At 42.1% G+C, this 139728-nt stretch overlaps 14 protein-coding genes across 26 annotated transcripts; 8 read left to right on the top strand and 6 right to left on the bottom strand.

Moving 5' to 3' along the window:
- Window positions 1-833: 833 nt before the first annotated feature.
- Window positions 834-7561, bottom strand: metrnla (meteorin like, glial cell differentiation regulator a). Its single transcript, XM_071473098.1, has 4 exons — window positions 7187-7561; window positions 5083-5471; window positions 1860-1919; window positions 834-1735 (listed from the first exon to the last, which is right to left on the bottom strand). The coding sequence occupies exons 1-4, from the start codon at window positions 7288-7290 to the stop codon at window positions 1422-1424; spliced, it is 867 nt and encodes a 288-aa protein (XP_071329199.1). The 5' UTR covers window positions 7291-7561; the 3' UTR covers window positions 834-1421.
- Window positions 7562-36920: 29359 nt separating this feature from the next.
- tbcd (tubulin folding cofactor D) lies at window positions 36921-62340 on the bottom strand. 2 transcript variants are annotated; one of them, XM_071473016.1, is made up of 39 exons: window positions 61832-62340; window positions 61663-61713; window positions 61458-61555; window positions 61202-61303; window positions 60910-61056; window positions 60622-60677; window positions 59324-59456; window positions 58515-58560; window positions 57778-57910; window positions 57387-57523; window positions 57241-57301; window positions 57037-57111; window positions 56752-56846; window positions 51721-51877; window positions 47940-47997; window positions 47819-47848; window positions 47404-47489; window positions 46411-46491; window positions 46223-46296; window positions 45956-46073; window positions 45289-45349; window positions 45163-45185; window positions 45056-45087; window positions 44878-44940; window positions 44711-44787; window positions 44477-44558; window positions 44249-44367; window positions 44055-44146; window positions 43158-43298; window positions 42277-42360; window positions 41535-41693; window positions 40759-40897; window positions 38484-38605; window positions 38196-38273; window positions 38020-38106; window positions 37835-37922; window positions 37449-37558; window positions 37259-37343; window positions 36921-37142 (listed from the first exon to the last, which is right to left on the bottom strand). In XM_071473016.1, the coding sequence occupies exons 1-39, from the start codon at window positions 62013-62015 to the stop codon at window positions 37116-37118; spliced, it is 3591 nt and encodes a 1196-aa protein (XP_071329117.1). In that variant the 5' UTR covers window positions 62016-62340; the 3' UTR covers window positions 36921-37115. The 2 variants fall into 2 exon arrangements, with proteins under 2 accessions (XP_071329117.1, XP_071329122.1); XM_071473021.1 differs by having other exon boundaries at window positions 36921-37139; window positions 61832-62161.
- Window positions 52721-56686, top strand: znf750 (zinc finger protein 750). Its single transcript, XM_071473067.1, has 3 exons — window positions 52721-52900; window positions 54334-55625; window positions 55762-56686. Exons 2-3 carry the CDS (start codon window positions 54355-54357, stop codon window positions 56315-56317), a joined length of 1827 nt encoding a protein of 608 aa, XP_071329168.1. The 5' UTR covers window positions 52721-52900; window positions 54334-54354; the 3' UTR covers window positions 56318-56686.
- Window positions 62341-62727: 387 nt separating the features above from the next.
- fn3krp (fructosamine 3 kinase related protein) lies at window positions 62728-65228 on the bottom strand. Its single transcript, XM_071473075.1, has 6 exons — window positions 64915-65228; window positions 64571-64722; window positions 64334-64425; window positions 64062-64144; window positions 63808-63930; window positions 62728-63702 (listed from the first exon to the last, which is right to left on the bottom strand). The coding sequence occupies exons 1-6, from the start codon at window positions 65053-65055 to the stop codon at window positions 63364-63366; spliced, it is 930 nt and encodes a 309-aa protein (XP_071329176.1). The 5' UTR covers window positions 65056-65228; the 3' UTR covers window positions 62728-63363.
- A 92-nt stretch (window positions 65229-65320) lies between these two features.
- arl16 (ADP-ribosylation factor-like 16) lies at window positions 65321-67683 on the top strand. Its single transcript, XM_071473087.1, has 5 exons — window positions 65321-65478; window positions 66235-66289; window positions 66394-66510; window positions 66609-66724; window positions 66871-67683. Exons 1-5 carry the CDS (start codon window positions 65402-65404, stop codon window positions 67034-67036), a joined length of 531 nt encoding a protein of 176 aa, XP_071329188.1. The 5' UTR covers window positions 65321-65401; the 3' UTR covers window positions 67037-67683.
- On the bottom strand, window positions 67624-78765 carry epn3a (epsin 3a). Of its 4 annotated transcripts, XM_071473034.1 has the most exons (11): window positions 78427-78765; window positions 75446-76202; window positions 73266-73384; window positions 72543-72620; window positions 71983-72072; window positions 71408-71491; window positions 70993-71119; window positions 70630-70791; window positions 70438-70536; window positions 70069-70305; window positions 67624-68726 (listed from the first exon to the last, which is right to left on the bottom strand). In XM_071473034.1, exons 2-11 carry the CDS (start codon window positions 76029-76031, stop codon window positions 68431-68433), a joined length of 1878 nt encoding a protein of 625 aa, XP_071329135.1. In that variant the 5' UTR covers window positions 76032-76202; window positions 78427-78765; the 3' UTR covers window positions 67624-68430. The 4 variants fall into 4 exon arrangements, with proteins under 4 accessions (XP_071329135.1, XP_071329150.1, XP_071329141.1 ...); XM_071473049.1 differs by lacking the exon at window positions 72543-72620 and having other exon boundaries at window positions 78427-78642; XM_071473040.1 differs by lacking the exon at window positions 78427-78765 and having other exon boundaries at window positions 70630-70788; window positions 75446-76178.
- Window positions 78766-82831: 4066 nt separating this feature from the next.
- rasd2a (RASD family member 2a) lies at window positions 82832-84308 on the top strand. The gene is made up of 2 exons (XM_071473004.1): window positions 82832-83507; window positions 83619-84308. The coding sequence occupies exons 1-2, from the start codon at window positions 82967-82969 to the stop codon at window positions 84137-84139; spliced, it is 1062 nt and encodes a 353-aa protein (XP_071329105.1). The 5' UTR covers window positions 82832-82966; the 3' UTR covers window positions 84140-84308.
- On the bottom strand, window positions 83951-90406 carry rsad1 (radical S-adenosyl methionine domain containing 1). Of its 2 annotated transcripts, XR_011687244.1 has the most exons (10): window positions 90050-90330; window positions 89712-89845; window positions 89395-89599; window positions 88945-89310; window positions 87470-87533; window positions 87231-87378; window positions 86864-86918; window positions 86581-86684; window positions 86102-86296; window positions 83951-84088 (listed from the first exon to the last, which is right to left on the bottom strand). XR_011687244.1 is itself a non-coding variant. In XM_071472999.1 (9 exons), exons 1-9 carry the CDS (start codon window positions 90188-90190, stop codon window positions 86152-86154), a joined length of 1362 nt encoding a protein of 453 aa, XP_071329100.1. In that variant the 5' UTR covers window positions 90191-90406; the 3' UTR covers window positions 85715-86151. The 2 variants fall into 2 exon arrangements, 1 of the variants encoding a protein (XP_071329100.1); XM_071472999.1 differs by lacking the exon at window positions 83951-84088 and having other exon boundaries at window positions 85715-86296; window positions 90050-90406.
- Window positions 90407-90540: 134 nt separating this feature from the next.
- Window positions 90541-93953, top strand: LOC139615186 (GTPase IMAP family member 7). 2 transcript variants are annotated; one of them, XM_071473006.1, is made up of 2 exons: window positions 90541-90679; window positions 92784-93953. In XM_071473006.1, exon 2 carries the CDS (start codon window positions 92807-92809, stop codon window positions 93806-93808), a length of 1002 nt encoding a protein of 333 aa, XP_071329107.1. In that variant the 5' UTR covers window positions 90541-90679; window positions 92784-92806; the 3' UTR covers window positions 93809-93953. The 2 variants fall into 2 exon arrangements, with proteins under 2 accessions (XP_071329107.1, XP_071329106.1); XM_071473005.1 differs by lacking the exon at window positions 90541-90679 and having other exon boundaries at window positions 92673-93953.
- A 291-nt stretch (window positions 93954-94244) lies between these two features.
- btr02 (bloodthirsty-related gene family, member 2) lies at window positions 94245-100648 on the top strand. Its single transcript, XM_071473002.1, has 8 exons — window positions 94245-94381; window positions 95673-95945; window positions 96045-96122; window positions 96268-96516; window positions 96614-96761; window positions 96862-96888; window positions 97305-98616; window positions 99532-100648. Exons 2-7 carry the CDS (start codon window positions 95676-95678, stop codon window positions 97847-97849), a joined length of 1317 nt encoding a protein of 438 aa, XP_071329103.1. The 5' UTR covers window positions 94245-94381; window positions 95673-95675; the 3' UTR covers window positions 97850-98616; window positions 99532-100648.
- cldnk (claudin k) lies at window positions 99731-100648 on the top strand. The gene has a single exon (XM_071473010.1). The coding sequence runs from the start codon at window positions 99731-99733 to the stop codon at window positions 100376-100378; it is 648 nt and encodes a 215-aa protein (XP_071329111.1). The 3' UTR covers window positions 100379-100648.
- Window positions 100649-102957: 2309 nt separating this feature from the next.
- On the top strand, window positions 102958-113266 carry hgs (hepatocyte growth factor-regulated tyrosine kinase substrate). Of its 6 annotated transcripts, none has more exons than XM_071472967.1 (20): window positions 102958-103117; window positions 104871-104955; window positions 105121-105196; window positions 105361-105453; window positions 106327-106444; window positions 107207-107259; window positions 107469-107537; window positions 107683-107807; window positions 108674-108758; window positions 108987-109085; window positions 109176-109271; window positions 109414-109452; window positions 109547-109711; window positions 109816-110029; window positions 110128-110300; window positions 110391-110531; window positions 110947-111130; window positions 111275-111411; window positions 111505-111687; window positions 111871-113266. In XM_071472967.1, the coding sequence occupies exons 1-20, from the start codon at window positions 103081-103083 to the stop codon at window positions 111973-111975; spliced, it is 2277 nt and encodes a 758-aa protein (XP_071329068.1). In that variant the 5' UTR covers window positions 102958-103080; the 3' UTR covers window positions 111976-113266. The 6 variants fall into 6 exon arrangements, with proteins under 6 accessions (XP_071329068.1, XP_071329049.1, XP_071329062.1 ...); XM_071472948.1 differs by having other exon boundaries at window positions 108647-108758; XM_071472961.1 differs by having other exon boundaries at window positions 106321-106444; window positions 109819-110029.
- On the bottom strand, window positions 112722-114964 carry LOC139615134 (methyltransferase-like 26 B). 2 transcript variants are annotated; one of them, XM_071472989.1, is made up of 7 exons: window positions 114836-114964; window positions 114546-114748; window positions 114162-114324; window positions 113942-114001; window positions 113759-113826; window positions 113567-113645; window positions 112722-113484 (listed from the first exon to the last, which is right to left on the bottom strand). In XM_071472989.1, the coding sequence occupies exons 2-7, from the start codon at window positions 114743-114745 to the stop codon at window positions 113437-113439; spliced, it is 618 nt and encodes a 205-aa protein (XP_071329090.1). In that variant the 5' UTR covers window positions 114746-114748; window positions 114836-114964; the 3' UTR covers window positions 112722-113436. The 2 variants fall into 2 exon arrangements, with proteins under 2 accessions (XP_071329090.1, XP_071329080.1); XM_071472979.1 differs by lacking the exon at window positions 114836-114964 and having other exon boundaries at window positions 114546-114813.
- A 1108-nt stretch (window positions 114965-116072) lies between these two features.
- mrpl12 (mitochondrial ribosomal protein L12) lies at window positions 116073-119078 on the top strand. Its single transcript, XM_071472921.1, has 5 exons — window positions 116073-116262; window positions 117187-117385; window positions 117502-117576; window positions 117815-117952; window positions 118466-119078. Exons 1-5 carry the CDS (start codon window positions 116204-116206, stop codon window positions 118580-118582), a joined length of 588 nt encoding a protein of 195 aa, XP_071329022.1. The 5' UTR covers window positions 116073-116203; the 3' UTR covers window positions 118583-119078.
- The last annotated feature ends 20650 nt before the right edge of the window (window positions 119079-139728 follow it).

Here is a 139728-nt window from a genome sequence, read left to right as displayed (position 1 = left end):
ACTACATCCATAGCCATCTACACCAAAATGTAAAATATGAGTATTTTTGCCAGATATTGTGACAGCGATATGAGTCACAATTTCAGTTGGAACAGTCATTTGCATTTCATTTTCACTGATGAATATAACTGATTTTTTTTTTGTCAGGGCATGTACAAAGAAGCCTGTTCCTTTATGTCTGCAGAATCTGATTTATAGCCCGGGGCATCTCCAACACCACCTCAAAGAAATTGCAGCTCTTGCAATTTGGATAATGCACTTGGCCATAATGCAATTTCGATAATATTTCAGTTCATGGTTCATAGTTTTAATGAGTCCAAATTATTATTTCTTTTAAATATATTTATATAATTAGCTGTGAAATTAACAATTATTTTCATTGTCAGTTATTAGTTATTATTAGGCAATTATTTTCCAAATTAACAGATTAATCTTTTGGTTACTAAATTGTCAACAAATAGTAAAAGAAGTGCCCATCACAGGTCCCCAGGGCCAAAGGTGACATCCTCACACATCTCATCCAACATTTCCAAAGCCCAGAATAATCAGTTTACAGTAATATAAAAATATAGCGAAGCAGCAAATCCTCACATTAGAAAATCTGCAAATATCTGCTCAAAAACAGGTGTAATGGATTTGCATTTTTATTTTCTGTTCTGTTTGTTTTCTGGTTTGTTCTGATGTATTGATTCAGCTCTAAATAAAATCCCACGTTAAAAAAAAAAAATAAATAAATCTACTATGCTCACTGAATAGTCAAAACCCAAAACAATGGTCTGACATTTGCTGACTGAAGATTTAGTCACATGTAAGCACCACAAACGTGAACACTGTTCCATGGAATAAAAGCTTTTATTCTCAAGAACAAAAGAGATTTATCTTATTTTTGGTTTGTTTTTGTGTGTTTTTTTTTTTTAACAATTGTACAGCCTGAAAAGCTCATGAACTCAGGCATTAAATTGCAAATCATTTTTTAAACAAAATAAAAATAAGAGGCTTTCACTTTATACATTTCTTTCATAAGAAATAACTTCAGAACTGTACATCAAGCTTTTTACAAAGCACGCAGAGCTTCAAAATATACAATGTTCATTCACATTTTATACACATAAAAACCAAACGGCGTCTGCTACATTTAAAACCTGGGGAGTTCCACGTCTGCGAGAAAAGGCAGTCCCAACACATTCCACTTCGCATCATGTCCACCTTTGAGAACAGAGTCCGGCTAACGTGCTGCTTGGCAACATCCAGGAGCTCCATTCATTGTCTCCAAAGAGTCATGAGACAGCAGAGGAGAGAGACGCTGCCGCTGCGCCAGTCTGTCAGTCTTTTCTCTCCTCAGCATGAACACGTGGTTCAGCTCTCGTCCCCACCCGCCAAGGACTTGTCCTTACATCCAAGCATGGGCTCAGGTAACCCAGTCAATCAGAGTCCACGTGACAGGGGTTGGTCCCCTGCTGCTGTGCCTCTTGATACGACCGCAGGAAGTCTTTGTAGCGTGGGGCGCAGCCCATCCAGGCCTCCCCAAACCTCACTGTCCCAGTGAAGAGGAACTCGCCCTCGCCAGACCTCACCCCACACTGCAGGGGCATCTTGATGTGACCAGTCCAGGTCCGTACCCTCACACCACCAGATGCAAAGACCTGGGTCTTCTGTCTGTAGAGGTGACTGATCTGCACAGTGACAGACGACTGCTCCTCCTCCTGCTCCACCTTCTTAATGCTGCCCCGTGCCACTGGAAACACCAAACAGGAAGACCACATTTAGATCCTGGCAATAGCTACATTTCATTGGACACTTCCGCCCACTGTACACCAGCAGGTAATTCTGTAATTCTTCAAAACAGCACTGTTACTTACCAAAGTCACTGGTGCAGACGGCTAGAAGCATCTCAGCATCGCTGCAGGGCTGACAAGGTGCTGAGTGGAAATAAAGGAAGAGGGTGGATGAGTTTGTAGCCAAAATTTAACTCAGCACTACAAACAGACACAGGAAAAGTCCATGATTTCTTTAGCACTCCGGGTCTTTCAGCGTGATAAAAATCTTGCTGACAGGTCCACAAGTTTACAATTAAGTATCACTTACAAAAACACACAACTGTGGCTGGTCCAGGCATGTAGGAATACGTGTTCCTCACACACACACAGCTCGAGTCACAGTAATTTCCATCCCCACAAATGATCATTTATTTACAAAAGACGACGGAGCAGGATTCAGCTCTGGGTTTTGCACCAAACAGAGCTAATCATTGTTTATTAAAGAAAATGCTGACGTGTGTGTGTGTGTGTGTGTGTGTGTGTGTGTGTGTGTGTGTGTGTGTGGGTGTGCGTGCGTGTGTGTATGTTTAATGCTCAAAGCGGCTGTTCCATAAGCTTCCCCCACCACAACAGGAACCCCTTGACACTCCATGACAAACAAGGACCAGATGAGAAGGATGAGGAGAGCAGAAAGACAAGCAGAGGCTACATCTCTGACCTGAGCTCTGTTAGTGTTTGAGCAGACCTGCTGGGACTGAAACTGCACAACCACAACTCGAACATCAAGTAGAGTTTTTAACAGCCTTAAAAAGAGGCTAAATTATGAGAGGCCATTGTGTTGTAACTAGAGGGCAAATAATTGGATGTAAAGAAAAAGTGAACAGCCTCCACTCAGTACTTTAAAAACCTGCCCCAGGCTAGATTTCACCTTTGATTGGAGGCTGCAGAGCAGCAAACCTGCCGGCCCTCCACCAGTGTTTTATGGCAGGAGAAAGGGCTTTAAATGAGAGCAGTCAAGTCAATGATTAGTTGACTCAGGTGGTCCTGTGGCTAGCCTCACCAGAACGCCTTTATTGGCCCTAAACCTGTTGTGGTTTTTCCTCAGCAGCAGAGGGGCACACAGGGGCAGGTTTGGAGAGCAGCGGGGGCAGAGGGAGGGGTGTCAAGTCAGCAGTGGGCTGAGGGTGGGGCAGCAAGAGGGTGTCTATCCACTAAATTAGAGGAGAAATGACCGAAACTGTTAACTCAGGTGGAACACACCAGAAATCCCCCTAATCTACACATCTGGCCATGAAGCAGAGCAGAAGAAAGATTCATTGAGTTTACAGAAAAATGTGTTGACCATTATTAAATGAAAAACGCTTCTTGCTAAAGAAGAAATTTGTGCCCTCTGTCATCTGTAGGAGCTGAGCTGGGGCTTATTTTTAGCTGGCTTGCCTGAAGTTGAGCGTATAGGGGTGAGGGGTGAGCATGTCTTAGGTCAGCCTGTGTAGCAACATGAGGCACTGCTGCACCACTACAGAGATCAGAGATCAATCAGCCACAAGCTCGGGCGGCTTTAGAACAGCTGGAGAGCCGGGAGACTTCAGAGAGGCCGACCTCGCCCAGAGGCCGTAGCGGAGCGCAAAAGGCACTTTGAAGTGAGCCTGCGTGCTGCCGTAGCATCAGACAGAGCAGCGGGCCGAGGCCCTAAACCCAGGGGTGTTTTTTCTTTCCTCCAAAGCCGAGCAGCCCGGGGCTCACATGTCAGACATGAAACAGAACCACAGGAATGGGCCGAGAGCGGAGTCAGCATCTCTCTCTGGCCCGTGCACATGCAGCGCCACTCTGATCAGAACCACTTCACAAAAGGCAGAGAGGGATGAGGGATGGGAGGAGTGGTAGCGGAGGAGTGGAGGAGGCACACACAGTGTCCCTGTAACATCTGGGCCCTGATGCATTCCACTGTAATGGAGCACAACTTGCTAATACCACTCAGCACAGACAGAAACCACATAAAACAGACAGGAAGCGAGAGGGAAGATGTATGGAGAGGAATGAAAAGAAAAATACCGGAATGATAAATGGACAAGAAAGAAATTAAGAGGTAGGAAATACTGAGAGAGGGGAATAATTTAAGTGAGCTGAAAGGGAGGCCGAGGGAGTGACAGCAAGAAAAGAAGGAGTGGGGGGGGGGGGGGGGGGGGGGGGGGGGGACAAGCCTATATGCTCCTAGAAGTTCCTCCCAACATCTGGTTGAAGATACATTCCAGCTTGATGGTGAGCAACGCAATCCCAGCACAGCGGGTCAGAGAGAAGAGGAAGGGAGAGGAAAGATTGAAGAAAGAGGGAAGAAAAAAAAAAAAAAGAGAAGATGAGAAGAAGCGAAGAGGCGAAGAGGCAATCAATCCACCAGCTCAGGCCTCAGATGACACGAGACCACTGTCTTTGTGAATCATCCTGGTGCTATCTCAGGCCACATCAGAGCACCACATTATAGCTGCAGAGCTGAGCGGAGTACACTAATGTGGTTGAAACAGCTCCACACACACACACACACACACACACACACACACACACACACACACACTTAACCCTCTCTCTCCTTCTCTCTCTCTCTCTCTCCCTCTCTCTGCTGTGCCAGATAAATGACGCAGGGTGTGGATATGTGAAGCCAGAGAGCCGTAAAAACAGATGTGGGCCTGATACTGCTCATATTTTTGCTTTAGGTGGAAAAAAAAACACGGTTGCTCGCACAGTTGCGCAGCTTGAACCTTCGCAGGTTTGGCAGGTACGCAGCGTGAAAATAGTTGGCTGTTTTTCCAGTGGAGGCCTTCTGTTTGGCTGTGCCCCTCCACAAACAAGCCATCAAAAAATAACTACTACAGTTTCGAGCCATGCAGCATTTTTTGAGTCATGTTGTGAAATGGGTTGAAATATTCAACATTTTATACTAAAAAAAAAAACAAAAAGTTCCATAAAACCTTACAGGCTGCAGATTGTGATGCGTTGATGCTCAGTGAGTTTGACTGATACCCCCCCCCAAAACCAAAATGTACAGAAAACTCTTCCAGAGAAATGGACTTTGGCTTCAGTGTTAGCTGTGTGCTGGAGCAAATGTTGAGTTTCCTACTAATAAAGTCCAACTTAATAAAAGTTTCCACCAGTAGATGGCTGCATTTAGTCCACGGCACACACCACAGGGGACAAAGCACAAAGGAACCCATTTCTAGAGGGAATCAATCACAAGTCTACAGACTTTTATAATGGCCACCCAGATAAAGTAAAAGACATTTATCTGCTCGCCTTCCACTGATACCGTTTTATAGAAGGAGACAAGTCTTACCACCCAGTGTGTGCGCTTCTGCTCCCAGCCTGTCGCTGACCAGCTCGTACTGGAACGCCGTGATCCGCCGGCTGATGTCCGTGCGTGGGACGGCCTCGATGAAGAGCGCGCCCTCCTGGATGCTGAAGCAGTGCACCTTGCCCCGGGCCTGGTCCTGCTCGGGCAGCAGTAACCGAAGCTTGCCATTGCGGTCCAGGTAGATGTTGGTGCCACTGGAGTCTGTGGAGGGTTTAATGCACACAGAGAGGCGAGCGGCAGCAGGGGAGACCGTGTTGGGTCTGAGGTTCACGATGATGGCCCCTGTGGGATATAGCCATTCCAAAGAGCCTTGGGAGCAGCGTAGGTACACCTGCTCCACGTCCCTGGCGTGGCCTTCGTGAGTCAGACCGCTAGAAGAAAAAGACAGGAGAACATGTCAGCCATGCAACACTAAAGGCAGCAGGAATTGAACCTTATAATGTGAAAGCGTTATTTCTGCCGATGTGTTCTAAAACTCACCCTGATTTTTTTTTTTATTCTTTAATACAACATAAAGGGATCATTCAGTCGCCTAAAAATGATTTTCTGGTCATTTAAAGACTGCATTAACTGACCAAGGTGAAGACCTCGGGCAGACTCTGAGGACATTAAACCACATTCCTCCGAAAGCATTAAGGGCCGTCTGTGCACAAGACTGGCTGCATGACCAGTCACGAGCCTGAGCAGCCAAACTGACCTCAGCGCCAACACACACTCCCCATACCACATTGTTCCTCCCAGAGCTTTGGCAAAATGCACCACTGGCAGGCTGCCTTTGGGAAGAGTTTGGAAGCAGAAATGGATGAATGGAGGGACACAGGGGCTTCTGGGCAGACAACAGCAGCAACAGTAGCTGGGCCTGCTGCATGCAAGTGCAAATGCAGGTCACGCACCGAACCTCCCCTTGCTTTCAAGCCACCAAAGAGACTGGAAGAGACTTGTCCGGGCAGCACTTCGGACTCTGGCGCCAGCATGACCAAATGACTCCCTCCAGAACTTAATGCCTGGTCAGGGTTTGAAAACTCCGGTCTGTCAGTCATTCTGTGGCAAAGCCAGAGGCAGGAAGCCATCAGCAGTCTACCAGCGCGTGCATGCCAAGCTAGCGGTTTGACTCTGAGGGAGAAACGCCCAGTTTCTTGAAAATGAGATGCTGAAATTCAAATTTGCCATGGATCTAAAGGAACTCATGGCACATGCTAAGCATATGCAGCTGAAGCCCCATAACCAGGCTCTCCTCAGCACGCCTCTAATTAAGTCCTTTCTAACTTCATCACTTCTGCATGCAATTAAAGCAGATTAGTCAAGTCTCCCTAATGAACAACAGATTATTGGTTAAGAGCTCAAAGTACTGAATATGGCCTACCCCTCCTGACTGGAGGATGAAAAACAAAACCACACAGCCTCTCAAGTGCAAAACAGATTTCAGCAGATGTTTGATGGGAGGTGAAACTTTCCAGTATATGCTGCCTGAGGTTTAAGAATCTATTTGGAATATTTTTTAAAAACTTTAACCATAATACTTAAAAGCTCTTGACACATCTGTAAATGTGATTCTGTGAATATTTCAGCACTTTTGTGGGCTTCATTAAGCCTAGACGAAAGTATCAACTGTCCAACAGCAGAATAATGACGCTGCCTGAGATTTTTCATGCTACATTTGATCACTGGAATAAATAATGATTCAATGTATTATTCTGTACTATTTCCATACTCGTCAAAAGTTAACATTATTCTAAATAACAGAGAGAACAAATGGATTGAAAAGCTTTTTCTGAGTCACATCTTGATTATCATTCATATTATCTTTCACATATCCAGAGCAACCCAGACCAAACACCACTGCACTTCTCACAAAATGAATGTAGTCAGTAAACCACACTTTGAACTTTGTTTCTATATTTGTATTTTGTTATCTTTTCTGTGTCCTCTTCGTTAAAGCGTCGGTTTCGGGTCACAGTCATCTCAGGTCGCAGCAGCTCGCAGACTTTCAGACTTTTTTTTATTATTATTATTATTATTATTACAATCGCTTCACTTCGCTTTTTTTTTTTTTTTTTTCCAATAAACAGCTCAGAGAGAACCTCACCTGCCCTTCCAGCTGCACTGGTCGCTTGAGTACTGGCAGAAAGAAATCCGACAGAGCAGGAGAAGAGGCAGCAGGGAGGCCAGCATCTGGGTGAGCACGTTCATCTCGCCGCTCACTTCGCCTCCTCTCTAGAGAAACTGTGATAAAGTCCGCCGCCGTGTTTCCAGCTACATGGCGTTTCCATGTGCCCCCGGATCGCTCCGTGCTGTTTCCCCGGGGGGGGGGGGGGGGGGGTTTCTCCTGTTATTCTCGGGAGGTTCAGATGACTTGAGGCGCTTAATCACTCTCGCTTCGTGGCGCCCAGTGCTGACAGCCCTCCGTAAAATGTGAAGTGAGCTGAGCCGCGACTTCGCTCTTGCGGCGCTGACTGCCCCTCCACGTCACACCCCATCCGCAGCAGTTTGTCATGTATGCTGCATTCAAGTGCTCAGCCCGTGTCCGATTTCGCAGCGTCGCTAAAAAAGAAAACTTACCGTAGTACTGCGGTAGTTTGGAGTATATAAAGTTGGCAGAAGTGCTTTTTAACAACCGGAACTGAGCGACTCTATTATGCAGTGGTAGAATAAAGGGGTAGGCTAAATTTTAATTAGTTAATTTGCCAATTGTGCCAATTTTACAGTACCGGTAATTGATTGAATTACATTTAAAAATGTATTCTTTTTTCGTTTTATTAGTTACAATACATAAGGTACATCTGAGTAAATAACTATCACATAAAAATGTCACTTTCCCCATTATTTTCTATTTTTTCTATTATTTTTTATTTATTTATTTATTTATTTTGAGACGCGTTGACTATTCCTTTTCTGACAAGAAGTAGACAAGTTTGTGACAGCACTTGAAGGCAGCTTCAAAGTTCAGAATTTGTTTGCAAAGGCCAACAGCAGCCCTGCATGCTCATGTTTTGAGATTTGAGGACTGAAAAGTGGTTATTATTTGTATTATATTGTGTATTATAAACAGTACATTAGCAATTACCCCAATAACCACCATCCATTTGTATAGCCTTTGATTCAATTATTTCCAAAATTGTACATGGATCAACATTTACTGTATGGAGGGCACTACTTTACTTGGAGCATATTAACTGTTATTTATGTTCAGATGATTTCTTGGCCAGAGAGAAGAAGCAACTGAAATTGAAAATTGTGGCTTGGTCATCTGGTCATAGCCCCACAATTATCTGAACATATTGGGAGAGTAAATGAATGAAATGAAAAGCATAAGTATTGGTTAAGTAAACACAACTTCATATGTTGTTTTTTTCTCAAATAATGATGGTTCTGTGCCTAAAATTTAAAAATTATTGTCACAGTGGCTCCATGTTTTAGATTTATTCTGCAACAGTTCATTTTGAAGATGAGTGGGAAATTGGAAAACCACATGTCACAAAACCAAAGCATGGATTCCAGACAGCTCTCAGGTCAGGGAGCCATTTCAGAGGATCCAAGAAAAACAGTTAAATCATTATTAACTTGTATCATTAGGTAACATTGACAGGTGGTCTATAACTTTATGACACATACAAGTTCAAACCAAAGTTTGAAGATACTCCTGAGTCTCAGACATGTTTACATGTGGCGCTGTTTCTGAGTGCAACGAGAGCTGCAGGGACTTGTAGAGCGGTGGGGTCCGTTGCTGCTGGGTGCATCTGTAAACATGAACTACTCATCACTCAAGTAATGGATCCTGAGCAACGTTTTCTTATGAAACAAGATGTTTTGCGTGTTGGTGTATGGCATGGGAAGGAAACCCGTCTGACGAGGAAAACCAGCAGTTTGTAACCGCTACTTTTCCTCTCTGGTTTCTTAGGACTTGGAGTTGGTTGTGGCTGGTTGGTGATCGACATGTCTGGATCACTGACCTCACATGCAAGGTACATGTCCTGTCTTGGGCTGCATGCCACCAAACCTCAAACGCATGTGCAGCTCAGTTTTCAGTTTGACTATAAATGTTCCGTCTCTAATAAAATTGCACAAACTCTCTGCCATCTTCCCGACTGTAACATTGAGAAATTTCCCAGTATTGTTTGTGCAATCTGGATTAGAAGCCTGGCTGGTGAGTGTGTGCTCTGGTTTCTGTTCAGTCCTTGCTGTATTGCAGGCAGTCTGGGAGTTGTACTTTTTTATGAGGTAACAGAACCACATGTTTGGACACGATGCCTGAGGATCCATCACAGTGACACCTGCCCTACTGCACCAAAGCTACACCTGTAAGAGTTTCCTAATGATGTCTGTGAATTACTCCTTGTTACATTTTGAGATAGAAGGGGAACTCCACAAATTCTACACATCACAGTCTGTTTACAGTTCATAAGAAGTGCTATTGTTTATGTGAAAATATGTATAAAGTCCTTTGTGGCTCCAGAGGGACCTGGGCAAAATCTGAGAAACTGCCTCAAGCGATGTCACGTAAGTCAGCATTGGTTGAGGCTGAAGACGACAGGCTTGAAAAAAATATGGCGGTGTGGAGTTAGGAAGAAGTGAGCCTGCCAGACGTGTGCAGCCCGCTCCTTGTCTCTGCTTGAGGCTAGGCTACATTAGCCGCTATAGGGACTGGGAATGTGACATCAGCCAAGGTGAGCAACGCTGACCAAATAGTCATACTGTATGTCTGGTTGCATTATGGGTAATGTAGGCTCCAGTATCTGACTAAGAACAAATATGTGTTTGTGCTGCATCAAAATTGGAAATAAATAAATAAATAAATCCACTGTGAGTCTGACAATGTCATAGAAGTGCAGTACTAAATCTGTAGAATTACATTATAGGCTATATGAATACTGACAATCCACTATTTTAACAAGAAATTACTAAACTTTCCCGTTTTGTATTACAAAACAATTACAAGTGCAGATCTGATGGACTCCACTCAAACTGTGAGTTTGAGAAATTTCACAGGTAATGATAAAGTAATGGCAACAGTTATTAAACTTTTTCCAATTAATAGTATTTAGAACAGTACTTTCTATGCGTGAATAAGTAATGGGACAATAGGTGTATTTTATTTTTTAGTATGCATACAGGCTTTTTGATGTACTTCATTTGAGTGAGCTTACAGCACATTCAAAACTAGAGCGAAAACAATTACATTTACATTATATTCACTCATTTGGCAGATGCTTTTATCCAACACTACTTACAAGTGAGGGACATCACTAAAACGTCAGTGCTGGGGGAAAGCTTGGCATAAGCACTGCTTCTATTTAGTAAGTTCTGGTAGAGTAGTGCACAGTAAGTGCACATTTACAGGTTCCATTTGTTGCTTCTCTCTGTTTTGAAACACTGCAAAAGGAATAATTTTTGGTTTTGGACTCTTGGCCAGACAAACCAAAATATTTAAAACCATTACCTTTGGCCATGGGCATTTTAACTATAATATAGCCTACTATACTAAAACTACACTCAGCAGATTAACTGCCATGAAAATAAAATGTAGTTGCAGCCCGACTCAAAACCTGGTTAAAATGAATATATATAGTTGGATATCTCCTCTGTTTTCCAAGAAGCGTGCATTTGCCCTCATCTTGTTATTCCAGTTGCTTGATCACTTGCTCGCCAGCAGCTTCACAGCTTAAAGAGAGCAGGTTTAGCTCTCACCCTCCACCTGTCAGTAGTTTCACTGGTGGTGGGAGCGGAACACGGAGCACAAGGAGGGGGAGAAAACAAATCGATGACAGATAGCGGGAGACTGAAAAACAGACAGTTAATCAGACGGTGCGCTCCTGTTGTTGGTTTTGGATTGAAACTTGGCAGAGGGGCCCTGACATTCATCAGTGAAGCAGTGAGATGCAGGTTAAAATTAGAGGATTAGGTGCATTTGGTAAATACATGTTATGTAGCCTGGGACAGTGAGGTAGAATACAATTGGTGTTTAGGGAAGGGGGTTGGGAGAGCTGCTGAAGTTTGGGGGGAGGGGTAGGATTGGTGTTTTTTGTTTTTGAAGGGCCTGTTGTCCCAAACTCTTGCTGAGTGTGACTCACTTTTATGCCTGGAACTGGCCTCCAGGTGAAAAAGCAGTCATAAAGTAGATTAGGCTGCAGACAGGATGTGATTTTTACTGTTGCTTGTCCTCACCGTCCCTTCTCTCTTTAACTCTTGTTTTGTCCTTGTTTGCGTCGCTGTGCTAAACCAAGAAACCAGGCTCATCTACAATTAAACAAACCCTTTGGTAAGAGAACTGTTTTTTGTCCAGTGCCGCAAACTGTGAACAAATCTATTGTTCTCCTCTGTCTTTATTGATCTGTTTGCCTGAGAACTTCAGTGGTGGTGAACGAAAAACTTGTCTGGAGTTAATTTTCGACAACCTTCCCCTCAATGTTAAACCTCCTGCACTGAGAACCAGTTTGATGAATACCTGAAATGCTGCTCCTTTTCAGAGCTAGTCTCAACCTGTTTCATTAAGTCTACTATCTTGGGTAGATAAACTGTAAACTGCAGTCACGCAAGCATGTCCGATATCTTGTGGTATGCGTAAGCAGATTGCAAGGTGCTGATACCATCGAGAGGCCGTCTGCCTGTCATCGTCCCTTTCTGGCTCCTCTCCAGACTGTCAGAAATGCAGCTGAGCTCAAACCTGCGTCCACATTCCTCTCAGTAAACAGGAACCCTGTCATTTTCAAGTGCCAGCCATATCAGAAGACAGACATGGTGTTTGTATCTCTTCTAACACCTCACATGGCTTTGACAGTCTTTTACTCTTGCTTAAACAACATGGTAACGAACATAGTGTACATTCCAACTCTGTAGCCCCCGTATCTCGATCGCCAGGCCTGGTCAGCGGTTGTGTTGCCGGTAGTGAAGTCCACATACATCCAGTCAGTGTGGAAATATGTGGGAGGAAAGTGACATATTTGAAGTATGCAGCAACTGGCGCATCTCACTCAAAATTCCCTGAAGTTTTTGCAAGCCATGAAGACAAAGCCTGTCTTTTGTTTCAGCGCAGATGGTGATGTAAAGCCTATGCGTATGTGATTGTGGGAGAGAGAGGAAAAACATACTGAAAAAGTGCAGAGAAAACCAGAAAATGTCATGGTTGTGCTCCCTGTGCTGCATCTATGGTGGTAGCTATGCGAGGGCTGGCAGAGGAGATTAGATGCTGCCAAGGCCTGGACCAAGCGACATGCTCAAGTCCACACTGAATTAGCCCCTGATGCCTTCAAGCTGTTCTCAACACCACACTATCCGCTCCTCCACATCGCTCTCTCAGCAGCTCGCAGAAACCCGAGGAACTACAGCACTCAGGGCTCACAAGAAGAATTTGGGTCACTCTGACAGGGCACCCGCTCTGGCAGGCGGGCGACTCTTATGAAAGCAACACAGTAAAAGTGAACTCCACTCTGCTCTGCCTCCGAATTTCACAGAGATCAGATATGGATTAGGGCTGCAGATCCAGGTGGTTCTGAAGGTGGAGGATTAGCCAATCAGTGACCAAACTTGAAGACCATAACTGAGCAAGGACAGAGGAAAGCAGGAGAAAAATCTGAGCTCTCTGAGGAAAGTAGTTCTGTATGTTTAAAGCACCCTTTCTCCAGGGACGACTTCCGCTCTCCAGATTAGCTTCAGTGAATCTGATTCTCATGGCTTCCTCTGGCCCAACGTCTCTTCTTCTTCTTCATGGCCCTGTGACATGAGAGTTTCCTCGATGGGTACACTCATTCTTGGATTCGCTAGATCAGCCCGGGATGCCATACACAAAAAGCCTCAGCCATTAGGCCCGCTGATACTGGGTGACAGCCATGATAGACTCAGAGACTGTGGGGGCGGGAGGGAAGGAGCAGGAGCGCCTTCCTTTGTTAATTCCCAAGTTCTCCGATTCACATGGGGAGATCAGCTCCTTCTATCTACCCACAAACTCTGGCATCGTTCCTGTGCAATACTTTGGCTCTAACTATGCTGAACACTGCAGGAGAACATTTAAACATTTGACTATCCAAATGATATTGATTTCATATAGGCCGTGCCGGTCTCTGTGTTGCTCTTTCAAAAGCTGAGTTTGGAATTCCCAGAAGAAAAAGCAAAACAGATTTTTATGGAGTTTTCACATTGCGGGGGATGTCGTCTGTGTTCAATCAGAGATGCAGTGATGTGCCAGTGCAGAGGAGGCTTAAACTGTTTCCCTGGGCATTTTCAATTGATGAAAATGATTGTTTTTTTCGCTTTTGGCTTCTTTATATTTTGAGGAGGAGATCTTTGAGGAAATACCTCTTAGTTTTCCCAGTGTGGTTTTGAGCACTGAAAAGTGAAAAAGAGCACTTACCTATACACACATTTGCTTTGGCTTTTTTTTTTCAGGCACTAAAGGACAGATACTTTCGCACTGCACACACAGTGGTGGAATGTAACTAAGTACATTTACTTAAGCACAGCTTTGATGTACTTGTACTTTACTTGAGTATTATCTCCTATATACTTCTACTTTTCTAAATTTCAGAGAGAACTTTTCCTCTCTATTTACATCCACCAAGGGGGTTAAGTTTTCACCCGTGTCTGTGCAGCAGGATTACTGAACCGATTTGTACTGAACTTGGTGAAGGGATATCACACGGATCAAATTTCTGAAGTTAAATTTTGGGGCAGATCTTTTCCTATGAATTTGAATATTTTTTCTCTGAAGTCTGTTGTGTGTTGTTTGACGTTGGCCTTGGTGGAGTTCTGCACTCCTCTGGTTATCTGATATCTTTAGTTACATTGTAGATTAGCATTTTACATGCAACCACTGCAAAAATCTTTATCTTAAAGTTACACTCACAGTGTTTTAAGATAAAGGTTATGAGGTTTCAAGAATTTTCAAGAATATGGTGGCATTTTCCTTGATTCTAGAGTAGTGATCCCTTAGTTTGGATTCTTAAATATATTTCTAAAAGGTTGAAACTAGTCGAAATATATATATTAAAAATAGGTTGAAATAATCTACTAATCCCATACTTTAAGAAAAAAAGACCATTGGGACATTACTTAGTAAGATAGAGATTTTTTGCAGTGTTAAACAAAACATGATCATTATACTGAGTAGTTAAACTCAGCTCCACCTTTACTGTTAATGCATGGCCAAGAATAACCCAATAATATGTCATATATTAACACACACTGAAAGGGGCTGTTCTGTAATTAAGATGATGATACTTCTGTACTTATAATGGAGTATTTTCACATATTGATACTTTTCCTGTTGTAAGGGATCTGAATATTTCTTCCAGCTACTGCATAGCAGATACAGTTTGCCAACAGGCAAAAGCTCTTTCAGAACAATTCACATTAACAAGCTCATGTGTTTACACACAGAGAGAGAATGAGAAAAGGAAATGCAGGAGAGGAGAACAGTCGGCCTATTGTGTGCATCCACATGCAATGTTTTATATCAGCACATGGTTTGCCTGAAGAAACAAGCAGCAAACTATTTAGGACAAAACAATCAGTCAAATATAACCAAGCACGATGGCTCTTTATAGAAATTCTGACCCAGTGGTCTGGTTCTTGGAGCACTGACACAGAGGGGTCTTTAAGATCCTCTGGCACCCCTCTGAATGGGTCTCATTCTGCCAGTAACGAGAGCTGGATTTCGGAAACCCACAGTTCCGACACTGGTGCGGTCTGATGTGAAGGTGACACTCCCCTCATCTGCTGATTCACAAGCTGGTGACAGCTGTAGCCACAGGTGACAGGAGGTGACAGGTTCATGGGAAAAGGGGGAGTCAGGAATAACCATATAAGGTCAGTTAGAAAGACAAAAGAGTTCATGTCACAAACATTCACTCCTGAGGTTTTGAGACTTTATACATGTGAACAGCGATTGTAGCATCCAACCAGCTATGTTTTTGTTTTGTTTTGTTTTTCATGAGGAATTAAAATGATTTATTGAGCTTGAGCTTGAACAAAATCTGGAACCTTTCATCTTCTTTTTTGAACATTCTGTGCTCCACTGCATTTGTCAAGTCATTATGGGTCTTATAAGACTCTAGAAGTGGCGATCCAACTGTTTGATACATGATAGCTTATTTTTCTGTTTGTGTTGCAATGTCATCTCCTTGATAACACTTCTAATTCTTCATCTACTTTATCTGAAGAGTACATCATGACCTTGTACTAAGAAAAACACCTTGAACATGCTGTGATGTCAGAACTCTTCCTCTTCCCATGGGGTCATATAAAGTCAGTCTCAGCTTTGAGCTTGCCTTGACGTGCAGAAATATTAAACTGGGGTTTGGTGCCTTGATTAATCTGTTTTTTGGTAGAGGTTTCATTAATACCTCACCACTTACGCAAAACCGAAACCTACGGGTATATTTTTTTTCATATTAAAATAAACAGCGTAAAAAAGATAACACACACTCTGAGGAACATTTGTTCAAGTTTTTTTTTTTCAGTGAGCCTGCTGGTTGTCCCAGGGTATAAAATGACTGCATTTCATCATCATGTTTTTCATTGGCGCACTTTCCGATGAGGAACAGAAAAAACAAAAGACTTCAGAGTTGTTTAGCAATCCTCAGCAGCGAGAGATTGCTAAATACCCGAATCTTTCTTTTGTTTTGTGGTCTCATATGAAAAAAAACAATGCAGGCATGCCAAGGCATGACACATAGCATTAATAAAGGGCAGACACAAATAACCTGTTAGGTCTGCCTCTGCCTCTTTCAGCCTGAGGTCATGTCAGTCAGTGCATGGTGAAATGAAGAGCCATTTGGAGTCGAGCAGGTATCCAGAGAGCTCTGATGGAAACAGCCTCCTGGTAGCTTCTGATATGTCACTTGTCAGTTTGATACTCATGTCATGCATAAATGCTAGTGAGCAAATGCTATAAAAGAGCCTCTGGAGGAATGAGGCTTGATAGATACATCTTCACCTGCTTGGGCAGCAGCATTAATACACTCACCCTGAATTAGTTTCAGACTATGTTGAAAGGCCACGTCCACATTTAGAGATTATTTCAGGGTTTAAGCAGGTGGCGCTGAATACGGAGAAAAAGTCTTAATATTTAGTAACCTGGACAGAGTTGAAAGTGGCCAACATGCTGACTGAGTGGAACCTGGAGGCCGTCGATGCCAGATCAGCTGCGGGATCAGCTGAGGGATCATGGGAGCTGAGCATAGAGGCTGTGCTCTGTGATCTTATTATTGTGCTTTGTGTGAGTCGGCACTCTGCTCCAGTCCTCGCCCGCCTGGCTCAGCCCAGCTAAGTAGCTCAGTGTCTGACAACACAGTCACACACACAAACACAAACACACACCTTTAGCCCTGCAGGGTTGAATCAGCAAGCCGTCTGGCCGGTTTGTGTATCTGACACACACACACACACACACGCTTGCACGTCTAGAGCACCGATCCTCGTTTTCCCCACCCTCCCTTATACTCAAGGCTGGCACACTTCACACACACTCCCAGGGTCATATGCCCCAGCAGTGTGCAGACATGCTTTCAGCAGGTTAAAAGTCATGTAGGGTCACATGTGAAATCGTATCAGATATGCTCACAACAGAAGACAGAAAATTCACAATGTGAGAAAACACAAGGAGGATCACAAGTTTAAACTAATGTCTAAAACATCCACTGCCATTATTTTGATTCAATAACCTATATTCAAGTCAACAGCTACCATATAGGGAACAGCCAAGCAATAGGAGGAGTTGATCTTTTAAAGACACACACTGCTGTTCTGTTTGTGTATCCCTTCGCTGAATATACCCTCATGTGAAGGAGTTCATGTTATTGTGCCCAGCAGACACCTGTTGAAACTCAGGAGACTCTGTCATGATGAGACATGCATCATCGCAGGTGAATCACAGCCAGGTGAAAGAGTTGCAGCAGGTGACACAGCCACAAGCCCAAACACACACTCGCGCACGCACTCCCTCACAAAGGAGGCACGAGCAGAGCGTTGACTGCACAGTGCGGTGCTGATCATCTGGTTGTCTAATACAGAGCTACAAAACACAACCTTCTATGATACAATATATTACAAATTACACTTTTGTAGAAACATTTAATATTTTTAACTGCATTTTGTGTGACTTGCACTAAATCCAGTTGGTTGTCTAAGGTGAGGCGAACCAAGATATCCACAGTAAGATTAAACATGCTCTCACATGTGTCTGACACTGTGTGCAGCCCCGACTACAAGCACAGCCATAAGCAGCTTTGAGCCCCAGCCATTTCAAATGAATGATCAAAATCCAGGGACATGTCTGCAAACAAAGCCAGCGATTCAGAGCGGTGGGTCTCGCTCTGCACCTCAGCCCCGTCCCGCTCTCTTCTCGCCAAGCCTCAGATCCACCAGCAGCCTGGGGAATTGTATATCGCACAATGGACCCCATTGTATATGCTGAGGTAACACCATAATTGTTACAATCTTCCCCATTCAGGTGAGAAGCACGCCCACTCTTGACTCCCAGTGGCATTCTGAGAGGTTTTGTGGCTTCAAGTGATGTTGCATTAATCAGATATTAAAGGAGGAAAAACGTGGGTGGCTCACACACCTGAGGCTGCAGCCGGAGCCTGAATCAGCTCCTGTTTGTATTTTCATGTGTGTCAATACTGTACAAGCCAAGGTCCAGACCACAAGCTCTGGAGAGCTGGAGTGACAGATTTAATAACATCCTGATATTTTCACGAGGTAGATCTGTGACAAAGGAACAGCCTGTTGGAAAAGTTGAATAATTCCTTGCTGCTAATGAGAAATCATTTTTCCTCTTGGATCAAATTGCCAAAAAAGGAGGCCAGTCTAACCATACATAAATAAATGTGCTGAAAAGAGCACATCTATATTCTCGAAGATTTAGGGTTTTATTTATTTATTTAATTCTTCCCCTTGACTGTCTGACTGTATCAGTGGGCTTTGGATTTAATAATAGGGATGTCAGCCCCCTCGTTTTCCCCACGCGCCCGACACATCCCGGGGAGATAAATCACTGCTATAGGCCTGCGGCAGCGAGGGCCCACTGAGGAGGAAACAGTATAGAGGCCTGGGTGGTTCCAGCTGGTCGGCTTCCAACTCTCAGTTGAGTCTGATGAAGGCCCTGCGAGGAGCTTCCCTGCCTTTCATCCGTTTAGGAAACATCTGGAATCATCTGCCGGTTGAATGAAAAGTGTGCAAGCGTGTGTCTCTGTGTCTGTGTCTGTGTCTGTGTGTGTGTGTGTGTGTGTGTGTGTGTGTGTGTGTGTGTGTCCTCCAGGAGGTTTGCCAGGAATGTTATCATTGTATAAAGATTAACCTTGTCATCCAGAAAATAAATTAAGGAAACTCACTAGTGAATTGCCAATAGATGTTTGGGCTTTGACATCATCTCCAGTGAGCAAATTCCTGATGAACATCAACAAGTAGTTTACGGTCAGCCTCCTCCTCGTCATTCACGGAAGGGCAGGCCACTACACAACAGTGTCAGCGTGAAGAAAACAGACCACGCACACGTTCATCATCCCATTTTCTATAGCTTTTGACTTGTCAAAGAAAAGACTGGAAGAGCAGCGAAGAGCAGTGACAAGTGAGTACTGTTCCTGTTGAACAGAGTGGATATTGTATCCATGTGAGCAGGTGAGCAGACAAAGCCTGTGGCGGCGCGGCATGTTCCTCCATGCCCGAGCCAAGACATCAGGCCAGGATTGTGTTGACAGAAGACAGACGGAGGCAGGGTCAAGGGTCACACCTGTCGATAAAACACCTCTTTCTCTGCGCACGCGGCGTCCTCACCTCAAACACTCAACACAGACGCAGAGCAGGCACCCGCCTCAATGACAGTACCTGCAGTCTGCACACAAAAATGTCAGATCCTTCTCTTCAAGACTGTAGCAAAAAAAAAAAAATGTGTTACAGTGTTACATACTTACAAAATGGCACCTTTCAAAAAAAAAAAAAAAAAAAACAGCAAAGAAAAGAAAAATTATCTCAATTTGTTTTTAAAGCAACAAATTAATAGTATTCACTTCAAATAACACAGGAACATGTCATGAAAATCAACGAGTGGTTTTCACACCACAACAGCAACATATAAAAATATCATATAAACATCTCCTCCTCCTTTCCCGTGTGTTTTCCATGTATACAGTGTGTGAATGCCCTAAAAGATAACAGACACTGCTTTCAGACATTATAATCTAAATGTTTTCACTGCTGAATTTTCCTGTGCCATGTTTTTGGTTGCAGACTAGGTGTGTAGGGAAGAGAGTTGCTGTGTTTGGACCGGGGAGAGGATGTTCAGGTCTGGCTGCAATGACACCAGGGGATGTGATTTTTGGGAGTATTGGGGAGGATGTTTTGCCTCCTGTGTGGTGACTCCTGACCCCCACCATCCTCTCCCAACCTGCCTGACCTCTGTCCTATTGTAGCTCTTATCAAATAGCTGAATGTTGAACATACATTCAGTCCACTGGCCTGAACAGGAGATAACACCGGCTACGCCTCACATCAGAGCAGCCTGCCTCTGTTTTCGTTATTGTTTTGTGTGTCACTGTACAGTATCTGTTCCATCAGTCTATATGTCCCACTGCCTCCCATCTGTCTCGTTCTCCCTCCAAATCATCACCTGCACGTCTTACAGCTCTCCTCTTCTGTATACTAATGTATCTCAGCTCCCGTGAATGAGTGTTTTGTCAGAGCTGTGCGACTCCCTCGCCTGCTAAGACAACATGGTGTTGTCCTGAGGGTGCATCGTGGCCCCTGCTGATCACACTCTGCTGAGTTGTGCTCGTACCGCTTCTCATCTTCACTAACACACACTGACATGGCCCTTTGAAGTCATGAGGAGCAGCGTGGACCTGGGACCGGCCCAACAAAAGCAATCTGATCCTCGGCTGATGTGTCCAAGCACGCCTGCGGGCCCCCGACAATGGACTAGGACAGCAGGGGCCCCCCTTTGCAACTTCTGTGTGTGTAGAATGGACCTGCACGTTGTTCATGGGGAACTGGACATGTGAAAGATCTGACGAGGGAAGATGTTGTTTTGTGGAAAGAGAATGACAGAGACACAATGCAACTTCTTTTTGTAACACTGGTGGTGATAGTAGCCGTTCAAGCTGGCAGCCAAGTTTTATTTTAAGGTAAAACTTTGGAAAGCAAAATGCTACTATACACAAATTATTAGTCATAAAGGGGAGATCAGAAAAGGGTTATATAGCTTTACATTTCAAAAAAATAATCAAATAGTCACAAATGATGGCCTTAGTGTGGACCACAGGGTTTATTTTTCCCCCCATCACAGTTAGCTATCAAGATCAATATGGTCTATTTGAGACACAGAATACATGTGGATCTTTGCAAATATTAGTGATTAATTGTATCTACACCATCAGGCAACTTATCTCTAACTTCAGTTTGTATCATAACAGTGTAAAAGTAAAAAAGCACAAACGTTTCTGTCATATATCATCATCCAAGTTTAAGGGAGCTACTTGTAAGTTTCGCTATTGCTAAATAGCCAACATTAGCATTAGCAGCTGTTTATTTACCTGTTTGGAGGAAACATGAGTTCAGCATCAAACTTCATTCCTTTACTCGCCACCAGCTGTCTCCAGCAGTGGAAAGCAACACAAATGTGACCTCTTGTCTCTACCACATCTTCTCTACTCCCTAAGTTAGCACGCTAACCAGCTAGCCCTGGCCTGTCTCATTACTTTCCAACAGCGACTCACTTTGGCCTCCAATCTGCCTTGAAGCCGCAGCAGCTAAAAGGGTATAACATCTTGTAAACGCAACGATGGCCGAGCCACTGGCTCCCAGCAAGAAACCATGTTCAGCGGCAGAGAAAACTTACTAATGACCTCTACAAGCATTGATTTAATATGTCTTCATTCAAAAATAGTGAGGGGCTGGAATATTCATTACTTTGGTATTATATAGTGGAGGCCATTGTGAAAATTGTCCAAAAGTCATCAAGGTTTAAATTATAGACAGTGGTAAACTCTTGCCTTGTGTCTTCTAGTTATTATTTGTAAAATGAGTTTTTCCAACACGGCACAACATTTTGAGACATTAGCATTGGGTTGATGTTGTTTTTCAGTCAGGCAGCGGATCCAAAAAAAACATTAATAACTCTGGGGAGGGTTTTGCTGTTTCAAAACATGAAATATAAAGATTCAAAACCCTCTCCACTCCAAAAAATTTCACTGTCCTACACAGTCCAAAACAAACCCAAACAGTTTACTCTTTTAAGTCCATTGCATTCACAAGCCAGAAATCATTTTGATGCAAATTTGCATCCTTGAGCAAGGACTGCATGACTTACCAACTGTTTACCTAGTAATGACTCGTATTTCACAGATAAGTGCTTATTTTTGGCTGTGATCAAAAGCTTTTTTTCTTTTGAGAACAAAGTGTTTTTGGTTAAGATACTCAAGATAACAACCACAGTGCCCCACATCTGATCTGTAACCCAAAATCTCTGCACACACATTTGGAAACGTTAAATATGCAAAACTCACCCAAAACAGTATTTGCATAGAGAAGGAGGGATCTTGAATCGCAAGCCAAACATCATGTTTGTTATCATGGCATTCCAGTCTTTGTTGTGTGTGTGTGTGTGTATGTTTACATACACTGACATGTATTAGGCAAGTTAGAACGGCTGTGTCTGAGACTATTTGGGCACACAAAAGCTTGCCTGTTCAACAAGTGGAGAGACACGGATTAGCTGCTCATCTGACCTTGAAAGCCTCTAGTACATATTAAAAGTCTGATATTAATCCATGATGATTAAAGACCAGTGGATAGGCGAAGGGGAGGGGAAATTGTATTGTGCAGAGGAAAGAAAGATAGAAAGAAAGAAAGAAAGAAAGAAAGAAAGAAAGAAAGAAAGAATTTCACAACTATAATGAACTTATGTCAGAGGATATCACAGTCTCACTCTGCAATCTATCATCATTTCGCAATTAACATCCTTTTGCGCATGAGTGATGTTGCATTCTTCGACATCTCAAACCTGTAATTTATAAATAAGCAATTTATATTCTATTCACATTTAGTAAAACCAGCGATACTGTGTGGTGTCTGTGATTGGCAGGTTTAAAACATGAGGCTCCAGTGAAGGCTCTGGCCCGGCGGACTGTATTCACTCTGCCCATGAATTATTCCTCAGGATATGGAGCCCAAACCTGCTTTTTATATCTCCACCTCAAATGTGCCAGTGACTCTGGCCAAAAAGACTGTATAGAGGATGCACGGCTTCCAGTGCAAAATCTTAACAGTAAAACCTCACTGTGCTCAGTTTCATGTCAGCTTCTCTCGCTGTGTTGAGTCATCCCATGCTTTCAGATCACTCAACACGCTGACAGGAAGGGCAATTTTCTTTCACACCTGCGTGAAAACACTTCCTTGTTTGTCTTCAAGGTTTATACCAATAGGACTGTGCAAATTATGCACACCATCTCTAAAACAGAGCCCAACAATTACCTCAGCTCAGAGCAACGCAGCATGTCCCATCCACAACATCTGGTTCACTTTAGCTTCAGCATCAACAAGTGCTTCCACTTGCACAGTGCTGCTGCAGGCTTTTTCTTTCTCTCTCTCTCTCTCTCTCTCTCTCTGTCACATACACAGAGGACATATGAATCATGGAGGATGATGTGCTACAAAGCTTTGCAGATCACTCAGCACAGCACAGCACCCATATAAATATATGTATATTTCATGAAGCATTAGACGCCGTACTATTCATGCTGGTCTCCTCTGCTGTTTTGTTTGGGAGACAGAGAGCTGAACAATAGATTCATGGCATAGTGATGGAGGATTAGAATACCTAGAGTCCACAAAAAGCCCACAAGCGCTCATTATTCTCTGGAGGAGTCCATTCACAAATGTATTAAGTGATTTTCTCTGGAAGAATTCATGTTAATCATTCTCAAGAATTTCTTTACATAGAAAAATGACTCATGTTTTGGATGCAGGCAGAGCGGAGGTGCAGTGAGAGAGGGGTTGGAAACAGTGGGTGTAGTTGTGGATTCTGGAAGATGCCGTAGCATGATAAAAACTTTTTTTTTTTTTTTTTTTATGGTGGGGTTCAATGAGATGGAAAAAAAAAAAAAAAATCCTCCAGAGGCCATGATGTGTTGAATAATCAACATCTTTCAACATCAAAAGACGGGTCTGGAACTCACTACTGACTAACCTTACCCAGGCGCTGTGTATGTTCAGAAGAAAATAACACATTGACTGAACCACCTTAACACTGACCTAACCCCATCTATAAACCGGCTTCTACTACGGTCTCCGTGTCCGGAACAACGCTGCCTTTGTTCCCCCCCGTGTGAGGAGTGGAAAACGGAGGAGACCGTGGTCCAATGCTGTAAATCATTTGAAACAGACGGGGTCACAGGTTTTGGTTGTAGTTTATTACAGCTAAGCTTACTGAGTATCAGCCCCACGAGCAATCTCTTCCAGAGCAGCTGCTGCTTTCTGCAGAGCTGAATGCAGGTAGCTTGGCAGGGAGCAGGCGCTCGCTCCTGTGACATGTCAAAGGTATTTATTTGGACACACAAAATAGTTCCCTGTGGAGGATTTACAGCAAACCCTGCTGCCACACATCTCCTGATACATTCCAGTGGATGAGTCGCTGATGACAAATTGTGCTTGGGGCACTTTTTTGGGGGGGAATATTTACACTTTCAAAAATGAAGCTTTTTCCATTGCCTTCAGATGCAGATTTACACAATCTTTTTTTAATACTTAGTTGTCCTTAGAGCAGCTTTAATTAATATTTGTATATCAGAAATGGATCTCTTTTAAGTGAAAGTGTTTGCTCGTAGTGGTGAATTCAAAGAGAATTATGACCTGACAGAGCTCGACAGCTGAACGTTTTCCCTTTTCTGGCTTACACTTACTGTTTTTATTCAGTCTCACCACTCTGATTGTGTTGTTTTCAGCTGTTCCAGTGGAAAAAAAAAAAAAAAAAGCTCTAGAAACCAGCTGTACCAACCCAGCACCAAAGGGTAAACAAGTTACTGGTGAGCATTTCACAGCTAAAAAGCCAGATATTTACTTTCACACGTAAATTTCATCCATTCCTTCATCTTCTTTCAAAGCGGCCAATATTTTCTCAGTGGTTTTAAGTTCTCTCCATATGTCGATAACTTTTGGTTTTGTTTTGGTTTTTTTTCAGCCAGGCGTTTCACCTATAAATTATGGGGGAGTCACAGGAAACGGTGTTGCGATACATCTTGATGCATTGCGGCGAATGAGTGGTGGATGTCAAATTTTTTCCACCGTCACACACAAATACTTTCTTTGTTGCCTTCAAATCCGCATTTAAGTATCACATTTGTTTCTGCTAAACACTTTATCACTACATATGTGTTACACTTTTTGCGACACACGGTAGGTGTTTGTAACTCACCTTAATCTTAATGGTAGACACCTGAGAGGTTAATATGCAGAATAAAGGGGAAACATGAGATTCACAGAGGAAAAAAAAGCAGCATTAAGAAGCACAAGAGGCAGGGACATAGAGAGAAATAATAAAAGCGAGCAGGGGAGACAAAGTGAGCAAATCCAATTTAGCCATATGTGATCCTATCTCCACAGCAACTCTTTGTGTTTGCAGCGAGCAGTTTGTGAGCTTTGGCACCCACCGACTCCTCTCCCCCTGCTGCAGCCCCTTCCTAACTGCCATCCACTGAAAAGACGAGCAGACAGACAGAAAGGGACGCGATAAGGGGAAGAGATAAAAATGCGAAGCGATGTGGGGAGAGGAGGAGAACGGACAGAGAAGTGAATGGCGAGGAGGAAAAATAAAGAGTGAGTGGAGGGTAGGGAGGTGATGAAGTGAGTGGAGACTTGAGAGGGGAGTCGCAGGACATTCCTGAGCCAGCTGTGGGTTGGAGGGGGAATTCTCACTGAATGTCTGACAAATAAAACAAGACACAGGCTATTTCAGTATTCCAGGCAAAAACCCCACTGGCACGTCGCAGCGGAATGAAGGGGAAAGAGAGATCTTGGAAGGAAAAAGAGGCAGGCTAATGAGAGAACCAGCAGGCTGCACGGCCCGGTAAGGCAGGCCTATAACCGCAGCAGTCCAGCGGTTAACCTTTCGCTGCCTCTCCCTCTCCTGTCTCCTGAATCCAAAATGGAGGCAGAAACCTGCGGCGGCGGCAGCAGCAGCAGTGGTGGTTCTTGGGCCCTCAGAGCACACACATTCCTCTTGCACAGACAGGTGGTGGGGCTGGTTTAATAAATACGGGATTTGATGGAGGGAGTCAGCAAAGGAGGAGGGGGGAGGGGGGGGTCAAAGGCCATCGCAGACTGTAAACAGCAGACTTGAGCAGCCATAATATGACTACTGCTCTTCAGGGGGATACAAAACCTGGACCCTACTCATAACTCCTTGTTAATGACTCACCCATTCAACTGCAGTGCTGCTGACTATCTAAACACTATTGTTCCTGTGGAATGACTGACTGCAGATGGCTCACTATATTAAGTGGTGCTCAAGTATTACAGTCATAAGGTTCAAGAGTAAGCAGTTCAAATAGTGAAGTGGCTCAAAAGCTAGAAATTTGCTTTAGATTTTCTCTAAACTCAGACCCCACAATCTGGACCAGGCCTATCAGATGAGCTCTACACATCATACATCATCACACTCCAAATTGTGTTCATTTCTGTTTCTTTATTCAACACTATTACTTATATAAAAGTGGATGTTGTTCTTAAACGTTTCCACACAACTGATTATGTTGGTTTGGTCAAGTTTGCAATCATACTTCTAGCAGGCAGTGGCATAAGGAGGACATCTCAACCATTATCTATTATTCACATTTAACTGCATCAACTGCACTTTTTATCCAGAATCTTTCGATTTTAACTGTTTATAAATTATCTTTAGTTAATACTGACTACTTGAACTACTTATCCACTACCTACTAAGGGTTTCAGTCAGAATCGATGGCAACCCAGTATTTTACTCTATAGTTTTTCCACATGGCCCCTGGCATTCTACTTCCCCAGGAATCACTGGGCCAGACCATATCTACGACACTCCAAACAATATAATATAAAAATGTGTTTCCCAATGCCATTAATTATTTTTATGTGGCTTTTTAACACTTACTTTGTTTTCTTAAAAACTCATGAAACTCATTTGCGCTCTTACAAACTATAACTAACTTTGTACCAGGAAAAGCTTTTGTAGAAGAGGTCAGAGCTAAATCAAACTACAAGGTGGAAGTTCAGTGGTGGTGACGTTGAAGCCACGCGACTGTGGTGGAGTTTGTTTGGAGTCTAACTTTAGCTTTTTACTTCTGGTGATACAAAGTAATCCAAAAGCCCAGGAGCTTTTTGTTAAGGAAACCAGGGTGATGCTAACATCTTTGTGAGCCTATAGAAATACATCATCCCTGCGGCACTCTATAAGTAAATCCTGCCTGACTAGAAGAGTCGTTGTTGACACTAGTTGATTTCAATCTGTGGTTACTGGACTGCATTATTAAGGTGTTTATAACACAAATGTTGGTGGAGTGAGCTTCAACAGACACGGTGTTTAAAACTACATATTACATACTACATATGACCAAAAAGACAAAAAGTATTCCTTCATGAAGAGAAGCCTCGTCGTGACTGGCATCACTTCTGATTCAGACACAAATTCTCACCTTCCTTTCTTCTAACAGTTAATGTCACCAACACCTTGTGGAAGTCACACTTAATCACTTTCAGAATCAGTTGGTGTTGTTTTCCAGTCTGCTGACGCAACAGTAGCATTTAATAATGGCCTAAATGCCATTTGGTGCACCCACATTCATGAGCGCAGTCAACCCATGGTGAACTCAAACTGCTGCCAGGATGTCAGTTGGCGTACCTGGACAGTTTCTGAGAGACTGTAGGTGATAAATAACAGAAAGAGAGCATAAAAAATAAAGAAAAGAAGAAAAGGACCACTCGGAAGAAGAAAAGACTCTTAGCAAGCCATAAACAAACCAAAGTGTTTATAGAGCTGTTGGGCTGCTGCATTACGTTTATCTTCATGGATTTCTTGCCATCATGACAAACACTTGTTATTGTTCCGTGCACATGCAGAAACTTGCCTTTTCACCACAACTAACACAGAGTGTGTCACTGTGAGCGTTGGTAGGAGGGGTTGAGCTGACAGCCAGTAATAAGACATGAAAGGCTGATTCACTTGGATGAATGCCACGACATTTGACTGCACCTGTATGACAATGTCAACTTCATTGACTACTGAATAATGGAGTTTAATTTGTGGTAATACAACCTGTTATATTATGACATAAACCTGTGATTGATGTCACACTTTTCATGATTTTTGCCAAGACCAGAATTAATTAGATGGAAGGATCAGTGTAATCTGTACTGTATCCTCTGAAGTAAGCACCCCAAGTGGCTGAGGCTGTGTTGCGTCCCAGTTGTTTGTCGTCTCATACCACACTCCCGTCAGGGCCCCGTAGGGCGGGGGCAGCTCTGAGGTGGAGAGGAGACACTTCCGCCGCAGTCTTTTAAGTGCTTTTAGTGTCATGCAGCAGAAGGCCGGGGCTTTCCGCTGAGCAGCACTGCTCCACTGGTGCCACCCAGGGACAGAGGATGGTGACCATGTGTGTCAGCAGGCCGCCACATCACTGCCAACCTCCCGCCAAAGTCTTTCTGATCTTCCCAACAGCGTGCAAGCTCAACTTTTCCTTCCTCTGCCCCCCTCCCCCCTCCTCTTAACCACACAGATGAGAGGGCAAGAGGGAAGAAGGATGATCATTTCATGGGGGGGGATCCCACATCCTGTAATTTTATCTTTTTGTCTGTCTGCCTCAGAAAAATGAGATAACATTACTAATGGAGTCAAAAAAAACAAAACAAGACAAAAACACCGGGGTAAAGAAGACATCAGTAACAATACGGCTACTTTGACAGCAGGCCCATGCAGTTCAATGTGAAGAATAAAAGGAACAAGTTGATAAACAGTTAATCAGTCCAGTGCAGTGTGCACACTTCCTTTACTCCAGACTGTGTGTCAAAAGCCACTTCCTAGAGTTGAGTCACTCATTTCGGATGACAGTTGCTGGTAGACCACTGCAACCGCATCCACTGTCCTTTCTTCCTCTGTCTACTCATCCCAAAGCTCCTCTCTCTCTCTCTCTTTCTCGCTCTCTTCCTGTCTTCCCTCAGCTCTCGAATTAGTCAGCACACGCCGCACCACTCTCGCTGGGTCAAAGCATGAGTGACGCAAATCACTGACAATTTCAAAGGCTTTTTCTACAAAACGCCAGTTGTGTGGTGATCTCCGCTAAACCGTTTAAAGAACATTAATGTGGATGGTGAACTTGCCTCATGGAAAACAGCCCCAGAGCGTTCAGAGGAGTTCAGTCCCTGCTCCGTATCCCACATCACTGATGGAAATGATTAAGTATATTGGAGTGTAATTCCACCCCCCTCGGTCTGGCTCTTAAAATAGAGAAATAGAGAGGAGGGCGGCTGGCCCGGGCGGATGTCTGAATTCCTCTGATTGGAGCAGAGCAGCAACTTGTTATTAGGCTGATGCCGACCCGTGACCACAGCAGCAGGCCTGCCTTGTGGGGGGAGAGGGGCATGGCATCACTCACTCAGAGGGCCCTCTCCTGTGCAGAAAGTCTTGTTTTTTTTTTTTTTTGTCCGTGTTATTGATTTCAAAGACATTCCTTACATGCAGATGTAAACACACGCACATACAGTGTGTATGCTTCTACATTTAGTCCGTTTACAACAATCATGAGCAGACTCCAACAACAGAAGACGCGCTGGCTTTGAGAGTCAGGTTTTGGTTGGTTCAGCATTCAGTATTTCTAAACATCTATTTCACAGCACTGATTTATATGAACCATGTGTATGAGTGCTCTGTTCACAACTGTGAGTGACTGGCAGCTCTTTAACTATAGCGATATTTATCATGTTAATAACCCACACACGTCTGGCAAAGTGTAACTGCTGTGGTCTTTGTGTTCACTGGAGGCTGGTAGGAAATGAGGCATGAAAAACTGAAAGATTTCAGAGGAAGCAGAGGTCACGCTGTGTATGTGCACACCAACCACCTGAAAGTCACAGCTTTCAGCTCTGTAATTTGGGCAGCTGCTAAAAGACAAGGCGATTGCTACAATAACAGCAGAAATGGTTGTAAAAAAATAAATAAATAAATAAAACGGCAAAGAACTGACGCTCGGGCGTTTTTGAAAGCTGAGGCTGTGAGAGACAGGCAGCTTTTGAACTCGAGACCTTGATCTGTCTCTGTGAGGTAAACCGCGCAAGACTAAACAGTGACCACAACCACATTTCGGATGTTAAAACTCTTGTTACGCAGACAAACAAACAGCATTATTGAACTGAAAGAAAGTGCTGAAAATAAAAATCTCCTCATGACCAACAGATGCAGACTCTGGGTCAGCTGTTGAGTCAAATAGAAGTTTTGATGCTACCTCTCATACTGTAGTGCAACAGATGCAACCCAACCATGAAAAGCAATTTTGTTTTTGAAGTGGCTTGGCTCTGTTCTTGAGGTCCATAAAGCTCAGTTATATCAATCCTTGTAATCGTGTCCTTGCCAAAAATATTGCACTGATTTTGAAAGATGGCTCCAAAGCCCCAAAACAAATGCAGCGCCACATAACATCTCACTTATACAAAAGGATCACAGGACACAGCGGTGAACTACATAAAGCACTTATTGAAAAATTACAGCCCCGCAGAAATATGGTGGCAGCGTCTTGAATCGCAGAAGAAGCTGTCAACACAAGACAAAAAGACTTAAACAGCCACCGTATCATCTGATTTACGAGTCCTGTGATGATCTTCGAGGCCTGCAGTCGTGAAGTGTCAGTCTGTTCGCGCGTCACAAGCTCACGACTACAGCCATGGTTATCGCAGTGCTCTGCCCTGAAGAGACCAACTTTGGCTGCACTGTCATCAGCGCTGCAGCCCTCACATCACATGCTCCCACCACGAACTAGTGGCTGCCTTTGACCCAGTTCACACTGCTAATTGGCAACATTAAAATTTACCAGGGAAGAAATCCGTGCAGACTCCTAATTGCTCCACTGCACTGAAAATAGTCACCTTCAGCAGATGTGCACGCAGATGTAGAAGATGTATGAGCGGAAAATGACTCATATCACCTGAAACTGGAAAGTGATGCAGTTCCTGTGAATTGCTGCTATCTGATATGACTCAACTGTTTTTCTATTTAAAAAAAAAAAAAATCATCACCACTACTTTACCACTGCATGGATTTACATCTCTTTTCAGAGAAAATCCTCCCTCGCACAACTTTTCCACTTCATTTGAGATTATTTTGGAATTCATTGAACTGAATAAATGCATTTGGACAGAGGCATCATGTTAATTCTGGCTCCCATCAGAGCTGTTGGTTTTTACTCTAATACACTGTAACATGGACATTGGAATAACAGGTAACATTTCATCAACTGGGAATAGAGAGGTGGAATGCAAATGCCTGTTGAAGCCAAGACCTAATAATATAAAAGTCAACACTGTCAAACACAATTTCAGAGATGTGGGATGAACTCAGTTTGACCAAGTGCACATCTAGTGGGATGGTTTGATGATATTGTAGCAATAAACTGCAATCACAGAGTGTTTCTGACCTCTGTGTTAAGCAGCCAAGTCCCCCCCCCCCCGCCAAGCAGTGCAAGCAGATCCAACTGGGTCCAGAGCTGACCCACAGGCCCAGAATAGGGCCTTCATTATGTGACAGATGTTTTTGATAGCTCTTTTTTTTTTTTTTTTTTTTTTGCCAACCACAGCCACAGCCTACTCCAAGTTATACCCCAGAGGAACACCTCTCCTCCAGCCTCTCCTTACACAAAATCCCCCTAAAGACCCTCCCTGAATCCCCAATTCCAGCTCCAAACATCCAACTTAAGACAACTTCTCAAACTCATGGACTTGGCTCACCTCTATAAGCAGTACCTATCTCCACGCCCTGGCCCTTTTCTCCCAGCCTCAGAGTTTCCAGAGCACCCACCTCCCTGCTGTGTTTGCCCTCCCGCTGACTGATTCAGAGGAGTAACCGTTAATCTGAGAGGGAACGTTGGAGAACGTCTCCTTTTAATTATCAGAAAAACTCCGACTGGCTTGGATAATGGATTCCAAATGGTTAGTTTGGGTAGGAGAGGGTGCAGGGTTGAAGGAGGTGGCCATCCATGGAGTGGAGCACAAGATCAGCAGGAGGAGGAGGAGCAAAGAGATATGACTCTGTCTCAGGTTCTGACCTTTGGCTGCCCCCGCGATCGTGTGCTTTGCCACAGATTAAAACCAGATTGACTGTGTTAGCCCAGGAGATGACTGAGTGACAGAATAACCTCACTAACAGAATCGCACACAGCTCAGAGGAGCTATCTCACCCACAGGGGCTATCTGTCTGAGCTGTTGATACCTTATGTGCTGCAGAGATACTACTGATAGTGTGGCACCTCTTCACTCAGAATGGTAATGTAGCATGGGTTGCTGTGCAAAGGAGCTAGTCACTTTTTCTGTCCTCTAACTAACACAGCCTCCCCTCAGCACCAGAAGCCCATCAGCATTTATCATCATAGAAATAGTTGAACCAGATAGAACCATAATCTTTTATGTGCTGTCCTCCTCTCTATTCCCAGGATGCACTGGGAGCTCGACAAAGACAGAGAGTTCTTACAGCCCGAAAGGCTTAACACTAAAGCAAAAATAATAGAATCACACAAAAACAAAACACAACCTAATTATTCTGGCTCCAAACACATCACAAGTACACATACATTCACACACACGGACTGCAGGACCACCCCGGAGAGCTGACCTGGCCATGCCCCCTACTGCTCAGCGCTGGCGTGTGTCCAGAACAAACTGGGCCTCTCCGTAGGGAACGGCGGAGGCCTGAGGCCGCGCTGCTTAGCAGGCGCCGAGGGGGCGGCAGGCTGCCAGTGGTCAGTCCCTGCCGGAGCTTCTGGGAATGGTGTCACACTCACACAAACCCCCCGTCCTCACACCAGCCAGCTCCTGGGTTCAGGGCCGGGTGCAGAGGTCGAGAAAGAACAGCAGTTCTACAACTGAGCAGCTGGACTCGCTGTCATGGATGAGCTCATTCTGGCCAACATCCAAACAAGAGGCGAGCCAGACCCCTGACGTCTGAGCTGCCTCCATGAAGTCACTCTCTGCACCAACAGCAACAGCAACAGCAACACAGTCTCTGTGCACAAACATAAGTCTGGAGACTTGCAGAAGTTCAACCAAGGCCAGAGTGATGACAGGAAGAGGAGGGACATCTTAACTGGTCGTGACTGAAACTATAAAGGAAACTACAGAAACAACATCTGATTAAAAGAAACTGCAAAGAGGCATGAAAAAAGCAGCAAGTCTTCAAGGCTAAATTTAGTCTTATCATACCTATAACCAGGTTACTGTGAAAAAATAACAAATCTTATCTGACAAGAAAGACCTTGACAGCAAGAAAGCAGCAGCCCTCTGCTTCTTTCATCAGACACAGCAAAGATGAAGACATTTCCCAGAAGACCATGAGGAGCTCTCAGCAGGCCTCTTGATATCAGTGTAACCCAAACAGACCAGCTGGCCGACAACCTCTTCACCTGCTGCCTTATGCAACGCTAATGCAAATGCATCCACTCCTCACTGTTCACAGGTCAGCTCAATATTGTGCACATGCCCCCATAGTACACACTGGTGCGTTGTGTATATATGAACATAAAAAAACAAAAAACTGAACAAGGAATCTGGGAGGTGCCGGAGCTGATAACAGCTGTCAGACTCCGTCAGGACAGCAGTGATAAGGAGGCTAATTGGAGGCTGCCTGCTCTCTGACAGGGCCGGTCAGTCCTCCGAGGAAACTGTTTAATAGGTTTAAATCACATTTTCTCTTGCAGAGCTGACTGCTGCGATAAGGTGGAGAGAGCACACACCAAGTGCCCATTGTAAAACGAAAAAAGAAATAAATAAATGGAAGCAAACAGCAAGGCCTTGAGACGTCGTCAGGGTTACCTAAGCTTTTCTGACACAGATAAGCGACCTTCTGTCTCACAGGGAGTGAAAACGAATAACAAAATAACAGAGGCCAGCACAAGAATATGACCTTTCCATTCAATTAGCCAAATTATCTCGAAGCATTTGTGTGTGCTGTTGATATAAAAACACACTGCCCATTAACCTGTGGTCTATAAAAAGGACACAGGCTGAGCAATTAACCCACATTCCCAAACTTATCCAGCTGCCTCCATTTCCAAATGACTATAATTCCAAACAACGTGGTAATTTCCTCGGCAGAGAGCGCATGCCTGGTGTGCTGCTGATTATGGCTTTTGGAAACTTATAAAGACTGTGGTTTCCTGGAGGGAGACCGCATCAGCTGTCATATTCATAATTATAGCATTTCTGCTATTTCTATCAATCATGTAATTATCGTATCTCTGCTATTTCTATCAGTCATATAATTATCATATTCAGTCATTTCTACCTCAACTTTGTTTCTGCAATTTCTTTATGGTTCTCTCTATAGTTGAAGATCCACGAGGTACTTCACTTTTGGTACAGTGCGTGCTGCTTTTCTTTTCCACCTCGTTTTCAGCACATAGCCCCTGTCTCGATATTTACACGGCTAATTTGCCACACACTTCTGAACCTGTGACTGTGGAGAAAGACACGTCTGTTGCCGTCTTCAAATAAACACAACAGGCAGCTTCCACTGAACACACACTCAGGAAAATGAATGGTGGTGATTTCCTGTCTGTAGCGTGCCTTTTTTCACATCGCATGCTTGATACGAGAACATAAAAAGATAATGAGACTCGAAACGATGACAAATCAACCATTTACAATTATATATTTAACACAAATTTGAAAAGGCTGCAAGGAGTCTTGAACCCAGAGCCTATTTGGTTGTAACAGCTGCTCCACAGGACCACCACTCCATAAATTTAGGGCAATTAAGCCCTGAGCTCCACTAATGAACCTGGCAAACAAGCTGCAGGAGGGTTTTTACTCCTGTACCAGGTGTTGAGGCCATACACAGGAAGTCCCAGCAGGAGTAACACCTGGGAATAATAAACTCTAACAGCAGACAATAGCTCCATCTCTGGGGCCGTGCCACAAAAGCTTCAGTACACGAAGAAGTTTGACACCACGATGAGTTCAGTTTAACCATAATCGGGCGTAATTCAGGAGTGCATAGGCTACAACAGGCCTGCATTCAGCATCTCTTCAAGATGATTGTTCAAGAAATTTCCAGCTGAATAAATCCCAAAACTATTACAGAGGATTCCCAGATTATTCAGCTGCAACACCAGCCTTTGCGCAAGGAAGTGCAACATTTTTGTTCTCTCATCTGTGGTTATCAGGCTAATGCAAGAAATGTTATGGTGTGTGTGTTGACTTGGATGGACCCTAGCTTCCTTTACACTAGGAAAGTATAGAGCAGATAGAGAAAATGAATGAATTAAAAGAGGTCATCCTCAGGGCATTTAGTGCAACATTTGCCTGCGTCCACAGTTGAGTCATTGACTTTGAAAGGGAAAGTGATTTTGATTATACAGTATATGCTTCTGTGATGTCGATACCAATCAGTGGATCATGAGGAAAATTAGAAACACGCCGTTTTCTCTAAGCAGAAACAGCAACAAGCGTTCAAACAGAGCCTGACTTCATTCATGGTGGAACTGCACAAGTGCTCACATTGTCCTCCTGCAGGCCCAGGGACATGATGCACAAAACAAGGATGAACCCTGAACAAAATCATGAGCTCTGAACGTTCATATGTTACAGAAATGCTGTAACGATGCCAGTTTGAACCAGTTTGCAATAACAACTCCGCCAATGCATCTATTATTTATGTCTTTAATATCAAAAGGACGGCGGGATGTGGTCATAAAACAATATCAAGTCAGTCCACGTGTTACTACTGCTGTAGAAAACCTTACCATGTTCTACATGGACAGATCTGACCGTCTCAAAACATTATTACCCTCTCCACTCCATAATGGTTAGCTCAGGCACACTGCTATGGGCACCACTTAATCTTATAATAACCAGAACAGTGGAGGGTGCAAGAAGGTCTTTCCTAATATCACACCAAACTGAGTCAATGAGGGAGAAGCCCCCTCCCCTCTCCACTCCTCTAAAAGGACACCATTGTATGTGAAGAATTGCCATGGCTACTGCCGGCGAACTGTAAGCCTTTTAGAATTATTAGCATTCCTCTCTACCCTGAGCACTGTAGCAAAGCTGCTCGCTTTACCATCAATCCGCCTTGAGAGAAACACACCATTTCTTTCATTAGCAGCTACAGGAATTTCCATCTGGCTGGGAATTAATTAAAGTCGAATTATGGGCTGCGGCAATATTGGGATACCCAGACAAATTCAACAACACCCATGGAGGGTAAGAGTGAATGTGGCCTTGTTTATGAGAATTGTAAGAGGCCTGTGAAGCCACTTGTAAGAGATACCAACTCAGCAGTTATTAGGAAAGGCAGGGATGAGACAATTAACAATATGATCCGTTGACATATCCATTTTCTTGGCCACCATTAATCCATTATTCAGTAACCTCTGCAAGCAATCTTCTTTATATGTTTCCCTGAACAAGGCAAGTAAGAACGACAGAACATGGCGAAGTCTGGATTTCATATTGAATGACCTCACAGTTGGCGTCACACTTCTTATTCTATTCTCTATGTTGAGATTCAGTTTTATTGATCACATGAAAAAAAAAATCAGCAGATTCTAATCAAAGTTATCAATTTCAAATCAGAGATTAGAAATTATATCTTAAAACGACAGATCCACTTTAACGCTTTTGGAGTGAAAGTTAATGGATTGATGATTATCAGCTGTTAAAGACAAAAACAGCCTGGCAGTGATGGCCAGATGTTACAAATGATGAGGCAGCACGCACACACTTGGAGGAGCTGCTGAAATACAAAAAGCTTAACACATGAGAGAAAAATGACAGCCATTTTTTCTAACCAGTTTCATGAGAGTCTTAATACACTTCAGTTTCCAGGATAAACCCAGTTAAATTAATAAGATTACAGAAAAAAATGTAATGCAATATACTGATTACCAGGCTAGGGGGTTTCTGCAGTGTATGATAAACAATCTGAAACTATTCATTTTCTAAAAAAAAAAGTGCAACAGTTGTATCTTTGTCAGTGTGAGACAGGGAAGCTGGCTGAAACAATGTGGTCACTGTCAGATTCTAATGAGAAAGCCTGGACCAGTGAGGCTCTGCTATCAGTCCAGGGTCTCCTCTGGTCCCCAGCACCTCCACTGATGCAGAAAAACTAGGTCTGCATGGGAGCCAAGGGAAAGCAGGGCCCCAGTTACATTCCATGGTTTGTGCCAAACACGGATACATGCAGCCATTTCCTTAGAGTGTACGTACAGTACAGTTTCAGTTTCACCTGTCTGTGTTGTTCCTGTGGTACAGGTTGTAGGTAAACAGCTCTAGTAAAACCATCTCCTAGGTGTCACGGGACTGTGACCTGAATGGGACCAGTAAGAAAGTGTTATACTCAGGACACTACAATAAACCTTTATTCAGATGTGTTTACGGTTGCTTAGAAATTGCACAACCAGAAAAAAGCAACAAGCTTTCATTTTATCTTCACAACGCTAAGTTCCTCATACCTTCATCAGGCTGGAACCAAAACACTGTTCACAAAGTGAGTACAAGTGATATTTTCAGTTCATCACAGTCAGTGCCTGTAAACTTGTGTACCTGTTGAAAAACTTTCTGGTGTGCAAGAACTCTGGTGTAACAACAACAAAACAGGGGGAAACAACTGATGTTTTCGTCCATTTATTGTCACGTAAAACTTGACTGTGATTCATTCCATGTGTTGCTTTTCAGCAGATGGACAGACTTAATGATACAGGACAGCTTCTTCATGAGCACAGCATTCACAGTCCATTCCTAACTTCTTACATGATTTTTGTCCACCTACATGATTTCCCGCTGGTTCTCACAGCCGCAGGTAATCAGGAAACCTGGACAGGGCTCTGCTGCTGAAAGAGAACAGTTGAGGTTAGCAGGGTGGCGACACAAAGATTTGCTGGTTTGCTTCTGCCTACAGGAATCCCATCAAGCACTCGGCTCTAACTAATGTCAGTTAAATGGTTACCTTGGCAACCACCTGTGGCCTGGGGACTCCCAACCAGTCACAAAGCTGATTCCTGTGAGGCCGTACTGTAGCAAGGTCGCTCTCCCTGGAATGGACATCCACCACGATAACATGTCACATACTGTGCGCACTGAGTAAATTTAACTATTAAAGAATATTTAATAACATAACATTCAACGTGACCACTAACCAGTTAGTATCACTTAGCAGGGTTATTACATCATCCAACACCTCTGGATCGATGACATCATCGTAGGTCAGCAGCATCTCATACATGTGGCTCGCTGTTGTTTTTCTTATCTACAGTTGTAAGAAAGAACCAGTTAATTTTGTCGTTGTTACACAATGTAAAAACAGCAATGAGACTCAGTCTGCAGCCGGCATCTCTGTCAGGCTGTACACTGGCACAGAGGTGATTTGAGCAAAAGGTTAATGACAGCTTAACATGCTCACAATGACAACGCTAACATACTGATGTTAAGCAGATATGTTGTTGGAATCTGTTAGCTTGCTAAAATTTGCTAACTAGCGCTAAACAAAGTACAGCTGAGCCTTGATTTTGTCTTGTGAACTCACCACAGGGAAGGAATGACAGAGCAACATCAGCAGCTGGGACAAAACTTTCTTCCTCACCTCACCCTGGAACTGGATCAGCCCACAGAAGCTGGGAAACACCGGACAGCACAGTCATCATGAATGCTTCATTTTGCCTCAGTCATGTACACAATGTTTACATTCTAGTCACTGAGATGGAGACTTACACAGCTATACAGGCACGCAGCTTGGAAATATCTTTGGACTTCTTGAACTCTTTGCAAAGAGCCAAAAGATCCACACAGAACTGATGACTTAGAAAACAAAAACAGATAAAACTTAAGTTGTCACAGATGTCATCCATATTTTTTTAGATGGGAAACAAAGCTGTCACAGCACTCACTTCTCCAGTGTGGTGAAGATTTCAAAGCAACTGTTAGCGAGCATCTGATTGAGCATCTTAAGAAAGGGAATAGTCACTCTAAAAAAAAAAGAAAAGAAAACAGAGAGGATATATTGAAGTGAAATGTAAGAACATTTTGCATATATACTTTACAGAAAAGTAAATAAAATAATAATGTTAATATTGCATATATCTATAAAACAGAAGTTAAATAACAGACAATGGTTAAAGGTGAATTTTAAAAAGAAAATTTTTAATTGATTTCAAAAAGAAGAAGAGTGTGTGTACCTATCATTACGGAGATTGTCTCTAAAGATGCTTAACAAAGTATCTCCGAACCGTGTCAGTGTGACATCATTGTCCTGGATCGTTCTCAGATAGTCAAACAATGACTGGGAAGAAAAGTGCACCTGAACAGAGGCGGTGGAGAGCAGCAGTTAACGTGGAGCAGCAGGCTGACATTCAGATTAAAATACACAGACTTCACTCATGGATGGTGAGGGTGTTAACCTGACATTATCACCGACTGTAATAAATGAAAGAGATTTGCTTTCCATTTTATGATTTCCTGTATAATATCACTGTTGTGCTGTAAAATCCTGTACTCTCAAAATCAATGGAGTGAGTGAATGAATATTAGCCCGTGGGGCCTTGGAAAAAGATAGACATGTAAAACAGATGATATCATCAGACTGCTGGAAAGACAGTGTCAAACCTTGACATAGCAACATAGCAACACAATGTGCTACAGATAAACAACAAGTTACATGGACACATTGTGTCAGATTTCCTTGTCTACAGTCAAGTACAAAATAATCTGTTTTCTTTTTGTGTGTTTCAGTGATTAAAGGTTATTTCAACCAAAATGTATACCCATGAATACTGGGAAACACCTGTGTACTGTGTACTATACTTGCGGGTGCAGATTATTTTTCTCATTCTTGGGACTTGGGACAGTTTCTGCTCTTTGGCTTTCACAGTGCTGTACTGAATGCTCTCTCTACATTTAGGCTGCCCTTCAAGGCAATTCCTGGAAAGTTGGTGGATGCTCCATCTCTCTCTGGCCTGTGTGAGTATGTGCCTGTGGTGTGAGAATGGTAATCTTGGCTCATGTATCGATGCAGTCTTGGCTCAGTTTCCTGCATGCAACCCTGTACAAACATATCAGTCCTTCCCGTCTCTGAGGATGTATCTGTGGCAAAGAAAGGCTGGGAGAGCAGGAGGTAAAAGCGAGACGAGAGCCAGATCGTCTCCAAGGGAATATGTTTACAGCCTTCATTGGCAGATGAGTTCAACTTTACTGACCCCGCTGCTGCTATTACAGGCTTTCAACTTATTTTTCTTTATTATATCCACAAACAGTAAAAGTTAAAAATAACCCAACCATCACAAATCTTCACAGGCAGGACCTTTTCGAATGATTAGCTTTAACAGGTTAGGTCATAGTGGAGGACGAGGAGGAGGTAGAACTTGATCAACCCCACTTTGGGGCCCTAGCTGAGCCTCCCAAGTGATGGTGAGCAAAAGGTCAGGAGTGGAAAGTATAGACACGCTTTAAAGTTGTTATTTAGCACTGCGATGCAAAGATTCAACTGATGGGAAAATCTTGCTGGCCAGTACCACGAGGGGACCCGTCAGATCAATTTGTTCCGGATAAGTCTGCATCAATGCTTGAAGCCCAGGTGGCTGCCACAGAGTTGCAAGTTGGGACAGGGTGGAGATAAGTCAAAGCACACAGCCTGATCTGTGATTTTAAGAATTCAGTGACAGTCAGGCCCTGTAGAGAAAGGAAGATTGTTTTGATGTAGGACTGCAGAGGACTGAGTAGACTAGATTACACACATGGCTCCCCCTGCTGGTCTAATATCCTCCTCAATAATAACAACTAAGAGCTGATTTTGCCAGTTTTTTACTGGCAGCAGGATTGACATACAAACAGTCAGGCCTTCTTATGTGATGAAAATTAAATTTCTATGGAGCAGCGCTGCATGTACAGACATCCCAGATTACTAATGAGCAAAGTACAATCATGCATCATTAAATGTCTCTATTATATGTAATATTTTCTGTATTTCATAACAGCAGTAAAAAGTTGAAATGTGGATACGATTAGACACTTTGACAAAATACAGCTGAGTGTGGAATTAAAGGAAAAACAAGATTAAGCATCCTAATAAGATGTGGCGCCACCATGAGGTGCCAGGAGCGCTTTAGTGCTACATATCATAGATAGTACAAGTGTGTTTGGAACGCTACGGGGGTTGGGGTGGGGGGTGGAAAACAATTCTTTCATAACATAATTCCTCATTTGGTGATTTGATGATGATGGTAGAGAGCTGTCTAACAAGCAGGACCCAAATTTCCCATTGGTGTTAGGTTGGGTTGAGATCTAGAGACTGAGATGGTCCAGAGTTTCTGATTTATCCTATGGAATGGTACAAATACATAAGCATGGGCGTGTTGCTTTTATTTTTAAGTTTTTTCCTTCAATTTAATCACTTATCTGAACATCATATTGCTCTGTTTTGACAATGTTCTACTCCTCCCATCACAGCTGACTTACTGTGGATTCTGTGATCCCTCCCACAGACACAGTGAGCCCCAGCAGGGTGTGGTACTGATACTGAGGCAGTCCAAGCAGCTGGGTGATATACTGGAAAGCTTGGGAGGGAGCATTCCAGTTCAGACTGGTCGTGGTCTCACTGAAAGACATATCAAGTCAAGTCAAAGATTAAAGTGATAGTACATAAAATTGCTCCCCATCAAGTTTACATTTTTTATATACAGTGCTGTGCAAACGTTTTAGGCACTAAAAAGATTCTTATCCATCACATAATACCAGCAGGAAAGCATCTGATCAGTCTCAAATTCATTCTGCAGCATGAGAACAACCACAAACATACAACCAGAGTCATAAAGAACTATCTTCAGCAACAGAAAGTACAAGTCCTGCAACAGATGGTCTAGCCACCACAGAGCCCTGATCTAAATATCATGAAGACAGTCTGGGATCACATAAAGAGACAGAAGACACTGAGAGAGACTAAATCCATAGAAGAGCTGTGGCAAGTTCAGCAAGATGCTTGAAACAACTCGCTTGTAACTTGAAAGAGTGTGCAGTGGAAAGAGTACTTTGGTGCACTGCTGCTGTTTTAAAGGCAAAGGGTAGCCATACCAGATATTGTTTTAAAGGTTATGTCAAGAATCAGTCAACCAAAATGTATTTTGGTTTTTCTGTTAAATGCACCTTGTATGAAGCTAAGTGATAAATAAAAACTACTGCACAATACTGTGTAATTACCAGTAAGTTACAGTAAGTTAAGGACAGGACTAACTCACACAGGAAAAATGTTTAGCAGCTCCTCTCGGTGGGGGATGTGAGGTACTGCAGGCTCTGTGCTGTGGAGGAGGCGCAGGAAGACGTTGCCAGCGTGGGCTCTGTATCGGTCAATCTTCTCTGCTGCCTGCTGCGCCAGGTAGCACATCATACGATTCACCCTGCACACAGAAGAGTAGAAAATAGATAAGTGTCAGTAATTTTATCAGAAATCCATGCAGGTTGTCACTAAAGTAAACTTCAGTGAGGTATGACTAATGACACCACATTAGCTATACCAGGTTCTATGCCTTTATGAGCTACAATTCTGGTGACAGATGAAAGACAACTTAAAATAAATATGTATCAATCAATCTTATACAGTGAATTAGCCCAAAGGCAACACTGGGCGTGATTACTACCATGACTCTTTTTTAAAATATCAACTAGTTTTCAATCAACAATAAAAGTAAATGTTACGCAAGTTTGGATTCTGTTCCTCTATTATAATTAAAAACCTACACGATCCAAGTTGGACTGACTGAGTGCTAAAGTATTGTGGCCACACCTTGAGAAATCGAGGCAACACCAAAGATTACTCAAGCCATGAACAAACAAAACATTTGAGACTGGGTGATATTACAACTTTTATGGCCAGCTGCTGGACAAGTGATACAGTGTGGAGAGTTTCTGTAGCTGTATAGCAAGGTTAATAAAAGGAAGCCAAGATTTGGTGGTAATCAGAGTTTCCAGACTTTAACTCACAGGTCTGGTGAAAGGATCTCTGGAGCACTGCCGGCCACCAGCGTGGTCACATCCATCAGACTAGTCATCGCTGCCTCTCTCACCCTGGGCACAGTGACAGACAAAGAGGAGACTTAAGGGACCTAAGTTTAAATCTACTTTACACTCACTGACCACTCATCATGCTCTCAACACACCATTAAAGCAGAAAGTCTTTAAAAACATTAAAACATAAAAACACATGACAAATAATGCACACTTAAGAACACAAACATAAGCTGGCACAAATTTAAAGTTTGTATTTCAGAATCACTGGATTTGACAACTTTATAGTTAAATTAGCTTCATGGCTGCAGGGCCCAATTCATTTGTGTGAAATATTAATCAGGGCATTTATTCAAAAGTCACACCCTGTTTCAGGGTGTAACCGCTGGAACCCCTGATTTATGGCCATTTTGTCAAACATGTGAGGCAAAGAGAAATTAAAAAACAATTATATTACAATCATAAAAATGAGAAAGAAAGGTGTGTGAGTGTGAGCTCGAAATACACAAGGAAAGTGTGGTGCAAGGAAGAGACAACATTTAACAGGAGAGATAAGGGCATGTAAATGAGCCTAGACAGCCTGAAAGAAGCAGCCCATCCCATGTTGTGAGGACAAGTGACAAGCCTGGTGGCATTCCTGGCGAGTCGGTAAGCATGGCCTGGGGCTACTAGTGAGACAGGCATGCATGTCATGTCTACATGTCCCGAGGTGGAGGGACAGAAAAACACCAGAGGCCTCAGGCAGAGAAACATTCCTAATCCCTCAGGCAAATTAAAAGGGCATGTATGCATTTGTGGGCCACGTGTGAGTGTTTGCGTGTATATTAACACGTGTGCCAATGTGGAAGTTCACTCACCAGGCCCCTACATCCCCTCTGCTGTCTGTTGTGTAGTCGTTCATGCTTTCGAGCAGTGTGCCATACACCTCGGCTATATTCTCATAGCATAGAGTGGAGTCTGGGGAACCGTGGGCACAAACACCGGCCGTCACACAAACTCTGGTGGAGGGTGAAAAAAACAGAGAGTTCACATAGTCAAAAAATACTCAAAGAGCCAACAAGGAAGTGACTGTTCATTTAATGTATAGGGGTAATGAGATAAAATTTGAAGTTTGAGGAAAGAAGTTCAAAAAAGTATTTGAGAAACACATGGATGGACATGTCATTCAGGTCCTGCAGGTATAGCCAGTCAACTGTTTATTTTAGCGTTACAGCCTACACAGCTACGCAGTTAAGCTAGCAGACAGGCAAGACAAAGAACAGCAGAGAGACAGAGGGGCCTTCGTGACATAAGCCCGAACCTTTAACAAATAACTACTAGAATTACTGGCTCATGGTTGTATGCCTCTGCTAACCAGACAATATGCAGGAAATATGGTCACAATCTTCCCTTCCTGAGTTACTGCAATGAAAAATGGCCAGAAGTGTTTTTGCAGAACATTATGATGTCACAATGAAGTGGCCCTTTGAGCCTTTGGATATAAAATGTCATCACTTCATCATTTTATTCTATTGGACATTTGTGTTGAATTGTGTCATAAGTAGCATATGAATTCATGAGTTATGGTCTTGAGATATCATATTAAAGAGGCCAAAAATGTGTTATGTGAGGTCACAGTGAACTTGACCTTGGTGGTCAATGGTTTATACCTCTGTGCCAGAGGTATAAAAATACAAATATCGAGAAGAAAAAAAAAAAATGGAGTAAGAAGGTGCAAAGATGAGAAGTCAATAAAAATGCACAGGAATACTCACTGAGCAATTGCACGGACAGCATCTCTCCTCGCCTCTATAAAACTCCCTTCTTTCTGGCTGACGGAGCACATCTGCTGGAGGCCTTCAAATATCTATCACACACACACACACATATACACATATGCTTTATGCTTAAATACTGAGGCAGTGAGATGTCAAATGGCTTGAAAGTGTGCACATAACTTCAAACCCACCTGCTTCAGTTTGCCATGGATCATAAATCTTGGCAGACAGCCGAGGGCAAGGGCAGATCCACAACGTGTGAGCGTCTGAGGACTCTTCAGCCCCTCAATGTACTGAGATACAAGGACATCTACACATGTACATGTAGACACACAAACACACGCAGAACATGCAGAGATTATTTTCAAACTAAGACAAAGAGAATTACTAGTGGAATTAGGAAAATATATTCAACCTACCTTGCATATGTGAGTCAGCCTGGCCTGCCTGGACCTGGTAGTGTTCCTCGCACAAGGCAGACAAGGCTGATATTGCTGCAACCTGCAGACACAGGAGGAAGATCGGTGAGGAGTGAACAACAATAGTCAACAATAGTCTTTCTGAATGACGTGATTTGAATTTCTTAGGAGGTAAGTAAAAAGGAAAATTTGCATTCTCATTGCCTCAGTTTTATTAAGAAATATTACACTTACCATGATGCCATCCTTCGCTCCACTGGAATGGAGATGAAGAGATTTTATGGTGTCATCAATAAGCCACTGCCAGTCAGCTGAAACACAGTGACACAACATTAGACACTTTTAGATGTGATAAATGAAATGAAAAGCATGATAGCAATTGTTTAACATAATTCACTTACTGATTACAGGGTCATTCTTAAAAGGCATTTTGGACAGGGACAGCTTTTCTATGAGGCCGCACACTGGAGAAAAGATCAAATCAGTCACATCAGCTGTATTATGCATAACAGCACTGCCTTATGTGTTTCAACTGATAAAAAACCATAAATCCATTTTGGTGTTTGCTTTTAGACCTACTTGCTGGCCTCATGAGTTCTCCACCAAAACCCCTACATAAAGGAGCACAACTTTAATATAAGGCCAAAAAGATATTAATAGAAAGGATAGAAATTCAGTCTGCCTACCTGTACTGTTTTCTGCCATGGAGCTGAAAGTGTGTACACAAATGAAAATCAGCAACGGAGGACATTTTGACACAGTTTATTCAATTTGAAGCTACATTTTATGTTAGCTGCTTGAGGTACCCTTACCATTTGGTGAATATTTTTTAATGCATCAACACATTCTGAGGAAATCATGTCCTCCACAGTCCTAAAGGACAAATACAGGGAGAAGCAACAATTCATGGAACAGATTAGAAGGTGCAATTGTATTCGTTATAAATATTTATTTTTTCTATAGAAGCTGGATCATCAACAGATCTTGAGTACAGCTCCCAAGGCTTCAGTTCCTAGCTAACATAAAATTACACATTTCACATTCACATTTCACAATACTACCACTATTCAGATAAAAGTTTTAAAAAAATGTCATGAATATGGACTAGGATACCCCCAGGTTATACATGTCATGTATTAGCTTTATCCTCAAAGTCACACCCATGAGGATCCATTTCTCTACAAGCCAAATACCAAGTGATGTTTGAAAAACCTTGAATGAAGGTATTTAAAGATAGTTCAGACTCTTCTGACCGCCTAAATGAAATCTGGTTTCCTCCCCCTAATCCAAGCAAAAATGGTAGACAGGATTCTGTGTTTCAAACATTGCTGGGTATTTATCTTTCACAGATACAGATGCTTATCATTGTGTCAAATGTCAAATGTAAAGCTAAAGCTAATATATGAGGAGCACAAACTGAGGCTTACACTGGGACACACTTAGCTGAATGTTCCTTTGAGAGTTTACTTAAGAGTTTACCTGTTGGTCTGAAGGCCCAGTTTGTACAGAGCATGTGTGATCTCTGCACATGCCATGATAGCTCCATGTCGACTGTGGAGGTCAAGACCCACTGCCATGGGCAACAGCTGTGGCATAACTGAAACCAACAAGGAAGGAAGCACATGGTATATCTGTGACCAATAATTACAGGTTGCAGTCAATTTCCAAAAGGCATTTCTCATGCGCAAATTTCTTTGATTGAAAGCTCTATATTGCTGGGTGAACAGGTAAGGTGACATTGTTTACCTGTTGTTGCCATATAATCAGGTGCTTGAGGCGTCAGGTTGTGGAGCGCTTTCGTGGCAAGCTCCCGGATCATGCTGTAAAACACATGTAGAATGTGGTGTTTTGTTTAAGAGATAAAAACACAACTATAATATCTCTTTCTGCATATTTGCTGACATTATGAGGGCAGGACAACATAACTAACTTACCCATCCCAGTGATTGATCTTCATGGCTATCAAATGATCTATCATAGCACTGGTGTACTCTGGGAAACTAGCTATGTAAACACTGTGAGAACAAAAGGAAAAACTGAGAATGAATACCAGCATTTGATATGTCTCTGGAACCATTCAAAAGTGTGTGGGGAAAAAAATCAATTTCAGCCAGCTCTCCTCATTTTCTACATCTTTATTTAATTTTCCTTATTATGTGCAGTTCCGCAGCCATACCCTGAGGCTAACATCTTTATCCCTTTTCACTGCTTCAGTGTTTGCTCTGCTGCATTACTGCCAAAGGTGAAAATTCTTGAACGGGTTGGAGCTTTTCTGTGTTGGTTTTAATGGACACAGTTCACTCCATTCATGTCAGATGCCCAGTGAAAGGTGCTGCTGTTCATAAACAATGATTCTCTGGAAACTAACCAACTAAACTGCAAATATATAGTAACTTGAGCAATGTCTGTGTTTTGTGAGGTATTTACGAGCTTTAAGCTGCAAGTTCTGCAGTAATAATGCAGTAATGCAATAATGTCAACACTAATTTTTATGGCTTTGCCTTAGTGCCGCATTAGCTTAGTCAGCTGCACATTTATAGGCACCTCAGTATCCTCAAATCATGTAATGGTGTACATTCCTTTGACCTGAATATATTTTTCTCATTGGCTGGTGGGACAGGAGCAGACGAAGAAAATCTAAGTTCAGCTATGAAGTTGGACTCATTTCTGTTTGGTACTTCCTGTGCACAGAGACGGTTTCCTTCCAGATGACTACACTTGACACTACAACTAAACTAAAATCTGTGCTATGTAAATGAGGGAGGATGAGGCAGTACCTGTTGCCAACCCACTTAAATATTTAGTCTGCTAGAACAAGTGTACTGTCCTAAGCAAGTGCAGCCTCACATAAGTATTTTATGACAAAGAAAATGTGACGTTAAGGACAAGCACTGAAGAGCTGCTGATGTGAATAGATTTTTTTTTACCTGATGTTCAGATAGCAGTTGTTGAGATTCCCAACAGCATAGTAGTCTGCTGCAGTTAAAATGTCAATACCATGAGGAAAAGTTCCCTATTGAGACACAAACAAACAGTTGATACATTTTAGGAGCATTGTGTGGGACTGGTCTTTATTGTTCAGCACTGAGTAAATGACTCTGAGATAGGAAATAAGTGATTTGGCTCCAAATTCAAGTAATGACCTCAAATTTTAACATAGTTTTGTTGGAAAACCAATAGTTTGCTGACACACCAGCCCTAATGGGAGGCCATTTCTCTGCTTCAAAAGCATGCGCTAACAAGGCAAGTTTGAGCAAGACCTGGATGTTTGGCAGCAAATAAACTTCAAATCACAGTAATAGTCATAATGCACAAGTAGTCAATAATACTGTGGTCACAAACCTGTCTGCCGACATTCTCCTGGAAGGCAGCCTGGGACAAAATGAGACGTAAAAATGAACATGTGTCATGTAGCTCTAAATCTTTAGTCAAGAGACTGTAGGATGTTGGCCAGAGAACTTACTGAGGCGGCTCTGCGGCAGTTGACATTTCGATCAAACACAGCTGTGATCAGCAAAGCACTGCAGAGAGAAACACAAAGCAGTGGTTGGAGAAAATAAATGCTCTGAGGCAAGACTCGTACCGAACATTGCCCACTTCTGCAATGCAGAAGGTACTGTGTTAACAGTAAAATGTTTTCACTGTCACAGAATGCTTAAAAATTCAAGTTTAATGGGTACACAACTTCAAAAAACAGTAGATATCAGTCCTTCCCTCTCTAGCTTTGTTACTTTAAGTGTAAAATGTGCTTCTCTTCTCTTGCGCTTTGTTGGTTTGTTTTCTGACACTTAACTGCTGTAGTATTTATTTGCTAGACATAATTCTGTAATTAACACTTTAGTCCATTGAGTATCATCCCTTTTTACACATAATTTTGCAACTTGGAAAAATTGGGACCTATTTACACACATATTTGCAAAATATCAGTAAGTCCTGTCACAATGCACCAACGACGTATCAACATCTTAATAATTTGTAAAGAATCTCTGACTCAGATTTTAAAATGATGTCAAAGTCTGGATTACACCATCCCTATGAAACAGATTTTTTGTTGTGATGCATTGGTTCCCGGCACGGCAGGTAGACACAATATGATTAACCATGACTCCCCTGCAATACGGGAAGTTGTGTGTTGTTACATTTTGACCTAAGCATCCCTCCACTCTACACTGCCTCTGCGAGTTTCAAGAGGGGTGGATGTGTGAATGTCAGTTGTTGAAGAGGGGCCAACATGCTAATACATTACATTGACAGTCTGACATTAACTGCAGTTGGCTTTGTTTGCTCTCCTCCCATGTTCCCTGCCTCCCAACAGCAAGATTCAGGCCTGGAGCCTAACTAACTGCCCCGGTTTGGTTTTAGTAACTGCCCTTACCCTGAAGGCTTAGAAACAAAAAAACGTCCTGGTCGCACCCTCGATAATGCCCTACAGGATATTCTGAATTATGTTTGTGGCTTCTACAATTAATAAGTAAACAGTGTATCTGAGTAACTGATGCCGTGTAAGTAGAGATACAACTGTATATATGCATGTGCCCTGAAGTCACTTAGTCCCACACTCTGAAAAGTGAATTTTCTGTAAATGTCATCAAGCTGTGATGAACAGAGCAGGAATCAGCTTGTCTGAGGGTTACTGCCAAACGGCGACCGAAACCTACAGCAACAGGCGAAACCTGGCAATCCTGTAGTCTTGGGAGAGGGAGGGTGTTGTCGCGACTGCTGATGATAATGGTAGTCGCAGGGGTTTAAACTGACTCTGCAGAGCTGGTCTGCACAGTCAGAGGCCACAGGTCCATACACGCTCACTGAGAGAAACAACATCAAGGAGGAGGCAAACCGTTACCAGTGACAAAGCCTGAATGTACGTCACTGGATGATGTTGCTTTTTTCTGCACTGGTTGATGATTTGATGTGCAAGTATCAAGATGTGTGTCTGCTTCTGATCCTTGAGAGACCCTCTACTCAATCTAGCATTTAGATCAAAAGAAACAACTGTCATCCAATCTCTTCAGTTTCAGTAAAACTGTGCATCGATCTACCAAAACAAAGTCATACTCTTGAGATTTGAATTAGATACTTCATAAACCCCTTTCAAACATGCACTCCTTGTCATTGTTGTCCTTCTGGAAGATTCTCCCATCTCTACACAGGATCTCTGGAGTTCAGTCAGATAGACCATCAGGCTCTTGGTCACCTCTCTTTCCCAGGCCCTTCTTCCATTATTGTTCAGTTTGGCTGGGTGGCCAGCTCTAGGAAGAGTCCTGGCTGTTCCAAACATATTCCATTTAAAAATGATGGAGGCCACCGTGCTCTTGGGAGCCTTCTGTGCAGCAGAAATATTTTTGTATCCTTCCCCAGATCTGATGCAATCCTGTCTCTGAGCTCTGCAGGCAGTTCATTCCACCTCAGACCTGGTTTTTGCTCTGATATGCATTGTCAGCTATTGAGACGTTATATAGACAGGTATGTGCCTTCAGAAATCATGTGCAATCAATTTGATTTAGTGTGGACGCCAGTCAAAGTGTAGAAACATTAGCTATGAGCACAAATTTCAAGTGTCATAGCAAAGAGTAAATACTTATTTGATGTTTCAGTTTTTTCAGTGTTGTTGTTATTCCCTTGTCTGTAAGGCATCTTTTCATGGTTGTTTTATACTATGTGGCTACATCTGCAACTTCTGCTACAGTTATAAAAATAGGAAGTTTTCAGGTGCAACAGTATATAAAGAACAATTTAATTCCATTGCTATTAACCTTAGAAATACACTGGTGAAATACACTGGTGGTTATAATACTATAATGATCTCAAAATGTCCTTCAAGCTCACTACTGATGTTTTGAAACTCAGCTGAATTCATAACGGATTTTCCCACTAGCAGTGAATGGAAGATTTTTGGGATATGAGGCTCTGTGAAATCCTGGAGTGTATGATTACAGTGCCAGACAGGGCACAGAGGAACGAGTATTTCTTTATATGAAAGAACCACTGGAACTGGCTCAAAACAGCATGTACTGCTTGGCAGCAGTGAAAGTTTAACATGATAGTGAAAAGCATGTACCAAGTGGCTGAAATGAGTCAGTTATAGATGCCATTACTGTGAAGTGGCCAGGTGGTTTTGAGTCACACAGCATGTGATGACCACCTATGGATACTTAAGTCTTAGAATGATATCAGTCATAATTAAGGTAGGTATACTGAGGTGAGTACACCCTTCTTTAATACAGAGGCACAAAAGCAACACACAAGTATGTGTTCCAGTTATGTGGGGACATGCAAGATTGCTGTGGCACAGAAAAACTGGTTTGAGGCAGTAAATAACTGCTTAGAGGCAAATCCTGCTGTTGCTATGCAAATGACAGTGATAATGAAATTCACAATAAGCTGCCTCTTAAAAATCTTATTGACTACTTAAATTGGGTCTCATGCTTCCATCACTGGATTGTAGCTGATCCATTTCTTATACAGCTAAGGAATATACACCCAGTTGCCAGTTTATTAGGTATGCCTACAGCCTCCATTTTTGTCAGCAAAAAATGTTTGTGGGCTGCAGCTCTATTCACATTGACCTGTACTTTCCCTCTACATCAGAAGAGAGAAGGGATTATGTTGTTGAGGGTGGCAATTATGGCATACCGGTGATGTTATTCTGATGTAAATAACTCTGTAAAAATGTATATTACAGTACATATACAAGGAGGACAAACAGCAGCAAGAGCTATTTAATATGGTGCAGTGGAAAACAGGTATTATTACAAGCGTATTACTAGTGAAATGAATCATCTGGGGCCCAGACAAGATTCACTCTTACATCACTGAAACAGTCTACTTGACAGATATAAAAGTGTTTTTACTGTGGTTATGTGGCTTTGCAGCAACCTACGCCTGTGCAATTCATCTACTCACTTTGGCCTTCTACCTCATTCAGACAGACCAGAGTACTTAACCATGGTTAACCGGTTTATATTCTGTTTTAATGTGCATATGGGTGTACATGTATATGTGCTATATGTTACACTTTTTTTTGTGTGTGTTTCGCAGGTATCAATGTACAGGAGATTCATGTGCATATTTTCTACTGTTTTATGTTGATGGATTTTTTAATATTCTAAATATTTTTGTTATATATGATGTTTTACATGTAATTTATCTCACCTTGTACATTTTTATTGCTTATGTTTTATTTAATGTAAAGCCGTTTGAGATATACTTTGACTTAATGGGAAAGGGAAGAAGAAAAGGGTTACCTTGCAATCTGAGTGACGTAAGGCTCGAGTTCTTTGGGTTCATAAGCCCTGGCGAAAGACCAGCACACATAGCAGGCAGCGTCACGCACATTGGAACCAACACTGCATGCTCCCCTCTTTTCCTCATAGGTCAGGGACTTGATGATGAGAGGCACAACTGTAAGCAGACAACAGAACAGGATGAGTGGTTTTATCTCAAAAACAAAAAGCTAAGATCAGGGAAAGAAAACTATGTCCAAAACACCTTACATACAACCTTGGTGGTAGGGAGAGTTCAAATATCACAATTTTAGATTCACCTGACAGCCAAAATCCTTGGACTAAAACCAGTAAGAACTAACTGAATTATTACATGATTATGTGTTCTGAATTCACTGTTTTTATTTTTACAATAATGAAGAATGTATAGCTTATTTTTAAATTAACATTTCTATTTCCATATATTGAGCCTCCAAACTGTGGTAAGATTTTCAGGTTTTATTCATTTAATGTTGACATGCATTTAAAGCAACCCCTTTGCAGCACATTAAGAAATAAACCAAGAACTGTTTTGTGGTGGTCTCCTGAAACTGATAAGGTTGTGCACAAGGCCTAAGGAGAAAGACAGCACAGCATGATTAGCATAGCAAGTCAGTATGATATTCTTTCAGGTGAGGTATAACTAAATAAAAGCCACGTCAATTTTACCTGCAAGTATGCAAATGTCATGCTGATCTTGCCAGCTTGCTCATGAACTTGACTTGAAACTTGATGCGTTTATGCAAATGAGCACGTTATTTTGAGTCACAGCAGAATGAGGCCTGTGTGGTCGTTTCCACAAAAGAGAGAGATGGCAAGGAAAGAGGAAGGTGTGGGAGCCCCCCCACTCAACCCCATCATGTAAATCATTGCTTGAGGCTTGACTAATATCAGGTGCATCGATGTTGCCTGAGGGCCCTGCTGTTTGGGCTGAGGCCACACCCACTGGAGAGACAACACCTCAGAGAGAGGAACTCACCACACAACTAACATCACCAAATACAGCACACACATGCACCATCACACACAGTGACACATTCACTCTGAACTCTTAGCACCTATTGGAGCAGGCGTCCTGATACTAACGCTGGCTGCGGACTGTGGAGCGGCTCTCTGCAGGCCAAATACTCAGCAGAGGACACAGTTGCTACAACCAGAGCAGGTATTTTTTTTTTTTTTTTTTTTTTTTTTTTTTAAATCCTTAACAAGATTAAAAAAATGGTTACATTTACTTTATTTATTTATTTACAGCACTCTGTTAAAGCCCTTCTGTGTTTTGGGGAAAGACTATCAATGTTTTGTAAAGGTACTGCTCTCTAGTTTGTAGGGTGTATTTCAGGTAGGTAGAAGCTTTGCATGCACCTGTTACCTATGCATTTTAATTGGCCTGTGCTTGCTCTGCCAAGACTGATGCACTCAGCGATGCATGTATTGCTTAAAGTAGCTGGCCTCTGCAAGGCACCTTCTGAAAAAAGTTAAAGATAACACAGCCCTTTTCTTTGTAACATACAGACTAGTAGGTTAAAAAAAAAAAAAACAAAGAAACACACACACACCTGAGACCATAGGATCCAAAACAGCAAACAGCAAAACAGAAAGGTTTTATTGGGTTATATTCAAAGGGAAGAATAAGATAGGGAGGAATTTTCTAATGAATTTGACTTCTTAAGAAGGGAGTGGCTTTGCGTGCTACAACAGTTGGACAGAAACTTGAGTGACAACTTCTTGCGACAGTGCATGACAAGCAGGTTCCTCGACACCCAGCAACACTTAACTCACAGCTTTAGGTGATGTTTCATTTCAAAGGTGAACCAGAAGTGTTTCAGATGCCACCTACTACGCCTACTTTTGTTGGAACATTACATGAAAAATTATTAAAAGAATTACCCCTCATGCTCTTGTATTTGAGAGCTGGTGAGCTCATCAAATGATAAATGGGAAACGGAGTGCATCCCGCAGGTGTTGTCATGGGAAGCAGGTGGCTGGTGGTTCCCACGCCGACAGCACAAGAGTTTAGTAAGGTTGAGGGAGAAAGCAAGTCTCTGCATGCCCTCCAGGTCTGTGTTAGTAAGTGCCTAGTCTGCCCAGCACCTGCCTACCCAGTGTCTTAGCAGTTCTCAGACCAAGTTGAGGCCTTTGTAGGGTGCTGCCAATCAACTACTCAGGCACTAGAACACCTATGCAAACATGCAGGTACATTTTTGCATACAGGTGAAAAAAAGGTACAGGTTTTCATATTTACCCATTTCTCTATTTGGTGTCCAACCCAGCGTGAAGTAACAGTTGCAAAAATACATTAGCCCCAGGGTGCGGTGTTTTGTGCAGCTAGAGATTTTTCTGGCTGGGCAGCTAAAGAAACACTGAGAAACCTTCCAATGAGAACTGCTCTCCACCTGAACCAGTCAAACAACTTCATCAGCCTCATTATGCAGTAAGAATCTGGCACAAAAGCTGCAATGATTCACAAGTTGCTCTTACATCCTGTAGTGTCACTTCCCGCCAACAGGTTAAGTATATACAGGAACAGAGCAATTTTAAAAATCTAAATCTAAACCACCAATTCTGCAACTGCAATGTGCTGTATTTTTCTTTCAGAAAACGTGTGTCAGAATCAAGATGCAGACTGCTCAGGAACGCAAGCCAAAACGACCCCACTACATTCCCCGTCCGCCCGGCAAGCCCTTCAAGTACCAGTGTTTCCAGTGTCCTTTCACCTGCAATGAGAAGTCCCATCTCTTCAACCACATGAAATACAACTTGTGTAAAAACTCAATCTCCCTAATGTCACAGAAAACCGGGCAAACAGCTCGACAGGTCAAGGCTGTAGCAAAGGGAGGCCCTGTTACATCTAAGGATTGTCCAAGCCCCCTGCATGCAGCTCAGAACAGCGGTCCTGACATACATAAGGCTGAGGAGAACAAAGCTGAGAGCAGAGAAGACACGGAACAAGTAGACGTCGGGTGTGAAAGTCCAGTCATTAAGGACAGCCAGAACCTGACAGAACCAAATCCAGCTACAGAGAGAGAGAATGGGAAGAGCAATGAGGCCAAGTCTCTGCCACGCCCATCTGCTTTCTCCCCTGTCACACCCAACCGTGACGGAGCAGATGCCTTCAACTCGTCTGTGCAGCAGTCAGAGGATTCACAAACTCCAGCTCCGACTTTCAACCACCCAGGCTTCCCATGGGGCACAATTTCATCTTCCATTTCCCTAAAACCATTACCCCCTCCCATGGTTCCTGAATACTCCACTTATCTCCTGCCTGACCGGCCCCTCTATCCATCTTACTACCTCCCAGGAAATCCCCATGTGAATGAGTCAAACTCTCCTCCTTTCCAGCCAGAGTTTCTGGATCCTCAGAGGCCTGTGGTGCCACAACCCATTGCCCCACCTCACACTTCCCTCTTTCCTCCATACGCATACAGATACTGCCACCCTCTTCACCCGCCCCATCCTTTGCATTATACCCTGTACAGACCACATGAGCTCTCCATGCCAATTACAGGACCCAGATATATTCCTTTGGATTTGTATGGCCAGACCCTTGGGCCAAAGGATTACGACTTATACATGTATTCACGTCCCAGACCCAATAGCCTCAACACATCTACACAAGAGCAGAGCAACCATGGGCAGAGTGGAGATAAAGCAACCAGCCTAAGCCCTAAAGCGGGTTGTTCAGCCTTGGGGTCCCCTGACAGACCCAGCCATGCAAACACCATACAGAGAGACACAGAGGTCCTGCACTACACCGGCACGAGTGAGTCACAGAATGCCACCCAAGAAGAACACACAGCTACAGATGCGCAACTTGTAAAAATTGACTCAAGACAAGAAAAGTGTGCTGAAAGCTTGCTGCAGTTAAGAACTCTGCACGTGGATGGAGGGTAAGCAAAAAGCAAAAAGTTTTTCATTCATCAAGAAAAACATCTTTCTTTCTTGGCTTCACTGAGCTGCAGTATACTGCATTTGCAATAATGGTAATCAGGCCTTTAAATTTTAGTTTTTGTCTGTCCCTTTCAGGTCAGCTGGGAGCAGCAGATATTCCTCCATGTCTGTCTCCGAGCCATGTCCTGAAACTTTGTCAGAACAAGACGACGAAGACGTCAGAGAAGATCTGGCGCCCCTAAACCTCTCAACAAGGAAGCAGGATAACGAAAAAAGTCCATCTGACCACAGACTGAGGTGCTTAGACACGGAGAAAATAAATCGGGATGAGTTGCCTCTGAACCTCAGCCTTCGAGCTTCTCACAGCAGCCCTGAAGCTCTCCAGCAGAGGCCAGATGCTGAGCTAGATGATGAACCCTGTGACCAGAGGCAGACTGCAGCACTGGCACTCTGTCAGCTAGCCACCGCAAGCTCTGCTGCCTCCTCATGTGACCTCAGCACTGCAGACGGGCCCTCGCAGGATTCCACAGACGTGAGAAGTCCTGGTTCTCCAGAGAAGACCGAGCACACAACCAAAGCTAAGGCAACTAGCATGAAAAGAGCAAACAGTGGCCAGACAGAAAACAACTGCCATAAACCAAACAAGAGAGCAAAAGCACCAGGACGGGTTCTGAGGAGGAGGCCTCGTTGATGCTAACAACTAAACACTGACTGTTATAATATTTGGTAATAAGGACAGAACTACCACCTTTAACACTGCAAGCCTCAACATGAAAAGATCAACTTATTGAACATTAATGTAAAAATGTTAATTAAGCACTGAAAGATTTTATTATTCTTGCAGCAGATGTGACATGTGTACAGGACTGTCAATTGTATAAAAAAAAAAAAAACAACTTGTTAAATGCAAAGACTTGTTGTCTCAAGTATGTGAATATTATGTCTTGTTCTCACACTTTATTAGAAAAAGGAAAAAGGAATTTTTATTCTTAATATTTAAATCTGTGGTAATGCACTGTAAATGTAGACATTTTGAATAAAGAGGAAACAAACAAAAACAGACTTGCTTACAATAGTCCATGTGTCTTATAATAAATATTTCAATATAAATTTGTGGAGACATACCATCTGTCAATCTGGAAGGCAGGAGCAGGCCTCTCCTGCCAAGTTCTGCCAATGCCAAGCAGCCTCCATGCCAAGCATTGTCTGTTTCCTGGAAGCTTGAAATGCAACACACAAAACACAGATCAAAACATAGAACAGGTTTCTGAAATATGGGGCTGCTTGAAAAATTGTCCCTGTGTGACAGGAATTTTGAAAAAATTGAAAAAAAAACACACAGTGTAAGAAATAACATAAAGCAGAGCCTGCCTGATGGCGAGAGCCAATATGCACCCAGCATGAACCTACCTGAAGCAGTCCAACAATGATCCGACCACCTCATCTGCCAGCTCCTTGGGAAGCCTCCCAGTCACCCTCCCAATGCTGAAGGGTTGAATAAAACAACATTAACTCCTTTGGAGATGCTGCTTTTGGCACAAAGAATACCAAAGACAAGTAGCAACAAGGACTTATCAACTGTTAGAAATGTGCTAGGTGAGGACAGATTGTTACCCCTTTGCTGCAGACCAGCGCACAATTGTTTCCTTATCTTTCAGTCCCACCAGCAGATGCTCTGTAAAATACCGAGTTAGCATATTTGATTTCCTGAGCAGACATAGTGCACTAACTGTTTAAACTGAGCAGAGGCTAAAACTCGCCTATAACTGTCTCTACTTCTTCAGGTATGTCATAGTCCTCTTCCTGTGTGTCCATATCAGGAGTCACAGCATCTGTAGCTGTAGCAGACTGGGACATAGAGAGGTTTGCAGCAAGGGAGCGGCTGCCTCTCTGGTACCTGAAAAACAAGCACATAAACCTTTTAGAACAGTCAACTCATTGCTCCTGACTGATCCAAAGGCATCTCAATAATGACAATAAAATGTGTTGTGACACATTTGACATTACTCCCAAATGAATGGGGAGCCAACACTGGTTAGGTAATAGTAAATTACAAGATTCTTTACATGGAAGATACCAATGGTTTTAGATGCAAAGTCAAGTTTCATGCAAACACACAATGAATTTATTTATTATTTGATTATGTCTGACCGCCAAGCAGCCAAACGAGGCTTCAGAAAGGTGAGGCCAAGCCTCTGGATAAGTTTGACACCAAGCTTCCGCAGCATGGCCTGGCTGCTCTCTGACAGATGTTTCTGCTCCAGACACTGCAGGATTGTAGGAGCTGGGAAAAACAAAGACACAATGATTACGATAGATCATGATAGATTAAGACTATAATTTCATTACACAAATAAATAAACGAATGAATACATACATGAACAAACATACTATACAGGTATACAAGTGTTTTTTTTAGAGATCTGGTTAGAGGCTACGAAAGCCTAATGCCTTTTGATTAGAGATTTGAATATTTATGTTCACGACATTTACAGATTACATGTACACAAAAAAAACTAAGAATCCTAACTGCCATGGATGAGGTTCACATGCCAGCTACAACTACATTGTCGCTACAGAAACTGCTACATGTAGCCAGAAATGAGCACTGTATAACATTTTCATTCACAGCAAGTCTATGTTAATATACATGGGAAATATCACCTGATCCATTCAAATATCTCCCCCTGGCATAGGGCATTTGGATAAAAGATTTGAGAATACAAATCATTCTGTTACCACAGGTAAGAGCAACTGAACTGAAGGCTATGAATGTAACAATAACATGCTCCAGTCATGGCTGTAATACAATCTGATTGGGAATCATGGCAAATAAATTTGATCTTCATTAGTTTTCTGCGGAAGTAACAGAGAAAAATGGAACCCACCATACTGTAGTAGGTCATCTCGTTTTCCGTGTTTGAAAAGCTTTGCCTAGGGGACACAAATCAGATGACCAAATCAATCAAACATACTTCAGAGGACACATGATAGCAGTCACATTTTGGAATAGTAAGTATTTGACCCACAAACTAAAAATTATACATTACTCTTAGAAACCAGTTCATTTCTAGTTATGTTTTTGTCCTCGAATCTTAATTTTTTTTGCATCACTTTAGCCTCAATCTACACACAAGAAACATGCAAGTATGGGTCCTGTAGGTTTGTTGACTTGAACACCCTGGAACCACAAAGGACTGACTTCATAGACATTAAGTACAAAGGGGTGCTTTCTAAACATGTTATTTAAGGTTATGTACCAATGACATCAATGTAATGTGCTTGTTTGAAGGCTGCAACACATTACCTTACCTGGCAGTAAATGATTTGAAAATACCTTCAATCACTGATTAAGATTAGCACTGAGAACAGGTGTAATGTGAGAGGCTGGAACAGTAACTTTCATCGGAACAAAGATCCCCTCAACCCTGTTCTCATTTGCCAAAGAACTATTTATCTTAAAGCTGTGGATCAAAGACTTGGTGCAGTAGCTGCCACACACGTAGCAGGTGTATTAAACACCTGCCAAAACCGCATTAGTTACTGGTGAAACATACAAGTCATGTCAGCTCTTGTAAACTACCCTCTGCAGGTTTTAATACAACTGCACACACAAATTACACTGGCTTCAAACACACACGCAAAGAGGTGTGCACGCAAAACCAACACAGTATGATCAGTGAGTACGTGTGTTTACCAGAGACTGCAGAGCACCATCCAGCACCATAATGTCTCTCATTGATTGGTCATTGGTCTGGGATATAGTGGTGAGGCTCCAGTCCAAAAAGTCTCCGAGGCGCTTCCGTTTCACATCAGGGCGTGTCATGAACCTGTAGAGTCAAGTACAATAAGACAAGAATGAAATAAAAGGTTTAATCTGGGTAAACAAATGCGGACACCAGTCGAGACATTCCAAGGGCAACCTTGCCCTCTATAGGTTGGAAAACTAATTACAGTTAATAAATTCACATGGTTTGCATTTTGTGTTTGCATTAAGTTGCTGTGTTTTTATTACCTCCACCAAGAAAGTTATGTTTTCACTCATGTTTATTGGTTTGTTTGTTTGTTTTCAGCAGGATTATGCAAAAAGTACTGAACCAAAAGGCCAATTAAATTTTGGTGCAGATCCGGTTAAAGGGGCAGATACAGGAAATTCTTTTATCACTCTCCTAAACATTTTGTGCACTTTCATCAGTTTCCCAGGAAACAATGTATGAATCATGATGTAAAAAAATCAGACATATCGATGGTGTTGACATCTAAGATTTTTCTACAACCAGATAATAATCTGGATATAGCGGAAGACAATGTTGGCCTTGGAATAGGTACGCACTCTACTGAGTGTCATTCTAGTAGATTACATTTTCTCGAGTCCATGACTGACACCAGCTTTACATAAAATATATACAGTAAACATTTAGCCTTGATGTGTGCAGGAAGTTTAATGGCCGACATACACAGATAATAATGATGGCTTGTTTGGTTATTCCTTTAAAGGCAACAGTTTATGCACTTCGTGACCATTCCATAAACATAAACATGAAGGTGGATTATTAATATCATTCTTTCTCTGTGACTTAATAATGTAATAAAGCTTAATAATTCAATGGTTCAAACTACAGATATTTAACATCTAACAATATACTAGTTTGTACCAGTTAATGCAATGACAATTGTTTTCTACATGGAACAGGAAGTGGTGACACACACACTGGGTTCATGACAGCAGCTTTACTTGATGCTCTCCACTCTAGTAATACAACAAAGTATGTGGTTGTAAGCAAACATTAATTTCTTTCATTATTTCCTTCATTTCCAGCTGTAAGGCACATCCTGTGTCCATTGTCACACTGTATGTACCTGTTTATACCTGTCTATCAACATCCTGCAGGTGGATTTTGTGGCTACTCATGTTTTATGCATATTTTAATTGAAGGGTCTTATTCCTCCACTGTTTCGAACTGTGAAACTTACATTTTTTGTTTGTGCACTTACTTTGATACCAGTACAGATGCAGCATCCCTGGGACTATCACTGACAAGTAGATAAGACTGCAAACAAGCAAAAACACTGTTATTGTAGCTGTGTGATACCATGACTGCTGTGTATCATCACATACTTAAAGGTTGGAGTCATTTTACATATAAACAAACATTACCAGGGCTAAATAAAATTAAATAAAAAGACAGGCCGTTATGGGGAGCAAGACCTAGACATACAGACCAATTTGGCCAACACAAAACACCATAACAAAATCAAGTTGTTTTATATAACTTAACTTGCCTTTGCAATAGCTAGAATGCGGTCCATAATGGGTTCTCTGGCTTTGCCACCATCTGACTCCAGATTCCCATCCAGACGAGAGAGGTCAAAGGGTATGAGGCAGGTCATGGACAGCCACAACAACAGCATGTAGCGAGTCTCCCAAGTCTTGAATGAGTAAATGGTAAAACATGCTACTAGTAAAACAAAGATAATACACTCAAAATTGTTAATAGGAAAATGCACAGAGGTGTGTCCACCATGAAGGACAGGATTATTGTGTTTAACCCATAAAAAGCAATGCCAGTCTCACCTCAGAGTCTTTTGGATCCTGTCTGGACAGCAGGTCCAGAACTGGCTGGACATCCGCTACCTCATGAGGGAAAAGCTGCATGAAGATTTTATAGCCTCTTACCTAGCCAGAAAAATATAAATAAATACAAATACAAATACAAATACACTGAAATGGCTGGGCAGCTTTGCTGTGAAAGTAAAATGAGTGTTCCAGCGCAGTGCAGTGTTCAGTGACTTGGCAAACTACTGTCAGCATGAGTATTGTTTTTACTGACCTTACAGATGATGTAGAGAAACTTAAAGCCCAAATGAACCAGTGAAGGGGGAGACTTTTCACTCCTTACAAAATCCAGTATCATGTTCAACATCCATTCTAATACAGAATTGAAAAATTGAAGTGTGAGGGCGTTTTCATTACATGCACATTCTCCAATTGAATCGACAGCATTAATACAAATTGATTTCAGAGTCATAATGTACCTAGATGTGGATCCAGCAGGTGAGGCTGCTCTTGGTATCTGTTCATTATCACTGTGGGATAAAATGGGCAAATTATGATGAATTGCAAACAAGCTAAACCACCCACGCTAAGCACTGATTGAAATTTGTTTATTTAAAGAATCGTGAACTCTGCGGAGGGATGTCTCACCCAGGAACTTCTGTGTGGCGGTCTCGCTTGCCACCGTGTCTCCGTGGACCTCCGGCAGGCTGGAGATGAGAGCTCTGGTCTCGCTGCTTTCACTAAAGCCGCCCAGTACACAGGCTGTGACAATAACATCGGACTCTCCCCCTTTACCACCGGAGCACCCATTCTCCGTGTCAGATAAGGCCATTTCGAAAGACGTTTACACGCAAAGAGTCTCTTTGTAGGGGCTAACGCTGGCGTTTGTTGTTGTAAGTTATGGACCAGTTAGCTAGCTAGTATTAGCTAAAGGAACGGGTGTGGATGAAAATTAGCCTGGGAGGCGAGACATTTATTACACATAAATCTACGACACGTAATAAGTCCAGAGAGTATTAACGTAAAAAAAAAAAAAGACTGTACTCAAAGTGAGAATAATTTAATAGAACAAAACCGTGACATTTTCCCTGCTCCGTTGTGATGCTCCTGTGAAGCTCCCGCAAAAGTGTGTAGCTGTTGCCTTGGCGCCCCGCCCCGGTACGGTAAGCGATGAGTGCCAGTGGTGGTTCTGTTGCCGTGAATAAGCAAAATTCATAGCTAGTTAATGTCGTAAACACCGTCATAACGCATTTAATTAAAACTGTCAAAATTTCAGTCAAGCATCAAAACAAAAACAAGAGATGTCTATGGGTGCATGAAAACCTGACAGCAACAGAGTATGTTTTAATAAATTGCAAGTATACGCACCACAGTAGCAATTAAAAAGTGGGAGAAGAAGCTATTACTCATCCAAGTGGCAGGGGTTAAACACTTCAGCAATAATGTGGGTGTTGAGTTATTTATGAAGATGGAGGTCTTACTGTTTGATTCACTACAGTTTTCAAAATAGATAGATACCAAATACAGCAGGTAAGGACAAACACTTTGGATCATCCCAGGGTTTATTGTCAAACACGGGTTATGCACAAGAATCAAAGAACAAGAAAGGTTTCGCAGCATAACAAAAACACAGTTTTAGACCAACTTAAAACTTCTTGGTATTTGTTCTTCCAACTGAGAAGCATGAATGATAAAGAATACAATATTGCTCTCACACTTGCAGCAAATGATTAGCTAAAAGCCAAGGAATTTTAAGTTGGTCCAGAGCTAAGCTTTTCAATCTGTGGTAATTCCTCTTTTCTTGTATATAGTATTGCATGTTGTGGTTTATGTTAGATTGTAAGTAACCTACAAACAGGTCAGTGCAGAAAATACAGAATTCTAAGTTTATATCCTTGTTAAATCATACAATTAAAGACATTAACTGAATAGTATAGATTTTGCTTTTTTTATTTTGAAAGAAAATTGGTTTTGGTGTAGCAGTGCAAAATCTATTTTGTTATGTTGATTCTGCATTTTCTACACAGTATAACAGACATTGTAACGTTAAAGTGTTATGTTTAGTCTCTTCAACAATTAGTCATACTAGTTTTGGTCAAATTAGCATTTGTCAATATATGCATTATACTTGACTTGCGTTTAAGACTTGTGAAGCTTTCTGCAAATGACTGTGAGTGAAGTTATTTCAGTAGCTTCTTCATTATGCTTATTGAGGAGCCTCTATAGCCACCACCAAAGTGGTTCCAGTGATTCAGATAGTGGAAGAGTTGGTAAAGCTGGTTTCTGTTTTCAAAGCCCGGTGCTTTAGGAATCTTTTCATGGTAAGCAGAATAAAAAGAGCTGTTGAAGCCACCAAACATCCCCGCAATACCCAACTCAAATTCTGAATGGCCGTAGAAGGAAGCAGGGTCAAAGATGACAGGTCCTTCTGCACACTGTGCCACATTGCCTCCCCATAAATCTCCATGCAGGAGAGCAGGGACAATCTCCACATCCGTGAAAAACTGTGGGATCTTCAGCTGTAAAAGAGACACAACATGTAAACAGTACTGCCAAATTTTTTATACAATCATAAAGACATGTGTATTGTTTTGTTTTTGACAGGGGTCAAAGGAAGGGTGCACCTGTAGCTTGGCCCATAGTTCTCTGGCCTCCCTGTCTCCATAAGATTTCTCCACCATATTAAGCTGATGCTGCAGCCTCTGCTGGGAGTAAAATGTCACCCAGTCATCCTGCCACTCATTGTTCTGGAGAGGAAAAAAGAAAGGCTGCAGTGATACTGCCAAGGATGACCACATCTTAGACACTCCAATACAGTCAACTCGCACCTAGCACACAGATATATGATATACAGATATTTTAAAATACATATTTTTACCTGCGGTAAATATCCACAGCATGTTGTTACACTAAAGCCAAATTTTTCAACAACAGCCACCTCCGACTGCCCAGCTCCTTTTCCTGTGTGCCATAAAAGAAGTTATATAGGACTAAATCTGAATGAATCAGCAATTTACACTCCAACTTAAAATGTGAGAGTTTATTGCAATTCAATCATGTCAATAATGGTCAGTAGTAGCAAGGGGATAGAAGTTTTTTGCGCATTTGTATACATTTTGTATGTACTGAAGTGTAATTAAGGTGAATTACCCACTGTCTGCTGCTCTTTACTTAGTTTTTCCAACTGTCTCTTGTTGTGAAGATGCAGATCTGCCAGCTGCTCTCCCAGGCGCTTTGAGTACCTACACAAAAAAGTATTTTATTAAATAAAGAACAAATAGACCTATACTACAGTCTGCTATATTTTCACATTGCTCTACAGTCTAACCTGTGTACAATGGTAACAATTCTGAAACGGCACTAAACAAATTGTATGACAGCTCTTACTTGCTAAGACCACTCATGTCCAGATGCTCCATCACAAATACACATCCCCCTGTGTCAAGCTCAATCACCTTCACAGGCTTGGGGACTTTAACAGTTTCTGTCTTTAAAATGGCTTCCAAACTGGCCATCTCCCCATCAAACATCAATTTGGCCTGAATAAAACAAAAACAGAATCTGAGCTGATGAGCATATAGTTTGCGTGTTAACTAAATAAACAAAAATTAGACAGTTCTTCATTTCACAATGTGTGCACAAAGTTCACTGGCTTTCAGAGGGTGTAGTATATAAATATGTCACTGTAATAAATCAAAAGATTAAAACAAATAACAATAATTATAAAATACCTCGCTCTTGTGGTTTATCTTCACAAACACTCTCCCAGTATCAGTATCATAACTTTGGCCCTCGCTGATACATCCACCTCCTGAATGACCAGTTGGCTTCAGCATGGTGGTCCCCAACTCTTTCTTTAACTTTGCCTCCATATTTATTTCCCCAAATCAATTCTTGCAGAAAAACAGCGGTGCCAGCTAATTTCCAACAACGCAGTGCAACTGCGGCATCAGAGGTTCTGGGGGGGCGTTTTCGATGTTTTCTGTCGACTCGTGTGGCGTGAACCAGCGATTGCCCTGATTATGGCCGTGATCTTGTTTTTCTTCCGCTTTGTTTACGCGGGTGTGACGATAACCAATCAGAAACAAGAGTGGAATGATTGATGTCTATTTCGTCCAATCACTGCGACGTACCACGGTCGTTTGAGCGTCGCCATGGTGCCAAGTCCGGCGGCTATGTTGGCTACATGCTATCACTGGCTGCTACTGGAAAATCGAAATGACCAGAAATGAAACGTGTTTGCTTCTTGGAGCTACTGGCGTCGGAAAAACGTTGTTGCTGAAACGTCTACAAAATATCCTTGGTGCCCAGCTGAATGTTTTGAACTAGAGCTAGAAAGAAGTATCAAAGCACTGTGAACTGAAAGTATCGCGTATCTTAAATGTAGCTATATTAGCATGATGAGCTGCTGTTGTAGGCGTAAAGTAAATAACGCTAATACCTATATGAGCAATAAATACCAGCTAATTGTACTATATATTTTCAGTTTAGGAACAACGGTCTCTTCATGAAGGTTATTATTTTCAGCTTGTATTGAAACTGAGTCAAAGAGGTGTTCATTCAACTTTATGATCATTTAGAAGGCTGCAGTTTGTGGTGCTGTTGAACTGAATTGGATTATACAGAGAGGTGTGTCTGTTAAAACAGTAGGAACCACTTGTCAACATAAGGCAGTGCATCCTTACGTAATAACCTGACAACTGAGTGTACATTCTCCACCAATATCGGCCGACATCCTCATGTAATTTTGCACCAGATTGAGTACAAATGCATTTGCAAAAGAACCTTTGTGGACATGCATATTACGTTTAAAAGTGATATGGTACTAAAGTGAAATAGAGGAGATTAAAAAAAATATTGTTTCGCAGTGTTCTAAATTACACAACCTTAAAAAAAACAATTACAAGAAAATTCCACTTTCTTAATTGATCACATACCATATAAACAGTTCAAATAATGTATTGAGCTCGTTTTTGCCTTTGACGCCAATTTCAGGTTTAACTTACAACACTGGTTCCCATGTATTTTTTTCCTAACCGATTTTGTTCACAGATCAGTTTGCATGGATTAGGTGAACTGGGGTCACCTCCTTCTACTCTGCCCACAGTAAGTAATAATGAAAGATAGTTTTAATTAACAGAGTTTGTAGGCTCCATTCTCATGTGACAGCCCATCCACATAATGGCTCTAATCTCTTAAAACTTGCACAGGTAGGAACCAACCTGACAGACCTGACACTGAAGAAGAAGAAGGTGACAGTAAGAGAGCTGGGAGGCTGCATGGGCCCTATATGGCCCAGTTACTTCAAAGACTGCTCCTCTATCATTGTATGTTTTTGTATACATGTCACATTTGTTTGTAACATTAGATAGATTAACTGTTGGAATTATATGACTGAATGTTTCTGTCTTTGTGGTTTTCGTAGTTTATGGTGGACTCAGCCAACATCGCTCAGGTATCCTCCTCATGTATCCAGCTGTTGTCAGTACTCTCTGCTGAGCCTCTGCGCAGTGCCTCTGTTCTTATTCTCTTCAACAAGAGGTAACACTCACCAATCCCTTCATTCATTAACCATACATTCAAGATGTGAGAGTCAGAAGGTTCAACACAACATGTATTCAATCTCACAATATTGTCTTACCATTGTGTATTTTCTCATTTTTGTTTTTTATTCCAATCTTTTCCAGGGACATGCCCTGCATTATGAGTCTCATAGAGATAAAGTCACTGTTCAGAATAGATGACATCATTGCATCTGCTACTCAGCCAATCACAACACTGGAACTCAGTGCCCGCTCTGGACAGGGACTTCAGGAGGTGCTCAGCTGGCTGGAGTCCATCACAGTCAAATGATCATTTTCATGTTTGGTCCTCAAAAAGTGACGCTGTTCTCTTTGAGTAATGGTTTCAAGCCTTTTTGGCAAGAGATGTCAGTATCCTCAGTGTGCAAAGACTGTTTACACACTATTTGTAAGAGGATGTAATTATGTGCTTAGTGTTGGACTCACTGAAAAAATCGCAAGACATATGACAAGAGAAACTGTCACATATTAGTGATATCATGGCAGGATGGGATGATTGTGAGGTTTCACCATTTTAACATTTATTATGTTAGCACTACTGTAGGTCTTATCTCCAGTTATTTCTACTGGTCACTTTTACTAGTTAAATTCTAAATAGACACAGTGAATTGCAGGGATTCATTACTAGTTTTAACAACTGGTAAAGTGTGAGGAACAAGTGTTACAGCACTGATTACTGTGATGGGATGCAGCATAGTAGTAATGAGTTACTACCAGCAGGGGGCATAAGGTGCACAACAAAATTTGAAACTGCTACTGGGTGTGTGCCTGCTGTGATGACTTCATATCAAATATATTGATATCAGGGGGAAATGAGAAAACGCAAAGCAATACAATCAAGTGAAGAATGAAGCAGTGTTATAATAATACCCTTGTATTTGATGAGAGTCAAGCAATGAATAAAACTCATGATTCATACGTTTTCTAATGTTGCTTTGCTTATTGTGAATTTTGAAGCAAGCACAGTCCTCCCAAACTATAATTTCATTCATTTAACCCCAGTAATTCATTGCACCATAGTACAATTGTTTATACACTGATGTTTCTCATCAATTCTGGTCCAACAGAAGCGCCACAAAGTTAATGATATTGTTTGATGCAGTAACATTTCAAGAGCTAGACATGTCTTTTAGAGACTGTTTCCAGTTATTTGAAATCTCTTTTTTTCAGGAGGCAGAGTATATGACAGAAGCAGCAGCCGGCGAAGCCAATCACACAAAGAGTTCAGTGAGCAGACTTGCTGACCAACTGAAAAGCTGTAACAAATTTTCCTGGTAATTGTGGCTGTGTAGAGACAACAAAACAATATCAAACTGTGCTTTTGTGTAGGTTTGTATCTGAATTACATTAGCAATAGGTTATGGCCTTAAGGAAGTTTAACATGACACTAACATTTGATGATACAAAGGTGTTATCTCTTTTATACCCTGTTACAGAATTTGTGACCAAAGGAGCAGGACAGGCTGTTATAGCGAAGAACAGAACCAGCTTGCATCAATCTAAGGGTTACTGTATTATACCACAATATAAAAACAACTAAGAATAGAGTTTTCATACAAGTCCTTGGGGCTACAGTTTGGTCTGCGGTTAGAGAGATATTTCAAGAGCATAACCTAATGGCATTCCCCATTTACTTCAGATATTTCTCTCCAGTTTAGTTGGTCCTCATAAGAAAGGGTTCTGGCTGCTCTGTGCTGCCTGTGATCCCTGAGTACTGGCTGAAGAGAAGGGCAACAAGGGCTCAGGGAGGTTTCCTGGCAGGTCCAGACCAGGCTGGGTAGGGTGAGTTAGTGACGAAGGGAGGCTGGCAGGCTGGTGGCTCATGGGTAGAGGCAAGGAGGCACTGTATGGAAGAGTAGTGGTCTGAGGAGCCAAAGAGGTGGAGCAGGGGCCCATTTGATTCAGAGTTAGTTTGGGCTGTTCAGTTTGGAATGGATTGTTGGGTGACGGAGCACTCAAGCCTGGAGAGAAAGAAACATAAAGTCTATTAGGTTATTCAAATTAGATCATCATTTCTGAGACTAGGTCTAGAACCTGACAAATAAAACACTGTTAACATTCAGCTGGGTTGATGTTTTTATAAGTCTGTAACATGACACTACAGTTGCAAGGAGAGAGGATCATGTGAATTTGGTCAGTGGAATTTGGTCTCCATTCAAAGGTCCTTTTCAGCCACACACTCCTAAGGTCTGGATACCAACAAGGAGACTTTTTAAAAAGTCCATCTACCAAGGAGGTTGTGTTTTCACCTGTGTGTGTTTGTTTGTATGTCAGTACTGAACTGATTTGCACCAAACTTTATGAAGGGATGGTGCAAGGACCAGAGAAGAACCCATTCTGTCAAAGTGTCCTTAGGCAAGGCACTGAACCCCAAATTGCCTCCGATGGCTGTTCCATCAGTGTATGAGTGTGTGTGAATGGTAGAAGCGCTCCATGTGTAGATGTAAGCGCTGTATGACTGTGTGTGTGAATGGTTGAATGTGGCTCACATTGTAAAGCGCTTTGAGTGGTCAATAAGACTAGAAAAGCGCTATATAAGCAGTCCATTTACCATTCATCATATTCCTTAACATTGTGAGGAAGGCACTTTTCGATTTCTCAGGAAATTATGGATTTTGATGTAAAAAAAAATCTGACATATTTATGGTGTTGAAATCTACAAATTTTTACAGTTTGGTGCAGATCCAGACAGTAATCCAGAACTAGTGGACGAAAATGCTGAATCTACAGAGAGTTGTACTTATTATTAATAGTAAGCAACAGCGCATATGGCACCAGCCGCGTTTAGGAATGCTTACATCAGTATTTCATACAACACGCAGCTAATAAAATGACACAATAATGGTTGCAGTCGCAACATAGCAATGAGACAATTCATACAGCTGTAGAGCAGTGTGAATTGTATAATGTTAATGTCTCAGACTACTTCCTTTTTCCTTTTATTCTTCTAAGAGCTAGACAGACGTGTAAGATTGTTTGAGCTTAGCAGAGGTATGCACTCTACTGTGTGACTGTGTGCCATTCTAGGTGCAACTGTATTACCATTCATTTCTCTGCAAGTAGATTTCTATTCCATAAAGAAATAGAGTGGCTTCAGCTCAGAACCAATCTACAGAGTACAAGTATGACATGCTCCAGTACATGGTTGACAGTCCTGTACACATAATTTACATTTAACTGCCTGAATTGTGCAAAACACCGGGGTGATTTAAATCTAGGGTTGCAGCTATCACCCACTTCCCCAGTCTTTCCATGGGAGAACAAAATGAGTTTTGCATCTCTGGTCAATAATGCAATTAATACCTGATAAGAAGGGGTTCTTGGTCTTGGCTGAGGGATTTGCTGGGATCAAACTGTCCAGGTTTACCAAGGACGCCCCTGTGGGGCCCAGGAAGGACTCGGGTGTTCGGCATGTACGAGGGCTGGGGGCAGCCAGGCTTTCCCCAAGACGTGACAGGTCAAAGAGCTCTGGACTGCCCTCCCCTCGGCCATTGACGTTCAGCTGACCTCCATCCATGGCCTCGTCAAACAGATCCCCATCTGACAGCAGAACGTGAGATGATAACATTCATGAAGATCTCTGAGATGATATGTGCATGGGATACAGAGAACCACCATAAGGGAATGAGAAGAGAGCGAGAGAGAGAAAAAGTAAGAGGATGTTCTATTTACCTGATGGACTTCCAGCTCGGGGAAAAGGTTCCCTGACAGCCCCCTCTATTGCTGTTCTTTCTGATGGGGGGGCTGAGAATGGATCCACTCTTGAGGAGGCTACAAACAACAAAATTCATGTGAGATATTTAATTTCAAATATCTGTTTGTCTTTGGCTGAGCTGTATGAGTGCATGCACATTTCAGACTCACCTGTGTTTGCAGGGAAAGCCCACACACGGCCGGTGGCAGCGAGGTTGGAGACATTGTTCGGCTGACCATCCCAGGGGTCAGCAGGGGGCTCCCATGGTGGGGGAGGACTGTTGGAGGTTGGTGGGACCATCCACGAAGAATCTCCTCTTGAGGTGCTGCCTTCTTTAATTACGTAGAGGAGCGGTAAAGTAAGTTTATCATAGCATGTGAGCAGAACAAACTGTATTATTGATCTGTCTACAGATGCTTCTGTCTTTAAAGAATAAACAACAACAACAACAAGACAATGATTGACTACATATTATTCACACATGGTGCTTCAACACTTCTGCTTTGGTCGTAGTAAAATAACTCGAGGCTCACCCAGGGAGTCCCAGGGGTCTGTGCCAACTGGTTGAGCTGCTGCCTGATGTGCAACATTATTCCAGCGGTCACCCGAAGGCAGATCTGAGGGCACTGCAAAAACATCTACCAGGTCCATGAAGGCGGTCTGTTCCACATCAACAAGAAAAAACAAAATCAATGCATTGCCTCAGCACTCACTGATAGTTCTCTTAACCTTGATGACAACTCAAAAGCTAACTCGACTTGTATAAACAAACACGTTTTGAGGTTTGAGCTATGGAACCTGATCAGACCCAATAACTCTGCCCATCATTGTCGTAAAGCGTTATAGCCGATTTGGTTGTGATCCTTGGGCAATAAATGCATGTTCTCAAATGTATGGTTACACTTCATCACCCCCCATTGAGATATTCCATACCCCAATATTTCATACCCCGCCTTTAGACTCCAGCTGACGTTTGCTCTCCTCCAAAGCTTTCTGGAGCATCGACTCATCTCCTTGGCGACTGAGCTGTTCCTGTCGACAGATACAGTCACATGGATGCCTTTGGGTGTGACAGCTTCCGGCAAAATTCACATACTGTCACATCATAATATATTTATGACTCAATAGCAGAACACAGGCAACATATGACCCACAGATAGATGTGTGCAATATGCTCAGACCAGAATATTCTCCAGTCAAAGAGAGGAGAGCATCACTGTGCTCTCTCACAGAGCAGTTCTATTGTGCTACCGTTCACTGACACATTGAGAGAGAAAAAAGGAAGGGAAAAGACAAAGAGACAGAGTTAAACAGAAGAGAGAGAGAGAGAGGTGGGGCACAATGGTGATCTGATGTAATACAACAGAGTGATAGATATACAACTTTAAAAAAAAAAAAGAAGCAGGTGTGGAAATTAAAGTTTAATTTTCATGTGGAAAGTCATCATCAAGAAAATGTAAATACAAGAAAACATAAGAGATGAAAGACCAATAAGGGTAAGATGGGACCCCGAGCAATCCTACCTGCTGGTGCTCCTCCTTGCTCAGGCTCAGAGCTAACTGGAGCTGAGTGTCCTCATCCATATCCAGTGTGGCAGGTGCACGTTCGACTGGCTGCACGGGTGTGAAGAGAATTGAAGAATCAGCATTTGGTCAATAAAAGTACAAATAATTCTCGGACATCCTCGCAGCGCATTGCATGCAGTTCTACAGGTGTCCCAAGTAGAGTAAAGGAGTCAGTCAAACCCTTTGCCCCTCAATGACACCACACCAGAAGAGGTCAGAGTGGCTGAGAGGGGCGTCTCCTACTGGACTGAGAGGAGAGATTTAGTGGTTAGTGGAACAGAAGGATGAAGTGATTAGTCTCTAGAGGAAGTTGCATGTGCTTTTGCTGTTTAAAAGCGAGTGAGTGGGGGCCATGGTTCAAATCTAAGGAGGAGAGAAAGTGAGTGGTACATGCAGCTGTTTGTGAGAAGGACAAAACTGGGCCGTGACATTGGTTTTAGTGCACAGAGCAACAGGAGATGTGCTATAGGGCAAAGGATGCAGAGGAGGGATCATCCCTTGTCCCAGTGTACTTATACCTTCTGTGCCTCCTCCTTGCTGAGGCTCATAGCGATCTGGAGCTGGGTCTGTTCATCAATGTCCACAGAGGGAGGTGGCTAGAGTTAAGCAGGAAGGATTAGCGGAAAGACTAATCAAAGGAAAGGAAAAATCACGCTTCAATTTGTTGAAGTGATTCATCAAGAAATTATTGAGAGAATACAATGATTTTGCAGTGATTCAAAGGAGTGAGAGTAACACACAGATCTAATGTACAGATCTAAATTCGATCATCAAAATCACAGCTGATTTCTTTGATTACAGAAGTGGAAACTGTTACGCACTATCATGTATTTCCGTAATAGCCAAGCAGAAGTCACAGAGGGCAACAGCCGCCCTTGCCATGGAGACTAGGGCGGGCTGTGGGTGCTCAGGAGTGGATCAATGCACACATCCTGTCTGGCTTCTCACTATTTCACTCGCAGTGTCCTCACTCTTCTGCACCGCTCGCGCTGATTGGTCAAAGTGCCATTATTGACCACATCAGGGAGAGGGTTGATGGTATCACTGTCTGTGAAAGGTTCTGGGAAATTGTTGCTGTGGTGGAGGCAGTAGGAGCGCTTCGCCGCCATGACTGACAGTGTCCAAGCACGTGTGTGAGAGGCCTTTCATGACTTCAGAGTTACAACATAACATGTCAGCAGCAGGGCGGCTAAGAAGCCTCTTTCTGTCAGGCGCATGTGCTGTAAGAACAAGAGAGGTACCTTTTCACTTTCTTCTCGGCTCATAGCCAGGGCCAGCTGCAGCTGCAGCTCCTCTTCTCCACTGGTCGCGGGCCGAGCTTGCTCCAGGTCAGGAGCAAGGCGAGGAGAGGAAGAGGAGGCTACAGAGAGAGAGAGGGAGAGCAGAGGGAATTGGATGTTTACCGAGAAAGGGGGAGCAGTAGGATGTAGACAGAAACATTAACAGATGGAAATAGAGGGCGAAAGAGATGGAAAGCAAAGAGAGGCAGACTTTCGGCTGATTTTTAATGTTGAAAAAGCGCTGGCGCTGTTCTTGCATGTTAATTTTCTTTCCATTGCCTGTTGTTTAGAGCCTTTGCTGGCATCGCTTGCCACGGTCTGCGTAACTCTGCCTGCACTGAGAACAATGGTGCGCCTGTGTGGAGAGATGGGGTGGTGGAGGGGGAGAGGAATGGATGGGTTGGAGTGGGGCCCACCTTCCACCTTACCCCAAATCCTATGGGTAGAATTCAGGTCCAGGTTTTTTTTTTTTTTTGGGGGGGGGGGGGGGGGGGGGGGCTTGGCAGTATACCAGTCTGGGTGCCAGGTTGTAGGTCATGGTGCTAAAGCAGTGCAGTAGGCCACATGAAACCAATCATTTCCACTATGCTGCCCTTCAATACCCCTCCCCGTCTCAGCTGGAATGCTTGCTGGCAATTAGCTGCTGCCAACCATCCTGACCCACATCCATGGTTCCACCCGTCAGCACCATGCTCTGATGTCCAGGAATCTCAAAGAGACCACCGCTATCCTCCTGTGCTGTTGTGCCGTGTTTGCAAAAACTGGAATTACTACATTTATACGGGGCAATGCACAGGTACATGCACAAAACACACACCAACACACACGTTTGCACACCAACTCGCCTTTCAAGTATTTGAACACCTGCAGCACACCTGTCAAGTCATCATTCTTTGTCACACAGTAGGCCTTTCTGAAACCGTTCCTATTTAGATAAAGATCAAGTGATTTTAATTATCTGCTTTGATCACTAGAATGTGGAACTATTGTGGTTATCCAGCATGAAATCCAGCTATCAGCTATATTTGTGGCATCACTGAACCCCAGATCAAGAGCTTGGAGGTCGTAAATGGCCACATGTTTCCACTGGCACAGCCCAGGAAAGTATGCAAGAAACATCTATCAAGAGGAAAATGCATTGGTGAAAAACAACTTTTGTGGGCTTCGTGGTAATAAGTCAGACACGACCTGCGGGCGTAACTCTGTTTACACTGTCAAACGGCCCACTGACATCAAAGTATAGCAGAAGAGCTGATGCCTTCACGAAGCCACAGCTCTGCTGCTGACTAACACCTTTTAACAAACACCACACAGACCACACAAATGCCAAAGTGTACGCTACACACCGCTCACACCACATTTACAAACGCTCCACGTACACAGCTGCTTCACGCTTTTCCACAACGGGTTTTCAGATGTGCTAACCACCTACACATTCAAACAGGGATCACTTAGCTTCTTATCTTATCTCACCACATAACCATGATGATTGGAGTAGTAGAACAGATAGTAACACCATGATTAAACACGGTATCCGGTTGTGCTTTCACATTAGACCGAAACAAGCCCAAACGGGGGGCCTCGTCTCTTTTGTAAATCCAGTTTAGCTGACGTGACTGTAAACAGGGGAATGAGAGGAATGCAGATATTCAACTGACAGTAGACAGTGACACTTTCTGTAAAACACAAAGAGCAAGCAAATAACACTCATCAAGGCTTGAATGTCGGTGTTAAAACAGCATCCGCGTCAATGAGACATCACAGATTGATGTTCATATCTCAAAAGGTGAACAGAGAGTAGAAATATATAACCAGTGTCTCCATTAATTCTTCCCTTTTCTGTCACCAAATGGACTATCACGAGGGGACTGACATCTGTTATTCTGTTGCTTTCGTCATGTTTAAGAGCTCATTTGAACGTATCTGATAAACATGTGACCTAAACTCATGACCTGTCATGTGTGCACTCCTGACAAACGACAGGTCACATGCCACAGGAAACATTCAGGTATCTTTCAGATCGCGTTGTACTCTGAGGAACTAAAGTGACGTTCGATTCGGAGATGGGCGTGCTTGTGTTTCATGAAGCGCGTGTCAAGTTGCGTCACGGTGCACATCAGTGAGATGTAACTGCTACTCACAGTGGGAGGATGGTGAGCCTCTGCACATCCTGATATCCTCCCCGTAGACCCCGGCCGAACTGGTGCGGTGTCCCGGGTAGGGAGGAGGCAGGGATCCAGAGCTTAAGCTGCTGGTGACCCCTGCCATGCGCGTCTTGGTCTTCAGCGCCTGGCTCCTTTCCCTCTTCAGCTTTTCCTCATCCCTCAACAGAGCCACCAGCTGCTTGGCCTTCTCTCGGACATTGATGCCCTGGTCGCGTCCATCCCGATCTATGTACTGGAAGTCTCTCAGTGTCTGGATGGTGTGTATGTTCTCCCGGCACTCCTGGGCCACGCGCTCAGAGCCCGTTTTGATCAGGTAGTCCAGCAGGGTCAGTGCCTTATAAACATGGCGCCAGTTTTTACCGTGGTCGTTGAGCCGCTTCCAGATCATACCCATCACCTCAGTGAAAGCCACTACATTGAAGGTCAGGTCCGCGATTTCAGACATGAGCGAGCTGGGAGGCCCCCAGTGGTCGTTGGAGGTGGCCTCTCGGACCTTGATCTCAGCCTCAGTGTAGTTGTTGACCATGTTTTTCATCTGGCGGCGGAGCGATGAAGTCTGCATGGTGGCGGCAGGGTGTTTTACAGGTGGCAAAAGATAGTCTAACAGCAGCAGGCCAGCCCGCTGTGTCGCCTCAGGCAAGGAGGCTCCTCAGAGATCAGTTCAAGAGAAAAAAAATGCAGGGAAGTCGTCCTCCTCTTGGCAAATTCAGTGACGTCCACAAGTGTGTTCCTGCTGGAGAGGGACGCACAAATTAGATATACAGAAAGATTTTATTATTAACAGAGAGAACTTTCTCTCACAAAACAAACACACCACATCCTTAGTGATGTTACTTCCTCTGTTTGCCATCACTGCAGCTACACTCTCACACCCCTTTTTCACTCAGCAATTGTTTTTAGAAAGAAAGAGGAACAACTCAGCTCCAAGCGATTTGAAACACAACACCTGGGCTCAGTTTTCCAACTTCACAAGGTCTGAGTGAGTGCATAAAGTGCATTGCTCCTAAGTAAGCAATGGCCATCTTGACCGGCTTTTTCATACATTCAATTTTGTCAATTTTGCAAAAAATAACTTCTTCTTCTTCTTCCCTGAAAAGCAAATACTAGTCTCAGACCCAGGGACTGAAATCCAACCTGCCTGTGTAGAAATCAGTGTTATCAGAGTGAGACGGGAGGGGCTCCACCTCTCCTGTTTTTCTGACCTGATTACATCACCACAGCAGCAGCATGGGCTTCAAAGTATTTGAAGACTCACAAAACCGTAACAAAAACTGCTGAACTCCTACACAGATACGCACAAAGTAGTCCACCAGAATCGCCAACAGTTTCCTGTTTTTGCTTTAATGATTCAAGATATTGAACACTAGACAATATGTTGGACAGTGAACTGTTTTGTCCTTTGTTGCCGGGGGAAATGTGAGCCAATAACCTGTCACTCCCCTAATCTATCTAAAGTCTGCGGTGGATGATCAATCCCTTCACTTAAGAGTCAACTGCTCCATCATGAGTAAGCATTTTCCAAAATACTAAAAAGGCGCGTGAGAAGAGAGACATGCTGTAAAATGGTTCAGTGCTCCCTGGAGGCAGTGAAATATTGACTGTAATAAAATTGCTGTATAATTGGTGTAAGATTGCTATTGTGATATATAGTGTCCATTAACTTCCAATACAGAAACAGTGATATTGTAAGAAAGAAAGTGGACTATTTAGTTTAAACTCTTTAGACATTTCAGCAGACTGTGAATAAATGAATATGAATAATAACATGAATATGAATAAAAAGGTGACTGCAGCGGGTTTGCCTGAAATATCTGACACGCTGTGACAAAGCGTCCTGTGATGTAAGAGGGCTGCAAATAGATTATTAAGTGGCAGTGAGAGTCAGAACATTTGTGGCCCGGCTGGCCACAGGTTAAATCTCAAGTGGTGACCAGCGCAGGTCCCAGTTAGTCCCATTATCTCCTGCTGCTTCCTGATTGCTGGGATTACTCAGCTGCAGACTGTGTGTGGGGAATAACTAGAAAGCCAGTCCAAATGCTGCCCTTCCTGGAACTATCCCGTAAATGAAAAGTCTTCAGAGAGGTTTGAACGGAGCTAATGACAGAGAGAGAGAGAGAGAGAGAGAGAGAGAGAGCAGTGCTGCAACAGGAAGGGTGGAAATTAAATTCTCCCTCTGGCAAGATTTGTAATCCAGTGCTGATATGCCTCCATTACTGCTACGCTCACGCTCTTAAGTGATGATAAAACTAAATTTGTGACATATCCGGCACCTTTATTAAAGAGTGACACATTATTATCACATAATTCAGACTTATAGCAGTAGCAGGGTGCCAGAGGCAGCACCCACTCTCCACCACTACACACATGAATACTCTCTCTCTATCAAACACACACCCTCACCTCTTTCCTGAGAAAACACACACACATTCCTCACACAGTTTGAGTATGAATGGTGACCTTGACATGGTGACACATTTCACTAGATCCTTAAAGCACCTTGAAATATACTTTGGAGGCTTCAATTCGTCTGTGAAACATATACCCTTGTTCTGATACGTGATACACTCCTTATCTCTGCCTATAGGAAGCAAAGTGAGAACTGCTCCCAGATCAGGCCTACACGCCCGCCCAGGTATGTTCGGTTGTGCCTGTGTGAAGAAAAACAGTCAGTCGCTGGATGAAAGAAAGCAGAGGTTTGGGGGGGGGGGGGGGGGGGGGGGGTCTGGATTCAACTCATTTCTCTTGACATGTCCTGTTTGTCCCGAACTGGGGCGCATTAATATCGTTCACGTTGCGGCAAATGGGACGATCCGGTAGGTGAAGTATGCGACCGTGACTCAGCTACGTGTCCGAGTTTAAAAAAAAAAAAAAAGAAAAAAGAAAAGTTCGACAAAAAAACAAAAAAAAAAACAAACAAAAAGCAAACGCTAAATCGCTGCATCGACTTTCGCCCTTACCTTCATGACATAGCGCCTACAGCGGGGTCCCGACTCGGGGGGAAGCTTCGGGTGGAAGGAGAAACGCCTCCGCGGCTCGGCATGTCCCGCAGCCTCCGGGCAGAGGGAAGGACTCGTATGGGAAGAGCCTGAGAGCGCCGCGGAGAGCCGTGCTGCGCTCAGACCGAATCCAAAACTAAAACGAGGCGGTGCCGATTTGTTATCAAACTAAGTTGTGTGTGCATATCACAGATCCAGGCACTTGGCTTGCAGATGGTACAGCGCCCCCCTCCTCCTCCTCCTCTTCCTCCTCTCCACTAAAAAAAAACCTCTCTCACACACACACACACACACACACACACACACAAAAATGGATGGAGAGGGAGAGGGGGGGGGGGGGGGGGGGGGGGGGGGGGGGGGAAGGCCTGCTCGGTGCATGCAGAGTCAGACTTAACCCTTTCGCTGCCTGATGGAAAAGCATCCATGTGCTTACTGGGAGCAGGTGATCCAGAGCACTCTGAGTGATCACACACACACACACACACACACACACTTATACTGTAGAGGGACAAAACAATAACTATGCAGTATGTGGTGTGGGCAGAGACACAAGCATAGCAGCACAGCTCGCTTTTGTTCAAATAAATCCGCAAATACACAATACTCATATCCTGAAGAACAACAGTGATGCTATATTACATTACATAAAGAGATTGCTGTGCAGAAATCCACCCATGCAAGTAATATGATATCTAAACATTACACACACACACACACACACACACACACACACACACACACACCACAGGCAGACAAATATGGTGATGATACAGCTTTGCACTAAATGAATATCATAACATATGATAACATGGGTATAAACCCACCACAGACACCGCCATTTCCTATAAGGATACACCAGAAAAGCTATGCTGTAACAATGTCTTGCAGAGTGAGTGAAAGTGTTTCCCAGAGGGATTTGACAAGGATCCACATTTCCTCTTCAGCAGCTTCATCATCACATCTCTGCTCTTTACTTATTGATCACCACTAATGGGTTGTTGTCTGAAGTCACATCCCTATAAATCTGCTTTGTATTTACACTGGCTCACATGCAGTGCTTGGCCCAAAAGTAAGTAATCTCCAGCCTACTACAAGTGGTGTTTGAAAGCACAGAAGGGTTGTTCATATCACAGTGCTGAGTGAATAATGATTACTTAACTGAGGGAGAAGCAGCAGGACCGAACAGTGGCCCTTGTGGCTGGTTGACTGAGCAGGATATACAGGAAATACCAGCTCCACCTTGAAACAACAAAGGCACGACTCTTGGAGACAACAAAAGGCTCATGTGTACGGAAATCAGAAGTTTATCAAGCAGTGAAACTGCTTCTTTAAAGGGACTTTGGGGGAATTTCTCTGGCTCTGATAAAAAGGCACGATTAAGTTTGTCAGAGTACTCTCCTGGCCGTACATTTGCTTGTTGTGGCTCCCCGTTTCATTTTCTGACTCTCACTGACAGAACAGTCGAGCTCAGCGTCATGTACCTCCTCCGGCCCTCCTCCTCTCTGTCTTGCCACCCTATGTCTTTATTTCTCCTGAAAACAGATGCCTGAACACCCTTTGTGTCCCAACAAAGGCCTGATGAGGTCAGTGCAGGGGGGACATGCGGGCAAGGTCTGGGAAAACAGAGGGGGAGGTGAAAGGACTGATAAATAACACCAGCCTACAACTGCACGGCAGTGACGTCACACATGAGAGGAAATCTGACTTCTGTGTGGGTATGTGCGTGGGTGTGGGTGTGTGTCTGTATTAGAGCGAGAGGGGGAGAGAGAGAGAGAGAGAGAGAGAGAGAGAGAGAGAGAGAGAGAGAGAAGGAAAGACACACAGAAAAACACTTTTTTCATATGTGAAGTTCGTGGTTATTGCTACAAAAAAAAAACATGAATGTTTGTGATCACTGATCAGTTTCTGTGCACTCCAGAATCTCATCTCTAGAACTTTAACACTCCTGTATGCAAACTGCTCCTCTTTGCTGCCATCTAGTGGTATTTTGTCTGTTCTCTGGTGGGTTACATTGTACTCTCTGGCTGCTGACACAGTGGTGTTACGTCTGTCTAAAGATTTTATACCAAGATGAACTTGTGTTTTATAGGTACTACATCAAAACCGACACAATTCTACAGGGAGGTGGTGAAGTGAGGGGTGAATCAAACAGATGACTTGGTTATGTATCATACTGTACTTAGGTGGTTTCAGTGAATCATGCCACATCTACGATGATGCTATAGTACGTGACTATTTAATGGGCTGATGATGTGGTCCAATCATTTCCATAAATACAAACCAAGCTGTATCATATGAAAGTGGTCTCTGTATTCATACATATACACTTGACAGCCAGTATGGCATTGCACTTCGACTAAGGATAGGTTGGCAATAACAACAATACACGACTGTGCCTTGCACCAAGGTAAATTATTGTTTGTTGATATTGGTTTTACTTTTCCATGTTGTATGAGCTGTACATGAAAAAATGTATATAGAGAGATCTAACTGCTGTAAAACACCACATAGACATATCTTCTAGTTGAAAGGATTTGTGCTGCATAGAAAGTACTGATTTTCCATTGAGTGTATGAAAATCCATTGTACTGAACCAGGTTTTACAGCTGCAGACTCTGACATTTTATGTCTGAAACATGTCACCAGTTCAAAAATCATGCTTTTATGCAATTCTCACAATGTTGGAGAAAATCATTAAGGGTCAAAGTCACAAAACAAAGAATAGTATATTTCTTAAGCTGTTACAGTGGGCCTGGGCTCTTCAGGACCCAAGGCACAAAGTTAGAGTTAAGTAAAAGGTATTGGTATTTGTTTTATATGGTGTGCTAATCTTCAAACTGAGGATCCATGTAGCACAAATAATTCCTTATAGAGACAAGAGTATAAACCACAATCACCCACAATGTCTTAAAATCATATTGATGTTTACTGCTGACAAGACAATCGGTAGACTGTAAAAGGCACAAATAATTAATGACTCACTGTCTGTACTATATAGACATGTCTAATTTTAGAAAGTATTTCAACACCTGATTATGTTTGAGTACTGCAAATTTCATTTCCTTATATAGGCTATTTCAAACACAGGTTTGTGCCATAATGCTTGTCGTCCAATAAATCATCATAAATTCTAAGGTAAAAGAAAATGCACCACTGTCACGCTGTTACCATCTCAACATGGTTTTCAGCTGCGGCACTGAGCTGCGCCATGGTAATCAGCCTGTCCTCTCTCGACGATTGCACATCCAACATATTCTTCAGGTTTCAAGGAAGAACCTTTTGTGTGGGCTGTCCATTCAGAGTGGCCTTGGTTTGTGAAAAGGATGGAGAGAAAAAAAAGCTGCAGCTCTTTAGAATATTTGGGCTCCTGTAATGAACTGGCACAGTGTTTGTGTCAGTGCACAGTTCAGTACTTTTAAGTCAGCAGAGGTGTGATGTGTCCTTCAGCTTTCACTGCGCTCCCTTTGCCAAACCTTCCTTCTACAATAAGTGTTTATCCACCGATGCAAATGTTTCTCTCCATAAAGGAAAAAGTTATGATTTATGCCCTTGAAGCCACTAACAATATATGAATGTGTTGCCATTCAGTGGAAAATAACATCAGATCACAGCTATTGAAGCTGATGCTGCTGCAGAGGACTCATAAAGCTTCATGAATCACACAGCAGAGAGAGGAAGCTGTCCTATCACTCTGAGCAAGTCGTGATCATCTGGAAAACAATAGGGATTGTATCTAAGTGCCCCTCACACCAGACTCATGAATAACACAATCCCAAATGCACAGTTATGCCAGGCAGTGCAGGTACATATATTCAAGTGGCTGCTGTTACGAAAACACTGTGTGAAGGTTATATGAACATAGAAATACACGCACGGTAAAACTGAAAACACACCGAACAACAACCGTCATCGTGGCAGAGCTCTCAGAGAAGAGAATGAACAAAATTAATTTGAGCTCACACTTCACACCCACAGTGTCCATGACTACAGGGATTTGAGCAATTATCTGAACACTGTGTCCACCAGTCCATTCATCCATTTATCCATAATGAGACAAGAGACACCTTCACGTGAAGGCGCTAAAAATACACAAGTACCTTTTAATTAGATGAGAGCAGATCTGAATGCATTTTTACAAGGATTTGCCTCAGAACAAAGTGAATAAAAACATCATTTAACTCGGAATTTCGTTTGAACACATTTGAAAAGCTGCAGCATGCCATGTGAAAACTCCAGGGCTCCTTTCTTCAAGGGAAATTTACAGCAACTAAACTGGAGATAGATCTTGTCAGTTTTTTTTTTTGTTTGAGGGCTTCTTGGTGCTTCTATAAAAGGAATGTCTTCTGGATGAGGCTCTGTGACGCACACACTGCGCTTGGTGTGGGTGTATAAGAGTGGACGCTCGGCTCTGTTTCGGAGCACACATGGAGAAGCAACTGGGCTAGCGAGATTTTGACGGCCTCTCCTCTCGGTGCCTGGAGATGCTTGAAAGAACATAGAGATGAACACAGCTGAGAAGTTTTATCTTCCCGTTGATGGCATCTTTGAAATGTTCGACTCTCTCACCGGGCATCACCAAGCACACATTACGCACCAAGTCCTGCAGAGCACAGCCCTCACCTCGGCACTCCAGCACCCCAAAGTCTCAAACATATCGAAGACGGGCATGGGCATCATCAAATCGGTTAGAGGGCGCTGGAGACAACATGATAAGAGAGCAGCTTCGAGTAGATCCTCAAGTTCTGGCAATCGGCAAGTATCCACTGATCGCCTCCCAAAGGGGTCCGTGGATCTTCTGGACTTGGGTCTGACCAAGCCCAAGAACTGCCACAGAGTAGTTGTGCTAGGCGCACAGAGAGTAGGCAAAACCAACATCCTGCAGCGGTTCTTGGGAAAAGAATTTGAAGAGCGCTATGAACCCACAGCTGAGGACTTCCACAGAAAGCTGTTCCACATCAGAGGAGAGGCGTACCAGGTCGATCTTCTGGACGCATCAAACGAGAGGGACTTCCCTGCAAAACGGAGGTTGTCCATACTGACAGGTGAGCCAGTATGCTTATTATTATACTGAATCTGTAGGCCTGTGTAACCCATAACTAAAGATTATGGAGATAGTGATTGTGTCCTTGAACTTGTGTTTTCCTGCTTTCCAGGTGACATATTTCTGCTTGTCTTCAGTTTGGACGACAAAGACTCTTTCAGTGAAGTCTGTGAGTTGCTGAACGAGATCAAAGCTGCGAAGGCAAAGTTACTCAAATTAAAAAACCCCGCGAGAGTTCCTGCAGTGATATGCGGGAACAAAGCGGACCTGGAGGCGCAGAGAGTCGTCAGCCGGTCGGAGGTGGCAGAAATCCTCGGTGAGGGGGTCTCCTTCTTCGAAACCTCGGCTAAGGACGGTTCCGGATTGGAGGGTATGTTCAGAGCCCTCGCCTCACTAGGCGGGCTGCCTGCCGAGACCAGTCCGTCACGACATCAGATCGTATCTATCCCCACCTACCAGTCGCTGTGCATCGGCCAGCAAGGCAGGAGAGGGAGCCGGACGCGGGGACCGATCGGTGCGCCCTGTGCTGCCGTGGACCCTCTGGCGCGCCGCCCGAGCTTCAGCAGCGACCTGCAGCTGGTGCTTGGATCAAGCACCAAACAACACAAACCAGAGAGGTGTCAGATTCAATGAATTGTGAGCCTTCTCGATAAACCAATTGCAGTAGTATGCTGCAATGTCTCATTATGTCAGGAGTTATACTCTGTAGCACTCGGCTGGACCAGTGCGTTCATATTTTATTATTATGTTGGCTATGTTTCTGTATTATGTATTCCTATAATAAAAGCGATTATTTCTGATCGTCATATGTGCATTGTCGTCATCTGTTCAAACGCTTCAGACATGAAGCCTGTTTATGAAACAGGTGATGGAGACCAGTGCTGTTAGACTATGGCCGTGAACGAAAGCAATCAATGGTTTTCAAGTGATGATGCAACACCTGACCGTACATGCGTGGGAGGGAGGTGACTCAAGTGCCGACCTTAAACGTCTTTCAATATCCGTTATCAGAGAGACTGTTCACATTTCAGTGCGCCCACGGCACCAAGGACCGAGGTGTGTGTGTGTGTGTGTGTGTGTGTGTGTGTGCCTGTTAATCAGCACCAGTAGTCCACACACACTCATGTTTCACCATGGTTAGAGACCAATTAAACGCCACATTAGAGCATCGTTGCTTTCAGAGGGGGGAGGTGGGCGAGAACTGTGTGAAATCAGCACCATGGAGAGAGCCTGGCCGCTTATTCAATTCGGCTCTGACTGTTGCCCCTGTCACTAAGCAACTTCAACTTATGTCCCATCACTGAAGGGGGGGGGGGGGGGGGAGCACTCCTTACTGAAAAGTGAAGGAGTAAATATTAATGAGGCCAAATGACAAAGTTCTGACACACAGAGAAATCAAAGCTCTGCTCCATAAAAGCCCAAAGAAATATTAATTCATGAATCAAGTATCATTGCAAACTTCTTTTTTTTTCATATGGCGAGGGGGACAAATTAAAGGAAATACATGAAAACCCTGAAAAATGAGTGGAGGACAACAATAACCCCCATCCATTGATCACTGAGGGGCCACCGAATGGTTTGATGAGTATGAACATCATGAGAATCATATGCATATGGGAGATTTTGGACCAATGTGTTAGACAGCGTTCTCCTCCACCATCATCAAAACACCAAATGAGGGAATATCTTTAGGAAGGATGGTGTCCATCCCTCCAGTAGGACCAAGTGACTTGCAGTCTAAATGGCAAGGAGCATTGAAGCTGTTCTAGCAGCATGTGGTGGCCTAACACCTTGCTAAGACATTTGATGTTGATTTTTCCTTTGATTTGTCACCCATCTGTATGTTGAAACACATTTTCTCTGTAATTAAAACCACATCAATTACACAGATCTAGAAAATGAGCCTACTGCCAAAGGTTTTTCTCCAGTTTATGTATTTAAAGGGTTAATGAATACATTGATTTTCCAAAAGAGAGTAGGAGTCCTTCTCTGAGAACGTACTGAGGCTACAGTCAGAGTTGGCCAGGACATTCATGTTAGTTCAGATGGTGTGCTATCTACAGTATTTATAAGTGATAATTAGTGCGTATGGGCATGAGATTTTAGCAAATGCTCTGCCTGCAAGTCTTTTCTCGGCAAGCGTGTCTGTCAATGTGCTGAACATGGTGGCGGCTTAAATATGGACTGGAATGGAAATAGATTCATCTATTCAGCAGGTGTATTATAAATGCAGTAAAACTTTAATACAGGTATACACAGAAGAACACACAGGCATTCAAACCGATTCTAAACAATGTCTTTTGCACCACAAGAATAACAATTATGTTTAGATGACAGTAAAATGACTTCATGAGAAATGTTTCAGTGCCAGCCATAATTACACTAGTCAGGTTGTGGCAGTTTGAGTTGTCGTGACAGCTCAACAGCAAAGAAACAATGAGAAGGAAACAATGAGATCAAAGTGAAAAATGGCACAGCCTTGAATAAGGAATTTAAATATTGTAGCACTAAACATGAATAAGACAGGTGAAACTGATTTGACGGGTCAATATCAGCCTGTTTTTGGGATATTCGTACACATCCTGCCAGCCTTACCTACAAATGAGCTTTCTCCAAAGTCATCTGCTCCATTAAAATGACATTCATTATGATTTAGAGGTCTTCTGTGTTTGTCCATTAGCACTACGGACCCTTTGTGGCCTGTGGAGGATTTGTGTCTCTAGCTCCACCAGAAGAGCTGGTAGTATGCTGTCCAGTAAGGCCAGTCCATCCCAGGAGCAGCGCAGACTTCTGATAAGAGGGGAAAAAATAGAGAAGAGATTCAGACTTTAGTGTAGAGCTGTGACAATGAATCAAATGCTCGATTTGACAGAAAAATTAATCGGCAACATTTTGATAAACGGTTCTGGTTCCAGCTTTTCAAATGTGATCAGATTCTTCTCTTTGCCATATCGAACATCTAATTATGATAACAATGACTGAATTATTTGCAGCCACGCACAAATGGAGAACGTCTTTCTCGCCAATAAAAAAGGCAAAACTTTGCCTTCAAGTATCATAAAATGCTAAGTCACCTGTCATCAAGAATCAGCTGTCCATTGTGCAGCAACTCTTGGACATCTGTGGATGTCCCAAACACTTCACGGAGACCCAGCTGAGGGCTAAACAACTCCCAGTGCTGTTAAATATCAGAAAATGACCACAAACAACAACATCACGTTTCATAAAATTCACTGAATACTGAGCATCGTCTTAAATGACAGAGAAGATTACACAGAAACTGTACTGAATAAAATGTTCTCCACTGGGGGCACATCATGTAGATATAAAGGGTTTATTGTGTGTGTAATGCTTTACCTTGTGATTAATGCCCTCTGTCATTCTCATCCCCATCACCAACACCTCCTCCAATCTGCCAAACAAACAGCTTTCAAAACACAACCTCACAGATAATAACAAGGACAGGACAGAGTCAGTAAATGGACTGAATAGACGAGTTTGATGATCACGTTTCACATGAAAGAACAAGCACGTGTATAGCGACCTCTAAGACTATGTTTTCTCACACTGTGTTCAATTACACCCGGTGGACTGGCTGACACACAACCATTACTTTTCACATTAACAGAGAATTTCTGGACTGAAAGGTGCAGCTGCCCTCTGTAATTACCAAATACACCCATGACAAGACACAACGCTAGCGTCTGTAAATGCAACAGCTCACAGTTGAAGATGGCTGAGCTGAATCCTCCTCCGCGTCCCATGACCCCTCTGCTGGACTTCACGGATCCACACGTCAGGCTCGAGAGTCTGGGTCCGCGCCTCCCGGACGACACCTCCCTCCCCCAAAGGAACAAACCGCCCGTGTGCTCCTGTTACACACACAAAAAAAAAAGTTAAATCTAACTTTTCCACACGTGCAACATTCATCAATCACTGCTTTCAGTGTAGATAATAGATCACCTGGGCCGACGCCGACGTATTGTCTTCCCCTCCAGTAGCTCATATTGTGATGACTCATGGCATTCTGTATTACACAATGGAAAGTGTTACCGTGTTGTCGTGATTGTTTCTCTCAGACACGTTCATGAGTCAGTGTGGTGTAAAACAAAGCAGACATCTGCCTTGTTGATGAAGCAGAGTTCATCAAAAACAAAACAGAAAAGCTGAATAATAGGAAATTATAAACAGCAGCAGACACTGGGTTTTTTTTGGGGGTTTTTTTTTTTAACTTCATACACGTTTTTAACAGTGGTCAAATGTTCTTCAGCAGTTACAGTGTTGCTAAAACTCATTAGATTTTCACTGCTCAGCAGCAACGGAATGCTTTTATGCTCTAACCTAAATCCACTTAGTGAAAACTGAAATGCAAAAAGTCGAAAATCAGCTTCCTAACGCCTTATGCAATATGACGAAGTAGTTTGCTTAAGGGGGATATATGTAGGTTTTCTCTGTCACTGAACACGCTTTCTTGCTGGGAGTAGGTGGTGGTGATGGTTGCTTGCCAAGAGCTTCAGCCATTTACAATACAAGAGTTTACAATAGGCCCTCTGAGCGGCGCTACTTCTTCAGAGTAGACTGGATGCTACAGTGACTTGCTATCGGAAAGTTATGAGACAGTCCGGCCAGGCCAAGGATAGCTAATTAACATGCTAACTTCAGGAGAAGAAAATAAGTGATATGAATATAAGCAAAACAAGAGTGAACAGTGGCGTTGATTTCATACGCTCTTGGTGAGTAAGAAGTAAGAGTAAGAAGTCTGATGCTGCAACGTTTCTTCTCGACTGGTAAGTAATCAGCTGTTAATGCTGACGTTTGGCTATGAAGCAGTAGCAGATCTTACAAATAGCTCCTTTAATGAAAGCCACCTGATGTTTCACCAGCTGAACACTTCAACATTAGGCGGCGGCAGCAGGATTTTCTGTTGGCATCAGCAGTAACTTGACACACCTCTAACACAGTGTGAACTGTGAGTGAACAGTAAACAGTGAGGCTGTTGTCTGTCATTGTTTCCTGTAAATCCCTCGTGCAGGTGAAGGTAATCTGAAATCTGCATGGCTGGCAGGCTGTGCCTCTAACAATGAAAATTACTCTATGGAGAGGTTACTGCTAAATGTAAAGACATGAAATATCAACACCCAGAGGCTATAAGGTCTGCTACAGCTCTAAACTCTTCAGAACTAAATACCTTTCTGTTCGCAACTTCTTTATTACTACAGCAGTTGCTTTACTCAAACTAACTAACCTATTTCTACACTGTCACACTGAAACTCGTATTCCTTCATCCCCTGTTATTTTGTCATATGAACTGCCTTCAGTATTCAAAAGGAACTCTACTAACAAATTTACCTTTCCTATAATTGTTATGTTGGAATGAAGTCAATCAAGGGAGGAGGATCACATTTCTGAGGTCAATAATTCGGCTTCGGCTGACTTACATTTCTTGCAAAGTTTGAAACTTCATATTGCAGAAAGCCCTTCTGTTGGAGAGTCCTCCTGGCACACTGGTACATCTCTGCCGTCACATCATCAGCTGGCACAGTCACTTCCCCTTTTTGCACCTGTTTAAACAGCTGGGTGCCTCGCTCCAGGGTCAGCTGGTACAGAGACACGTGGTCGTCACATGCCCCCAGCAGCTCGGACAACTCATTCTCCCAGGATTCAACACTCTGCCCGGGGCGCCCGAACATGACATCCACTGACACCCTCCCTGGGCACAGCCTCTGAGCCTCTTCAATGGTTTGCAAAGCCTGATGAGAACTGTGGTCTCTTCCCAGAATTTTCAGGTCATCATCCTGCAAAGACTGAAGGAGTGAAAATGTGATATGGACAGTGTAACAGTACATAATCTATTCCTCTTTGATCAGCCCTCTACAAATTACACTCACCTGGACCCCAATGGAGAAACGGTTCACCCCTGCACGGCAGTAATCCTCCAGCTTTGACATTCCCACAGGAGTAGGATTGACCTCGAGTGTGACCTCAGCCTCATCTGGTAGATTCACCTGCCTGGAAACAGTTTCAAGTATTGCGGCGATGGTGGACGGGTGTGCCAGGCTTGGAGTCCCACCACCAAAAAATACAGAGGTGATGCTGGAAACCAGAACAACCAAGGGTGGTTAAAGTCGGAAGATGCAGGGATGACAGGATGATCTCCTGTTGAATGTCTAAAAAATAAAATAAAATAAAATATGAATCGCCATACCAGGACACCTGACTAAGCTGCAGCAATGTCTCAGTCTCCCGCTGAAGGCAGTCAGTCATGATGTGGTTATTGTTCTCCCTGGGTATATACTTGTTGAAGTTGCAGTAGGAGCACCTCCTCAGACAGTAAGGCCACTGCAGATTGGAGGAGGAAGATTTGACACTGACACCATCTGGGCAAACTTGTTTTTTTTTTTTTATTTCATTTTTTTTATGACATTTGCATTAAAGGAATGAAAATGGATTGCATTCACGCGTTTGCAGATTTGTGTGTGTGTGTGTGTGTGTGTGTGTGTCTCTGCACAGAAATATTTCATCAGCTGAAAAAAGCCAGCTTACGTGTACGTAGAGAGACGCCTGCTTTGTGAGCTGCGGGGAGCCTGCGCACTCAGTCACGTCTCCAATTATTTCTCCGCCAGAGAGGAAGCGCAGACCGGGAGAGAGGGCACGTCTGGCCCAGGGAAACGTGGGTCTGATCATTTCTGGTGACGGGGTGTATCCCGGCTATCTGACGGCGGGTTTAATTAGCTTGTCCTTCACTTGAACACATGGCTCCCAGCAGCGAGAGCCACACACGCCTGGCTCCATCGTAAGTGTAAAGACCGCGTCAGACTCACTGATGACACCAATGTGACCCAGGGAACTACAAAGTACCGCGGAGTCATTTGGTCAAGCAGCTGTCACGTCGCCTCAAACAGGAAACGCGTAAACGCGACTTCCTCTTTAGGTGTTGCGAAGTTTGACCACGCAGAGGCGCTGTTTCACAAGCGTCGGACTCACCCATGGACAAACCGCTACTGTGAGCAACAGTGGGCCTGCGACTGAGAAGCTTCAGGCCTGTGTCCACCTCATTTTATATAACTTTATTTGATGCTTAATAACTTATCATGTAAACATCACAGAACCGTGGTTAATGGATTAAACCGAAGAGGACACCTCTTAAAATAGAAATACACTGAACCTCCTAAAGTATGGACGATATAACTTTTTACATTGTCTGGTTCCCACACTTCTTGTCCACAAGAAAACCAAATTTCAGGTTGATGCGTAGAGTTGTTAAGCTTGTACAAGGAAGTTAGTAAGTGCTGCCCCTTGGCCTCCTTCTTGTGCGCTGAACTTATCCTAAAAAAAAATTACTTTTCAGTATTTCAAGAAATACAGATTTTGTTGAACAGATTTTGTTTTCTAGCTTTTCCTGATAATGACTAATGGCTCGTACTCTTGTGTTTGAGCATTGACTTGTAAGTCTGTTAAATGCAAGAAGTCTTTCTCTCTGTAGCTTGTGCTGCCAGTGTTGGATGCGGACATCTGAATACTGAATGCATTTTGCGTGAGGGTGAATTATATATCTGCAGGTCTTTGAAACAAGTGGTATTTGTTGTTGCGGTGACTATACATAAAGGCACTGGTCTATATTTGGAATATTATTTGTGGTCTACTCACACAGGATCAAACTAATTTAATGAGCTATTGATTTCCCTGAACCCAGGAAAAAAAAAAAAAAACATTGCCTGGTGGACTGACAGTGAAATAACCTTGTTGCATCACCTTTAAAATTAGAATATTCATTTTCGACAGTCAACGGTGTAAAAGCATTTACTCATCAGGGTTACTGCTAATTAAATCTCTTTATCATTGTCGTCATCAAGAGCCAAAGCATCTCTGTTGGTGGACAAACGACTCTACAATCCCTGATGCTTGTCAGCTTCAAATAATTGCCTATGCTCATCACTGATTAATTTTGCAGGATTTGTTGTGATGATTTTACTAATGATGTGATGTCTGTATGTAAGTGAAGAAATGGGCAAGTCAACATCCACAACAGAAGAAAATGTATAACTGCTCTTGTCCTCTCCTATATTATTCTAAACATGTGACAATATACACAAATTTATTGAGCAATTAATCTCAGTATTTCATTAAAAATGTCAATAAATGTGAATGTGCTCAGTGCCAGCTTCTGACCCTGAGGGCATTTTCCATTTAATATTAAATCTGGTGCCCAATTACCTCATCAACAGCGAGAGAGAGAGAGAGGGAGAGAGAGAGAGAGAGACTGGGGGGAAGAACAGGGATGTGTTTTCATTGAATAGATGTAACAGTTATGGGAGTTATATGAGTTCAGCCCAGTGAGAAGCTGGAAAACTTTGAGGTAATCCAAATTAAAAGAGCGAATCTGTGCTGTAAATCTACCAAATGGATAAGAGGAAGAAAGGTAAGTTCGCTGATTTGATATGTACAGAGGGTAAAAAATAAAAATACGATGTGGAACCGACTACTCTGCTTTATTTTAACTCAAGAAAAAAAAAAAAGGTAGGTGTATCATAGACCATATCAGTTTACATGCGATGTGGCAGCTAAAACAGAACTAGAAACAGTTTGATTGGTCCTGTTGGTCGGTCAGTCCACCACTTTAGTCCAGACTGAAACAGCTCAGCACTTGGTGTTCAGAGGATGATTCCTAATGACTCCGGTGAACTTCAACTTTTCAGCTATTGTCACCAGCAGATCATTTTTTCAACTTCCAGTGAAATATCTCAAACGCATTCTTCATTGCCAGACAGTGAATATTTATGTCATTGGTGATCCTCTGACTTTGTCTCAGCAACTATCAGGTTGATTTCCAGTGAATGTGGTACACACATTCATGTTGTTTAAGGATGAATTGTAATCACTCTGGTCATCTGCTGACGTTTCAATTGGTCAAAATTTCAATTTGTTCAATACTTTGGTTTGTGACCAAATACCTGCAGAACTAATGATATTACCATCAGCCTGTGCTGTGATAGTTAACGTTACGTAACCTCAGCATCATCCTAATCATTTAGCTCAAAGAACGTCCTCACAGACTCATTATCTTGTTAAGCTACAGAAGAAAACTATAAGAGCAAATCATCACATTTACAGTGCATTGTTAATAATGCAAGATTGTTTGAAAAAGCATTAGTTTGTTAGTCTGTTGTACAACCTATCATACATGGATTTTTATGCACTTTAAAGCTAGATATAGAATAATGATAAGTGAAAGCATTTTTTTGCATTTGCAATGGGTTTTTACTTCTCTTTTTCACAGGCTCTACTACGGAACTGAGGCTTATGGTGGTTGGCAGCAATGGACCTTCTCAGTTCCTACTTACTAATATCATACTTGGGAGGGAGGAGTTTTCTAAGGATATCACCAGCATTTCTGGCAGCAAGAAGAATATTGGAGAGCTGGCTGGTCGACGAGTGGCTGTGATCAATGGCCCAAACATCTATGAGAAGGATATATCTCAAGCCAAGAGGAAGATGGAGCTGAGAAGGTCTAAGTGCTTATGTATCCCTGGTCCTCATGCCTTTCTTGTTGCCTTTGACATGGAGAAAATCTCCCCAAATGACATAAATACTCCCAGACTGATGAAGGAACGCTTTGGAAGGCACTGTCTGAAGCACTGCATGGTCCTCCTGGCCTATGAAGGAAATCTGGAGGGAGCTGCCTTGGAAAACAAAGTGCAAAAGACTGACTGGCACCTGAAAGAACTTATCGAGAAGTACGGTGGACGCTTTCACATTTTCAGCAAGAACTGGAGAGATCGCAGCCGGGACAGAGAGCTTCTGCAGAAGATAGAGATGATGGTGGCCTCATTAGGTGGGGGCTACTTTTCCAGCAGAACTTTCCAGAGGGCAGAAGACTATGTGAAGAAGGAGGAGAAAAAGCTCAGGAAGCAGAGGACAGCAGAGATCGAGAAGGCATGGACTGCTATGGAGAAGCACTATGTAGCAGACGAGTTGTATCACCAGAAGGATGCCTACACTGCCAGTGTTGGCACTGAGATAAGAGCCAAGGCAGAGATGGACAATGGATGGCTCAGAACCTCCCTGGCCAGAGGGCTGGGGACGGGTGTTGTTGTGGGAGCCGTCATGGGAGCACTGGTTGGGTCCATAGAGGGGCCAGGAGGGATGGTTCTTTATGGGATCATTGGTGGTGCCGTTGGAGGATCAGCAGGAGGAACAGCCCAGGTTGCTATAAAGCATATGGAGAACAGAGTTGCTCCAACTGCCAGACTCAACTTCAACTCAATCTTTATCAATCGCTTCTTCGCAGCTCCTCGAACTTGACAGCGTGGCATTGACTTCTTACCTGTTTGTCAGGAAACAAGAGAAGAGATTTATATCATGTGCTCTTGGTATCTAACTGTTCGTTATGTATCTTTTACAGCTGACGATCGCAAGTTAGATAAGGACATGTACAACTCCCTTTAGATTAAAAGACAAACTTGACTCCCCACGAGTTGTCATCTACATACAATACCTTTCTATACTCTATACACGATTAATAATGGTCAAAATCAATAAATCTCTGATTTCAACTGTAAATGAATATATTTTAAATAAATGTTGAGATTACTGACTGTGCCTTTGGTTTGCTCTGGTTTGGTAACCTTATAATATTTCCTGGAGTCTTGCTGTGGGCTGGTTAAAGTGTAGCTCAGATAACATTCAGGGTGGAGTCTCAACTGAGAGTGCCATTGTCTGAAGCACTGCCCCTTTCCTAGACAACACATACAAACACACCTTAGTACACCTGCTCAGTGTCAACCATTGCAGTCTTTACGTATTATTGCCCTGAAACCCTGAACAGAAGCAGGGCAGGCTGACCGAGTGCTATTTGGATAAGATCAACTGGGACAGGTAAGACCACACATGGCTCTTTGAACTTTTCCATATTGTTTTCTGTCTCACCTTTGTAAGATTTTAGGACTCTCTGACAGAAATCAGACGTGAATCATTCATTAACATGTTGCGTAATCAAGACATTGTTTCCAGAATGAATGTCAGAGTACAATGGAGTCAAAAATTACATTACACATCTCATGGAAAACAACCTTTAACATTCAGGAACTGAGTTGTAGCTCCCAGATGACGTAACAAACACCTTGGTTGCTACCTGTTTGACCACATACTTGACATCACATCTTTTACATCACTGCTTCCCTTCTCTGTTAGTCAGTCACAAAGAACTCAAATGTCTGTGGACAGGAGACAATAATTAGACGTTGTGGTGGAAAATAATCAGAGGGAAAGGCTTCACTATGGAGAACTTTAACATGAAATGGATGTTAGATCAGTAAGAAAACAAAAAAACATAACCTGTTTATTGTGTATCATTATATAGTATGAGAGGAATGCTGTTGACGTCGATTGGTCCTGTAAGACTGAGTGCTGCATAAGTGGTTTTTTCATAAACGACAAATATTTAAAATTACAACCTTTTGTGAAATTTTCAGTAAAGAACAGCCATGTAACAATACGTAAAATGTGTATTTTTACTTGAGTATTTCTTTTCTGCTAGTTTATATTTCTAATCTACTATAGTTCAGAGGGAAAATAGTGTAGTTTCCAACCTTTCTGACATGTGACCAATTTAAAAAAAAAAAAGCAGCATGTAGTTGTCATGTTCTATGAATTGTTCCACTAAAGAGACATTTTCACTCAAACCTGTTGAAGTCATGTAGCAGAATTTCTTTGTTTTTTTTCTTCTTTACTGCACCATTGACAATCTCGTGACCCCTCAGATTTCTCTTGTGGCCCTTTGGAGGGGCCTGACCCCTTGGGAACCACTGGACTAAACTACCTAATTGTATGTAGTTAGAACTAGTTAAAACTAGCTCCAGCTATAAAATACTGCTTCCACATTGTTCCATCAGTAACAACAATTTGATAATGTCATGCATAATTTTTCCACCACTGTTCATGTATATGTATAGGCACTTGATAACAAATGATTAATATATACTAGATACTACAACATTATTATATATATATATATATAAAAACAGGAAATACAAAGATGTCCCACTTCCATTTGTTTATCAAATAAATTGTCCATGTTACCATTGAGGCCTTTAAATGAAAAACAAAAGATAAAAAAGCTTTCCTTCATACTTTGTTGACATTGCCCTCCTGCCATTGTTATTTTCAGAGAATGGCCTCTACCATCAGCCTCCTCCCTGAGAAGCACTTTTTGTGCTCTCTTTGTAGAGACATCTTCACCAGCCCAGTTACCATACCATGTGGACACAGCTTCTGCTTGTCCTGCCTCTGCCACTACTGGGCACGACACCAGTCCAAATACTGCCCCCACTGTAAGAGAGTGTTTACTGACAGGCCTGACCTCAGTGTCAACCGCATTCTGGCAGAGATCTCTGACAACTACAGGAGGACTCGACCACAGAAACCTCCTGATAAGGAAATGGTACTTGCTTTGCTTGCATTTGTCATCATAGGTGATAATGTGATAATTAATAAATCTAATATATCTGTGTATGCTTGTGTCACTGTTGCATGTGCACAGGTTATAGATGTCGAGCAAATGATTCAGGAACGGCTGCAGAAGATAGAGAGGTTGAAATATTCTCTTGAGGTTCAAAAGGTGCGTTTACTTCTATACTTCTATAAAAATTAAACATCTTTGTTTATTCTTAAAAAATGTGCAAAGTTGAATGATGATGATGATGATGATGATGATGATGATGATGATGATGACGATGATGATGATGACGATGATGTCCAATCAGAGCTCTTACCTCAGAGAGGTGCGAGAGAGCCAGAAAGTCTTCTCCGCCCTGGTAAATGCCATGGAGAAGAGTCACAAAGCGGTCATTGCTGCAATTGAGGAGCGAGAGAGGGATGAGGAGAAGAGAGTAGAAATGCTGGTGAAAGAGCTGGAGCAGGAGATCCAGGAGCTGAGGAAGGAGACGGCTGAATATGATCCTCAGATCCCTGGAACTGGTGATCAAAGCGATGATGCAAAGCAAGTTACCCTGGTAAGCACCTTTGTCTACGGCAGACGACGTGATGGTGAAGCACTGATCCATGGCCAAAATAAGTGAAATGTTTACACCTTTTTTTTATGTCATGCAGAACATCATTTCCACCAGTTCCCTTTCTGACCTGAAGGACTGGTCTAAGGTTACCGTAGAGACTGACCCTTGTATTGGGGTCACCAGACGAGCACTGTCAGACATGATCGATAAGATGAAAGTAGAAGTCAACAGGCTCTCCAAATCAGGTGAATAATACATTTTTTCAAAGATATCTCCTGTATTGAGTCAGCGTTAACTTAAGACTAAATCAGTGACATGTCATTCCCCATGGCTCTTCCTTTACAGAACTTAAAAGGACAGAGAAATACACAGGTGAGTCTTTCTTTTTGTTAAGGGGAGGGTTATTTCAACTTTTTTGGGTCTTTTTATTTTTAACACATTTATATTTCAGCATTCTCTTGCATGATTAATTAGTGAAAAAAATGAATCAGATGTGTTATAAAGGTGTTCTTTGCCACATGCAAAGGACAACAATCCTTTACCTTTTTTTTAGGTATTAATGGTGGAAGGAGTGTATTTTGAAATATTAAGGCGAGGGTGTTGCAGTTTTTTTGTGTCAAAGCAAATGTCAAAGCTATTGTCTAAATAAAATACTGATAATGCTTGAGACGGTGTTGCAATCGTAAATACAAGAATGAACCCTACTTCTGGGGTAGGGAGGTGGTAGTGTGCTGTCTTTAACTGGTAAGGATGTCCACATTGTTTGACGTGTTCTCCCTCTTTCCTAGTGGATGTCAATCTGAGTGCGAAGACAGCCCACCCCTTCCTCTCCGTCTCAGATGACAGAAAACAGGTGAGACACACAGACAAGCTTCAGGAGGTACCAGATCATCCCAAGCGGTTTGACCGCGTGGCAAACGTGCTGGCCAAAGAGAGCTTTGGCAGTGGGAGGTGCTACTGGGAAGTGGAGGTTGGGGAGAAGATTGAGTGGAACCTGGGCGTCGTCAGACAGTCCATAAACAGGAGGGGCAAGTTCACTGTCTGCCCTGCAAATGGTTTCTGGACTTTAGGCCTAAAGGCTGGAGGCCAGTACTTTGCCAACACTTCTCCTGTCACCCCATTGGCTCTAGAGCAAAGGCCCAGGAAAGTGGGTGTGTTTCTGGACAACACAGAGGGCCGCGTGTCCTTCTACTGCGCAGAATCCGGAGTCCACATTTATACCTTCACGGATACCTTCACTGACAGGCTTCATCCATTCTTCAGTCCTGGTCGCCTGCATGGTGGCAAAAATGCTGCTCCGCTAATCATCTGTTCTAGTTTTTGCAGTATCTGAACATCAATCCCAATACAAGATTTATAAATCCAGTATAAACATTCTTGTTATTCTTGTAATTATCTTTTTTAATATATACAATCCAGTATGATAAATATATTTATTAATTTAAAAGTCCATATGAAAATCTACAATGAGCCACATTTCTCCATCAGAACAGTGAACAAGAGGTTGGACTGACTTCCTACACTTGAAAACTTGGAATGAAATGAAATGAAACCCATAAACAGACTGAAAAGGGTAGAAAGAAAGAGAAGGCACTCATAAATGAACAAGTGAGTCAAAGTCGAAAAAGAGGAGAAACTGGGTTGCTGAGCTGGATGGATGTAAGGGGGTGCAGGGTTGGGACAGAGGTTGACGTGGAGCAGGGAGGGAGGGCACGGCAAAACAGCAGGGCATTGTGCTCGTACACCAGGCACTGGGAGATACACTCAAACACATTCACGCATTCACACAATAACACGGCCGTGCACACAAGCGCATGCTTCTGCCCACTGCCACACAGATTTGTGCTGGCATCTCGGAGGGCAGCCCCATTTTCCAGTCCAGTCCGAGGTGTCAAAGCTGATCGACCCCCTTGCTGCAGTTCGCCTGACCTCTCAGATAGAGCCTCCCCTGCTCTCCCGCCTTCCTGTGGACTAAACTGACTTCTCAGGGCTGTCACTCCCAACTGCGGGCATCCACAACTGACCTACTCAAGCAAAGGACCAGCAACCCTAACCTGTGGACTGGGGGGAGCAGAGATAGTCCACCATATTTCATTTAAGGTAATTATCCTTGCTAATATTCTCTATCAGTGCATAAGTGACATTTCCAAAAATATCAAAAAACAACTTGACTGAAAAACTGATAGTTTTGTGTGCTCAAAACCATACATTTGTACAGTTCCCTGTTGAAGTAGTGATAGTCTCAGTGTTGGAGGTGAGTGGGATGTTACTGGGATGTTGCTCTTGCGTCACTGCAATGTTTGCAGTATTTCCCTGAAAGTAACCTAGTCCTACTAAACAGAGCCATCGGTTATATCAATGATAAGGCACAGATTCCTAAAGAGAGATCAGGGGCCTGTAGACAGGTCAAAATGGTTATTCTGGTTTCTTGGATTCATACAATACATTATTATCTGCCTACTCACAAGAGAGACTGTAATTTCCCTTATATTAGATCTAGTAATAATCCCCTTCGATGGATAAGTGCTTAGCTGATGATAAGTAAAACGTAGCCCTCTGCCATTATTCCTCTGATCTTGTGCAGGGAGGGTTTGATTCACAGAATTGGTAAAATGTGGATACTGAGAGCTATGATAAATAGATGATACAGGTCCTCCTGGCCCACTCTACAAGCCCTCATGAAAGCTGCTTGTGTTCAGAGTCTCCTCATGTTTTTCTGAGATAATCCACTCACCCAGCAAGGCGTAGCTCGACACCCACAGCTGTGTCAAAGACAGCTATTCTCTGCGGTTCTTACTGGAATCCACTAAACATCGGCCCCCCAGTCTGTTTCCAAATATTTATGATAAATATATGCTACATTTGTCTTTTCATACTTTGCTGATGTAATGCTGTAAATTGCTGTAAGGAGTAACACGTAATAAATATCTTTGTATTTGTACATTTTGCACTGGTATTTGTATGCTAAATAAAAATGGAATTAAATAGATTTTAATAGTTTTTTCTACATTTCAGGATACTTGACCTTGTCTGACCCAAGCTGATCTCATCAACATCATCACCCAGAGACTGAGGATCCATTGGTGGGACACAATATTTCCAGTACTGTAGACTGTCACATTTCTTTGTGGGACTATACGTGGGCCCTTTGCAACAGAAAGAAACTGATATAAAACCAAGACAAATCCATCTGATTTAAACAACATTTTTCACCATGGCAACCACGGGTATGCAGTTGCTGGGCCTAATCATGTCCATCGTGGGCTGGGTTGGTGGGGCAATAGTCTGTGCCATCCCCCTGTGGAGGGTCACTGCCTTCATCGGTAACAACATAGTGACGGCTCAGATCATTTGGGAAGGCCTTTGGATGAATTGCATTGTGCAGAACACAGGTCAGATCCAGTGTAAGGTGTATGACAGCTTACTGGCTCTGCCCAGTGACATGCAGGCTGCCCGGGGCCTCACAGTGTTCTCCATCCTGCTCTGTGGCCTGGCTCTGGCTCTGGGGGTCCTAGGAGTCAAGTGCACTAAGTGCATTGGTGTAAACAGCCTCAAGGCCCGTATTGCTCGCATCTCTGGAGCCCTTTTTGCCATCGCAGGGTTCCTCTACCTTGTGCCTGTCTGCTGGACTGCCCACTCCATCATCAGGGATTTCTATGACCCACATGTGGCAGCTCCACACAAGCGTGAGCTTGGCCCTGCCCTTTACATTGGCTGGGCGGCTTCAGCCCTGCTCCTTATTGGGGGATCTCTACTCTATGCTGGGTCAAGTCCACCTGGCATCCCAGGCTCTCCCACCTTCAGCAGTGGAGAAAGTAGTCCTCGCAGGGCACCTGCTACACAAGTCAAAGGTTATGTCTAAGTTCCCAAAATGTCTGAATGCCTTCAAGTCTCACAAATCTACCCCACATGATGAAAAACCTGTTTTTTCTCCCATTGATTTTGCTCCTTGTAATTATTTTATATTTAATGTTATTCCAGTTTGCTTTTTTCTTTGAAAAGCCGCAGGAGGCTGTTTAGGGAAAATTGAACTCATTTTATTATTTCGTACCTGAAATCTTCAAATAACATTTTTTCTCTCTCTGTCAGTGTAAAATACAATAAAACCTTTGGTTGTCAAACCTCTACTGAAGGAATTTGTGTGTGTCCACATTTTTATGATTACAGATATAAAAAATTAAATCTTACAACTGTATGTGTTTGAGAGAAGTAGAACTGTAGTTTTAAAAGAAATATCTTTGTTTGGCTCATTCGTGTAAATGCTACTATGTGTTCTGCTGAGAAGAACAATAGAACAATAGGGATGTGTGTAGATTTGCTTGTGGTGGCATATTGTTGAGAAGTGTGTGTGTGTGTGTGTTTGTGTGGTTCTCCATCTCCTATCTTCCATCTCTTCTTCCCTGTCTCAGCTACCCTGTACCAGGGACGAAAAATAAAAATAAAATAAAAATCAAAGTACAGCACAGTAAACCAGACTCCTCTTGCGATGTTGATCCCAAAACATCTCCTATTCTTTGTCAGAATCACAATGGACAAGAATATGAGTGTATATGATATATGATATTAAAACACATCAGCCCTTAGAATGTGTGAGTCTTGTGCTGTATGTGTGTATGCATATCAGTCAGCATCTGCGCGTCTGTAATGTGGGATGTTACAGGTCAAAGTGGAAAGAATCTTTATTCACAAGCATTGTTGACTTCCTTCAGATTCTATGCTCTTTTACTTTGAAGTGAATAATCATCTACAGAGAATCTCAAAAAACAAGTTCAGTGAAGTAAAACCATTGAGAGCCTTGGAGTTTGATTACTCTACAGGCTTTTTTCCAGGCTGAATTTCTTGAATTGAATTAGTTGCATAGAAAACATGCCCTGGTATTTGCTATCTGTTCCAAAGAGTAAATTTGATCATAATTGCGAGGGCATACGTTGCCCAATCCATTCTTTTCTTTCTGTCCGTAACAGCAGAGCAGCACAATGCCACTTTATAGAGCACTACAGCACCACAATAACAATGGGTACCAGTGTTCCAAGTGCCAGGTAGTGACTCATTCATGACCTAAGTAGGCCTATACCAGTGTTGGTAGAGTAATGTTGTGAATACAGTAAGACAATCTGTGCTATTTTACTGTACAGTTGTAATGGGCAAAACAGAGTGAGATCAGTGCACTATTTACATTATAAATAATCAACGTAGTGTCTTAAAATAGCTTTAAGGTACAGTACCAACACAATTCTAATAACAATTAATTGTATCGATTATAAGGATGCTAATGAATCATTGATAATATAAGGAGATACCCAAGAGAACACAAGAGCTTCAGCTGGTGAGGATTCAACAGTCTGTTCAGCCACTTCAGTAAGGTTTTTTTGACATCGCCCTGCTGCCATCTCACCTAAGGTATATTTTCTGAGTAAAATATATATCTATATCTATATAAATACAAGAAATAATTTTTAAGAAGTTGAGGGTGAAACTGAATTGCTTTACATAGATGAGATTTATAGATGGCACTATGAATGCAAGTTTGTATTGCACTATATCTGGCCAAATGTGTCCCCTGACTTGAGTCCAATAGAAAACCTTGGTATTTAGTATTTTAAAGTGGACAGTAGAGTTGCAAAAACCCCTTCAGCAGAGAACAGCTGAAAAGAATCATCTGTGAAGAATGAGAGAATGACAGACTTGTGATTGGCATCATCCATGTCCAGGGGAATCAAATCTGTCATCAAAAGCAAAGGCCGACATACAAAATATTAAATAAATAAATAAATAAAGATAATAATAAAGGATGTACTTACTTTTGTTTTCTCCAGGTAATAATGATGGGCATTTTTCACTTTATCAATTATTTATGAAAATAATTTGCACTATTGATGATGAAAACAATTGTAGATTTCAGCCTATGATGGATTAATAATACCTTGCCTTAGATTTGACATTTATTAATTGCTTGACACTGAAATAAATGAAATCAATTGGATAAAAACACAATTGCTTGATATAAACTTGTGCAGTTAAGGTTTTAAAAATAAGTCAATCCACAAGGGATTGAGGACAGAGTTGATATAGTAGGTTATTTCAAGTGGTACAAATTTCAAACTAATTTGTGATTAATCAAACTATATAGACCCATACAATGTGGAGTACGTCTGGGTCCCAAAATTTGGACAAAAACCGGGCAATCAAACCCTGCATTAATGTGGGACTACAACCTGCAATATTACTCTCTGAACTGCAGTGCAGCAGAAGTAGAAAGAAGGAGAAAATGTGGGCTAAATACCCAAGTGCAGTAGTTCCTCTAAAACTGTGCTTTAGCACAGTTCAGTTGTAGAGGTACTTAGTTTCTAAAGATTGTACTTAACGTTTCACTGATTAGTCGGTAGAGGGAGAAAATCCTTCTGTGTTGCCGTTTCTGTACCGGAAGCAGGAAGTAGGAAGCGCTACACAGCTGGCTCCGTGGCTAACACAGAAGCTAGTAGGCTAACCTCAGCGGTGGAAATATCGGGAACCCGTTGACCAAACAAGACACCTCGACAGCGACTTTGACACTTAGATTCTAATATGGGAAAGGGTGGAGGCACATTTGAGAGGCTTCTGGGTAAGTTATCTGTACATTTGTCAACTTGATGGTTTATTAGCCAACTGTGAGTCAAAGTGCGATGTTTTCCAGCGTATTGTTTTGACAGACACTGGGGCTGTGGCTCTCAGGCCAGCTAATTTTAGCCTGCTAACAAATTCGCCTCTATTGTTTGGAGGCCCAGTTAGGCTCACTAAATTTAGCAACCCGGCTAAGTAGCGAGTACAGTAGTATTTGCCCGTTATTTATTTATTTTTTCAAATAATAATATAATCAAACCAGTGTCTTTTGTGTTATCTTTGAGCTGTTGGTCAAGAAAGAAAAAAAACAGCCTGTCGATTCCCTTTAGAGGAGTTCATATCAGCCTCAAACATGATAATATACAAACGTAATTTAGTAATTCAAACCAACAGTAATAATGTTATTGTATAACTGCAGACATGACTCGGCTGTAAAGGCATACAGCCAAGCACATTATCATTAATGACGTGTACTGTTGTCTTGAGTTTTTAAAGTCCACAACAGGTTGATTAACTAGCTGCTAATTTCCTCCCAGTAGAGATCAACGTTACACTGAATTAGAAGTCTTACCATGAAAATACAGTTGACAAATTTAACCTTAGATGGCTATAATTAGTTAACCCTGGCACTGTCTCAAGAGAAAAAAAACTATTGTGTCATACCATGCAGCTGCGAATAGGTGATTACATGAATGGTGTTAAAAATGGACACTGAATGGACATCAGATAATAGCAGAAACAGGCAGAGAATAATTTATCACCAACCTCTGGCAGTTGACACAGATGGCCAGATTAACCTGCTAGAGGCCCCTGGGGTAAAAATGAGGTGCTGGTGCCCCATAAACCCTCAGCTGATGATAAACTACTGGCTCACATGATGAAGTTCTTGAAACTAGTAAAATGTAGACACTGGGCCTCAAGATTGGCTATAAAGCAGAACTCCATGTTAAGACTTGAAGCATGTAAGGTGACACCGTGCCATAGCTGTGTATATTTCCATATTGTCAAAGACACAGTTAGTCAAATTACCCCAAACCTTCAGCTTTTAAGGTTGAGGCAGTTGCCCCAAAATCAAACGTCTCAACACTTAAAATAGAACCAGGAATAAGACTATTTGCAGAGGGGGTGCCGGTAGTCTCATTGAATATGTACAGTTATGGCCAAACTGCTTGAGAATAATTTAACTAAAAACACTTAAATGAGTCCAAATATTATGTGACTGGATTCATAGCCATTTTTGAAACTAGGTGACATTTACAGTAAATTGCAATGAAACAAAAAAGGAAATCACAGATGATATCCTGTCTCACATCACAGTGTCATATACCACAACACCACAACATCAAACTTGTGTTACTTCATAAAGAGCCCGGATGTAGTCTGCTTATTTCTGTCATTAGTATTATTAGATCTGTTCTTCTGCCTCTGTGATTAATGTATGGCAGTTCTCAGAGAGAAAAGATCACTGTATGGTTGCATTGCATCAAGAAGACACATTACACATATCACATACATTAAATATTAGAAACATGTTTCTGCATAAGGAAACAGAATTTATCCAGGCTATAAACTATGAAACATTTTTAACAAAAACTGAACATTGTAACCCTCACGAAGGTGGGAAGTTTTAGCCAGGTGTTCCTAATAACCCTTTCCTTAAGAATGGGGGAAGCTTGAATTTTAAATGACATGTTGGTTTGGTGTAGCAGACAATATACCAATATTAAATCCTGAACTATCTGTACTAATTGCAGATAAAGCCACCAGCCAGCTGCTGCTGGAGACTGACTGGGAATCCATTCTGCAGATCTGTGATCTGATCCGACAAGGAGACACACAGTAAGTGATTCTGCCAACTTCTGTCTGTGTACATATTCAAATAGTTCATTTGACAATTAGGTTTATCCTTAAAACATTGAAGAAAACTAAACAAAAAAAGCTGCATGCCAACTTAAGTTATTGCCTGGAATTTCTTTTGAGCAGTATATGTGTTTGTCCTCGCAGAGCTAAATATGCTATCGGAGCCATTAAGAAGAAGCTGAATGACAAAAATCCACATGTGGCTCTGTACGCACTGGAGGTAAGATGTGTATAGTTTAAAATGCTGCTGCTAAATTATTTCTCAGCTGGTAAAAAATATATATTATAACATGTAAAAAACAAACTAACTGAAAACCTTCAATTCTGCTGTATATTTTCCATGTGTTAGTGTGCTATTTTGTCTCAATGTGTCCTCCCCTTCAGGTCCTTGAGTCAGTAGTGAAGAACTGTGGTCAGACTGTCCATGATGAGGTGGCGAGTAAACAGACTATGGAGGAACTGAAGGATCTGCTGAAGGTCATTTTGTTTTATTTATTTCTGTGGCTTCACACTCCTGCTGTTGAATTTCAAATATAGTGCTCTCAGTCTCTGTTTTCAAGTGGCTTTCAGTGTGTTTTCATTGTGAAGCTTAATTTGATCACAAAGGACCGGAACCGTTTATTTACAGAAACAGGTTTATCATTAATTAAATATCATTCATTAATCCGATGCTCATTTTTTTTGATTAATTGAGTGTTTAGTTTACAAAAGGTAAGAAAATAGAGAGAAATCCTCACCACTCTTTACTATAGTCCAGGGTAACATCCTCTAATATCTTGCTCTGTTCAACCACCAGTCCAAAACCCAAAGGTATTCAGTTTACAATGTTATAAAACAGGTTGTTTCACCTCTCATCAGATTAATGTCTGTGCAGCTATGTGTTAGTCACATACCCTTCTCCATCAAAGTAACAATTAGTGGAAAGTTTGGATATAGTCCTTTCAACCTCTTAAACACAGACATGGTGAGCTGTCTGACCACATTATCACCTTTCCCACCCACTCTTTCTAATGGATAACTGCTCGCTGCTGTCAGGCAGCTGGCTGCATCACAACATGAGCTAGCAATATTTGACTGGGTCTTAGATGTACCATGTGACACAGGCTCCTGCAGCCCCTGCTGGTTTCCACTTCCTGATGATGTCACTGCCTTGTGACAGGAGGGTTTTTCAGACCAAAGCAGGGGACTTCCCACCTGACCTCTTGTCAACAGACGCAGTGTTGTTTGATTCATTTAGCACATACCGACGTTGAGTGACAACAGATGTGTAGAACATAAAAACAAGAAGGACTTTAATGTGTAAAGTCACATTTGCTTGACTCTGTGTGGTTCTTTTACCACCAGAAACAGACAGAACCAAACGTCAGAAACAAGATTCTGTACCTGATCCAGGCGTGGGCTCACGCCTTCCGCAACGAACCCAAATACAAAGTGGTTCAAGACACCTATCAGATAATGAAAGTGGAAGGTAAGTGGGCAGATGCACATATACTGAATTTATTTTTTATCTTCACTCTCACCTACAAAAGGAACCTAAGGACCGAGTGTAAAGACCCAGATAGATATTTCTAACCTCGTCTTAGCTCCAGTTAACTTTAAGTCATTTATTCATAGTCATTACATTTCCAACAATGTTTGAAACTGATCCTGAGATTTTTCCCTGTTTCATGCAGGGACCCTGTGTCATTTTCAATGGTACTTTTTAGTAAACAGCAATTACTACATGTTGTTTGCTACAATTCATTTTTTCAGGGTGTCCGGAGGTTTTGAAAAGTCTTAAAAACCATTCAACTCTATCCACTCAAAAAAGGCCTTAAAATGTGTTGAAAGTTAAATTTACAAAGGTCTTGAATGTTTTTTCTTGCCTGCTATAGACACTAACATTAGTTACTGTTTTTTTTTTTGTATGTGGTTGTGGGCTGTCAAGAGACATCACACATTTATAAACTACAAGTGAGACTGGTATAACACAGGGTTATCTGGTTCAGGTCATGTTAATTGATTACATATACTGTATATTACTGGGAATTAGTTATATGCAGCTAGAAAGTACTGGCAAAATGTGATATACATTTGATATGCTTAGTAAGTCTTATTGTTCCTACTGGTTTTATTGTGAAACAAATGGTATTAAAATGGCCTTAAAAAGTCTTACATTTAATTTGGTGAACACAGCACAAACCAGTAGCATACTGTACACTCAACAGGTCCGAATTTCTTTTCTCAACAGGTCATGTGTTCCCCGAGTTTAAGGAGAGTGATGCCATGTTCGCAGCTGAGAGAGTGAGATATTTTGTTTTTCTTGTCTCACTGTAGTAGAGTTCCGTTATTAAGGGAGTGTTGCAGCATCAATGTTATGGTAAATGAACAAAGAACTGTTTAGAAGAGAGGATATACTGTCTGTACACCGAGCGCCAGTGTTTTTTTTTTTTTTTTTTCTTTCTTCCTTTGTTGTGTCATCATATCTGGACTAATGTCTGTCTGTCGTCTAGGCCCCTGACTGGGTTGATGCTGAGGAGTGCCACCGGTGCAGAGTCCAGTTTGGAGTTATGACTAGAAAGGTAGGCTGGGCCTTCTTTTAACTAGGGCACTCGTAGATTATATGGTTTCCTTCATTCAGCTACAGTGGTGTGTGTGTGTGTGTGTGTGTTTATCTGTAGCGCATGTGCGGAAGTTGACCTCGATTTGTGTTCTGTGCTTTTCCAGCACCACTGTCGAGCCTGTGGCCAGATTTTCTGTGGCAAGTGTTCGTCTAAGTACTCTACCATTCCAAAGTTTGGAATCGAGAAGGAAGTGCGTGTGTGCGAGCCCTGCTTTGAGCTGCTTAACAAGTGAGTCCAGTGCAACGTGTGAAGTATGGTGGGCATAAATGGTAACCCCAGTGTCTGTCTCCAGCAATGTAGAGAAATACTTCATTGCAGTATGACATTTTTGGTATTATAGAGTCTTCTCATGTGTTTATTGTGGAGCCTAGATAGACACTGGTACATTTTCTTCTGTGCTTTATTATGGTGATCCTTCGGATAAAATATTTCGTGTATTGCATTGTCTAAGCTTATGGCACTCTATCGAATTATCTTTGCTCACCTTTATTCATGATTTGAACATCACTTTTTGTTGACATGGTGAATTTTTCTTTCACTTTTGTTACCTTCAATAAACAGGTTGTGTTTTCCAGCCATTTTTAATGCATTTTCTAATTTTTTAGATTTTTATTATTTTTTTTTTTAATATATTTTGTTTTCATCACAATGAATTTCACCCAGTCCTTAGCAAATTTGGTAAGGGACACACGAGCAATTTTAATGATACCGGCTTGCATCTACTCTGAACAGTGCTGTAAAATGTGATAGCATTTCGCCTAGAAGTGTCTCAGCCAGTTCAAAAATGTCAATAGTCATAACTCATTGGTACCAAGTTATGAGGAACTGTTGCACAAATTCTCCAAAACTGTGTGATCAAAAGCAGACACAAATCTGAATGTAGATTGAAAACATTAGGACATTTCCTACTATTACAAGAGCAAATTTTCCAGTGCTGACAGAGGTGTGCGCTCCCTGGTTCCTTTCTTGTATTGTTCTGTTCTTGGAGAGTGATTGCTGTATTCATGTAGAATGCTCTCCTCTGATTTAAAAGGTTTTTGTCCTCCCTGATCCCTTTTCCTTACCAGCCACCCCTCCCTCTCTCCTCCGCTTAGGAAAGCTGAAGGGAAAGCACCAGCCTCAGGCTCTGCTGAACTGCCTCCCGAATACCTGACCAGCCCGCTGTCCCAACAGTCACAGGTAATTGTTCAGAAACTATAGGTAGAGAAATAAGATGGCTTAGTTGACGTTTTATTTATGGACACACATATATTAATGTATTTTAATGATCCCCTTGCCTTCAACCTGCTCTGTATTAGGGTTTTTTTCATCCTGTCACCTGTCCATGGGTCTGTAGACTCTGGACTTTGTTTCCTTTTCCCCCATTTTCACCTCCTGGGTCTCACCATTGTTCGTCTCTCTCACCAGATGCCGCCCAAGAGAGACGAGGCAGCACTGCAGGAGGAGGAGGAGCTGCAGCTGGCCATTGCCCTTTCCCAAAGTGAGGCTGAGGAGAAGGAGCGAATGGTGGGTTGCACAGCTGAAATTTTACAGTTATGTTTTTACAGCCTGTGTATAGCGAAAAAAACTGACCCATAGCTGTGTGTGCAATTACAGAGGCAAAAGAACTCATACACAATGTATCCCAAAGCTGATCCCACCCCAGTGACTTCCTCAGCACCACCAGTGAGCACCCTCTACACTTCCCCTGTGGTAAGACTTCTTTCTCGCAAAATGAATTATTTACACTACCAAACATTTTTAATCATTCAAACAAAGTTGAAAGTTTTTTTTATTTTACTGGTTCTTTAAATATCTTTTTTACTGACCACTATGAACTGTGCACTCTCTGTAGAACTCCTCTGCTCCATCAGCTGAAGATGTAGACCCTGAGGTACATATGTTGTCCTTCTCCTGCATTATTATAGACTAATGGATATGTTACATTGTACTTACAATATTGATATGTCTGTTTCAAAATATTCCAGCTGGCCCGTTACCTGAACAGAACATACTGGGAGAAGAAACAGGAAGAGGCTCGCAAAAGTCCCACCCCCTCAGCCCCTGCCCCTGTGCCCCTGGCGGAGCCCCTTCCACCAATCAGTCAGCCTGTAGAAAGCCATGTTCCTGTCCAGCCAGTCAGTATAGTGGAGGTATATTGAAACACTGTGGAGTAGATGTAAGAAGTAGTAGTTTTATATCTAGCAAACCACAAATGACTCTCTGCTCTTTCCTTTCCTGTCGCCTCCGTCCTCAGCAGCAGTACCAGAACGGGGAGTCAGAGGAGAACCATGAGCAGTTTCTGAAGGCTCTGCAGAATGCCGTCACCACCTTCCTTAACCGCATGAAGAGCAACCACATGCGTGGGCGCAGCATCACCAATGACAGTGCTGTGCTCTCCCTCTTCCAGTCCATCAACAACATGCATCCACAGCTGCTCGACATCCTCAACCAGTTAGATGAGAAACGATGTGAGTGTTAGCCGTTCACGAGCACATATGCACTTATGCGTTTCTGTCTCCCTCTGTGGCTAATCTCTGCACTATCAAATTGTGTATGTCATTGGCAGTGTACTATGAGGGCCTGCAGGACAAGTTGGCTCAGGTGCGCGATGCTCGGGCAGCTCTCAACGCCCTCCGTGACGAGCACAGAGAGAAGCTGCGCCGAGCCGCCGAGGAAGCAGAGCGGCAGAGGCAGATCCAGCTGGCACAAAAACTGGAGATCATGAGGCAGAAAAAACAGGTGACGAAATAAGGCTCTCCTGTTTGAATGCAGATTGATACATTGTTCACTCTCATGCTCACTCGTGTTTGTTTTTGAACCCGCCCACAGGAGTACCTGGAGATGCAAAGACAACTGGCCATTCAGCGCCTCCAGGAGCAGGAGAAGGAGAGGCAGATGCGCCTGGAGCAGCAGAAGCACACAATCCAGATGAGAGCCCAGATGCCTGCTTTCTCTCTGCCCTACGCCCAGGTACACACTGTACCTGCACTGATGTCTTACACACTTGTTCTGCTGATCTCAGTAGCTGTAGTTCCACAGTGTACTTCATCATGAACTTTCAGACTTAACTACAACCACATACTGCTTGTCCAGAAGTTATCCAGGCCCCTCATACAGCAGTGGTCCCATGAACTTTTGATTATTTAGGATTTAAATCCAAACTATTTCTATCTTATCTAATGTTACTTATTAACAGATTTATTGAGATGGTAGCACATCACATGAGAATGAAAAGCTGTAGAAACCTGAGCCACAGTGTCAACAGTTTTGTTATTGTACTGGCCAGGTATTGTATTTAAAATAAAATGGGGATTTAGACAGTACATTTACCTCTTCATAAGTTTTCAGAATAAGCCTGACAATGTATGTATATGCTGTTACACAGATGCAGTCTTTGCCCCCCAACGTGGCAGGCGGGGTGGTGTACCAGCCTGGTGCTCCACCCAACTACCCAGGCACCTTCAGCCCTGCTGGTTCTGTGGAGGGCTCACCTATGCATAACATTTACATGAACCAGCCTGGGCAGACTGCACCAGCACAGTACCAGGCCATGCCCGGTGCTGCCACAGGTGAGGAATGTCAAACTGGAAACTTCCTGATTTACTCTTGATAGCTTTAGAGATAGAAAATCTGTGTTACATTCGGTCATGAAGCATTTGATGTGATACTGAAGTATGTTTATTCAACTCTCATCCTGTGTGCGCTCCCTCCAGATCCCAATATGGTTAATGCATACATGTACCAGGCTGCAGGCACCAATGGGCAGCCTGCTCCTCCTCCTGGCCAGGCTCCACCCACCACTAGTCCACCCTATTCCAACTATCAGCCCACCCCCTCACAGGGCTACCAGGTCTGATTGACTCCCACATTCAGTTTCTGATCGCTACACACAGCACTGTACCAATACTTAATGAACTTTCCCATGAATCTTTCTCTTGTGCAGAACGTTGTCTCACAGGCCCAGAGTATGCCTCCCATGTCCCAGGCTGCCCCCACTAATGGTATGGGTTATATGGGCTACCAGCCATACAACATGCAGAACATGATTTCAGCCTTGCCGGGACAGGACCCCAATATGCCCCCCCAACAGCCGTACATGCCAGGCCAGCAGCCTATGTACCAGCAGGTCAGTGGTTGATTATTTCTTGCTTTGTTACCTCCCAACGCACTGTGGTAAATCAGCCAAGCTGACACAAAAGCCTCTATGTTAATCATTGATTGGTATCTTTATTTTTACTCTTCGGTGCATCCAGTTTATTCTAATCTTACTAATCTCTCTATTTTTACTTGTGCATTCCTTTCTTGCCAGGTGGCGCCACCTGGTGGCCCGCAGCAGCAGCAGCCGCAGGCACCACAGCAGACCCCCCAGGCTGTGCCGGGCAGCGCAGAGGCACAGCTCATCTCCTTTGACTGAAAGCCTACTCGCGGCAGGGTCTGACACACTACACCCTCTCTCCTCCTTTGGTCTCTCCCCTCCCTGTCTGGACTCTGAGGATGCCCTCTGGAAACACACACACACTCTCACACACACCTTCTACCTTCCACCTAGCTGTGATTTTGTGGCAACGTGAAATATTGTGATAATGTTGCAGAACTGTTGCTCTCCTTGCCTCCCCCCCACTGAAATATGGTGAGGTGAAGCTGCAAGAGAGGGCACCATAACCCAGACCACCCCCCACCCTCCTGCTCCCTCTTTCCAGCTGATATGTATGTAGTAATTCCTTATTAAATGAATAACTGAAGCTCAGAAATAGTCAGTGGTATTACAGTTAAAAATGAATAAGAAAATATGATAATAATTGAGGAGAAAAAAAAAGACATAACCATCCTTTGCCTCATATTTTTCTAAAGCAAAATTTGCATGTTAAATTTGTATTATTTTCTGGAATGGAAGTTAATTATTGCAACCTATGCTAACAGTTTGGGCAGTGACTGAGGGACATCTGTATGTGCTGTTATGCGTGTGGATAAAGGATGATGTCTTGGGAGAGGAAGTATAGTCAAAGACCTGAAATAAATGGCACTAACTCACATCTCCATCAGGTTCACAGCTTGACATTCCAATTGTAGTTTTCAGTTCTATCCGTTCTCATGCACACAGATACAAACGGGGTCATCAGTCTTGTTTGGCATTTATTTGTTGTGCACTGCTTGGGACTCTTTGAGTGTCTTAATGTAGTTTCTGAGATGATGAAACATGTGGCAGGGATTATACATTGTGGGAGGAGTATTATAAAATTAGTTGGGAGGTCGTTTAATCCTCACTAAATATACTTTCATAGATTAAATCATTGAAATCACACAACTAGAGACCATAAAATAGTCCAGTAACTCTAAAAGCATCCTGTATCCCTTTTTTTCCCCTTCCCTTTTTTTTTTTTTATAATGAAAAGGACTTTTAGTTGCAAAACGTGAAAGAAGCATAGGACAGCCCATTCTGTGCACATTCAGTTGTAACAGTCACAGACGAGGATATCTACATAGTATATACAGGTGGGCAATCTTTTCTCAAGTGTACTTGGCTCTCCAGAAATGTGGAAATGCTTGCAGGGTGGACAGGATGTCCCGCATGTATGTATCACACACCCAATCAGTGATTTCTGTAACCTTTCAGTTGTGTGAACTTCTTTATTCCATCATACTGATCTGTCTGACTTTAAGGTAATTTTAAAATTATATTTAATAAATATCTGGTTCTTATTGTCCACTTGCCTCATCTTGTTTTTTTTTTCTAGACTCTTCAATTGAATTTGAAAAGAAAGACATATATGGTATGACAGCCTTTATTAATGTAAATACAGTGTTTCATATAAATTGGACCTTACAGTGTGCAAATAAGAACATTTTTAAATCTCCATTGTGCACTTTGGCTTTTTTAAAGTTTTCTGAAGATGAGGCATTTGTAGTATTCTTCCATCTCAACCTGAAAATGAAACATTACAGGAGTCAAAGCTATATTATAATTACTATAAAGTAGTTACTCAAAACAACCATATGTGACTCACTATCCTCTCCATACGCATCCCGTTCCCATAGGCCAGCTGTCTCAGTACGTCAATGTCTGGGAGCCCCCACTCTGGATTCCTGTGTCACAGAATTAGACAAGCCAGTCTCTTTACATCATACCAGGAAAGCTACCAGTACATATTGTTCTTATGTAGTTGTATATTCCTATAGTAAAATAGACGCCCACTCACATTTTTCGAAGCTCTGCATCCAGGTGTTCATTGCAACTTGGTGTAATCGTGCCATTAATAGCATACACCTGAAACATATGTAAGATTTGGAAATCTGTTTTTAAAGGCCATTAGTGACCTTTTCACAATGACATGATGATATTTTGAAGGCATAATATACCTAGAACTAATGTCGGCACATACCCCATATGTTACTAAAAGGCCATTTTGTCTGAGCATCTGACCTGCTCCACTGAAAACACCCTTAGAAAATTTGCAACGCAAAACAAAGAAAGAAAAAGAAAACGGGTATTAGCTCATTTGAACAGTTTTGAGATTCTGTTTCATAAATGAACCAATGCAGCACAACATCATCAGCCTATTAGCTCAACATCTCCAGCTGTTTTTAGGTGACCGGGCCTACCTGTGCTGTTTTGAAGGAGCTGTACTGCAGCAAGTTAATGGCAAGAATAACATCACAGGAGTTGCGAGGAAGTCCTGCCCATTTCTCCCACGGTTCACTGGCATCCAGGTGGACAGGTTGCAGTACTGTCTTAGCATGGGTTGCAGCAATGTATGCCTTGATACTAGAAACAAGTCATGCACACTTAATCTTTGTTGTTTTTGTTGTTTTGTTTTTTTTCATACATCACTTTCACATCCGTATATTAATGTATGAACTGTTACCGGCTTACTGACGCACAGTTGACAGTGTCACTACTGTAATTAGTCATTTGGCTCATTAACAGATTGTTGAATGAGTCTGATGCACATAACTAGTAGAAGCTTTTCTCTACAAGACACAAACCTGTCCCGAGACTCCTCTTTGATATCTGATGGCTGCCAGGTGACAAAGGGCATCTTCTGGGCAAAGCGTATTACATGCTGCCCAGTTCCCGAGCCCAGCTCCAAGGCAAACAGCTGCCTGTGGGACTGGTCCTCCAACACATCTTCAAGCACTGAACAAAGATCCTCCCAGTTCCTCTCAGCCTGAGGAGACAGCAGCATGGTCTGAAGGAAAGAAGCAGAAGGACATGTCACCTTGTTATGTGCAGCCTGCCTATGCATTGATTTTCTCTCTCAGAGGATCCTTCCTACCTTTACTTGTGCTGCTTGACAGAAACGAGCTTGGAAATGGCATATTGGTGGAGGCTGGATGTGGTGGATGACTGTAACAGCAGATGGTTGCAGAGATTACGTGGTTAAGAGGATTCCCTCTGTGCTCCTCCCCAGTCCAGCACTGGTAAAGGTACAGGTAGGATGCAGGAAAACAGACAGACAGAGATCAGTTCAAGTCAGACAATACAGTTGTGTCTGAATAAAATGGAGCAACTGCCGCACTTAATACTAAGACAAATCAACATGATAATCATCCCCATAATGTGTGGTGTTATGTTGCATGGGATTGTATCATACCTAGGCTCTCTGTGACTGTGAGTAGTAATGGACAGATGGAGAGAAGCGGCATCACAGTGATGTCAAAAATAAAACTTGTAAAATAGAAAAAAATGTATTCACTTCTATGGTTTTTATTTGAACACAAAAATAATTTCTTATGACAGATACACAAGATATCCAGAACACTGGATCCTAAAATAAGTAAATACTACCCCTGCAGCAAGGAGACTTATACCACCTCCAGACCCCTCAGGTCTGTTGACCAATCACTGCGCTCCATTCCACACACCCAGTTAAAATCAAGCTGATTCCACTGTTTCCATTTTTTATTGTTTCCATTTTGTTATGGTTTGCCACTCACTATTAGATCTTTTCACTTCATTGTTATCTTTAAAATACCCATCTCTTTTTTTAAAAAATCCCTTCTATTCATGTCAACATGAAAAAATGACTTACCACCCTCCATCTTTTGTTTGTTTGTGTTTTATTTGTTCGCTGTGCAAGGCTGTTGTGTTTGAGTTTATCCAGATTTTATATTTGATTGTATTAATTGAAACAGAGGACTGCAGAGTACTCATGTATTGCTTGGCATACACCATCAGTGAGAACAGGCTGTCGCTGGAGTGGCTATTGTACTTCATTTCAATTGAATTTCAGCTTCATGTTGTAACTGATACTCCATCACTTTAAGCACAATCAGATCATAATTTACCCATATCGCATCAAATAATATATCAGTGGTTAATTATTTGGTTATCTATTAGAATAAATCTAATGAGGTTAAAGTTACAGCATTTAAGTTGTGTAACAGGATCATTTATTTATCATTTATTTACTGTATTCGGGGGACAATTGAAAAGTACTGTAAAGAACCTTTGCTGTAGTTTTTTCATTTTGCGTGTCCCTCACTGGCCCCCGTAGCTTCTCTCACGGTTCACGCAAGGCATTGTGGGTAGGTCAGGCGCCATGTGCTTTTGAGGCAGAGGGGCTGGAAGGAGACCTGGCTGCGATAAACTTGGCTTGTTTTTAGAGGGACACCGGGATAAACGGCTTCAGCTCACGTTAAACATGTACTGCACCAGACGCTGCCTCCGGACCGCACTGCGGGCTGCGGCGACCACACACCGGTACGTAACGTCCTCTGAGCGGGCATCAGTCAGTCATGTAACACCGGGGGCAGCGGTAACGGTGCATCAGTGTCCGACTGTCTGCTTCTTCAAGGGCAGACAGCCGCTGCCTGCTGCGGGCGATTCTGGTGGTTAAACGGACGGTTTGCTTGTGTTATTACAGAAAGTGTGTTTTTTTTTTTTCTGCAGTTGAAAACAAGTTTCGCGTTTTACGGTTGCGTGCTCTGTAGGTTAGCTAACGTTAGCTCGGTAAGTGCACCCCCTAGTTAAAGCTCCCTCACAGGCTTAAATTTCAATACCACGACCCAGTCACGGTTGTGTTGTGGAACATTTTGTCCTTGTTCTTCGCTTGTATTTTGTAAGAAAAACACAAATGGCAGTAGCTGTTGGATACCCTCCCCCAAATAAGCACCTCTGCTTCTGACAGCCAAGGTCACATCTGAGTCACTTGAAGTGCATGTTTTTACTGGTTAAATAAGCGCGACCTCCATCTCCTACTTTGTTTGTGCACCGCTGTACACCGAGCAAAGCTGTGGCCACTAATAACAAGTCAAAACGGTTGGGATTATTACATTTGGCCTGCGTTGGTTAAAGGTGTGAATCTATTATGATCCAGTCAGTTAAAGTTATCAGTAGCGCCATAAATGTAAATACACTCCTCAACCAAGTTCTGAAGTGTAAGTCAGACATGAGACACCTCCCACACATTTGGATGCCAGACAAGCTTTGGAAGGCTTCACCCAAAGCGAAAACCTCTTATCTACCCGTAAGGCTGAGAACTCATCAGACACAGATCAGTAAAAACACAGGTAGGATGTATTCTGATGTGCCAGATGTGACCTGCAGATGTTCTCAGCGTGAATCTGCAAACACTAAAAAACCAGACATAGTCAGTAATTTAATTAATCTATTTTCATTTTCCAGGCAACAGCTTCAGCGGCAGACACCAGCCCTGTGTGCCCTCAGACTTCTGAAGACCAGTCCAGCCCCTCATTCAGATGCCATTGCCACCCCTCCGTTAGATGGAGCACCCAAGCAGTATTCCCCCAAAATCCAGCAGCTCGTCAGTGACATAGCCAGCCTCACGTTGTTAGAGGTGTCAGACCTGAATGAGCTCCTCAAGGTTTGTGCAACACTTTAAATACTGAGATTAAACCACGGTGCGCTTTGTCAGACAGGCTGTTGTGATCCACCCGTTTTGTCACATTGAGTGATTATGTCTTTGTCTTTGGATTGTAGAAAACTCTGAATATTCAGGATGTTGGAATGATGCCAATGGGGGCAATGGCAGCATCAGGTGTACCTGCAGCTCAGGTGAGAATTAACCCACAGAGGCTGGACAGTAAAATGGGAACATCATGCAATATAACATTATCTACTTCCAAACCACAAGCTACAAATTAAAAAACTGACTGGAAAAGTCAAATCAACGTTTCTCTGACGCATCATCATTTTCATGCCAAAGTGTCAAGGCTGCTTATAGAATAGCAGCTAATGGTTAGTTGGAAGTGCACAAATAAATACCTAACTTTTTTCCCCTGTGTGAAAATAGGCCCAAGAAGAGGAGGAGGCACCAGTCAAGAAAGAGAAAACTCACTTCACAGTAAAATTGACAGAATTAAAGGCAGCAGAAAAAGTCAAACTTATAAAGGAAGTGAAGAACTGTATCCAAGGCTTGAATCTGGTGCAGGTACGTCTCATCATCAGTGTTCAGTCCTGATCGGAGTCATTTAAAAGTACCCCGTAGAGGTTTTGACCACTAGTGATGCTGAAGGGCAATGTTTTTCATAAAATATACATTCCTGCCACTGTGTTCATGCTGTTCTGCTGATTGAGATTTGGTGTCAAATTAGCAAAGGTAGATGTGAAGAATGCAGGATTTAAAATATTTGAGAATCAGCTTTTTAAAAAAAAAAAAAAAAAAAAAAAAGATTTTATAAGGAAACTCAATGCATTGGTGGTGTTATCTTCACTGAAACACGCTGTTGCAGTTCATTTGTTAGTGCTGCTTCATAATTCAGACACGATCGCTGACATCCTGCTTCTGGAGTTTACAATGAAATGTTTAAGAGCAGACTCACTTCAACTAATGTCGGTGCCTTCAAGAATGTGTGTTTCAGTGCCAGCGTTGCAGACTGACTGATTACACCAGCTCCTGTAATGTAACTAAATTGGTTTTTTTTCTCTATCCTTCCTAAACCAGGCTAAGAAACTAGTGGAGTCTCTTCCCCAGGAAATCCGGGCTAACGTAGCCAAAGAAGAGGCAGAGAAACTAAAAGCGGCTCTGGAGGCAGCAGGCGGCACCGTGGTGTTAGAGTAGATCCATGTGCCCACCTGTTCTCCACCATTTCTGCTGCTCATGCACTTCGTCCTTCATTCTATTATTTCTTTTTTTTTTTTTTTTTTTACACAACAAAGAAGAGAGGATCCTTGGAAAAAAGGAAAGAAATGCCTTCTGACATGAATACTGTCTCATAACAGCGTCAGGTGGGGCGGTACCACTCAGACTGAACTTTCCAGGCGCACAGCCTCCACAAATGGCCGCCCCGCTGTTTGCTCGTCCATGTATCTTTCTGATACTCGTGTAGCAAACAGGCTACAGAAATACTGGCCTGTGTGCCAAGTAAGTCAGTTGATCATTCTGTGTGTGTGTGTTTAACTTTTCACAGAAGGAAACATTATGCCGTAGGGACATGGTCACCATTCTGTATGTTGACGAACACCAGATACTGTATCTAGTTGAGGGGGTGGCAGGGCTGAGTCCTTACATTGCTCATAGCATTGTTAATAATGTGATTAAAGTTGAAATCTCCATATTTTCCTTCTCTTATGTGTTCTTACGTTGATCTCATGGTTGATTTTATGCAAAATATTGGATATGCAAACTTTAAAACTTATAAGAATGAAACTGAAAGATGAGTGTGTGTTGTGTTGCTTTAAAGACACCGTGCATTTGTATATTGTAAATGAATAAGGAAGAAGTGAGTATTCTTATCTACAGTGGATTGCATGCTGTTTTACTGCTGCTGACCACTAGAGTTCACAAGATCTCTTTTATTGACCTTAGACAGGATGAGAGTGGCAGTTTCAACCACATGTTGTTCCTGTGTAAACTTGAAGATGAGTCATAATTATGCAAATCTCTAATATTTATAATTTATCCTTTGGAAATGTACAGTGTCATTTGTAGTTAGACTAAACTGAAAAACCAACAGTTTTAAAAGTATAAAGTAAATTCAAATTTGAAGTGAACCCAGCTCATCTCAAACCCTCAACATTATACACTAGTAGCCAGTTCAGTTAATATTTTGAAGACAGGATGGCTGACATGAAGCTCCAGTTGTTTTATCCTGGTGTCAGTGTTTTTTGACGACATATGGTCACCTGGTGGAAATCTGAAGTCACTGACCTCAAAGATCCACCTGAGTCCATCATAAACTGAAAGTCTTTGTGTCCCAGTAAGTTGTGACAGTGAGTCAGCATGAGCAGCACCGGAGTCCTGACATTCAGACATCACTTATTTTATTTTTGACACCTGTGCTTTTCCTGCTGTGGCCTGTAAAAATGTCAGCTCTCTAGGAGAGCACTACTACTCATCATCAGAAAAAAAAACTATTTTTTGAATCCACTTTCAGTAGCTCAGTAGGTCACAGGTGAAATCTGTGGCCTAAGGTGTATTGATTGAGACGTACAGTCCTGCATGCTTTCCCTCTTTGCCTTTTCTGTGGCACCAGTAGGGTGTTGTGTTTCCTATTTTATTAGGAAGGCTAATAGGATTAAATACTTACCAGGTCCACAAAGACACCTTATGGGTCGGGTTTCATGGGTGGCCTATATCAGAATAGATTTAGAATAAATCCAGGGCTCATTTTACATGGGTAAGAAAGACACCAATTCATCCACCCACATAGACTACACCTACGTTCAGAGACGATGCAATCAGCTTATCTTTGCCGCTACATAATGGTCCCTATATTACTTTTTAAAGAGGTTACCTCAAGGTGCAAGACCTTATTCACTGGGATAATCAGGGGATCAGTGTTGGAAACACATATTTAGTCCAAACAGTGTCTATTGTAAGCATTAGGCTGCTGCATTTACTGTTGCTTTAATTGTCAGTAAATATGAACCTCAACCTGTCTTTGATTATTAAAGCAACAAAAACTGTTAGAGATTCTGTGCCACAAGAAGACCACAAGAAGATTTTTAAAAAGCAGCGCATCACTCGTAGCATCCTACACACTGCCGTTCACTTTCTGAGGCTACATTGCTGTTTTTTTGCCTAAATCGCAAGGCGCCTGAGAGAGTGTAGGATGATGGTTGGATGGATGGGAGTGAGGAGGAGATGACTTGCAGCAAAACTGTCATGCTGAATTGAAACCAACGATAGATGTGTGGAACGCACTTCAGTCAAATCCCTCGAGAGGCCTTGGCAGCTGAAACCAGGAGAAGTTTCAGACCAAGCTCCTTTGACAAGCTCCTCAGTGTGCTTTCCAGTGTCTAACTCATAGACACTGGAAAGCACACTGAGGAGCTTGTCAAAGTGCTTTGTTGTAAGGTGTCCTACAGGGAGGATTAATTACCCAGAAAAGCATTCGTGGATGAAATACAAGGATTAAAGTGAACATGTGTATTCAGTAAAAAAGGAATAGTAAAACAAATTTTGATATTGAAAAACCAGTATATGAACCGCAAAATGAAAAAAAAAAGAAAAAAATCACATGAGAAATGGACAACACAAATGGAAATGCACAGGTTCAAAAAATTGAAATGCAAAATCTGAATCATCAAAAATGGCCCTAAAATGCAAAAAGAAGTGGAAAAACATTAGAATCAAAAATGTAATTTTAAAGAGAAACGGCATTAAAAAAAAAATAGAAATGCTCTGTAAAAAGTAAGCGTCTTAGGAAAATGAAAATTGAATTTAATATTTTGCATGAGGAGGAGGAGAAATGTACCATCATGGACACCAGGGGGAGTGTGGACATCACTTGTTAGAGGAGTTTATTATTTCCACCTGTGCTTTTACTACAGTGAAAAGGATTTTTTTTTTTTTTTTTTTAAAAGGCTTTTCCCTTCATCTGTTTCACTTTGCAAAAAAAAAAAAAAACAAAAAACACAAGGAGAGAGCTTCGCACACAAGTGACTGTAAAAACTTTGTGACTGGCTAATCATCCAGTTTCCCATCAGTGAGCAAAGCTGGTTTGTGAGATGGTTACCTGTATCACTGGAGGAAGACACAATAAATAAAATGAAGTCATATATTTAATTTTTAACCATACATAAATAACTGAGACACAAATATATCAAATTAGGCAACTCAGTTTTCAGACTCATTATTCTGGGCAGAATTCAGAACTTAAAGTAAACACAGACTACAAATCACCAACCACAATGTAACTATCCAGTATGGATGGATATGTATTGTGGTTATTTCTTATCATTTGGAATCTGATCTTGTCCATTCATACCGTACAGTAAGTGTAGTAGGATAAATAACCGAAACACCTCTCTGTATGATGCAATACAGTTCAACATATCCACAAACTGCAGCCTCCAAAAATGATCATAAAGTTGAATCAACTTCAACAAGCAAACTGCCAAACGAGTGTTCATAATAGTAATAATAATCAATGGCTGTTGTTTCCGTGTGTGCAGTACAGAGCGTTTTCTCATGACTCTGAGCAGGTGTTCAGTTGCTGTCAGCACACACATTGCAGTGCCTGGCTGCCCACTCATACCACTCATTTAAAATCACGTCTCAACTAAGAACCAAAACAGAAAAACTTTTGCTTTAGAAACTAGAAGAAAAGCATAAAGAAATTAACTTATTAACACCAGTATAGACTGTGAAGACATTTCTGACCTTGTGACCTTGTGACCTCTGATCTGCGTTAGCTGTATCTGTAACTATAGCAGCCGTCAAGCTGACTTACTATTTTTTACATTAGTCACTTCCTGTAGCTGAACTGGCTCAGCCATATGGTTATACAAAATGTCCAGCTGGTTATAATGAACAAAAATTCAGATTTACATTTGACTGTTGTGCATTTAAGAGGAACAGTGGCCATCAATCAGCAGCAGCCCTGAAGGAAAAGGACGAAGAGAGAAGCCTCAGACAAAGTTGTCCCAGAGACACTTTGAGAAGCCGACACTTTGCCTTTTCCTACTGACTTTGTTTCAGCAACAACACTATTTTGGTGGAGTCACCTCCTCCTCCACAGCTGCCTGTTTAACACCTCCACTGGATTTAATTAAGGTCAAAGATAAAGCTTGTTTAATTTTCAATTTAACCACCACTTACAGCACAATTTTTCTTTTAGGAAATTAGGAAAATGATCCACTTAGGCCTCATTGACCTGTCTGGGGTGCTTTTTACATGCCTCTGGATCACATTGTGGGAAACGTTAATGAAATTATATTCTCTTAAGTTTTATTACCCTCTCTTTTCCTGATGATGCTGGCTTTGAGAATAGCTCGCTGCTTTATAGCAACGGTTCAGTTTATCCAATCTCCTAAAATTTCAATAAGTAGACTCATCACTGGCAGTGTTGTGTCTGAATTTCCTTCATTATGACAATCGATACGCTTGTTTGGACACTTTAAAGTTCATAAAATGACAGAAGCATTTTTACCACAAGTCCACTGGTTCAATTTTGTATTCCCTCCCAGTCTTACCCAGCTACTGAATTGATTTCCTTTAATTCAGCTCTCTGACTGCATGTTTGTGTTAATGTTTAAAACAGGCTGCTGACATTATCACCGGAGTTGTGAGCTATCATTTTAGATTCGTATTTGAGCCAGTTTCATTGCCTTAAGACAGGACACGTGTGCAGGTGCAGTAGTAGTTGCTTTGCTGCTTTCATGTGCTCACTTCCAGGTGCACTTCCAGTCACAGCAGGGGGCTGAGGAGGGTGACGATTGTCAGCGTGGTGGAGAGGTTATCTGGCTCTCCACAGTGCATCCCTCTGCTGGCAGGTGGAAAACTACACACACACGCACACATTAAATTATTCACTCACTGTACATTCTCACGCTTCACCTTTCTGACATAACATTGTTTTTTTTTTGTTTTTTTTCTTCCCCCTAGACAACATCTTCTCTGTCACAATTTGCCATTCATGAGACTGTCAGGGACAAGATGAACAGAAGGAACAAAGGACTCATCCCTCTCTTCTAGAGAGTCCTGCTGGCTGCTTTTGGAGGTGTGTGAGTTACACATTTTGACAGTATTTGCCATCTGAGTTTTTATATTTTTACTTGTTTGTTAATGTTTTTGCTCCAGCTGGGTTTTATCCTGGTGAATGTCCAATGAGTTTGGTGGAAAGATGGAGATTTTTTTAGACAAAGATGGAGATTTTTTTTGGACCTTTACTTTGTACATTTATTTCATGATACCTACCCGAAGGGTACAAAAAAATCGCAACCTACAGGACTGTTGCTGGGGTGCACACAGTAGTCTGCTGTGGAAGGCTTAAATCTGCCTTAAAAACTGATGTAAAAACAGTTTTTTCACTACTGAAATCATAAATAAATCAACAGGACTGTTGTAACCTTGCTGAAAAAGTAATTCTTTCTTTTTTGTAATGATAGTAGTTCTCTCTTTTTTTAAAAACACTTAGATTTAGATTTGACTTCACTAACCAAAGAAGGCAGGCATATACATTTTTATGCACACCATTCAGGTTTGATAGGCCAATTTGCGATGAATTCAAACGCAAGATAATCACCATGAGGGTTACTCATCCAGACAATTAATCTTTCATCTCTCGTCTGTGCAGAATCACATCAGGAGCTTAGGAGGAAGTAAGTATATTTGAAAAATGGGAACATGTCCTCTCATCACACTGTGAGATGTTTTTCCCACCACTTACGCTCATGCGCGGGACGGACTGTTACGTGCTTGAAAGGACAGTGAGATCCATAAATGACGGCTTCACATTAAAGCTGAAGGTGCTTTCTTTCAAATGTTCCATCACATTGGCGAAATGCTCACACAACAACAACTTTAAGACGCACCTCAGAGTAAAAAAGCGATCAGTTTATAACATATACAAAAGGTGAGGAAGTGTGAGAAATGCGAAAGTCAAGTGAGCATTTCAATCATAATGGCACTGTCAGCAAAACTTGATGCCTTTCATTTGAAAAACCACGTTTTTCAGTCAGTGTGCAGGCGTCTGTTACTACACGAGGAGCTTAGATTGAAGAGCACAAACCTTTTTTCGCATTGACAGTGTTTCACTTCACATATTCTCAATTCTGCTGTTTGTTTTGTAGAATGAATGGGAAAACTGTTTTCTGTTAGCCACAGTGGCTTCTACTAGAGGCGCAGTGGTTTCTGACAGACAGGTGAAGACCTTGTTACGTGACTGTTTTGCGGTCTGTGTTCATTTTGTCCCTGCAGCTTTCTTCTTCTATGACCAGTCCAAACAGTTGGTTCTGGCTATCGACTGCCTGACTGACGACATCCTCACTCACTTCCTGGCCAGTGTGTTTGCAATAAGTGACTCGCCTCTGTCGCTTTCCCAAAATAAGACACCTTTTCTTTTCCTTTTATGTACAGGTGCCACAGTCCTGTGATGCTGACAGATGAACTCTAAAGTGTGGGTTTGTGTACAATATGCATTGGCATGTGATTCCTCTGCACACTCTGCGTCTATCTATTGCTGTGCAGCACGGTTGGGGTTACCTCACTTCTCCTCACTCTGGCATGTATAGTTTATTCATGGACTGTGGAGAGAACTACACAGCTTGACATGTCTTTGTTTTTTTGTCCTTGTTACAGTGCGTGTTTCCCTGTCTAACAGAAACAGCAAAGTTGCTGGATGTCATCATCACTGTGATGTTTTACATGACTCCTTCCAGTCAAAACCACGAGTCTTTCTACTTTTCTTGTGTAAATGTTGCTGTATCTTTAAACTTCTGTTTTAAACAGTCTCATCCCACACACAATCCCCACATTCATATTCCTCAAATAGCTGAGGCAGCATTTTGGTGCAGTGGTTGTCAGGAAGTGACTCTGTGAGGTAGCCATGGAAGGTCTTGATGATTTCACTTGTCTTCCATGTTGGACAGCTTCATTATCTCTGCTACTCAGATACCACTAACAAGATACCACTAATAACAGGAACCCAGAGGAAGTCACACACCGACATCTGTCTTAGAAAATCTATTTTCATGCTACAGATTCTTCATCCATAACACAACATGAAAGTGACTCATGCATATATATATATATATATATATAAACTGTACCATGATATATGTGAGCTATGGGCTGTCAGCAAATAGAAGGTTAATAAACTTGTAACCAGTGTTGTGTGAAAATGGAAGCTGTCTTCAAATTTAAAGCATCAAGTCTTAAGCTTTTTAATACTAGGCCCTCATTGCCCTCTGGGGGACAGTGTTACTCTGAAAAAATACTGTGCCCACATTTAGAAATACTGAGTATTTTTTTTTTGTATTGATGCAGACTTTGAGGTGGAAGATGTAATTTCCACATATTGAGTAGTTAAGATAGTCAAGATAACTCTGTTGATCCCTGATAGGATGTTTTGGTTTTAGATACGTTTCTTTTTTCCTCATTTTACTTTATTTTTCTTTTTTTTTTCTTTCTTTTTTTTTTAAACAGTGATGCACAATCCATCATGCTCAGCCTTAAAAGACACCTGATATTTTTGGTTGACCTACTGTCTATATCAGTGTCAGTATTTGAGCGATGAGAGCTGCCTTCAGGGTTTGGATGCTCTGTCTGTGATGTAAAAGTACAGCTCAACTTTCATACTGTAGACCAACCTGTTGAAAGACAGATATCAACCAGAGATGAATGTGTGTGGGCAAGAACATATGTAAATCAGCTGTTTTGACAGATAATATGATTTTGTCAGTTACAGTGTGGGACTCTCAAGTTGCCTATAGTTGATGGACAGGTTACATAACCCTGTTAAACCTGCGCAAAAAGTCATCTAATGGCGAGACTGTGATCATCAGTGGTTGTCATGGAGCTCGCTGAGAGAGCAGCATGATGACACAGGTGGGTAATGACAGATAATGCACCATATAAGAACCATACGTCTGCGTCCACCTTCTTTTTCAGCGCGTGTTCTGTTTAACTCTGTAGTGAAGCACAGACGCAGGTTTGTGTTTGTAGTTTCCACTTTATCAGGCACTCTATCACTGTAGAATACAGACTGACCACTGTGCTGGAAAACATCCATTGGGGATACGGTTAATGATGTTAATGATGCGTGCACACACAAGCACACGCACACACACACACACACACACACACACACACACACACACAGAGACACATAAACAGGCATAATATTTCTCTCTCTATCTTTGTGGGAAAGAGGAGCAAGTAACCTCAAACTTTGGTTTGAGGCTGAGAACTGACAGGCTGAATATCTTGGAACAGTCCTGACAAGAGAAACAGGATTTGAGATGTCAAATCAGTATAATTCTTACACCAGATGTTGTGGGTTCATAGTTCAACAAAAGACAAAAAATATATTTTAATGTTTGATTTTTGCCTGATAGGATGCTCACTGTGTATATGAGCAAATGGGCTTTGCAGCTCTTCTTCATGTCAACACAGCCACTCCCTTGAAGTCATCTGAAGGCGTTTCAGTCTCTGTGAGGGTCTTATCAAGCGGAGCACATTTCCCTCTTACAGAGAAACATGGCCTGTGCAAATACAAGACTAGAGAGAGTGTTGATAACTGTATGATGAAAAACATGCAAAGGACAAGCGTCCAATTTCATGGTGTGGAGACGGGACCATTAACAAGGTGTTCCACTGTTATAATAGTAAACACTGATAACATACTTACCTCTTAACGGAAAGTTAACACCAAAATAACTTATGACTATTGGATGTGACAGGATTAATCCATTAAACTGAGCTGAGATGTTTGGCTTTTGTGATTTTACTTGTCTGGCTGAACTGCCTTCGAAACAGCTAATATATTGAAGATGTTCATTTTCATCCTTGAATCAGGATTAGGTAAGGTAATGTAATGTGCCTCCTTAAGCAGCTTTTGACATATATGTTCAACCCAGAGTGAATGAACAAAAAGATTCATATATAACCGGCCATTCTCCAACATTTCCATTTGCATTTTGTACTCCTCTGCAGCCTTTAAAGGAAACCACATGCAGAGAAATCAATCTTTATTTGAAAGCGTGTCCCTGTCCTCAGCAGTCCCTAAAGTCCATATCCCACACCACGGGCACAAAGCTGTTCACCATTTGATGCAATAAAGATGAATTTAATTGCATTACATTTCCACATTCTCATGTGTGTGATAAGACCCAGTGGGATGACAAACATCCCACCGATTCATGTTGTCACAATCTAATTCACTTGTGTACCCGGCGGCGCAAAAATGAAAGTAAATGCACTGCAAACACAAACTAGCTACAGTATGTGTGACTTCTATTTTCAGACAGGTTAGTGTGAAGATTGTTGAGCATTGGTGCATCACTTTACTGTGGGCCAGTGGTGAGCGACGTCTACCTGCCCCCTCCTGCAGCCATTTCCTACAGGAAATCTCTTCTCCTCTATTCTTTCATCTTCCCCCCTGTCACTTCACTGATCACCTTTGCAGCGCCTGGCTTCACCAGAGTCCTCTTCAATTTTCCTTCTACACCTAAGAAGCTGCATCTTATTCACAGGATGGGTGATAGCTCTTCGATCTCCCTCGCTATGTTTAGGATGCTTCTAAATTGTGATTCTTTCTCTCATGGGCTTCACAACTGACCATTAGCTTAACCCTCCGCCTGAAATTATAGCTTAGGAAGCCTGACTAGGAACTGCAGACCAGTTTCTATGCATTTCGAAGTGTTTGTTATGGGTCTGTCATAAGGGCAATACTCAGATGGTGCTCCTTTTTTTAACCTTCTCCAAAACCAGAAATACGAGCAAAGGCATAAGGAATTGATGAAGACTCTGTTTGTCTGCTCTAACATAAGGTACAAATAGCATGTCTGGCTTCCTACAGTGTTACCTTGAAGGCCAGCAGCATTTCATACTATAGATTATGTTAAAATGCAACCAGATAATCTACTGTGTAGTATTTCCCTGGTATTCCCCATGCTGTGAAAGCTGAAGCTACTGAGGCGTAGTGTAGTGGCTCTGTCCTGCTCAGGTATGGGCACTCTGTCACTCCAGTAACTCCAGTCAAAACTAAATAGCATTTACCATAAACATTTGGTGCTCCGCATCCTAAAAGCCCCTTCACTTACAGGATTACAATTGGAACATGCTTAAAAATACAACCAATAAAGCATATATCTAACCTCTGTCTTTTTACACAGCATCAGAACATCTTGCACTTACTAAGTTGACTTGCTGACTTTAGCATCAAGCCTCAATTGTACTCCCTTGCAGACACACACGGACAGCTGCGGATACAACAGACGCATAGTTCTTAGTATACTACTGTCTACTCTGCTTAGAGGATGCATGCTTCGTTACATGTTCACAACCTACAGTCTCAACAAGGGTACAGTGACGTCTGCACAGAGCCTTGTGTACATCCACTGATGATGAAATTTACATCACTGCAGAAAGCCTTTAAGCCTCAGCCTTTTGCACGATGTCATGTAAATGGCCAAGATCCCTTTACAGTGTTTTACTATTGGTCGAAACTGCTTGCCACAAATAAGAAGCCAGCTTTTGTCTACATCTGTCTGAAATCAAGGACCTATTTTGTTATAAATAAAGGACCCACTGTTTAAGAAAATTGTAAGAAGTTTGAACTGTTGATTTGCCGCCGTTATCACTGTAAACTGCGGGATAGGAAGGCTTGTCAGGGACAGCAACATTAACAAAGCTCAACTGAGTTCAACTCCCATTGTCACTTCCAGAGGCAAGAACTGGGCCTGTCCCTTCATAACCCTCTCCCTTGTTACCCAAGTGTATCCGCTGTCTTTGCAGTCAGAGATGATCTTTGTTTGCCTTTTTAATCTCCATGTCTGCAGGTGCTCCTCTGCCAGTTTGCACAGACTTGGTCTCCACAGGTTTTGCTGAAAACTGAAGACTCTCAGGGCCTAATAGGGCAGGCGCTGCCATACCACTTGTCCAAAGTGTTATAAATGGGCTTCGTAAGACCAAATGTGTGCAACAGAGGAGCCAAATCCATTACATTATATTTAAACAGGAAAATAACCAAAATTGCAGTTCCCAGGTTTTTCACTTGACAATAGCAATATGCCTCTCCTCCTCTCTCTTGAGATATTTTGTTGCCTGTTTCTCACTGGGTGGCAACAGGGTTGATCTCCTTGGTCTGGACCAATGACAGGGCTGAGGGAATGAGCGATGGTTTCACATTATGGAAAAGTTTGTGGGATGGAGAATGGGAGCCAGGTTTTTCTCTCGAGGTTTGACTGTGGATTTAAGCCTACATGCCTCATCCCCTCTGTGCTCCTGCCTCCAGCCCTTTGCAGCCAGCCAGAACAGTGATCTTCACACAAACAAGAGCGAAGGCCAAGGGGGAGGATGTCACAAAGACATTATATAAGGATGATAGTGAGTCTTGTGACTGGCAGACCGGAGCATCAGCTGTTTTTTTTTTATTTTCTGTCCTGCTACACATCAGTGGTTTTTTATACTTATCTGAGCACAGTGGGTGTTATGCAGCTATTTTATATGCAAATTTAAATGCTATTCTCTAAACCAGAAATCGGTCCAAACTTTGCACATTTATCTTTGTGTTCACTATTTGAATCACAATTTCTCTAATTGCGAAGCAGAGGTAACAAGCTCCTTCAATCTGACAGCAAAATTATAGTGCAGACTCAGAGTCAGTGGCCAGCTGAGGAGAGACCAAAACAAGAGGCTGCTGCCCACTGCCATGGCTGCTAATGATAATGATTAAGATATAAATAAATAAATAAATAAATAAACAGGACCTAGCAGGTTTTGCTCTCAGTGAAAACTCTGAATTAAACAAATTCTGGGAGAGGAACACTTGGGCCATTAGTCTGGAACATTTGGGAATGAAAAATAGTTTTGTATATGCTAACAAAGGATATTAGCCCACTGTGGTTCTGTCATCTAGCCTCCTTAGAAAGGTCAGACATGACTCCTACATCCAAAATAACAACAGGCGCAGTGATGGAGACATGTTGCGTCATATCCAAATGTTCAAGGTCCACTTTCCCTGTCAGAACAATTTGGTTTTTGCTTTAATTTCAGTCCATTTTGGCCTCAGCAGCAGGAAGTGAAGTTACAAAACAAAAATTATGGCTGAACTGTGTGGGTTTGCATTTGTCACAGTGCGTAATAACATCATTGGACATACAGAAGCTATTAGTGGTCCGAGGTAATCGTAATGCTTATCAACCCGATATAGCCAGACACTGAGTCAGTATTACTGAACCCTGTTACCTTTAGCCTTCCCATAATAGAGGCATGACTACGACAATAAGGAGTGAAAAGAGCTGGGTGGAGAATTAAATCTGATGTTGTAATTCACTTGTTTTGCTCTAAATTTCACTCGTGGTTGGGCTGAAGTTTGTGGAAAAACTGCAGAGTTCACTCATGCAGATCTGCAGCTCCTCTGAAGGAGGTCACTGCTGGAGGTTCATCTTGTGCTTTTTCATTCTGTCTTGTTTTTCTTCAGGGGATGCCATTATGTAAAGATTCATGTTAAACTCCAACAAATCACATAAATTTCCTCGGCTGTCTTGACAAGGCACTATGCATGATAATTACCTGAAAATCACAATACACTAGGTTTGCATTGCTGTATTCCCATTGAGATGCAGAGGCGAATTGTCACGTGAAGTATTGGTTGGATTTACTGTGTGGAATACAGTGATAGAAAATTAGAAAGCTGCTTTTTAATAGCACAATTAAACTGTTAAAAAATAATTAAATTGAACTGATTAATGACCCTGACAAATTTAATCTTACACATGTTCGTACATATGAACGACACTGGCATCCAGCTTTTATTGTCATAATAATATTCTGAAGACAGCTGCTGGAAGAGAAAATTATGGGCACTTGACCAATGACTTTTCATCTTTCAGCTAGTTAATCAGAGCGCATTAAAAAATAATTTACTGTTGAACAGGGAGCTATTTTTGATAATCGATGGGGCACGATCTCATTACTCTAAGTGTTGAGGTTGGAGGCTGTCAAGTTGGTTCCAGTGGCTAGTTACGTTGGAGAATGCCGAGGCATCAGCTCTGATCACTGTGTACTCTGGCAGCTCTCTCCCCCTGTGGTGACAGTGTGGTCAGAGCGGATGCATTGTTTTCACCACTTACCCAAATGTTAGAGCACTTTCCCATATGAGTGTGTCCTCAAATCAGTGCGATCGATCAACACTTCTGACCAGGAAATGATGTTAGTATTGTGACGCAGGAAACACTGGCATTACACTTCTCTGGATATGGTAAGGATCATCAGCACAAGCTCAGACTGTAAAAGTCATCTACATTAACTTGACCCAGTGTTGAATAAGGCTCAGTGAGTTTTGACAGCAGTAACTCCTGGATCCTTAACCATGTTCCTGTAGCCAAATATTCATTACATTACAATAGCAAGTTAAGCTGCAGCGCTCTGTCTTCAAACATAGCACAATGTCTTTTTTTTTTTTTTTTTTTACCAGAAAAATGTGGATTTCCGACAGTTTTAGTATGCAAGCAGTGAGAGGACTGACCATTCATTGCATATGTTTTTACATATTAGTTACTCCCTGCTGTTGGCAAAAATCTTTACATAACTTTCAAACAATTTTCCAAAGCATCCCATCGTTTTTTAGACTGATGTATGCGTCCCCTTCCAGACAGCAGGTGTTCAACTGGATGCCAGTGTGAAAACAAACTTGCATAGACTAATTGAAGAAAATGCATACATTGTTGGGGTAAGTCTTCAGCGATGGCGAGAAACACTAGCATCAGTATCATTTGAGAACAGCAACTGAAACTGCAAAAGGTACATAATTTTCGCAATGTTCAATTCCCTAATGCATGTGTTTTGAATTTCATGTTCTGGCAGTTCAGCTCATGGATGGAAACCAAATCCCTGCACAAGTCTTACACATCTGAGCTTTTCAAAAGATCTGAATGCTCGAAAGACTTTTCAAATTAGTTCCATTTTTGTCAGCATTTCAGCTGCAACCATAATAGTGAAAAAAAAAAAAAAAAAAAAAAAAAAAGGCAAATAAATAAATGATGGATTTCCCATGAGAAGTGAGCACTGACTTGAAGTGTAGAAGCACTGTCATTAATCTAAAACAGTCTGCTTTGGAAAATATCTATTAGTCATGTAAAGTATGCAGCATTTGCAGTAAATGAGCTATGACGTGGTTTAATGCTTGTATGTGTAGGACTCGAAGCAACTTATACAGCTCATCGTCAACATAATTAGTTGACCTCCGAACAAATATTCAGTGTAGCATGCAACTTTACAAGACCATAAAAAGGGTCCAAACATTATTTTATGTGCACGAAGATGAGTCTTTAAAAGCAGGGACGCACTTGTTACAACACACATACACTGTATACAGCTGCAGGATCGTAAAGCCACAATATGATCAAACAAAATATATTTTTCTAAGGTCAATTTTTGGCAAAAGGTGAAAAATAAAAATATTTCACCAGCAATCACAATCTATAGTATGTGATTATATGAAAATATGATATGTAGCTAACTACATTTTTCCATTTATTTCACATTGGCTACTTGCATGTTTACGTCATTAAATGGATTTCTTATAGACAGATTTATTGATAAGCAGCCCCAAAATCTACTGTACTCTACTATCTTACTCTACCCAACTTGTCCATGGCTCTTTGATTTGAGCTCTGATGACCGCCTCTGTTTTTTTCCATTCTTCTGCGTTAATAGTCAAAACAAGACATTTTAAGGAATCATAGATGGATGAGCTCGTTTCTGTGTTTTCCTCCTTATTTGCAGAAACATTATGCCAGTTTTAATGGCGCATGAAACGGCAGACGACCAAAACAGATTTCTGTAACATTTCAGACAGAGACAATACAGAACGCATTAAATCTGAGCGGCTTTTATGTTCACGGTAGCATGTCTCTGGCTCTCTAAACAGGCTAATGTATCTTTGTGAGACAAGCAATGAGTTAAATGAAAACAAACACAGCAGTGTTCCCCTTCACTTAAGCCTTATTTGTTGTAAACTGGCCTGACATTTAGTCCAAATAGATCTCTAAAATAAAGTCACATTTTCTAGCCACTGCCTGCCTCTAACTCAGTTTTATGTTTTGCATGAATGTGCCTGGGGACAGTTCTTTATCCATTAACACATAAGAACAGTCAAATACTGTTTTGTGGCAACATTATAAAACAATTGCTTTCATTTCCTTTCCTTGTGTGTTCTGCCCCCGTGGCCAAATTGACTTGATTTAAAACAAACAGTAGATTCACCTTTAAATGAATATTTCAGATGATGGAAATAGCACCTGACATCATAGCTAATACGTTCTTTTGGACGCAAGCTGGTGCAGCGTGTTGGTGATGTCTTCAAGCTGGTCATTACAAACCTAATATGCCTCCTCTATTAAACAGCGGAAGAACAGAGTTAGTTGGATATTGTTTTGCTCACACCTTGGCCTCTGATAAAGAAGCAATCCTGAGGGAGGCGGATGTTAGTCATTAGCGGGGCTGTGTGCCACCGACAGGAGACTGAACATGTTGTGGTAAAAATGTGACAGGTCAATAGGTCTCAGCACTCTGTATTCTGAGTGACACACTGTGCTGCAACAGGACACGCACCGGGGACAGCTAATTTCAGTGTAGCATTATTCTGCATCCATTACACAGTTTACCTTGTGTTCATACAGCAATGAAATACAATGTTGTACTTTACTGGATTATTTCATGCTAATGTACTCTGCTTTTAGAAGAAAATGTTGTACCCTTACTGTCAACATTGATTTTTCTGATCTGGTTACAAAAAAAGAACAGGATAGACTAACAAAATACAACACATACTGTTACTGTACTTAAAGTACTTTAAAATGTACTTTAATCAAATGCAAAAATAATAGTTATACAGAAAAGTTACCCCTGTCAGTGTTATATTTTAACATATTTGATCATTGTTATTGATGCATTACTGTACAAGCAGCATTTTAATATTGTGGTATTAAACTATTTTAATCTAATATAATATCTGATTAGAACATTTTAAGTGGAGTAGAAGTATAAAATACCATAAAATGATAAAGTTCAAGTAGTTCAAAGTTACATTTTCTCAGTTACATTCAATTTTCCAGCCAATAACCTTTTATGTTGATTACAGTTCTGTACTTTTATTCTTTAACAGAGAACTTTTACTTCCTCTATTCCCATCTGGTGCACTCTCAAGTGGTTTTCTCCTCTTTTACACTAATGTAAACTACCACCACTTTTGTGTATAACTTTAAGTAAAATGTTGTAAAGTAAAGATATATTTATGCATTTGAATGTTGTAATTGGACTGATTTATCACTGTGTTTGGTTTACAATTCAGCACCAGTGCGTCACGTTTGATTTTGATGGTTTAAGTAATGAGGTGCACTTTGTGTTGCATTGCACCCAGATGAGGCCAAAAAAGGTGATGGAATGTGACGTACTCTGTGTGTGCATGTTTCCCACCATCGGCTCTTGATGGCACTCATTCAGATACAGGAGCGGCTGGAATGGAGGATATGATTACCTTTGCTGCTGAACATCAGCTACTCTCATCACTGGTGCTATTTGCATTTTATGTCCAGCGGTTCTCGAATGAAAAAGTCTCAGGGGCAAAGAATGAAACTGGTAAATGATCCCCACAAATGAATGAATGAATGAGAACACTGCCGGTGCTTATCAGGTACAGCCAGTAGAACATGATTAGTTCCGACTCATACACTAACAAGGTGGAGATATAAACACAGGGACCCGGATGCGATCTCGCCATGGTTCTGTCTGCTTGCAGCATCTACCACAGCTTCAGAGCCCCCAGTGAAAATGTTGCCTCATCATCACATAAATGGGCCCATTAATCCCACTCAGCAGAGGACAACAAGGCTCTTAAATCTCTAATTGATTAATTATCCCCACTGAGATTCACTCTCACAAAAGACATTCAAACAGTGATGAGTTAAAAATGCAAACAAGAGCCTGTTTGTGTGTGTATGTAATTGTGTCTGAGTGGCTTTTATGACTCAGTTCACTGCCTAAGGTTGTGAATACTTTGCTCCGTGATAGCACAGCAAGAACCAATCTATCTACTGAGAGTTTCTGTGAAGAAGTGGCAGGAAGTTAACTCTTGGCAACCTTTCCTTCAGATGCCAGCACTGGATACTGATCCCCAGCAGGCACCACAAGACAGTTTGTGTGGTTATAGTAAGCAGAGGCACAGGCACGAGCTCTCACCATTCATGGCATGTACTGGATGTTACATGTATGGGCAGAAGGGCTTCGGAAATCAGTTTCATCAATGGATCACACAAAACATGCCATAAACTGTGCTGCTCTATATTCTAAATGTGACCTTTTCAGGATCATTTCGCTTCACGCCCTTTTTGTAATCGCATTCATTTCCTGTCAGAATTATTTTTGATTGATCACACGTTGGAATGAATGTTAAAAATTTAAATCAGAGAAACAGACAGCAACTTGAAGGTGCTACATCTAAGTTTTCTCTGCCACCGAATATGGTTTCTTGCCGGGGCAGGGCGGTAGTGGTGCTTCCCAAGAAGAGTTTAGAATACGCCCCGTGAGCAGCACGACTTCTTCATCCGTTAATGTTGGATTGAGGGCAGACTGGAAATTAAAGTGACTCGCTATCACAAAGCAGTATCATGAGACTGGACAGGGCGTGGCTAACAGGTTAGCGCGCTAACTTTAGTGAAAGAAAAGAAGCGATAGAAATGGAAAGAACACAAGAGTTAACACCGGTGTTGATTTACATCGCTGGAGACAGCTCTTGGCAAGTTAAGAAGTTAAGTTTGATGCTGAACTTGCAAAGTTTCTTCTAGACTGGTAAACAGCTGTTAATGCTAACGTCAACTATGTAGCGATAGCAAAAACTTACATGTAGCGCCTTTAATTAAATTTTACATTTTTTAAAACATACTCATTAATTTTCTGACAGAGAATTAAATTTGAAGATTGATACAGTTCTCGTGTATGTATGGTGATTATGAAGATACCGCCAACAGCTGGTTAGTTTAGCTTAGCATAAGGACAGGAAAAAGGGGAAAGCAGTTTAATCTATAAAAAACTGAAATGGATATATCAAATTACCATTTTAATTGGCTGTTTTCACACTTCAGTTTTTGTACATGTCAATTAAAAAACTTTATTTGTTGGCAGCCACATTTTGTTTCCCCTTTTCTAACTCTTTATGCTAAGCTAAGATAACCAGCTGCTTCATATTCACCACATAGCTATGACTGATCTTCTCATCAAACTCTCGGTAAGAGAGTGAATACATGTGTGTCAAATTATTGATTCAGCTACTAATACAGAGTGATCATTTGCTGCAAGCATTTGCAATAAATCCAGACATTTCATTTACATCAGTTTTGTTGATTTCATATCCACTAAATCTTCACATGATTTTGTTAATCCAAGGTAAAGTAAAGCAATTCCGCAGTCTGCACAAAAGTCTGCAGAGTAAAATCAGTTTTCCTTTTTTTTCATCACATGCTGTTAAATGTTATTAAGAGTGCACTTCCATATGATAATCCTCAGAAAAACAACACATATTCACGAAACACTTAAGTGAAAGCCACTTTTCAGTCACACTGCTTGCATTTGGATGAACAGGAAAACGCCATCAACTCTCTATTAATCATTCTACTGCCCTCACTGCCCTTCTGCTGTTTTCATCAGTGCCTCTTGTGTGCCAGTGTTGTTTTTAATGGGCACTGGGCAAAGCACCTCATGCTGTCGACCACAGCAAGGCAAAAAGATTAATTACATCTTAGCAACGCCTTTCTCACCTCCACATTCCCCAAGAACCTGTGAACATTCATGGTGCTGAATGAAAACAAAGTGAAAACATGCATAATCAAACAGAGCCTTCAGCTGACAGAGCAATCATCTCGTCAGGCACTGTTAACACTGGAGCACGGAGGGGGAAACAGCCCAGGGAAAATAGTGCTGGGGCATCCTTTTAAGTCATAAAGTCGGACGGGGTTTTAAGGGTCTGAAGTGAGGGTGGGATAAGGATTGCATAAAGTATATGCTAGTTGACCTTTGCATAATGAAATGCAGATGAGGAAGCCTGAGCTACTCTACAGATATTGGTGGAAAAACTAAAAGGTCACTTAACAGTGGTGGTCTGGAGTTTGCAGCTTAACATTTTTGAGGTATGTTGTCGATGGCAATTTACAATAAATGCCTTAGCTTAATCATGCACTTTGTACAAAAAGAGTATAATTGAATGGTGCAAGTGTGTTTGTGACATAGTATTTCAATAGAGAGTCAGGTGAGACACTGAAAGCTGGCCATTTTGTGCCTCAAATATTACCACTCATTTAAAAAAAATGTGTTTTTAAAAATGATGTATTAATAATTAAAAAATGATTCCCACTATTTTGCAGTGTCAGAATATCTGCAGTATTTTTCTTTCTTTAAAACTAAGCAACTACCATAAGAGGTGATGAAGCTTTGTTTCATATTATAAATGTAAATAAGGAGAAGTCCTTCATCTCTTACTGAAAAATTTCAAAATCAAAGTTACCTTGCAATCCTGTAGCTTCATTTGTTGGCAAACAAATAAAAAAACACTATTTACTGGTTATTTACAATGCATGCTATAGCTATTGCATATTAATGTTTTTTTTCCAGCCAGTGATGTAAACAAGAAACATGCACAAAGCTCTTGTTAAATCTTTAAATTGCCACAAAAAGGCTACAGTAAGAATAACATTCAAGCTACAATCTCATGAAATAATACCTCTTTTATAATTGCTGAATACTTGTTTTATCCTGTTGATGGCTGTGTGGCTCTGTGGCTTCAGGCAACTCTGTCCCTACTGATGATGTAACATAAATTAGGAAGAGCTCAGTTATAACTGTGCCTAATTTAAACTGACTCAGAGCCAACCATGGGGGGGTCATGCCTTTAAGGTTAACATTTTAGACCTGAATATGAGAGACATCCGCTCTGTGGGTTTAACTCTGTGGTTCTGCATGCTAGGTGTCTGTTTATATGATGTGTTAGTTTGGCTGTCCACATCAAGCAATCCTGTCACCTGGAAACAGTGTTTATATAAAACTAATTTGTAACAGCAAGTACGTTTTGGAGGAAACAAAACACCACCCGGAAGATGTTATTTATCAACATAATGAGGAAATAATGGTAATTACTATAATGAATATGGCACTGCATTGACAATTAAAGCTTGTTAGATATGGTGCATTTTCATTATTCTCGTATTGAATGAACTCGTGCTAAAATTTAGATCTGCTTTTCTGCACACAACCAGAACCTGCAGCTTTAATGCTCACACTGTATGGATCATTGCACACGCTGAATGTAAGCACAGAACCCATGGTGTGTCTTGTCCACTGACAATTCCAATAAAGCTTGTTCAAAGAAGAAAACCACATTCTTAATAATGGTGTCTAAAAGAGAGAAAGGCAGCATAATTTTGCGCCGTTCTACTACGAATGGAAAGAAAATATAGAGCCGCACATGCCTCAAAGATGCAGACAATATGGTGTCTGTTTGGTTCTCAGCGCAGTGATACCACAGCATGTAAAATATTACTCCAATGATAAAAACCAACAAAACGAGGTAACAACAGTTATTACAGTTAGCACTGAAAGCAGCCATGTGGGGAATCAGATTGAGGAACTGCTCAAACTGCAAGACAATCGACGGAAATTATACACATGCCAGAAATCCGACTGATGGTCTGACAGCCAGATTGTTCATCATTCAGGTGATTAATCAGGCGTCGGCACATCAAACGACAACTGATCTGGCAGAAATACGGCCCTATTCATACACTGTCTGCTTGGCTTAACCAAAAGTACGATCCTTCACCAACGTTCACCAAAGACCTAACAACTACTTACCCAATAGGCATGAAATTTGAATGATTATTATTATTTAAAAAAAGGTTTGATGATCCTTGAGTGTCATATGATTATCTGCTCTGATTATGATCATAGCGATGATGAGAGCAATGATATGGAGCTCATTATCATTTCTAATATTAATCACAGAAAAAAAGAGAAATCCATATCTCTAGCTATGTATAGACGGATAGATGTCTGTGATCCTTGCAGCGCACAAACCTATTCAGATAAATGTTCATGAACACACAGAAACAGTTGTTATTTGTGTTGGGTGGTCAGGAGGGCTCAGAGGGCCAGTAGACGACAGATGTTGAAGCGATGGATTGGCAGAGTCAGACCCAACCATGACAGGAGCTGTTTGCACTCGGTCCTCTTCTCTTCTGACTGGACATGATTAATCAGCTGCTGGACAT

Source organism: Trachinotus anak, unplaced genomic scaffold, assembly GCF_046630095.1.
Source record: "Trachinotus anak isolate AG129_WGS33_773 ecotype Australia unplaced genomic scaffold, CSIRO_AGI_Tana_v1 ptg000003l, whole genome shotgun sequence".
Taxonomy (NCBI): domain Eukaryota; kingdom Metazoa; phylum Chordata; class Actinopteri; order Carangiformes; family Carangidae; genus Trachinotus; species Trachinotus anak.
The sequence above is the reverse complement of the archived record's forward strand: the minus strand, read 5'-3'. Positions and strand labels throughout refer to the sequence as shown.

Bases quoted from the DNA above. Each gene is read 5' to 3' on its own strand.
- metrnla (XM_071473098.1), bottom strand. From the start codon at position 7,290: ATGAACGTGCTCACCCAGATGCTGGCCTCCCTGCTGCCTCTTCTCCTG. The intron at 5,472-7,186 runs GTGAGGTTCTCT...TTTTTCTTCTAG, and splicing joins CAGTGCAGCTGGAAGGGCAG to CGGTCTGACTCACGAAGGCC. The intron at 1,736-1,859 runs GTAAGTAACAGT...TGGTGTTTCCAG, and splicing joins CGTCTGCACCAGTGACTTTG to TGGCACGGGGCAGCATTAAG.
- rasd2a (XM_071473004.1), top strand. From the start codon at position 82,967: ATGAACACAGCTGAGAAGTTTTATCTTCCCGTTGATGGCATCTTTGAA. The intron at 83,508-83,618 runs GTGAGCCAGTAT...CCTGCTTTCCAG, and splicing joins GAGGTTGTCCATACTGACAG to GTGACATATTTCTGCTTGTC.
- LOC139615134 (XM_071472979.1), bottom strand. From the start codon at position 114,805: ATGCATAGGCAGGCTGCACATAACAAGGTGACATGTCCTTCTGCTTCT. The intron at 113,646-113,758 runs GTGAGTGGGCGT...TCTGTGACACAG, and splicing joins GATGCAGAGCTTCGAAAAAT to GAATCCAGAGTGGGGGCTCC. The intron at 113,485-113,566 runs GTGAGTCACATA...TTTCATTTTCAG, and splicing joins GGATGCGTATGGAGAGGATA to GTTGAGATGGAAGAATACTA.
- fn3krp (XM_071473075.1), bottom strand. From the start codon at position 65,055: ATGGAGGCAAAGTTAAAGAAAGAGTTGGGGACCACCATGCTGAAGCCA. The intron at 63,931-64,061 runs GTAAAAATATGT...TTTCCTCTCCAG, and splicing joins GCTGTGGATATTTACCGCAG to AACAATGAGTGGCAGGATGA. The intron at 63,703-63,807 runs GTGCACCCTTCC...TCTCTTTTACAG, and splicing joins AACTATGGGCCAAGCTACAG to CTGAAGATCCCACAGTTTTT.
- arl16 (XM_071473087.1), top strand. From the start codon at position 65,402: ATGACCAGAAATGAAACGTGTTTGCTTCTTGGAGCTACTGGCGTCGGA. The intron at 66,511-66,608 runs GTATGTTTTTGT...TGGTTTTCGTAG, and splicing joins AAGACTGCTCCTCTATCATT to TTTATGGTGGACTCAGCCAA. The intron at 66,725-66,870 runs GTAACACTCACC...AATCTTTTCCAG, and splicing joins CTTATTCTCTTCAACAAGAG to GGACATGCCCTGCATTATGA.
- mrpl12 (XM_071472921.1), top strand. From the start codon at position 116,204: ATGTACTGCACCAGACGCTGCCTCCGGACCGCACTGCGGGCTGCGGCG. The intron at 116,263-117,186 runs GTACGTAACGTC...TTCATTTTCCAG, and splicing joins GCTGCGGCGACCACACACCG to GCAACAGCTTCAGCGGCAGA. The intron at 117,953-118,465 runs GTACGTCTCATC...TTCCTAAACCAG, and splicing joins AAGGCTTGAATCTGGTGCAG to GCTAAGAAACTAGTGGAGTC.
- cldnk (XM_071473010.1), top strand. From the start codon at position 99,731: ATGGCAACCACGGGTATGCAGTTGCTGGGCCTAATCATGTCCATCGTG.
- LOC139615186 (XM_071473006.1), top strand. From the start codon at position 92,807: ATGGTGGTTGGCAGCAATGGACCTTCTCAGTTCCTACTTACTAATATC.
- epn3a (XM_071473034.1), bottom strand. From the start codon at position 76,031: ATGCAGACTTCATCGCTCCGCCGCCAGATGAAAAACATGGTCAACAAC. The intron at 72,073-72,542 runs GTATAAGTACAC...ACACCCGTGCAG, and splicing joins GCAAGGAGGAGGCACAGAAG to CCAGTCGAACGTGCACCTGC. The intron at 68,727-70,068 runs GTATTAATTGCA...CTTTCTCTCCAG, and splicing joins CAAGAACCCCTTCTTATCAG to GCTTGAGTGCTCCGTCACCC.
- hgs (XM_071472929.1), top strand. From the start codon at position 103,081: ATGGGAAAGGGTGGAGGCACATTTGAGAGGCTTCTGG. The intron at 107,260-107,468 runs GTGAGATATTTT...TCTGTCGTCTAG, and splicing joins CCATGTTCGCAGCTGAGAGA to GCCCCTGACTGGGTTGATGC. The intron at 109,453-109,546 runs GTACATATGTTG...AAAATATTCCAG, and splicing joins CTGAAGATGTAGACCCTGAG to CTGGCCCGTTACCTGAACAG.
- tbcd (XM_071473016.1), bottom strand. From the start codon at position 62,015: ATGGCCTTATCTGACACGGAGAATGGGTGCTCCGGTGGTAAAGGGGGA. The intron at 47,490-47,818 runs GTTTGTGACCAC...GTGTCTCAATAG, and splicing joins AGGAGAATGTCGGCAGACAG to GGAACTTTTCCTCATGGTAT. The intron at 38,107-38,195 runs GTGAGTGCTGTG...TTGTTTTCTAAG, and splicing joins ATCTTCACCACACTGGAGAA to TCATCAGTTCTGTGTGGATC.
- btr02 (XM_071473002.1), top strand. From the start codon at position 95,676: ATGGCCTCTACCATCAGCCTCCTCCCTGAGAAGCACTTTTTGTGCTCT. The intron at 95,946-96,044 runs GTACTTGCTTTG...GCATGTGCACAG, and splicing joins AACCTCCTGATAAGGAAATG to GTTATAGATGTCGAGCAAAT. The intron at 96,123-96,267 runs GTGCGTTTACTT...ATGTCCAATCAG, and splicing joins ATTCTCTTGAGGTTCAAAAG to AGCTCTTACCTCAGAGAGGT.
- rsad1 (XM_071472999.1), bottom strand. From the start codon at position 90,190: ATGATCAGACCCACGTTTCCCTGGGCCAGACGTGCCCTCTCTCCCGGT. The intron at 86,685-86,863 runs GTAAAGCATTAC...GATATTTAACAG, and splicing joins CAGAGGGCATTAATCACAAG to CACTGGGAGTTGTTTAGCCC. The intron at 86,297-86,580 runs GTGACTTAGCAT...CCCTCTTATCAG, and splicing joins CAGCTGATTCTTGATGACAG to AAGTCTGCGCTGCTCCTGGG.
- znf750 (XM_071473067.1), top strand. From the start codon at position 54,355: ATGCAGACTGCTCAGGAACGCAAGCCAAAACGACCCCACTACATTCCC. The intron at 55,626-55,761 runs GTAAGCAAAAAG...TGTCCCTTTCAG, and splicing joins ACTCTGCACGTGGATGGAGG to GTCAGCTGGGAGCAGCAGAT.